Genomic DNA, 144,179 nt, shown 5'->3' with positions numbered 1-144,179 from the left:
ACCAGTCTGACTTCATTCTCACTGTCTTTGTGCTGACACTGCTTTCCATTGTTGAAGTAGGACCCAACTTTGACCCTCCAATGTGGACTGAAGACCAGGAGCTCTGCAGGAATCTTCTGGAACTTCAGCACCAGATTGATACTACTAAGCCATTCTACCATGTGGAATAAGCAATTTCTAGGTTCTTGGTCTCTCTGATAAGAGACAGACATTGTTGGACTACCCAGATCATACATATCCTGTAAATAAGTCTAATATACTCCCTTTTATACATATTCATTCTATCAGTTCTGTTTCTCCAAGGAACCCTGATATGTATATCCATATATAAGGTATATTGTATCTTACCAGTTTTGATGCTGTAAAGAATTCTAATATAAATTCCTACTTGCAAAAACAAAACTCCTGTGTTCCGGTAGGTGTGAGAGCATTGGTTAAAATATGGAAGCACAAGATACTGCATTTTTGTAGGCTGACATCTCCTGTCTCTTATTGGCAGCAGGAATTGCTCCTACTCAACATCTGGAAACCATCCCAGATTGTGCATATGTTCTTTCTGTTTCCCCTGGAAATAGGGTGACTATGAGGAACCCTTTCTCCATTGTGAAACAAAAGGGAGCCACATGGATTGTGCTGAGAGTATAACTGAATGTAATAAGGGTTTAGCCTGAGAATTTAGGTACTGCTTTATCAACACTAAGATAATTGATAATACAATGATGAACAAATCATCTTGTCATCCTAACCATGTTTCCCTTATATTCTTGTTTGAGGGTCAACAAGACACTGAGTCCTTGTCTGGGAGAACATGATGCAGGATGAGTGCCAGTTTTCCTTGAGCAAAAGCAAGTCAAAGACCAGAAACAACCTCTGAATCAGAGATTTATTCTGAGATGCCCCCCAGCCCTGCCATTTGTCTCCTACACCCCTTTCGCATCAGGCTTTAGTGGATACACAGTGAATTGTTTTCCAATAAAGTACTGAATAAGTAAATGAATGAAGTGGATTTAGGAATCAAAGGTTTGGTTTGGTTTGGTTTTGCAAGAGATGTTTTCAGTTTTGTGAAGCCAAGATGGCTAGCTAAACTGTGGGAAGCAACTGCTCATCACATTCTCTCCCCTTTCTTCTCTTCTACTGGAGGAACCTGGTTCCTTGTGCTATTGGTATTAGGTTTGGCAATGTGACTTATTTGCTACTCTGAATATGAAATGTTTCCTACAGGCTCATGCTTTGGTCTCAGCTGATGGTAATATTTTGAGAGGCTGCAGGAATGTTATAAGGGCGTTCCTAGCTAGAGGAAGTAAGTCACTGGGGTCTTGTCTTTGAAGTTTATACCAGGTCTGTGTCTCCCCCTCTTTTCTCTATGCTTCCTGTGTGCCATGATGTAAGCTGCTCTGTTGTACCCCTCCCCCTGAGGTGATGGCCTGACCCCTCAGAAACCATGAGCTAAAATAAACCCTTTGTCACCTGAAGTAGTTGATTTCAGACATTCTGTCATGATGACAAGGCATACTTAGTTAATGAGGTATTAGCAGACATGAAACATACCAAGTTGTATTTTAAAGCACACCCAAGATTTGACACACACTGTTCTCTCTCTCTCTCTCTCTCTCTCTCTCTCTCTCTCTCTCTCTCTCTCTCTCTCCTATCATCATAAGAACAGCTTTTGCTGGGCAATTGTTAGTTATCTCTTCAGCCTGCACTGAATGATAAGTCACACTGCTCAGAGAAGAACCAAGTCCATAGCAAGGTAAGCCAGGCTGGGCTCACAGTTTGAAGCTGAGACTAGCATATTAGAAGGCAGTCTAGAGTATTCAAAGTCAGCCAACTCACATTCACATAATGTTATTATTTTTCATGGAGCAATAACTCTCATGCCCTTCCTCTGTGTGTGTCAACTACTAAGTTCAGTTGGGGCCCGCACACCCGAACATGGACTGGACTGGCATCATTCACTGGAGTGTAGGCAGCCCATCAGTAGCTACATCACTGAAGTGGCACTCCCACACCCAGCCACATGAACAGTTAAATCCTCCAGTGACGAAGTGGGGCTCACAAACTCCACTTGCCCATGATGAAATGTTGATGTGCCCTACCTTGTGTGGGTCTTGTGCAGGCAACCATAGCTAAAGTGAGTTCATGAGTGCACTGTGTAATATCCAAATAAAAAGCTAGATTAAATTAGGTTTAACTAAAATTAACATTTCTTATTTCTTTCCCTATTTATTGATTAAATTTGTCCTTTCACAATTAATATAGGCATGCACTATATTCTGGTTACTATAAGCCTTTACTCTCTTTTTTATCCCTCTCAGTCTTTTTGCTCTCCGATTACAAATTCCTTTCCCACATTGAAGTCTGTTTTGTCTTACTTTGTGACCTGATTTTAACCAGGATCGCCTGTGTGACCACAGGTTTAGAACTATCCACTGGAGTTTGGTGTGCGCATCAGTAGGTACACAACTGAATACAATGACTGTCCTTTCTCTGGAATCCTTCAGTAGTCAGCATTTCATCAGAGAGGGGTAGAGCTTCATGAGCCCCTCTCCAATCCATGATTGACTATAAACAGATCCACTTTTGTGCTGGCCCAGTGCAGGTAACTGTAGCTGCTATGAGATCATCTTTGTAATGCCCTGAAGATAGTATTCCACAGCTCTTCTCACTAACTTCTAGCTCTTACATTCTTTCAATTCTCTCTTCTGTTATACTCCTTGAACCTTAGAAAGGGTGTTATAAATGTCTTTTGGGGGCTGAGACTTACCATCATGCCACTATTCTCATTACTTATAGCAGGCATGGGCATCTGCACTCACCATAATTCACCACAAAGAAGCTTTTCTGATTCAGGATGATAGTAGCATTTGTCTGTATGTCCAGGGTGGGTGGTGGCAGGTTGGTGGAAGTACACAAGGTCCAGGGACTAATTTGTCCAGGCTGAGTTTTACAAAATTACAAAGACACTGATAAGGAAGTTAAAAATACAACCCACCAAATGGGAAAGTATTTCTTAATTACTTACCTAAAAAAGGCCTTGTATGTAGGATGTATTAAGAATGCTTACAATTCAGTACCATGAAGACAATTTAATTTAAAAATAGGGTGACAATCTGAGTAGATATTTTAAAAAAGAAGATATGTAAATGGACAGTGAGTATGGAAAAAGAAGCTTAGCATCATCAAAGAAATGGTAACTAAAATCACAATTATTTTGCTGCTGAGGTTTCTACCCAAGCCTTCATGCATGCTTCTCACATTTTCTACCCCTGAGCTACAGCCCTATCTTTCAAAAACCATCGTTTGATAAAACTTTATACTGAGTACAATGGATGTAATGGAACCATTTCAGATTAATAACAAGTGTTGGTGAGAGTATGGGAAATTAAATTAAACTCTAACACTGGTGGTGGGGTTTAAAACAATGAAACCTCTTCACAAAACAAAATAGTAAAACATAGATGACCATAAACTACCACAGATTGCCATTCTTAGGTATATATCCAAGGAAAATGGAAATACATGTCCATATGAAAACTCATGCATGAAAGTTCATAATAGTACTATTCCAAGTATCTATCAACCAATGAGTTGATAAATAAAAGGTGACATGAATATCACAGAGCATTCATTTAAAAAAAGTAAGGAGGTACTAGTACAGGCTACCAAGTGGATGAACTTTGGAAACATTATGACACGGAAAAGAAACAAGACACCAAAGACCACATAAATGATTCTATCATATAAAACATCCAGAATAAGTAAATCTATAGAGTGAGAAGTGAGTTAGAGGCAGTCTGAAGCTGAGGGGCAGGTTATAGTTGGGGAATGATCATTGAAGGGAAGAGAATTGAGGATAGGACTGATTAAAAATATTTTAAAGTTTATTGCTGTGATACTTGCACAGTTCTGTGAACACATTAAAATTTATGAAAACATTTAAAGATTCATTGCAGGAGGCTGTGGGAGTATATAGCAGGTGACAAATAGTGTTTAACAGGTCAATCTACCAGGTGAATAACTCTGTGATGGGGAGCCCCACCTGGGAAAGCTGTGGAGTTACTGACTGTTAATGACAGGTTACTACTGTCTGTAATTTTTCTCATGTGCCATTTCATTTCTTCCCTAAAAAGAACTGCTTTGGACTTCTTTCCAGAGCCCACTGGTAGTGTGTTTTACATCTTTGGGCACATGTATAGCTGTGGATGGTCAGGAAGATGATTTCTGTTTAAGTTGTACAATTCTGATGAATAGAAAATATACTGGAATATTTTTCTTAATTGACATAGGAAGGTAACAATATCCTCAGTCTCAAGTACTGCTAATTTTAGATTTCCAAACAAATTCAAAATAGTCTGAACTGCCCCTGCAGAAAATACACAAAGACTAGTTCTTAGGTGTTTATTGCTAAATCAAGGTCAGGCTGTTTACATTGAGACATAACTCTTTACAGTAATAGTAATTGACTGCACATACTCCAACCACTCAAGGTTTAGCCAACTACTGTTTTTGTTAAGTCCTGAATTTCAGTGTCATTCTCTGTCTGAGAATGCTAATCACTCAGACTATGTGCTTGACTAAGTGTGACCTTCCAAGCCTGAGAAAAACTTTGTGACTTACCATGTGTTATAAGAATGGGTTGGACCCTGAAAATGTAACATATAATTATTCAGATTTTGGCTATGGGAGAGTAAGAGCGTGAATGTGTGTGAGTGAGAGTGTCTGGTTATGTGCTGAGTGAGGAATGTAGCTGAATGGGCAGAGAGAAAAGTGAAAAGCTATGGAGAGAACTGCTGTGAAAAGAGCTGTGTAGAAGGTAAGAATGAATGTGTGTTGGTATTTGCTGAGTGAGGGATGTTGCTAAATGGGCAGAGAGAAAAGTGTAAAAGAATGAGAAGATGAAGAACTATGAGAGAAAAAAGAAGCATGAGAGTAAAGTGAGAGAGTAAATGAATAAGAGAACGAGTGAGTACAGAGTGAATAAATGATGTAGTAATATATGTGAAGGAATGTAACAGAGTAGAGAGAAGAAATGTGTACAGAAGAGAGATATGGAGCTATATAAAAAAAGAAGATGTAACTGTGCAAGAGGTATATGGCTGTGTGGAGAATTTATGGAGAATGTAACTGTGGAATGTAACATGGCTGTATGGAGAATGTAATGATGTGGAATGTATCTTGTGGAGAGAGATATTATTACACAAATAGATTTTTCAAGATGTAGTAAAAGAGAAAGTTACCATCAGAAAGTGTTTGTGTATGTATTTCCTTATTTTACCCCCCAGATAGACAGAAACTTGTTTATAAATACCTTCAGATAGAAAAAGTCTAGCCCCTAGATAGAAAAACATTTTTTTTCTAATCCCTTGCTACTCTGGAGTCTTCTATTCACAACCCTAGGACAGTTCCCGAGAGCTGACCTTCCCATGGTCTGTGACAATATATTTATTTTTTTTTAAAAAGAGATAGGGTGTTTTAAAGGTACATTGTTTTTATGTGTATGAGTGTTTTGCCTGCATGTATGTTTGTGCACCACGTGCATGTCTGGTGCCTGCAGAAGTCAAAAGAGAGCACTGGATTCTCTGGAACTGAAGTTATGGAGAGTTGTAAACTACCATGTGGGTGCTGGGAATTGAACCTAGATTCCCTGAAAGAACAAGTACTCTTAAATGCTGAGCCATACGTCCAGCCCCAATGCTTATTTATTTTTGTTTTCTATACAGGAATGCTTTTATGCATGTATATATGTGCAACATGTGCATGTTTGGTGCCTATGGAGGTCAGAAGAGGGTGTCATATCACCTGCAACTGGAGTTACAGATGATTATGAACTACCATGGGGATGCTGGGAACTGAGCCCAGGTTGTCTGCAAGAGCAGCCAGTGCTCTTAACTACTGAACCATCTCTCCAGCCCCTGAAGTTAATGCATTTTAAAGAAGTTTTATGATATGCGAGTTTTAGATTAATTAAGTCACTTGAAAAAGTTAATATCTGCTAATATCAAACAGTTCATTTTCCCCAATAAACCAATAGCCTACTATCAAGTAGAGAGTGTTGTTATGTATTTAAAGTAGTTCATATGACATATTCTCTCATGAAAACTGGAATATTATAATTTGTTTCTAGTTAAAGTATGTTACTCTCTCTCTATATATATATATATAATTAGAATTTCAGATTATATAGGAATGTCACTAATTGATAAAATAATCTGTGAAATAAAATTTATTAGTGACTTACTCAAACTTGCTGTGTAATGCTTTTGTGAGTTAATTAGAATAAAGTGATTTCATTTAAAATGTAAAATGTATTAAGTCAGAAACTCTTGACAAACATGTATAATTTGCATTTGACATTTACATTTTTAAACACTTACTGTGTATGTCATGGGGGAGCAGGAGACATGCATGGAGATCAGAAGGCTACTTTCAGGACTTGATTCTCTCCTTTGAGCATGTGGGTCACCAAGCTTGGTGCCAAGCGCCTTTACCTGCTGAGCCATCTTACCAGCCCTAAATTTCTTCATAAAAATAGAATCTAGAATTGTGAAGACTGCATTAATTTGTAACACATGATGGCACAAAGTATAAGGAAAGTTTAAGTCTGCCATTAATGACTTGAAAAAGAGAATAAAGAACAGGCTCATTAAATTCTCCATTGATAACCAATTAAAATGTCTTCTCACCCTAGGAAGACCAGTGAAAGTATAATAACAGACCGAGACAACATAAGTTGATTTAGCTAGTTCAATGACAAGATAATATATTTATAGGAAATAAAATAACCTTGGCAATAATGTATTTGAAAGGTAGTATGAATAAAGAGAACTACAGATTTCATTGTAAATACAAGTAAAAGTAAATATTTACTGTGACATAGATGGCTTATAGTCCATACTATGTAAAAGATCACAATATAGCTATTTAAGTGACAAAATGAACTATATTTATTCAAAACTATATTCATAAAGTGATTAAAAACTCAGGGACCAGTGGGCAGATAACACAGTAGTTAGCATTTCTATATCCTTAAACTTAAAAAGGGTTTGGTTAACATATCATAACTGCACATATAGATGTGACATAATATAGTATTTCCATTATGTGTATACAATGCATATAGATCAAATCAGGATAACTAACATCTGCATTTCCCTGTTGTACTTTTTGTTTGAAGTCATCTAAGTATTCATAATGGTCCAGAAAGTTTGCTAGGGTTGACCTATGTCCACTAGGTGAACTCTGGAATGTTTCATGCCTTTGTAATAAAAAGAAATGATGTCATAAACATTTTCAACCTACTAATGGTGAAACAGATGTGGAGGATACATTGTACACAAGAAAAAATTAAAGTCTGCATATTGGGGAAATTATATAGGCCACTCCACGTAGTTAAAAGGAAGATTTATTTAGTGGGTGACTTACAAATGAAGGAATAGATAGGTTGCGGGTGTCTGGGGAAGGTGTATCGCAATCCAGCAGTGTTCTCGGGAGCTCTGCTCAGTCAACCTCCACTGTCCAGGGTCCAGGAACAGAGAGAGCGCTTCCCATCCAGGTCTCGGGTCTCCAGACGCCTCCCTTTGCCCCGCCTCATAGGCGTGACAGTTGTCAGAGTCTCAATGGGGGTTGGAACTTCCAGATCCAAGCTGGAATAGCTACCCACTACATCTGCATAATTCCAAAATTGATACAGATTATCAGATGCTTCCAAAAAACCAACAAGATATGAAAACACATTTCTGCACATTCCCGAAATACCTTCTGTTAACATCAAATGTTTGTTGACAATGCATTAAAAATATTCTTTTGATTTGTATCTATTGAATTATTATTGCTTATATTTTCTATAAATTGTCTGTTCATATCACTTTTCCTATTGACTATGCTGTTTTATCTTATTAATCAGAAAAGTCCCTTTGAAGACACTGCATATATATATATATATATATATATATATATATATATATATATTAGAGAGGGTCTCTTTATGTAGTCCTGGATGCTCTGAAACACTATGTAGACCAGACTATCCTTGAATTTACAGAGATCTGCTTGCCTCTGCCTCCTGAGTGCTAGAATCAGTGGCATGTGCCAACAGGCCTGGTTTTTAAAAAATTTTATAGATTTATTTATTTTATTTTATATATATGAGTGTTTTGCCTGTATGAATCTATGTACACCATGTATATGCCTGGTGTCTGCTGAAGTCAAAAGTAGTTATTGGATCCCCTTGAACTGGAGTTATAGATGGTTTTGAACCATCATGTGGGTATTGGGAACTGAACCTGTGTCCTCTGCAAGAGCTGTGAATGCTCTTAACTGCTGAGCTGTCTCTCTAATCCCAAGAAATAGTCTCTTTGAAATTAGTGTCACAATGTGAATAAACATATATTATTCCCATCTATTTATATGTTTTCTTTTTAAATTTTATTTATTTATTTATTTATTTATTTATTTATTTATTTATTTATCTATTTATTTATTTACATCCCAGCTGCAGTCTCCCCACCCTGCACTCCTCACAGTCCCTCTCCCAACCTCCCTTCTCACCCAGATCCACTCCTCCTCCATTTCCCTTCAGAAAAGAGCAGGTCCCTCAGGGATATCCACTGATCATGGCCTAACAAGATGAAATAAGACTAAGCACAAACCTTCGTATCAAGGTTGGATGAGGCAACCCAATAGGAAGAAAAGGTCCCATGAGCAGACAAAAGAGTCAAAGGCACACCCCCCCAACTCCTACTGTTAGGAATTCCATGAGAATAAGCTACAAACCCATAATATATATGATAGAGGACCCAGCTCAGACCCGTACAGGCTCTGTGATTGTCCCTTCAGTCTTTGTGATCTCCTACGAGCCCTGCTTAGTTGTTTCTGTGGGCCATGTTCTGGTGTTGTGGACCCATCTGGGTCCTACAATCCTTCCTCCCTCTTCCACAGGATTTCCTGAGCTCTGCCTATTGCTTGACTGTGGGTCGGTCTCAATATCTGTTCCTATCTGCTGCCAGAGGAAGCTTCTCATTTCATTGAGTTTCTTTTTCCAGTATTTGTTTATTTTTTGAAGAATTTCACGTAGGGAGGAGTCCACACAAATTTAATAATCTTTTATGGAGTCTACAACTTTTTCTAAAAAATCTTTTTTTTAAGATTTAATAACAAATCTTTAGGTTAAGTTAATATATTATTTTTACCCTCAAGCAATTAATTTTACTTATTTATTTTACATTTAATTAAAATAAAATTACACTACTTTCCCCTTTCCCCTTACTCCCTCTGCTCCTCTTTCGTCCCCTTCCACTAACCCCTCCTATCAGAGACTATGGGGGTCCAGCCCCTCAATAGTCCCCTCCCAGGGTCCGGGAAGAATCTACAACCAGCTGATAATTAATCTTTGTTGAGAAGAAATGAATCTATGTACATGAAACTCCTTAGTTCATATACTTTAGTATTCTGTGATAGTTATAAGCTTATATTCTGCTCTCATATTTAGGTCATCTTTAGCCTGATTTCTCTCTACACTTGTCTGCGATCCCCTCTAGGTTCTATCTTAATTCCTTCATCTAGTTCTGCCCCTTCTAGGCTCTCATCCATCTTGTTCCTTCCCATATCATCTCCTCTCCCGTCTCCTTCTCTCTCATCTTCTCGTTCTACCTCATCTTGTTCTTCCCCATCTGGCTCTTTCTCATCTTTCATCTTGTTCCTCTTGTCCTCTCTTCTAGCCCTCCAATCTAGTTCTTCCCCATCTCAGTTTGTTCCTCTCAAGTTCTTACCCATCTAGTTCTTCCATTCTCTTTTCTCTTCTCCCCCCATGCCCTGGAAGTCTCGGTATATAAAGGGAGGGTCCGAACTAAATTGTGCAAAGCTATTACTTAATGTCCACCTCTCCTAGGCAGTGTCTCCTTGTGGAATTTACCATAAGTCAGGAGACTTGCAGGTGGGCTGTTATCATTGTTAGTCCTCGGAAGTTGGGCGCCCACCTGGGTGGTGTTTCCTGTAGTCCTTGAAAGTGACTAAGGGAGATAATCTGATTCCAGAGAAAGCCTTTCCTGAGGCTGTTCTCAAAATACCTGGAATGTGTATGTCCAGAGAGTGATCAGTTTACACTGTTAGCCCTTCTTAGGGAAAAGTCAATTGGGAAATCTATGAAGGCACACATGATTTTCATAGCAGAATACAGCTGATATATAACAAGCCAAGTAACACCAAAAACTCCTTGGGATTTGGCTTCCTCTGGAGGAATTCCCTGATTCCTCCAGGTAGTGACTTTGCCATAACCAACTGAGTTCTTATGATATTCCTGCGGGCTGCAGCACCCACCCATGATCCTCCACTGTCAAATTGATATCCTCTTTTTCTTTGATTATTATTGTTATATATGTACATGTACGTACAAATATATATATAATTCAAAAACAGGTTTATAAAATTAAATGTTAAATTAATACTACCCTTCTTATTTCTGCTCCCTGTTTTCAAGAAAATTAGCTGTCCCCTAGACATAAATTTGGAGTTCACATACTTAGCAGGAGGCATATATATGTAGAATATAAATGCATTCAAAAGATAATATGTAACACATATCATACATATTACTGTTACATTTAGTAGATTATATATGGCCAAACACACACACACATAGACACATTATATATATATATATATATATATATATATATATATATATATATATAATATAATATAATATAATATATATGTATGCATATAGTTTCTTAAATTATTTCTTTTTTGGAGAAGAAAGTTTTTTGTCTAGAACTGTGTAAGGTCCCTGATTTCCACTTTATTAGGAACCTAACAAGTTACTAGCCATTATAACTATTCAATTCTGACTAATTTTCTTTTTCCTTTTTCTTAGGAAAATTGTTTCATCTTCTGATCAAGAGATTTTTGATCATTTGATGTTACCCAAAAACTCCTCAGAGTCTATGATTTTCCAACAGTATTTTTTGCAATCCCAGCTTTATTTAAGTAGCTTGTAATATTTCTTGTTGTTTGGCTTTGGAAATTGACACAAGTTTTAGGCAATCTCATTACTTGTGGCTGACATTGAGTTATGGCTATTTCTACTCAACTTTCTGTGTGCCAAGTCCTTTAATCAAAGGTGCCTCCTGTAATCTGCTCATTGCTCAGCGGAGTGTAATAAATCAGATGGTTAACTTGCACTTTGTCTACCAAAAGGACCCTCTTCATATTCTCACAGACCTTTTTTTTCCCCAGAGGAACATTGGAATTGGAGAGCCCCTTCTGTTCTGCACTATATATATTTCTGTACTATATGTGTATATATATATATATATATATATATATATATATATCATATTAAATATGTTTTTTCTGAAATCTGATGTGCTTTGGCTTATATTTCATTACTATCACATTGTTTCATCGTTTGGAACAAAAAAAACCCATTTTGCTCTTCATATTAGTTTTGATTGGCAAATCACATTTCTATACACTTATAAGTACAATGCAATGTTTTGATCAATTATGAACATAAAACATAGGATGATTAAATCAAGATAATTATCATATCTATTTCTTTGTTTACCTATCATTTGGCGAGTTATTTGAAATTTACTATCATGTTTTGAAATACACGTATTTACTCGCTATATTCATGCCAGTATGCAAAATCTCAAAACTCAGTTTTCCTTTCTATCTGGAATTGTTATACTGTTTGATCAATTTCTATCCATTATCTCCCTCCCATGTCTTCATTAAACTCTTAACATTCTACTTCTATGATTTCAATTTTTAATGTTTTATATAGAAATGAGATTATGCATTAATTATCTTTCTAATCCTAGTTTATTTCACTTACCACAATTTCTCCCAGGATGATCCATGTCATTTCAAATTACAAGATTCTGTCCTTTTAAAGGCTGAATTTCATTGTGTATACATATTACATTTTCTTTATCCATCTATTGATGGACACTTGGTTTGTTTATATATTTTGCATATTGTGAATAATGGAAATATAAATATTGTTTTAGCATAGTGATCTAATTTTCTTTCTATATATACTCCCAAATGATAAAATCAGATGATACAATATTTCTATTCCTTAAAAAAATTCTAATATCCCTCTATACAGTTTTGTATGACTATGCCAATTTACATGCTATCAACAATGTGCAATGGGTCTCTTTTAATCATATTTTCACCAACACTTGTCTCATATATTTGATAAAAGCTACTCTAACAGGTGTAATGTTTTATTATGGCTTATTCTTATTGCAGTTTTCACTTACATTTCCTCAAGAAGTAGCAATAATGAACATTTTTTTTCATGTATTCATTGACCATTTGTATGTCTTCTTTGCATAAATTTTTTTTCATGTACCTACCCCATTTTTAAAACATGAGTTATTGCTATTGAGTTTTTTAAATTCCTTGTCTACTGTGGATGGTAATCTCTTATCAGATTTATACTTTACAAATATTTTATCTAGTCCTGTGGTTTCTTTCTCCACCTCTATTCTTCTGCTGTGCAGAACCTTTATCATTTAATAGAATATCATTTGCTGCATTTTGCTTTAAGACCTGTGCTCTTTTGAGTCATATTGAAAAAGATCATAGCCCAGAAAAATGTCATGGAGCTTTACCTATATACAACTGCTATGGTTTGAATGTAAAGTATCCCACATGGGCTCATGTGTTGAATGCTTGGTTCTCAGTTGATGGTACTATTTTGGGAGCTTTGGAAACTTTAGGAAGTGAAGGCTATTGGAGAAGGTAAGTTGGTGAGGGCATAAAGAGTATTATTAGTCTCCTGTCCTTGTTTTGTGTTATTTCTTGTCTATCATGAGGTGAGTAGCTTCTGCTGCATCCTGTCACTATAATGTTCTGCCTTATCACAGGCCCAGGTTCAGTAGAACCAAGCCTTATGAACATAAACCTTGGAATATATGGACAGTAATAATTATTTTCTTCTTTAAGTTGTAAATCCAGACATTCTGTCAGAGTGAGGAAGAAAGCTAATGGATGTTACAGCTCTTATTTCTTAGTACCTATTGAACAGCCACTGTTCGATAGTGTGAGCCAACTGAAGCCTACAGCTCCTCTACATTTCTTTACTTTTTTCTGGGTTGCATTTTGTCTTCATTTATTGGTATATTGTCACTATATTTTGAGGAAACCAATGTCCATGTAGAGAAATACATATTTATTTATTCTTCTTTCATCTATTACATCCCTACTTCAGGCTCCCCACCCTCCACTCCCCTACCTTTCCTCTCCCATAGATCTGCTCCTCCTCCATTTCCCTTCAGAAAAGTGCAGGCCTCCCAGGGATATCAACCAAACATGACATAACAAATTACAATAAGACTAGGCACAAACCCTCATATCAAGGCTGGATGAGGCAAACACATAGGAGGAGAAGGGTCCAAGAGTAGTCAAAAGAGTCAGAGACATTCCTCATTCTCACAGTTAGGAGTGCCACAAAACCAACCAGCTACACAACCATAATATATATGCAGAGTACCTAGCTCAGACCCATAAAAGATTCACGATTGTCACTTTAGTTTCTGTGAGCTCCTGTAAACTCTGCTTAGTTGGTTCTGTGGGTCATGTTCTTGTGGTTTCCTCTACCCCTCTGTCTCCTAAAATTCATAGTGAGGAGGTTTTAGTGACAATTTGCTGAATGCCATCCTAAGGACAAATTTTGTCCTTTCCACCCTAATGTAAATCACTCCATTCATGCAGCATGGGCAGGTGGAAGCAGCATGAAATAGAATGTGTGGAATTGCACAGGACAGTGGACCATTTCTTCTGTTTTCCCTCAACCTCTCTTCCTTGCTCCTTTCCTTCTTCCCTCCCTTTCTCTTTCACACATTCATTTACAGAAGCCTCAAAAGCTTCAGGCAAGAGAGTAGAATAAGGCTGATGAAAAGTATTTATATCATGACCATGACTCAAAACCAAAGCTGATTTGGGGGAAATTTCTCAATAGGTATAAGTTGGCCAGTCTCATGTATAAACATCCACTTAATTGAAGGTTGAGTGACACATGTTGACAAATGAATATTAAAGAATATTTAATTCATTACTTTATTACCTATGTACTTCCAGAGGGAATATATGAATGAGAGCAGAAACAACTAATTAAATGCCTTGATGAACTGGCAAGTGGCAGAATCTTGTTTACAGGCTTGGTGTATTACATGATTAGATTGCAAATTTGAAGGGCATGATTCCCAGTGTTTAACTTTCTAAGTTTTCAACGTGGGGCTAAACCTATAGATGTGTACCATTGGCAGAAAATAAACAGGGCTCCCTTTCTAAGAAGATATATGTATAACATGTCTGCCTAGCTTCTATTCAATCCATTTCTGCATAGTTTTAAAAATATTTTCTTTTGGTAATTCCATAATGAATTTTAAGACTCAGGTTTGTAATGAGATTTGGCTTATTGACTTCAAAGTGTATCCAGACATCTGAAAAGATAGCCATTTGGTGTCTGTAACGGTAAGCAGATTCCTGGCACATGGCTCCAGAGTTCATAGCAGTTTTATTCATAATAGCCTTAACTTGGACCTGCCTAAGTTTCTTTTACTATTAGAGCAAAAAATAAACTATTTCACACTTATTTAATGGAATGGTACACAGTGATGAAAAAGAAAGAATTGCTGCTATATGAAGTAGCAGTATCAATTGTCCCACATAGTAGGACAAAGGAAAGAAACCAGGCACAGATGAATTATACTGTGTATGTTGTTCAAGATGATAGAAGTTAGAATTTTTTTTGCTGTCAAGTAGGGATAGGAATGGGAGCTATTAATGGAGGGATGGCATAAAGGAACCTCTTGGCATAAAACATGGGTTCTTGATCTTGGTCTGGGTGATTATATAGGTATACACTTTTCTAAAATTTCTTAAATGATTCATTTTCATACAACTTACACAGCCTACTGCTTTCATGTTAAACTGAAGTCAAAAGAAATAAGTACTTAGATAAAGCATAAATAAGCTTTAACATGAGGAGTCTCTTTTCTCATTACCTACTGTATTCCTACAGAGACTCCTTGATGTCCAGTGATACTCATGGCTATATTATGGGACTGTGCAACACTGGGAGCGGAGATGTCCACAGGGAGGAATGAGCAGCGACCATGTGCTCCGGCCCTAACCTTTCCTTTTTCTTTCCTCATGTCTAGCCTATAACCCCTTTATTCTTCTTGGTCATTTGGGAAGCTAGAATGTAGAGGGGGTCGGTGTTACCATGGAAAGGAGGAGGAGGGGTACAGAAGGAACAAAAGGAGTTTCACAGGCTTAGGTCCTTAGGGGACTCCAAGCAGGGATGAAGAATAAATTGTGCTGACAGAGCCAGGCTTCCTGCCAAGCAGTTTCAATAAAGACTTGGCAGGAAAGAGAGTGGACACAGGGTGAAGAGAAAGCCAGGAGTGAGAAAATGGGAGGCATTGAGAGATGGGCCCTGTCTTCTCCAAAGAATCCCTGAGGAGGGCAGGGCAATGGGCTCCAGAGGTGTCCGTTCCTTCCTCCTGACACCATCTTTTCCTGAATGCCTTGCTGATTCCACTCCTTTTTGATGATGAGTGTCTCTAATGATCAAATTTATGTGTTCTGTCTTCCTTTCTGTAGAATCAGTTGGGCCAAAAATGTTAAGTTTATCTACTGAAATAGAATGTCAGATGGCTTTGGGTCAGACTACCTGAGACTGTTGAGAGGACGATTTGTTCATTTCTGTTACCATAAATGTTCTTTGTCTTACAATTGTGCTGGCAGAAATGAGAGTGCTTGTTACTGAATTTTGGCCTTTTGATTTCGCCACTCTGAACTATAAGATCAAGTCAAGAACCCAAAATTTGTTGATTACTATGGCTGAAAATTTTCAGGTTTTAGAATACATACAGACTCAGTGAGCACATGACATTTAATCTATCGTGGGAATTTTCTGACGAAGAAATTAATGGTGAAATGAGACACATTGTTCTAGTCTCACTCTGAAGTTACTCTTCATATTATGATACCACTTTTTTAAAACATTGCATTTCTAGCTTCATCGAGAGAATGGTTATGTCACAGCAATGAAGCTTTGTATTTGTCTTCTCTCTGAAACACAGCTTTATTAAATTACATACACAAATCAAGCTATTGTGCAACTCTCACCATATATTCCTTTGAAAGTGGGCCAAATTGAGTGCACCACTGCATTTGCGAAAACCACCATGCATTTCAGATCAGATACTTCACACATCATCAAAAAGCTGTCAGCACGTCAGAAGACACAGAAATTTACAGACAGAATGAAACATTTCTGAGTTCCTGTCAGACCTGTCAAGTCTTTGTTTCTAAGATATTACAGAAGGAAAAATCTTAGCGATGTGAGTGGGAAGAAATCTTGGTATCTAAAAGGTTTAGCAATGGCTTCTGGTCTTACAGTTAATAGCCAGGCTTGTCTTGTACTGATCGAAGTGTCTGTGTTTGTATATCACAATATGAAAGTCGACATAACAAAGGCAACATGCTTCCATTGTTTTTCGCCTTCCTAAAGCAGAATGAATGGTAGCTGGATATTTTTAACTGACAGAAGAAACTTGGGATATGTATTTTTTTTTTTACTAATACCATTCTACTCAAGTCCTATTTATTAAGAGCTCACCCTGTTGTTAGGACCACAAGTGAGCCAGCCCTAAGGGCATGAGAGAGGAAGGCTGATCCTGCCCCCCCCCCATATTCCCCCTACAGCAATCAGGAGAGAGGATCTTGCACCTTGCCTGTGCAAACCAGTAGAGCTGGACCTGGTGATAATAGTGTGGGGGACCCAGTACTGAGGACCCGAGAGTGGGAGAACTAGTCCCATTCTTGCTGCAGGCTGTGTTGGGTTAGCTAGCCACTGCTGGAGAGCTTGCCCAGGTAGTGATGATGAGGGAAATCTGGCAAGCTGACTAACCCAGCTACCACCCAGGCCCAGAACCAGGGCTATGACCTGGCCCACTCCAACATCCACTGAATCTATGAACTGTTGGAGCATGTGAAGGGGACAAATCTACAGATCCAAAACAGCAGGATCTCCACCACACAGGACAGCAACAGGATATCCAAGGGGAGCCCCAGTGAGAGCTCATAATCAATGGTGTAGCATAAACCAGAGACCTTGAGACAGACCAATGATTCATGGCAATGAACACTTGCAAGTAAAGATGAATGGACTGAAGGGTAAATTATGTGACTCAATAGGCCATACTACAGTTTCCACAAAAATATTCTTCCTTCTTTTAATTTGTTTTGCTTTTCTTTTAAATTTCATTTTGTTTTTGGAAGAGGTTGCAAGGACAGGGGGCAGATGCAAGGAGACAGGGGGATAAATAGGATCAGAATACATGATGTGAAATCCACAAAGGATCAATAAAAGTTTAAAAAATAAACATCACACTGTAGACGTGATAGGGAAGAGGTTAATTCCAAGAATGACAGGAACCTTCTTTTGAGTTGTGTGTGTGTAGACTAGGAGCTTTTTTTCTAGAATTGTAAGAGTAGGAGGTATAACTGTTATTTCCAGCTTGATATTTTGATATTTAGAGATGGAGACTTCCTGTTTATTTAGGTACTCTCTGAAGCCTGTCTACCATTGCCATTTGGCTTTTGGTAGGAAGTGCCTTTGTTTGTGTTGTTTCCAACACACAGGCTTGAAATCACACCGTGACTTGCCCTTTCTCTCACTTGCTGGTTCTTGCCAGCATTGGACATGACCCAAAATGCATAAGAGGACTCAGGTTTCTGTGAAGAAGACTCTGTCGTCACACCTTAGTGCTTTGTTTGCTCCCTTTGGATTCAGTGATCTCTAGTCTCTGATTTTACAGTCCTTACATGTCATTAACATTCAGTGCACAACCTTTGCTTTTGAGTCTTGTGGAGTCCACCAATAGGAGTGCCTTGAGGAGCCTCCTGTAAGTTAAAGTCCAACATCTTCACTTCCATCATTCCCTTGAGTGTACTTTTAAGAGTCTTGGAATGCATACACACAAAACTGAATGTTTTTAGGATTCATACAACCCATTTCTTATTTGAGATAGAATGAATGTGCTAAAAAGGAATATGATCTTTGGACAGCTCACTTTTTTTTTCTTTAAATTTTGGCTGTCTTCTAAGACCTTAAATAACAGAACTTAGTTTTTTGAACGTTTGGTTTTCCTCTGGGAAAAAAATACAGTCCCTCTGTATAGCAGCACTTCCTCCTCTGAAAAACCTCAGAGACAACAACACAGTGTGCCACTTTTAAAAATACCCCAGGCCATTCCAGTGTCTATCCAGTTGTGGTTCTACTTAGTGTTGACATGGCCCAAAGCTCCCTTTTAAATATTCACATTTATAGTAAATTACATTTATAGTCATAGACTCATATTCTCAGCCTTAGTCAAAGAAGCATGTCTTCGTTATTCATGGGATGAACACAGAGATTCCTTGCTTATCTAAATGTCAAGAATAAGTGGTGGTTGAGTGCTCAGCTCTAAACAGGACATTTGTAGCACCCCCTCTAAGTCTCAGGGAACGGCAGAAGTGGAGATATAGACAATGGAGGGTATATTTAAAAGAGACTCCAGGGAACTCATTAAATATTCAAAATGTTTATATTCTAAATCCACAGTAAAGTTTTCTTTTTCTCAAAATTAATAAACAGATAGAAGAATCCAGGAGCTGGAAGATAGAGAAGAATATAAAGTGCTATCTTCTGGGTATGAAAGTGCCATTGCACTCATGACCTCACAGCAGCTGCAGGTGCCTGCGCTGGGTCTGCCCAACAGTCTATCAGGAATCTTGAAAGGGCTCATAGAGCCCTGTACTTCCCCACTTCCCTATTGGTTACTGATGGATGAAGGACAGCCATTGCTTTAACTTTGCACCAACTGCTAAGACCATTGTGTTCCAAAGAACAGTTCCAGATCCTTGGTCATACATCAGTTATGTATGGCTCAGGTTAAACTCAGTGGGTCACAATCAATCAATCAATCAATCAATCAACCAATCAAATGAACAAAGAGAAAGATATAAATGTGAGAAAGAGACTTGTAGGAAAGAAGGAAGGATGAAATGAAACCTGGGAGGACAGCAACCAGAATGCATTATACACATTTTGATATTGTCAAATAATACACTTATAAAAATTATATATTTTATACTTTTACAAGTGCAAAAGAAAAGATTCATTATCCTAGAGATCAGTCAGACATAGTTATAAAATCTAATTCTGATTGGTAGGGCGTACAGGATTTAGAGCCAACGAGATGGACAACTAGACCAAGAAGTATCTCACATGCCATCTTAGATAATTTGGCTTTTATCTTAAAGACAGTGGGAAAAACAATAAAAAGTATTATGATTAAGCTTCTAGAATGGTTCTTAGGGCATATAAATAAAGGCATTATATTTGAAGTTTTCTCTCCCACACACATGTGTATATACAGATACATACTCAAGGTTTTTCTATGCTTCACACAAGGGACTGGGATTTATCCTGACCAGGTTAAAAAATGATCCACACATCTCTTCAGCAAAACATCATTTTTTTCTCTCTGAAATTCATTCTTAAGTCAGAACTTGTCTCAAATAGATTAATGATTTGGATAGCATTTTAGAAAGCTTTAATGAGATTATGTTATTTTAGCTACCTGATCAGTTAGATAAATTGATGCTTGTAATCATTAATTTTTTAAAGTTCTCTGTAAATTTGATGAAAGAGCTGCTAAGTAGCAGCTGTGTTTCACCAGACATGGTAGCTTCCAGGTGTCTACTCTATCCCATTATGCTTTGAACTTTCCACAGTAATTTTCTGTTTAGCAAGAGAGAACTATGAAATAGCAATTTTACTGGCATTAAGGCACATGACACATGGCCTATTTACCTACTTTTCTATGATTTTTTTTTTAGTATAGTTTTTTCAGAGCATGGAACAGGTCACAGATGTTTATTTTATCTTCATATTTTTCTATGATATTTGAAATAGACTATATATATGTGTGTGTGTACATATGTATATATGTATGTGTATATATATGTGTGTGTATGTATATATTTATTTATTTATTTATTTGAGGTGTTTTGTATTTTCTTTTTATTGCACTGATCTTTGAAATAGTTCACAACCAGCATTCAGTCTTTAAGAAGTATTGAGAATGATATCTTTTTTTTTTTCAATATATACTACATTTTCTAATTCGGGCATGTCTAATCCCTTTTTGTTTTTATTGCAACTGATATAAGGTGTTATATTTAGTCCCTTTATCTATCACATTGATTTGTGGCCTGTGTAGGTCAGAGCTCCACACCCTTTTCTTTCTGGACCTTGTGGGCTGTCTGGTGTCTGTTGCAACTGCTCAGCTCTGTGGTAGTATAAAGCAGCATAAGCAATACACAAACAAAGGAGCAAGGTGGCATTTCATTGAAACTAAGTCACAAAAATAGGAGGTGCTCTAAATTTGAGCCACAAGGCTAATGTTTTTTTTAACACTTTGCATGAAATTCACGTTTTGGAAAACTCTGCTCTTCACTTAGTGTTCTCAGACTGCAATTTCCTAATTAAGAATGATTAGGTTGTATAAACCAACACATCGAGGTAAACCTTATCACTTACCTTAGTGACTTTAACCACCTTGATAGCCTTGCTTACTTGGATACCATCTAGTCTAGGAAGATAGGAGATACATGGGTTAGAAATGAACTATGTGAAGCTTGGGTATAGCTTGTTGCTCAACAGTATAATCAAAATGTTTAAAATGGAGGGTTTCCACGTCAAACTTTCCACAGTATGTCTAAGATTAGCTACTTGTCCACCACACAAATGGAATCAATAAACAAAAATGTGTCTCTTGAGGTGACCACACTCAGAAAATCCCTAAGTCCTATGTATCACTGATTTAATGCTGCTAAAAGGAATACTCACCTTGCAGAGAGCGAGTGTAATTTATATGACTTTCTCAGTGATACATCTGAAGTAGAATACTCGTATTTCTTCAAAGTTAAGGCCACTGAGACTTAGTTTCTCCCAAATCACTCAACTATTAAGCAGTGGACTTTGGATTCAGACCATGTGTCCTTACTGAAAAGCCTGGTTTTTTTGTTTGTTTTTTTTTTTCATTTGAAAAATCTCCCTTCCCATATAATGCTCTGATGGCCATAAGGAGACCATCATCATACATAACAACAGCTGTATTGATTGTGACAAGGAACCTAGCATGGTTTAGTTTCTTTGTAGGTGTGAACTTACTTGCTCCAGGCCTACTATAAATCTACTTGTCATCTTCATATTCTAGATTAGGAGACTGAAACTCAGATAAATGGCCAAAATAACCGTGTTCACCACAATTCTGAGGGTCAGAGTGCATCACTTAGCTCAAGTGCACATAGCCTAGGCGATAAATGTTTCCTTGATTTCCCAATGCCTGAAGAGGAGGCTTTACAGCTGAGGTCTAGAAAAGCAGCTAAGTCCCCACCTGGCTTTGTATTCTAAGGGCATCTCTCCTCTCCATGCTCACCCTTTCATGTCAGTTCATTTTGTGCTGATAAATTCAAACCACCCTGGAGTCTTTACTACACTATCAGGAGACTCACACAAAAGCCGCATCTTCTGGAGATGTCTCCTGTAGACAGCCGCAGACAACAGATCTGTCTCTCTGTCAAAACAGTAGATAAGCCAATTACTTCTTTTTGCATCTTCCTTTCCCATGATTGGCTGAAAGCCACAAAACAGGCAATGGTATCAGAGAAGCCATGTGACTCTCTAGAGATCTGGTATTCCAGAAGTACCAGGCAGGTATCACAGAAGGAAAAAGGATAAAGGCTTATACAAACCAATTCCAGGTTAAAACATTTTTACTAAGAACATGAAGGTACCTTTTCAAAGTGGCTCTATAATTTTTTTCCTCTTGATGTTGCTATATGATGATGACAAAAAGTTCAAAGCTATTTTTTTTTGCCATGAAATTTCCTCTCCCACATGGGGAATTATGAGGAGACAGGCACTATCTATCATTTTTTAAGTTCTCGAAGTTTTTTTTTTTTTTCTGCCTACCTTTCTTTCACAAGTTCCAGTTATCATTTCTTTTGCTCAGAGCTTCAAAACTTAGAAATTTCAGACTTACCAAGATCATTTATTATCACTTAATTTCAGTGATAGACATAACTACAAGAATAAAATCACAGTGTCAAATTTCTGACACACAAAACGTTTTCTTTAAACTTTTCTCTAACATTTTACTTTTAAATAATGTTAGATTTAGAGCACAGTTCCTAACATAATACAGAGTACTCCACAACACACAGCCTTGACATGGATGCAATATATTAAAAAACCTCAGCACTTCTGTGAGTGTCTTGGTTTCCTCCTTAATGTCCCTTGTCCGTTCCTGGATCCCACATTCAATTTTGTTTCCTTAGTCTCTATGTATCTGACACATAGAAAGAATAAGTAATTTGCTAAGGGTTAAACAGTTTTAAAGTGGAAAATTGAAAGTGGTTTTTTTTCTAATCCAGATGTTTCTCTATGAAAACTAGAGTGCTTCTTCTATATTTATTTAGTTTGTGTATACAAATGTTTCACCTGAATGTATAAATGCACCACCCGCTTAATGTCTGGTGCTTAAAGAGGTCAGAAAAAGGCATCAGATCCCCTGTAACTGGAGTTACTGATGTTTGGAGTCACCATGTGGGTTCTGGGAACTGAACTTGGATCCTCTATAAGAGCAACAAGTGTTCTTAACCACTAAGCCAGTGCTCTAGGCCCCAAACCTATATTCTTAATCCTTATCCAACTTTCCTGGACTTTCTTTTTAGCTATTAAAAGGGCTGTATATAAATAATAAATAAATATCTAATTTCTATACCTCTGATAGTTCAAACATTGACTTGTAACAATTGCAAGCATTATGGTAATACATGAGCCCTCTGTTAGTCCATATTGTAGACTGTAGGTTATATAAGTAGGCTAATGATATGCTAGGAAGTTAGCTCAGTATGCTACTGTATGACAGAACAAAAGCAATGTGAGTTTATTCCTTAATTCAAGTTTTGGTCTTTATTTTATGTACCTTCATTCACCTTTGATTATCTTAAGAATGAAATGAATGTTACAAACATAACTTTAAATAAATTTACTTTTCAAAATAAATAGATGTCACAAAGCATCTTCACTAGAGAGAGACTGGAGAAATAAGTCAGTAGTCAGGAGTGCAAACTACTCTTGTAGAAGACCTGAGTTTCGTTCAAATCATCTATATTGGGTGGCCCAGAATTGCATGTAGCTCCAGCTACAGTGGACCCCACACTCATTTCTGGTCTCCTGGACACCTGCATTCATACACACACACACACACACACACACACACACACACACACACACACACACACACTCAAACACACACTCACACACATTTAAAAAATAACTTGGAAACATACTGGAAAGAATGGAGCAGACATTTTAGGAAATCTAATACATTTTTAGTGTTAGGAACTAATATGAAAAGATGGGAATCACTACTGATTTGTGTCAAGAATTTTGAAGACTTTCTTTTGTTTATGTCTTCTAAGTCTAATATCAGCACGTTTCATAATTAAATTGAAAGTTGGAATCATTCGTCAACAAAATGAAGTTAGAGCTAGAAAATTTGCATGGGAACCAATTATACCATAGCCTGTGGGATAAAATTTAATAAAAATTCAACTGTGGGATGTAGCATCCAAATACAACATTTTCCCAAGAGAAGTGACTTCTTCAACTGTAACAGTGTTTCTTCTGGTTAAGGATTTAGACACTAACATAATATGCTATGAAAGAATATTTACCTGAAATGTAGAAAGTCTTTAACTAGACACAGGCTTTTATTTTCTGAATGATATTTGTATATAGACCAAACACTTGAGCAGGAGAACATCTGAGGAATTGCTCTTGAGAGAAGTTTTTGTGAAGTTGGATTTCCTTTCATTTGTCCCATCTGTACAGGAGAATAACAAGTGTGATTTTAGCCTTCCTGTTGATAGACTGGGTAGAGGGCAAATATATGTCCATACCCAGTAACTGTGCAGATAGACTAAAGGTGGGTGCAACTGCCTCCTAGCTTCCATTTTCCATGATACAAATCAGTGGTTCTTAACAACATTGAAGTTTAGTTTTTTTAATGTATCTATTTTGTTATTTTGTGATGGTTTTAAAAAGTGTTTAAATTAATTATTTTTCCAACCTAATCACAGTCCCCGCTTCCTTCCTCTCTTTTCAATCCCTTCCTACAATCTCCCCACTTCTCCCATCCACTACTCCTTTCTCTTCAGAAAGTGTCAGGCCTCCCATGGATACCAGCCAGCCATGGCACATCAGGTTGCAGTGGGATTAGGCACTTCCTCTCCTATTAAGGCTGGACAACACAACCCAATAAGAGAAAAGGGTCCCCAAAGCAGGTAACAGAGTGAGAGACAGCCCCTGGTCCCACTAGTAGGGGTCCCATAAGAAGACCAAGCTACACAACTGTCATGTATATGCAGAGTGCCTAGTTCAGTCCCATGTAAGCTCTCTGGTTGTCAGGTAAGACTCTGTGAGCCACTACGAGCCCAGGTTAGTTGATTCTGTGGGGTTTCTTGTGGTGTCCTTGACCTCTCTGGTTTCCACAATCTTTCTCCCCCACCCGCTTTAGGATTCCCTGAGCTCTGTCTAATGTTTGGCTGTGGGTCTCTGCATCTGTTTCCTCCAGTTGCTGGGTGAAGCCTCTCTGGTGACAGCTGGGATAGGCACCAATCTATGAATTTAGCAGAGTGTTGTTAGGAATCACTTCTTTGACTTTTTTTTGCCAGTCATGTTTGATTCTATCCTAGGTCTCTGGGCTATCCAGCCTCTGGGTTCTGGCCCGTCAGGCAGTGTCAAGGATGGGCTTCTTCTCGTGGTATGGGTCTTGAATTGGACCAGTCATTGATTGGCCACTCACATAATTTCTGCCACTCTTACTATAGCACATCTTGTAGGCAGGGCAAATTGTAGGTCAAAGGTTATGTGGCTGGGTTGGTGTCCCAACCCCTCCACTGGAAGTCTTGTCTGGTTACAGGAGATGGCCAGTTCAGGCTCCCTATCCCCTATTGCCAGGAGTTTTAACTAGGGTCATCCTCATAGATTCCTAGGAATTTCCATTGCACTAGGTTTTTAGCTTATCCCAGAGATGTCCCTGATTCCAGTTGTCTTTCTCAATACTCTCTCCCTCCTTCCTCCCCTCAACTTGATCCCTCCTGTTCCCATCCCCACCCCCTCATCCAGAGCATGCCCCCCTCTCTGTCCACCTGTGATTTCTACTCTATTTCTCTTTCACAGTGAGATTCATATGTCTCCCTCTTGGTCTCTCCCTGTTACCTAGCCTCTCTGGGTCCATGGATTGTAGCATGGTTATCCTTTACTTTACAGTTATTATACAATAATGAGTGAGTACATACCATGTCTGTTTTGGGGGTTTGGGCTATCTCACTCAAGATGATCTTTTCTAGTTCCATCCATTTGCCAGTAAATTTAATGTCTTTGTTTTTAACAGCTGAGTAGTATTCCATTGTGTAAATGTACCACATTTTCTTTACCCATTCTTCAGTTGAAGGACATCTAGGTTGTTTCTGGTTTCTGAAAATTATGAATAAAGCTGTTATGAACATAGTTGAGCATGGTAGGGTGAGGGTTAGTATACATAAGCGACACTAAAAATTCTACCAGGGAACTCTGATAAACATCTTCTGAGAAGTGGGAGAAGTGGTTGAATACAAATAAAAAATAAAATAAAATAAACCAGTAGCCCTCCTATATACAAATGATAAATGGGCTGAGAAATAAATTAGAGAAACAACATAATAACCACAAATAATATAAAATATCTCAGTGTAACTCTAACCAAGCAAGTGAAATACCTGTATGGCAAGAACTTCGAGTCTTTGAAGAAAGAAATTGAAGAAGGTTTCAGAAGATGGAAAGATCACCCATGCTCATGGATTGGTAAAATTAACACAGTAAAAATGGCCATCTTACCAAAAGCAATCTACAGATTCAGTGCAATTCCATCAAAATTCAACTGAATTCTTTACAGACCTTGAAAGAACAATACTCAACTTCATATGGAAAAACAAAAGAACCCAGGATAGCTAAAAACAATCCTGTACAATAAAAGAACTTCTGGAGGTATCACCATTCCTGATTTCAAGCTGTACTACAGAGCAATAGTAATAAAAAACCACATGGTGTTGGCATAAAAACAGAAAGGTTGCAAAAAGCCAGCTCATGGACCAGGGATAGATCCTGATCCCACTGCCAGGGGCCCCTTAAACATACTGAACTACACAATTGTCTTGCTTATGCAGAGGGCCTAGTCTGGTCCCATGCAGGTTTTACAGTGGTCAGTCTTAAGTTAATGAGTTCCCACTAGCTTGGTTCTCTGTCAGTTTCCCCATCATGATCCTGATGCCCCTTGCTCATAGAAAACTTCTTCCCTCTCTCTGACTGTACTCCTGGAGCTTGGCTTGGTGCTTGGCTGTATCTCCTTCCATCAGTTACTGGATGAAAAACACCTTGCACAGCCTTGATGCAGGGGGAGGGGCTTGGACCTGCTTCAGCTGAATGTACCAGGCTTTGTTTGTTGACTCCCCATGGGAGACCATACCTTTTTGGAAGAGGGGATGGGGGGTTGGGATGAAAGAGGTTGGGGGGAGTGGGAGGAGGGATGAGAGAGGGATCTGTGGTTGGTATGTAAAATGAATAAAAAAATTCTTAATAAAGAAAAAATACAAAAAAACCCCAGGTTGATCAATAGAACCAACTCTAAGACCCAGACATAAATCCACATACCTATGGACACCTGGTTTTTGATAAAGAAGCCAAAATTACAATGGGAAAAAGACAGCCTCTTCAACAAATGGTGCTGATCTAACTGGATGTTGGTATGTAGAAGAGTGCAAATTGTATATCTATCACCTCGCACAAAACTCAAGTCCAAGTGGATTACAGACCCCCCCATAAAACCAGATATGTGTGGTAGATTCTTTTTTTCCTTTGAGGCAGAATCTTATGTGTCCCAGGCTGGCCTTAAACTTACTGTGCAGCCATGGATAAATCTGAATTTTTGATCTTCTTACCTTTAGCTCCGAAGTGCTGGGATTCTAAGTATATGCTATTATTATTAGTACTGAGAATGGCTTCATGAATGCTGGGTAAACACTCTGCTAACTAAGCTACATCCCCAATCCTGTTTTGAAATATATTTCAATGGGCTCCGAAGTCAGCAACCCAGAGGTGAGAGTACAGCCAAATAATAGAACGGTTATCTAGCATCCAAGACTATCTGGGTTATAGCTCAAGCACTACAGGAGAAAAAAAAATCCAGTACACTTTTGCATTTTATATATTGTTTCAGTTTCAATTATTCCATTTCAAAGCTTCTCTATACATAAATATATTTTTAAAAATGACATATTTTTGTTGACAAAATTACATAGGGCAGGACATTTTTTAGAACATTTATTCGAAAAAGCTCTCTTCATATATATCTCTTTGATAAATTAGTTACTTTTGCATACTTTGCTAAATGTATGGTTTGAAAAGACACATTGGTGCACTCATTTTAAGTTGGCTAAGTAGCCAACTACTGACAGCCACTTGTCATCATTTTTAATTCTGGTCTTTGCTAAAAAACTAGAACATTAATCTTAAAAAACAAAAAATATTTAAGTCATCTTCAGGTTGGTTAGTCTTTTCAATACTTTCCCAAAAGATAACCAGGTATTTTTGTAGCAAAATGTGCAATATTGTGTATGAGGTTTATAGAAGTTCTGCTGCTTAATGATCTTTTCATATTAAATAACATTTGATAATATTCTATAGCACATAAATTGTAATAAATAATACATATAAATTCTGAATGAAAGAATGTTGGTCCTACATTTTGATCTCCCAATTTTTCTTCAAGATGTCATATGTATTAATTATAACCATCTGATACATGAATAGTCACACCAGTATCAATATTTACAAAAATGTTAGTGATGCTTAATTCTTTTCTTTTAGGATCCCTATATCACCTGTATAACTCTGTCCCTTATAAAAACATCATAGAATTATAGCCACAACGATAAACACCTGAATGACTGCTAGGAAAGGTGATTTTCAGGCTTAGATGAAAGTTTGGGAGCTTACCTATTTAGGGAAAGAGTTGATAAGCTCTACCTACTAGCATAAGTCAACAAAGAAACTTCTCAGTTCCCGAATGGGCTTTGGTCTTCTTTGGGATTGCATAATTATGGCTCTATGTCTCACATGACTTAGAGATAGAATTTAGACTGTTCTTTTAGCTCAAGAATACCTGAGTCGAAAACTTAGCAAAGAACCTGAGATTGTGCCAGTGATAGCCTTTGAGGAACAAATATAAAACTGCTCTGTATGGGTATTTATGCCTTCCTCCTAAGGACAAAGTTCTCCAAGAGATAAGGTAGCCGTGAACTTGAGCTAATGACTTCTGTGTATGTTCTCTGGCTGCCACTCTAGAGTGACTCTTTACATTTCTCTATTCTGCTTTGTTCTCCAGTGGACTGCCCTTTATTATATCACCTTGGCTTCTTGGCATCTTATTGGCTTCAGCCAATCAAGGTAGCTGCAGGAAAACAAAGAGTAAAGAAGCAAAGGTATTTACTTCCCTAGCTATGCCTATGCTGATCTACTAGGAAGTGCTGTCTGCCCTTCTACCAAGGCAGTCATCTTCTGGAGCTGCAGTCTAGTTGCTAACCTCTGGCCATGCAGACTAAGGAACAGCAACAGGCAGTTCACAGTTCACCATCCTTGGTCACATCTTTATAAATGATCCTCTTCAGAAACTCTGCATGATTGCTGTGTTTGAGGTGCCACCTCTTTCCTGCTGGGAATGTACCTGATGTGGTATCTGCAGTTGTACTTACTTTGCAGTGCTGGGGATTGTATGCAGGTCTCACCCTCACCACGAAGTGCTGTACTATTGGGCTAAAACCCAGGATTAGTAATGACAACTTTACAACTTAATATACTAGTGATAATGATTGTGAAGCAAATCTACTCTTTGTTAAGATTTCATAAGCCCAAGGAATAAGGCACTAATAACCCAAAGAACATCAAATCATAAGACTATTTATTGGGGATTATATAATGTATACTTAGCATAATTAAAGATAAAGATGTAATCAGTCAGAACAAGGATGAGATATTATAAAAGCATAGATCCTTTAGAAACAGTCACATAGAAGTTTCACAAGCTAAAAATATACTGTTACTGAAGATAAAAATCCCATTAGACAAATTAAACAATAACCATAATCAAACAGAAGTAATGTAATAAAATATTAGATCTAAAGCTAGTGCTTATAATGAAACCTGGAAAGGTAAAGAGAAAGAAAATATAGGCAGTGAGAGATTGACAAAGTGGCAATATTTTCAGAATAATGGCTGAAAATTTCTCATAATGATTTAAGGACATTATTTCTCAGAATAAAAAAAAAAGCTATAATGCCCCAAATAGCAAAATCAAATATATACTCACATTCAAACATACCTAGAAAAGCTTCAGGCAAAGTAATAAGGAGAATATTTCGAAAACAACTTAAAAGAAAGCAAATTAATCCCAATACCATGCAACAACAAGACAGAGTTGGATTTTCAGCATCAATAAATAATATAGACAAGTAACATTGGAATAATAATAAATAATGAAGGAATTGTCACCAAGTTATTATGCAATTTAAAACTCAGGGCAATGGGCTAGTTTTCTTGACACTGGGTAACATTTGTACAATAGTTAATAAAGGCAAAAATAAAAACATTGACTGGATAATTTCATTTCTAGAAACTTTTACAGTGTTCATAGGAAGACAAGTATATGGTAAGCTATTGTAGCATTGAAGATAATCTAATTGTTTCTTAGTAACATAAAGAATAACTATGGAATTAATAAAAGAGATATAAAAACCAAAAAGTTATAATTTAGGTTTACTTACATAAACATGGATAAGCCTCAGTAATAAAATTTTGAATGAAAGGAACAAAGCACATGATATGTATCACTATATCACCTCTATTAATAAAAAGTAAGAAAATACACTGGATTTCTGCATCTGCTTCCATCAGTCACTGGATGAGAGTTCTATCATGACAGTTATCGTGTTCGGCCATCTGATCACCAGAGTAGGTCAGCTTGGGCTTTCTCTCTACCATTGCCAGTAGTCTATTATGGAGGTATCTTTGTGTATTTCTAGGGACCTCTCTAGCACTCTGCTTTTTCCTATTCCCCTGGGGTCTTCAATCATCATGGTATCTCTCTCCTTGTTCTCCCACTCTGTTCCTGATCCATCTGGGACCTCTTGCTCCCCTAAGCTCTCTTTCCCCTGACCCTTGCCCTCCATCACACACACACCCATGTCCAGGTTGCTCATGTAGATCTCACCCATTTCTCTGTCATTGGATGATCCCTATGTCTTTCTTAGGGTCCTCTTTACTAAGCAGCCTCCCTGGAGTTGTGAGTTGCAGTCTGGTTATCCTTTGCTTTACATCTAGTATCTACTTATGAGTGAGTACATATGTTTGTATTTCTGAGTCTGGGTTACCTCACTCAGGATGATTTTTTCTAGTTCCATCCATTTGCCTGCAAACTTCATGATGTCATTGTTTTTCTCTGCTGAGTAGTACTTCATTGTGTATATGTACCACATTTTATTTATCTATTCTTCAGTTGAAGGGCATCTAGGTTGTTTCCAGGTTCTGGCTATTACAAACAATGCTGATATGAACATAGCTGAGCAAGTGCCCTTGTGGTATGGATGCAGATGCAGAGCTCCATGGCCAAGCCCCAGGTGGAGCTCCAGGAGTCCAATTGGTGAGAGAGAGAAGGGATTATAAAAGCAAGAGATATTGAGACCACAATTGGAAAAAGCACAGGGACAAATTATCAAACTAATGGAAACACATGAACTATGAACCAATAGCTGAGGAGCCCCCATAGAACTGAACAGTTGATTAGCTTGAACTATTAGGAGGCCCCCAGGCAGTGGGACTGAGACCTGTCCTTAGTGCATGAGCTGGCTTTCTGGAACCTAGGACCTATGCTGAGACATTTTGCTCAGCTTTGGTGTAGGGAGGAGGGGACTGAACCTGCCTCAAATGAATCTACCAGGCGAGCTGAATCCCCAGGGGAGACCTTGTCTTGGAGGAGGTGGGAATGGGAGGGGAGGATGGGGGAAAGGCTGGGGGCTGGGAGGCAGGCGGACAGGGGCATCCGTGGCTGATATGTAAAATTAAATTAATTATAAAATAAAAAAAGAAAAAAAACCCAGCAACAACAAAAAAGAAAATACACTGTAATTTGTTTTTGGATTAAGACTTAATATGTTCCAAGTGAAATGTACAGGGAACAAAGCATTTCAATAAGAAGGCATAGGAATGAATTGGTTATACATATATCAGTAATGCTTTATGAAAATAAGTCAGATATTTTTAATGAGTTTGAGCTTGGTGTGGATGCAAACACACACACACACACACACACACACACACACACACACACACACACACACACGTTTCTTAGTAGTTTAACTGTATTTTTTGGAAATATTTTGTGCCTCAAGACAAAATCAGGGCAGTTTGTTTCTCACCAAAATATTTTCCCTGGTTTATTTGTATTATCTTCTTTACAACTGAATTGAAGGATTAGGAGAACAACCAAATGAATTTCTAAACAGTTTTCTCATGCATAAATTTTACATTCCTTACATTAGTATTCAAGGCTGTGCTTTAGACCTGTTTTCTCCTCTCTGGGATGGAAATGATTAGCTTTGAATTTGAGGATGAACATCTGAATAAGGATGTTCCTCCTGGGACTATGCCACCTGCTTGCTGTATAACCTGTTAAGAAGCACAAAGGAGGCTATGGAGTTCGCATGTTTCTACTTGTCTCCTGAGACTCTGCCATTATTTATTCTGGCTGCTGTGTTTCCAAGTCTTTCCTGAGAAACCACTGGCTGATCACACTGATTTGAAAACAGGAAATAAAGGAGAAAACCCCCTGCAGACAAAGGAAATGTAGGAGTCTTTATGAACTCCTTTTTGTAAATAAAAGTTAGAAATGTTGATTGATCCAAGCTCATTGCATTTCTTTAACTTTTTCAACACTGAGGGGCCTGCTCCATGCACACACTGGCTGTTTGGAATGGCAGTGAAGACTGGGCTATAGTCCCAAAGAGAACATTGGCAGTTATTTTTAAATTTCAACAGGTTTGCAGAAACAAGAATGAGCTTTGACCATTAGATGAGAATTTTGAATACTCTGTCTCATGGTCTCATGATACAACATAAGGCATTTGTTTAAGGGAAATGAAACTATTCCTCTTTGGGTATGGCTGGGAAAAGTTTAAAACCAGGTAGTCTAAAATAAAAACCACTGCCACCAGATTTGCATGGAGAAGACACTATGCAATCAGTGGCAAGAAGGAAGAAAATAGTTGAATAATAAAGAAAAGGCTACATATGGGCCCTGCCATCCTGCACTTTTAAATACAGCTGGAGGAGAAGGACATAGGTATGTAAAACAGAACAGCTGAAAACTCTGACGAGGTTCACATGTGTGCATGTTTTCATCATTGACTTGCCAACAAACTTATTCAGAATAGTGCATAATTATGAAGCATGTATATTATGTGCCAGGTACTCAGTGGGCATATCAGATATGAAATCAAGTCAGCAAAGATCTTTGCCTTGGTCTAGAATTACAGAGAGAACACTTGCAGGGATCATCCTAATATAACAAGAAACATGCTCCAAGAGGGGATCATTGGAGCACAGAAAAGGGATTCAGGGTTAATGGACTCTTGATATGTAAGACCATTATCCAGGTAGATAAGTAGTTGGTGTAAGACTATTCCAAACACATTTGAAAACATGTTTTCGAAGAGCAAAGCATTTGTGAGTTTGAAAGAAAATCAAGTTTTCCCCCTTTCACCTAAATTTTATTAGTGGCTCTTGAGATGAGGGGTAGAAGGTTCTGAAACACTTTTGTAAAACATTGGTGTTTTCATGCATATTTTACTTTCCACTTCCTATTTCTGGAACCACAAGCAAAGAATGAAGAGGATGACATGAGATGAAGGCAAGTGATTAGCTTGTTTATTGCTATTTGGTGTTCAGCTTGCTTTCTGGGATGGATGCATGAATGAGTGTGCTGACAGACAGAAAGACACAGAAAATATAGAAGCATGCCCTATGCACACAATCTCTAATATCTGTCTGTCTCTCTGTCTTTTTGTATATGTATGTATGTATGTATGTATGTATGTATGTATGTATGTATGTATGTTTCTATCTATCTATCTATCTATCTATCTATCTATCTATCAAACTATCACCTATCTATCTATTCTATGTATCATCTATATACCTATGTATCTATTATCTCTCTATTATATACCTATATATATCAAAAGTTTGTTGAGTTTAGTTAATTAGTAATTAACAAGTATAAGTTCAATTATGTTATTTACTTCAGTGCATGGAGGTGGTATGGGTCTTCTATTTTCTGTTCTCTTTCTTCTCAATACTTCAAAGCTTCATAATATTGAGAAGTAGAAGGTACTGGTTCCACAAACTCAGGTAAACAGAGAGAAAAATTCTCCTTTATCATCAGTTTAAATGTGTTGTACTTCCCTATAGGAATTTAAACTTGTTATATGTATTGACTGCCCTCAATGCGAAGTATTTGTAACTGTTAAGTTTATTACTTTCAAGTTTCATCCCATATCTCTGTGCCTGGGGCATGTTGGAAAGCCCTACCAGGATACTGATGTTTTGCTCTCATCCATCTTAATAGAGATATTTCCAATGACTTATCCACACTTCTAATCCCGTGAGAGGAAAAGACTTTCTTTCTCACACAAAGGTGATTTCCTCAACATATTAATTATTAGCTATATTGACAATGATGTATGTACCTGTCTGATCTCTCATTTCCACAGGGCAAAAGAAATTCACTTTGTACATCTCACCTTCTTCATCTTTAATATAAAGTATTAGGTCTCAAATTTTTGTTTTTCTCTCTCTTCAAATAACATTTTCTGGTAGAAAAAGTTTAAATACATTGGTGAAAGTGGCCTTTGAGTTTCACACTCCAAAAACTTTGATGGTTGTGAGCTTCTCAAATCACTTTGTTTTCCCATTGCTAATAAAAGTAGTTGCCTCATAAAATACACTTTTAGTTTCAGATCTTCAAAAAGACAAGTCCTAAAAGAAATGGTAAGAACTTATCATAAACAGAGACAACTCATTAAAAGACATAAAGATATGTATGTATATATCTTAAACATAGGTAATTTATGAACTTCAATTATAGTCTTCTGCTCTTAAAAGTAAGACACTCCTCAAAAAGAGAGGCCATGTCAGGAAAACTGCATTAGCACTAATATTAATTTGTCTGCAAATAACTTATCAGTCCACTCAAGAGACAGAAGTCAAATTGATAATTTAAACTGAAAGAATTTGGTACAAATTGTGCCTAGTCCTGTCATCATCAGAGAGGTTTACTTCCTCTGACAGCTGATGGGAGCAGATTCAGAGACCCCCACACCCAAACATTATGTGGAGCTTGGATAATCTTGCAGAAGAGGGGAAGGAAGGATTGCAGTAGCCCACAAAATCAATTAAGCAGGACTCATAGGGGCTCACAGAGACTGAATTGACAATCATGAAGTCTGCATGGATCTGACCTAGGTCCTCTGCAAACATGCTGTGGTTGTTTAGCTTGGAGTTTTTGTGGGACATCTAACAGTAGAAGTAGGGGTATATTTGACTCTTTTGCCTGCTCACGGGACCCTTTTCCTCCTACTGGGTTACCTGGTCTAGCCTTGATATGAGGGTTTGTGCCTAGTCTTACTGTATCTTGTTATGCCATATTTGGTTGATATCTCTGGGAGACCTGCTTTTTTTGAAGGGAAACAGAGGAGCAGTGGATCTGGGGGAAAGGGGAACGGGACTGGGCAGAATGGAGAGAGGGGAAACTGGAGGGGAGGTAGAAGGAGTGGAAGGAGGGGAGGGTTCGGTCTGGATATATTGTATGGGAGAAGTGCTGGGGATGATTTACTGTATGCTGTGAATGTGTTTCTCTGATTGATTGATAAATAAAACACTGATTGGCCAGTAGCCAGGCAGGAAGTATAGTATAGGCAGGATAAGCAGAGAGAATATTGGGAAGTGGAAGGCTGAGTCAGGAGACGCTGCCAGCTGCCACCACCATGAGAAGCAAGATGTAAAGTACCAGTAAGCCACAAGCCATGTGGCAGCTTATAGATTAATAAAAATGGGTTAACTTAAAATATAAGAACTAGATAGCAAGAAGCCTGCCATGGCCATACAGTTTATAAGTAATGTAAGTCTCTGTGTGTTTACTTGGGTCTGAGCGGCTGTGGGCCCAATTGGGACTGGAGAAAACTTCAACTACAGAGAAAAATAAATAAAAAGAAAAAAAGAATTGTTAAATGCATCTAAAGCAATGATTCAAAAACCTGTGGGTCACATATCATATATTTACATTGTTTCAGAACAATAGCAAAGTTATAGTTATAGTTATGGTTGGGGGTCAGCACAATGATTTTATTAAAGGATTGAAGCATTGAGAAAATTGAGAACCCTTTTTCTCAAGGGTGAAATAGAAAGCCCTAAGATGTAATAGAGTTAGCAACTGCAGGACAGAGCTGCCACCCCTGGAGAAACAAGGGAAAAAGTTTAGGTTGTAACATTATGTAGGCCCATGGCAGTGGAACTCTAAGCCTGGAAAATGGCACCCTGTTTAATGAGTGCTGGTGTCTTGGGGGGGATGATGAAGTATAATGACACACCTATTGCATACTTTGAAAAGTGAAAATTGAATTCAACTGCTCCAGTAAAAAGACCTGAACACTGCTAGAGTAAAGATGCGAGACTGGGGTGAAGATGATAAGAACAACAATATAACAAGAAGGCCATAGGAAGCAAACAGGAAACAGGAACTAACAAGTCCCCACCACCCTTTCTGGCCTTGCAGCCTACTGCTGGTACTCCCTAATGACAGAGTCTATCAGGAATCAGCTGGAGAAGGAGAAATGTGTTTGCAGAGTCCCAGGCCGAGCATCACCGAGCTGAAAATAGAAAGGCAGTTGGAGCTTGGTGACAGTAGTTTAATAATGGGCAGTTAAGTTTGCAGAAGTCACTTCATCTACAATATGAGTTTGTTATGAAATTAAAGTCCTGCCTTACTCAGAATCCAGAAACTGGCCATTCTAATGGCCATGCTAATTGACTCCACATTACCCCTTGGTCCCCAATAATTTGTTTGAGCCAAAATCCATATGCCTTACTAGTGATTGGTATAGAAATGAGTTTTTCATATTTTATCACAATCTAAGAGTTTTATATGCCCTTCAGCAAATTAATTAAATTGGTTCAGTGCCAGAATCCATAATATGCTGCAGTCACTAGCATCAGGACTTCAATCCAAAGTCCTGACATGTAACAAATTTCAGTCCTTGGCATTTGCTTTATATCAATAGCAGAATCAGAAGGGGGAAAAAAGCAGGAGCAGAAACATTATTTTTTGGAAATGTTTATAATCTACTTCCTATAAAAAAGCAAAACCATATATTTAAAACTAAGGAAAAGTTTAGTTGCTTTTGCTGTTCAGTTGGCATTATGAGTTCCTAGCCAGTGTATTTAAATAAAAAAGTAAATTAAATGTATGAATATCAGAAACTATCAGAATTTGAAGTTGATATCATCATTCACTCAGAAAATCCAATTCAATCAATTCTAACCCTAATCAAATGTTAGAGTTAGATAAGTAGATGTGACTAGTGTATACAAATAAATCATTTTCCTCCTATTTAGCCATAACCAGTTAGAAAATATAGTAATTAACAAGAATAGAATTTAAAAAGCTTATTCATAACATTATTGGAAACTGAAATACTCTATAGAAATAAAGTAAGTTCTTTTAAAAAATTATTTCTATTATTTTAAAATTATATATATAAAATCTATGTATGGGTCTGTAGACAGAGTACAAGTACTGACAGATGCCAGAAGAGGACATCTGATCCTCTGGATGCTGCCCAATGTGGATGCTGGGAACTGAACCTGAGTCCTCTGGAAGAGCAGGAAGTGCTCTTAATTGCTAAGCCATTTCTGAAGTCCGTGAAGTAAGTTCTGTGGAACTTGCAGTATTCTCTGGAGTCCCTGAATATATTTAATTTTTTTCTTCAATTCTATCTTCATCTGCAAACATAAGTGGATTCTGAATTACCTACAGCATGGAGTAGTAAATATATGCCATGAGCCAAATCCAAGACACTATTGGTTTTGTAACCGATGTTTTAGTAGACCCTAGCGACTCTTACTTATTTATAAATGTATTATATGCGGCTACATTTGTACTAGGGTATCAGAATTGAGTGACTGCAGCGAAACTGTGGCTCCTGCAGTGGAAAATACTTATTGTATCATCTTAACAGAACATATTTGTTTGACTCTTGGTCTGTACAGTCATATTATTAGTGAGCTCAACCTGTTTGCTTTCATATCTCTAATTAGACTGGTGCCTTATATGACTGTATCTGGCTTTCAATATTGCTGGCTGATAACACATTGCTATGTCTGGTTTAGAACAAGATTATCTCAAAGTAGGACTCATTTTTCACCCATATTGCACTATTTAATGCCATGGACAGGATGTATATCTTGAATACCTAATTTCCAATTATAGAAATGACTTGTTTTTGTAAGTCATTTAGTAAGCTCAAAGTGGTTTAATATAATCAAACCAAATCAACACAGTCGCTGGACATTTACAAAAGTACTTTAGGCAAAAACTGAAATGTTTTGTCCAATTATCTCCCAGCGTATGTCTATAGAAAAGGTTAGCTAGTGTAGCTATTGGATAATCCCTCTGGGAAGCGTGGATCATTGGATACCTTTCTCTAGCATAAGCAGAGAGAACTTTTATTTTCATGGTTGCCACTATTTATTGTTCTATTATCAGACAAGATGTGAATATTTTATTTTCTGTACTTTCCAGCAGGCTATTTTGAGTAACTGAAAGTGTAAATATGCAATGAACAATTATTTATTAATTATCATGTTTAAAGCACCATGTTTGGGCTTTCATTAATTAGCTAGGTTAAAATGGTAAAGAACTGAAGAGTACAGACAGGATTGTTGTGAGAAAGGAAAATTAACATTGATGATAAAGATAAAGACTCCAGGCATGACCCACAGTCAAAATAAAATGAAATATACAGGAAAATAAAATCATGTTGATCAGCAGCATACCATTAATACCTCAGTTCACCTTTACACCATAAAACACATGTTCTAGTGACTTTTCATTATGTGTTTACTTAATGCTGTTCAACTATGCTTTTTACAGCAGTTTGAATCGAATTTGTAAGCTTATTCTGCTTTTCTAATTATAGAAAGCCCATCTGCATAAATAAGAAGGTTACTTATGTTATAACGTTATTTAAATGTGTTCAAATATAAAACCAAGTACAATTCCTTTACTGGATGTGCATTAACTTCATAACAAAGCATTTGAGTTGAAAAAACAAATGAATAAAAGTAAAGATACCATTACCATGCTCCTCAGTGGCAAAACAAAACAATGGTACACAGGGATCATGAAAGTAGAGAAAACTCACACTTTCATGCCTTTTTGTGAAAGTGAAGCTATGTATCACTTACACAAACAGCACGGACTAAAAGGAATGAAGATGAGAGTGATTATGGTAACACCTTATATTTGGTTATTTTTCTAATTATCACATTTTTTTTCTGCTCACCCAGGGTTGCCTAATGTAGCAAATAAAAATACAGGATGCCCAGTGAAATTTGAATTTCATATGAATAGGATTTTTTTTTAGTATAAGTATATCCCAAGAGATATTTAGAAGCTACTTGCAATGAATTATTCACCTTTCAGATTCAACAGGGCATTCTGTATAGACCTGGAAACCTTGCTCAAGAACAATACTGAATTATTAAGACAGGTGCATTCATGAAAGACACGTGAGTCCCAACCCTTGAATACAATCACTATCAGGACATAGTTTGTGCTTCAAGGACAGATGTGACTGTCTAGATGCATAAAGCCTTGGGATCTATCCCCAGCATGGGAAGGAACAATTTGCAACAGACTATACAGCTAATGAGAAATAAAAAATTAAGTAAATAAATGTGAGGAGGTGGGGGAAATTGGTCAAAATGATATTTGGTTAAGTTGGCCAGTCTTCAACTGAGATTTCTTGTTAGGAACAGTTGACTTCATGTTACAATTTTTGGATAGGACTAGAACGTTAAGGGCTATGAATTATAGAAAAAGAGTATAAAGGAAAAGGAATTTATTCAACTCCAAACCATGGACTAAATGTAGTTTACCATCTGTTTTTATCAACAAGAGTTTTATTGGAATACTGACATCTATTACAGGTTTGGGGTACATGGACAGTTTTCTATAACAGCAGAATCAAATGCCTTCCACAGAGACCATATATACCTCAAAGCCTGAAATATTTATTATCTGGACTGACATGGGTTAAATGGCTTCCCATAAAAAGAAATAACTGTGTACCGACATCCAGAACCTCATAATGTGAAATATTTGGAAAAGGATTCTTTGAAAATATAATTAAATCAAGACTCTCAAGATGAAATCATCCTGGAATATCTAGGTGGGCTCTGAATCCAAAGGTAAGTGTCCTATTAGGAATAGAACAGAAATGCCCCTCCCACATACATGTAGGAGGCCATGTAAAGGTGAAAGCAGAGATTAGAATGATGTGTCCAGAAGCCAAAGAACATCAGGCACCACCAGAAGGTAGAAAAAGAAGGGTTATATGTCAGAACTGTAAGAGACAATATGACCATGGAAGCCCTCAATTTCAGATTTATCAAGTCCAGAATGATGCGAGAATAAATTTCAGGAATTTCTATTATGACAAGATGTGAAGTTAGGGGTGATTTTATAATGACAACCATAAGAAACAATGCATACCTCTTTACATACTCCTCTCTGACTCCTCATTTATGTCTTTTTTTTGGTAGAATAAAGTTTATAGTGTATTAATCACCATTTTCCAATTAATCTTAAAGTCTTTCGAGGTTTATAGTTATCATTCTCTCAACACACCATCATTGATAACATGCACACACAAACACAGTCATACCTATGCATATACTGATAGGTTAGCAATTATCTCCACTGAGTCATTTCTGTAGCCGTCAGACCCTAGACAGCTTCTATTATGAAGTTTGACATCATACACATCACCCCTAAAGCCCATTACACACACCTGGAAGGCAAAAAACCCCAGAAGCTAAGTAAGGGATCCCTGAAATATTTAAAACAGTATTATAAGTATAGTGTTCACAATATGATGTAATTTTTGTGTGTACAATTTTTTAAAAGTCCATTTTGCAAAAATCAATGAGGTACATCAAGACAAATCACCTACTATCAGTTAAAGCAATGGCCCAAGAAAACTTTCAAAATTTTAACTGGGTTACTGCATTTGTTAATTTTCTTTTAATGACTTCTTCACAGGTAAAAAAGGAATAGAGATACTGATGCTTCTAGAATAGTATTCTTAAGGATTCCATTTAATAGTTGACAATTACAAATAAAGCTGTAGGCAGCTTTAGTCAACATGAAACTGTAATGTTAGCAGATAAAATTAGTTACCATAGTTACCTTTCTCCCACCGGAGAGAAGACATCAGCTGCCTACAGCAGTTCCTTGTAGGGGTTTGGTAATAATGCACACAGACATGGTTTCATCTGTTAACTTCAGGCCACTGTGGCTTCGGTGAAAATTAGGTTGGAGTTGTTAAGATACACTGCGAGGTTGATGTTGCTGATACACCTATTGCCATAATTTTTTTCTTAAAAAATAAAAATACCCCTTTTAAGGTCTGTAAACATTTGATAACAAATGAAAGGGGGAAATGATAACACAGCCTTCTAATTTCTGATCCCAGCAAGGCTGTGTTTTATAAAAATGTGGAAAAATAAAGTTTCCCTTTGGTTTAATCAACTTCTTGGAAGTGAAAAGTGACGAGGTTAACCTTGTTTTAGAACTGTATTTTTGTCTATTTTTATATCCATCAGTAATTTTAGTAGGTGGTGGTAACTGGAAGATCATGGATGTCTTCCAAGTGTTTCCTTTAAGGTTTCTGTAACGGGGAACTACTGACATCTAGCTACACGTTCATTATTTCAAATTGGTGAGGGCATGCCACTGTGAGATCACTCAGGGTGTACTCACTGGCTTAGAGTGCTTCAATTCACCCATTAGACATTAATTTGATGTACTTACATGAGGTCACAACAGTGGTGTGATTTGTTTCTGTTGAAAAACCACCTGCATATTCATATTGTTAGAAGCCTACACACTTGAATAACAAGAAAGCGTTTTAATGATTTTTTGTTGTTGTTGTGGAAAACATGTGAAAAATATTTAAGAGGCCAAAGAAACCAATAAAGTTATCTATATTTAATGTGTAAGTGAACACACTTGTAGTGTTTTGGCCATATTTTAAATACATTTGTGATATGTACATATATATTTTATGTATGTGTACTTGATATATATGTCCAGACTATTAAAATTAATATTTTTATTTCACATGCTCACCACTTTTCCCTTAACTCGGTATTACTAGCATTTTTCATAACAGTGAATATTCTTCATAACCTCATCTATTACTTTTGTTTATTTTTGAGATAGGCTTCATTATGTAGCCCAATCTGGACTCAAATTCATCATTCTTCTGCATCAACCTCATAAGTGCTGGGATTGCAGAAATGTGACACAATGATTGGGCTACAACTTAATCTTTACTTCTACTTAGTGGCTCATGGTTTCACTATATCACAATTTCCTGGACCAAGTCCCTATTTTCAGAACATTTAGGTTGTTTTAATTTTTTTCCAGTTATAAACTAAGTTCTACACATGACTGGGAGCTAAATCTCAGTGTATATTCATGGTTGTTTCTTCATGACTAATATATTGAAATGGATTGATGATCAGTAGGTACACACATTTTGATTTTTACTCGAAAATCTTTTAGGTATTCATTTTGTGGTGGTAATTTTTTATTGTGTTTTTCTCAATGATGTTTCCAGATCAAGTTATAGAACATTCCCAGTCTACAAGGAGATTTCCTTTGTGCTTTTGACCAATGTGTACACATTATATAGTTAATTCAAGGCTAATTAGTGTTCTGATTTCCATCACCATAGATGAGTTTGCCTGTGCTTTGATTGAACACAAACAGAACTGTACAGCATGTGCTGCATGTACAACTATTTACATACCTTATGTCTAAGAGATTCACTCATACTGTGACTGTTCCAGTACTTTGTTTTGTATAATTGCTATAAAGTGGTTACTTTAACAAATGAGTCTGAATATAGCAGCATTTATACCTCCACTCTCTTGTTGATAGACATTGAGGTTGTTTTCAGTGTGTGTGAGGCTAATATAATAGAAAACTCTGTGACCATTCCCATATATATCTTCCCCCCAGAATTTACACACATTTCTTGGAACTGATGGCTCTGTCTTCTTGAATGAAGGAAAGGAAAAAGAAAGTTAAGCCCTGGACTCTAGTAGGTGCTAGCAGACAACAGTAAGGAGGGAGAGAAAGCTGGTCCCAAACAACTTTTGCTGTTGTTATTGTTCTGGGTGCTTCGTGAAGCAACCTGAAGAATCTTTAAATGAAACAAAAGTATTCACAAAGTGGAAAGGAACTTGGCCTATGTTAAGGCTGCTAATTTTTCTAAAGTGTAGGCTTCCCAGAAAGCAGGAAGGAGAATGCTTAACATGATTAGCAGATGGGAAAATTTGGAACAGATTTCTTAGAGTAGGAGCCAGGGTACTTTGAGCTTCTTCTGTCCCAGGACAAACTAAGTTCACTTTGCTATCTTCTTTCACATGTGTGAGCACAGACAATCTCCTTAGTAACTGAGGGTCTATGGTTTTTAACATGGTGCCACACAAAGTACTGATTTATGACCAGATAAGAAGTAAATCAATACTTTGTTTGTTTAATTGGGAAAATCTTGATACCTGAAAGGTTAGGTGACTCAAACAACTTACTACCATAGTTGATTTGTATTTTGGTACAAGCCTCTTATCTTACCAAAAATCAATTTAATAGTTTATTACTAGACCATCTGCACACTACACAGACATCAGAGTCACATTATCTGGGTCCAAATGTGCACTGGACTATTTTAATATGTGACTCCTGTCACACATACATTCTGTAACCAGTTTAGGATTTAATTTCTTCATCTGGAAAATAGAGTTGGAACACATGCATACAGAGTGCCAGTTTTTGGCACAAAGTGAGGGCTTCTATTGGACTAGATACTCAGAATCTATAAAATATGAATAGACTGCAGATACACTTCAGCACTTGGGTCCTACTTATTCACTATGTAGTAGAGGCACTGTGGATGAAAATAGCATTTCTGAAATTACTAAGCATTCATAGTACCTTCCTACACAACAAATTCCATGTTCTGTGCAGGGCACTAAGCATTACTTTGCCATCTCATTAGAGAAAATATGCCATTAAATTAGCATACATTTTCTCCTTATCTCTCTGCATTAAGTCTACTTATTTACATGTCTTTTTCCCTCCATTGGACTAAGAATTCCTAAGGGTAAAGGCTTGAACTAATTTTCTTAATTTTTTTTGCATGCCTACCACATGGTAGAGTAAACACATTCCTTATTGACCATGTGAAATGGCAGCTACTTGACATTAACTAGGAACATAAGATAGTACCAGCCTTTATCTACTATAATTGGGCTGACCTTTCCAGATGAATAATTTCTCTGCATTGTTTGGCCTTCCATGAATTATAATTGTTAGTATTTGACAATTAATTAGGGTATGCTAATGTGAAAATGCAAGCGCCCTCAGGTGTATGTCAAAGAGTAGATAGATGGACAGTCGGAAGTGGAAGGAACATGTCATATCCAATTTTCACAAGGTCCACTCAACATGTAGAGTCCCTTAATTTTTTTCTGCCAAGCAGAATCTTGCTCATATATTTTTTGGATTCTTTAAAGACAGAATGAAGTTGGTAAAGATTCTTGTCTGAAATGTATTCCTCCATGTAAAGTTCATTTGTCCCACCCGATTTATTTCACCTCTTCACATTTCATTGGTCCTTTCAGCATTTCTGGCCCTTGGCTGAAGGCTCAAGCAGAAGTAACATGGCTAGGTGTGCTGAATTTTTCAACATTTGTCAGTTTCACTCTTTGTCCAGGACAAGACTCTAGATCAGGTTCATCAGATACCTGTTGAGCCACTTCAATTCCCAAACAGATTGAATTTGCAGATGCAAAGATTCCTCCTAGAATTTCAGAGCCAGGCTGCACTTTGAGTGGGGTATCAGACATGGGAGAGTCAATGCTCTCTGTATGGTAGACATTGTGACTGTCAAATACTATGGTTTGGGTAAAAGTACTTATTATGTAGTTGTTTCTTCCAGATTGAAACATTTCTGCCTAGAGAGAAGAGAGGAAGTTTCAGAAAACTCAGGAAACCCGTGAAACTTATGGGACCCATCCATAAGGTTATGCAAGTAGTAATATATTGCTAGGGGAAAGAAGACTTTTATAGACCTGCCTGAAAGTTGTGTAGGGATTTCAGGTGGGATTGCTCTGACATGATTCATCACTTACACTGGGGTAGGGCTTCTCGGTGATGCAGATGCTTGAATCACCCTTGTTTCTCTAAGTACCTCTGTTGCTGGAGAGCTTCTCTCCAGATCCCATCAAGCTCCTCAGTCCCACAACCCACATATAAAATAACCACTCAGACGCTTATATTACTAATAAACTGTATGGCCGTGGCAAGCTTCTTGCTAACTGTTCTTATATCTTAAATTAACCCATTTTTATAAATCTATACCTTGCCACGTGGCACGTGGCTCATGGCTTACCGGCATCTTTAAATGCTGCTTGTCCTGGCGGTGGCTCACAGTGTCTCTCCCTCTTTCTTCCTGTTCCCTCAATTCTCCTCTCTCCTTGTCCTGCCTATACTTCCTGTCTGGTCACTGGCCATCAGTGTTTTATTTATATAGAGTGATATCCACAGCATACCTCCTTCTCCATGCTCTTGTAAATTGCTTCAATAATCCCGATGGTTTGCCAGGCTGGGTGTGGTAGAATATTTCCTTTAGTCAGTCACTAGTGATTTATCTGGTGCTAATAGATATTTGGTCACATCTCTCTAGGACAGGTCAGTCGCACAGTCCTCCAAAATATGTTAGCAGTTTGTTCACTACACAGAAGGTGGCACTATTATGAGGTGGCAGGAACTTTACAAGATAGGGCCCAGTGGGAATTTGGGGTTGTAGTTGAAAGTGTTTCCTGGAAGGTGATTGTGGTGTCTTCCTTTTCTTCTCCTTTGAAGCCAGCCATGAGGTAAACAAACCTCCTCTGCTACAAACTCCTACCATGATACACTGTGGTGCCTTCAGACCCAATAAAATAGTCATGGACTCAAGCTTCCAAAACACCGAAATGCTTCTTTTCTTCATCTCCCCCTCCCTCTCCTTCTCTTCCTTTCCTCTTCTCCCTTGTGTGTGTCTGTGATTGAGACAGAGTTTCATGTGTCTCAGGCTGGCCTCAACCACACTACAGAACAGAGGCTTGCCTTAAACTACTAATCTTCCTGCCTCCACCTTACAAATGCTGAGATTGCAGATGCACATCACCATGCCCAACTGTCTCAATATTTGTGACAATAATGCAAAACTGATTAACATGAGAAGTAATGCGTCTCTTTTCCTCTCAAACAGACGGCTCCATTTAATCTGCTCAGTGAACAGAGCAGCTTAGTTTTCTTGTGAATCTGTGACCAGCTTGATAACATAACACCCCCTGCTATGTCAGTAAATGTCTAAAAGCTAACTCTCAAAAAATAAAATAAAATAAAAGTTACCTCTCCAGACAAAAATATGCCCAGATTTGAAACATTTGCTGACTGTTACAAATCAATTCTTGCATTACAGATAATTTCAAGCAATCAAGGTGAGGCCCCTTGACAGAATTGGAAGCTGATGGTCTATAACTGTGACTCAGCCATCCACTAGAGCAGGCTAGAATCTCATTCTCTTTATATCTTCTCATTTCCTGTTTTGTTTTCATTCTGGCTGCCCTGGGATTATAGGCTATATGTGATTGTTGGTATCTTACCTAGATCTCATTTATAAATGAATGTAACCAGTCTTCAGCTGTTTTTAGTTTTTCGAGACAGGGTTTCTCTGTGTAGCTTTGTGCCTTTCCTGGATCTCGTTAGGTAGACCAGGCTGGCCTCAAACTCACAGAGATCCGCCTGCCTCTGTGTCCTGAGTGCTGGGATTAAAGGTGTGCGCCACCACCACCCAGATTCAGTTGTTTTTAGCATTGGCTTACCATCTTTTAAATCTCTTTTCTTTTCTGACCATTGTACTCTCATAAGTGGCCACCTTACTATATCAGTTATGTTCCACACTTAGGAATAGAGGGCAGTGACTGACAACCATGGAGTGTAAGTTGACACTCTTCATTCCCCAATGTAGACACAAACCTGTGGTACAATCCATGTCTTGTTGTTTTTCATGGAATCAGGTCAAAGTCAACATCCAGCCAAGATCACATCTTTGCTTAGCTTTCTCTTCAGTGCACCCTGATTTCCTCATTTCACATCTCCTGAAAGCCCTTCATCACTCAATGACATTCACAGGAGTACCGGTCTTAAGTTCCACTCCCATGAAACTCAAATTAAGACATTTTATATCCCTGGTTTCTTTCCTGGAGACCTCATTCATACTATAGTCTCCTTTTAACAGAGTATACTAATGGGGGAGAAGATAAAGATAACTTGATAATATATCTGGATGAAGCTGTCTTCTCACTCTTTAGGGAAGAATCAGTGGTGATGCCATTTATTGGTGTAGTGTGCCAGTATTTCAAGGACATGTAGATAGATCTGCCTTGTCTTCACAATCAGGTTCTATAATTGAATATTCTAGAAACCAATCCTAACTTGATCTATTAGGTTGTGACTCTGGTTTGTTGGTTATCTTTACCAGCTCCTGGGCTTAGCTGCTGTTTTTGCTATCCACCCCAGCAGTCTTTGTGTGGGATCAGGCTGCACAAAAGTCCTGAGCTTGCATTATATCAAAATGCTATAGACTGAAGGGTCTTTGAAATGAAAGGATATTTTGAGCTGTTAAAGATGTTTCTGGAAAAAAGGACCAGATTATAGGAATATTTCCTGCAGCTACGAACAGCAAGTAGCTGAAATATATCTGCAGGACCTAGGAGCCTTTCTGTAATGAAAAATATTTTTGTAATGAAAATTTGAGGAAAGAAAATATGAATTATTTACCCTGAACTTACATTCTCTAAATCTAGAAGAAATGAATGGACTAACGTGGAGTATGGAAAGTTTTGGGATAGGAGGACAATCCTATCCCAATCCATATGAAGAAGTACTTGTCGCATCCTAGATTTGTGGGGCTAACAATCAGAGACCTTTATAAGTAATCTAGGTTTGGTAGGTGAGAGTTTACTTAAGTCAAGCTCTCAATATACATTTAAGAATGTGAGGGTCTTTTGTTGCTCTGGCCTGCAGCTATTAACCAACCAACTTGCCTTATGTCTTGTCTCTGCCAACTTCTACAGTTGAAAGGCATGTTCAACTTGAGGCTTGTGGAGCACATTCTTCATAATATCGCTATGAATATTCCCCAACACAAAAATTAAAAACTTAAAACATTATATTTTTGTGATTTTGTTTTGTAAGTCAATCATGCCATTGTCAAGTAAGAATTTTGTAGATGAAAACATGGCATGGCTATATCAAAGGGTTTAGGAATGCCTGATGAGTCTAACTTTTTTTTAAATTTAATTCAGGCATCTAAGAAAATTTTCTTGTCATTTGTTAAATTATAATTATATGACAAACTTTTTTTACTGCTTTTACATCTGGGTCAGAATTGCTTCATTTAATTGTCATAGGAATCAGATAGTGAAAAATTCAGCATTCTCTCTCTCTCTCTCTCTCTCTCTCTCTCTCTCTCTCTCTCTCTCTCTCTCTCTGTAGCTGGAGGGACATCTGTGGGTCCTGGGAATAGAACTCTTATATTTCTGATTGTGAGCCTAGCCTTTAACAGCTGAGCTATTCCTCCAACCCAAGTTCAACATTCTCATTTAACAGATGACAATTAGAAGCAGAAAAAGGCTGATGACAAAATTCAAGTCAAAATTAAAATTATCTAGCTAGAAAGTGGCTCAGAAATTTAACATCAAATTAATGTCTCTGTGTTTTTTCCTTTATGTGTCTATAAAAGTCTAGCATGAAGGTGTGATCTGCACATGTACTCTTGAATTTGCATGTTTCTTGGCCTATCATCATCATCATCATCATCATCATCATCATCATCATCATCATCTGCATAGCCCAGCTTAGTCTTCAACTCACAGCAGTCCTCTCACCTTAGCTTCTTGGGTGCTGTGCTTACAGGAGTATACAACCACATCCGGCTTCCTTGCTTTTTAGATTGCACAGCGAATTTAATTAACAAAAGCAATATAGTATAGTGGACAAGGCTGGGAAAATGTTTGTTCAGAGATTAGTGCAGGCTTAGAGAAGAGCTAAGAAAGGGGAAAGGCTACGATGAAGCCACAGGAAAAGGGCAAATGCTGTCTTTGTCAGCAGCAACTTGGTGAACATGTGGATCTATAAAGTAGAACTGTTATGGACAATTCTGATATAAAGGATAGCTTTGAAGGCAGTAGCCTGAGTTTATAAATTTAAAGAGTCAAACAACAACAAAAAATGAAGAATAGACTTAATGAATTAGAAACTTTATTCAAGGGCATTATTTCAATGAAGAAAGAATGCATGGGACAGAGAAGATATTCTGAGCACAGATTCACAAATGTCTCCAGAATTAGGTAAAATTGAATGTTCTTGTATAGGGAGAAATAAAAAAGGCTAGAAAGAACCAAATATAGCCAAGTGCAGAGGTGTACAGCTGTAGTCTCAGTATTCGAGAGGTGGAAGCAGGAAAAGCAACTCAAGACCATCCTTGGCTATATAAGGAGTTTAAGGCCAACCTGGGCTTCACAAAACCAAATCTAAGAAAAAATACATATGTCATTAGGAGTCATTATATTAATATTATGCCTACTTAGCAGAATAATAGTATTGAGTTTTCTACTAGGGCTTATGACATACATAGCTTCTGGTTCTTGGCCTCTTTAGCAGATAGGCATTGGTTTCATCTTATGGAGTGAGTCTTAGATCCAATTTGAAAGTGGTTGATTATTCCTATAACATTTGTGCTGCTATTGTACCAGTGAGCATATCTTGTCAGGCCAGTTATTATTGTAGCTTGCAGGATTCACAGCTGGGTGGGATTAATTATTACTTTTCCCTAAGATTATGCATAGCACCTACCAGCATCATGATTGAGTTTCCAAGTGTGTATCAGCTTAACTTTTCTGTGATCTATAACTCAAGTATGTGGTATCTTCAGCAGTAGGTTCTTACCATCAAGTTCTGGATAGAGGCCAACACTATTGGCAATAGCTTGCAGTGCTTGAGCATCTGTAAATGGTCAACAACTCACAAATATGTAATTCATCTGTGATACTGAGTGGCTTATTTCTATACTCATAGGTCAGTGCATCTCTGAAACCTCATCAGAAAAGCTTCAATTACACAACATACAGCAAATAAGAGATGGTTGAGTGTTCAACCCTAAATGTGAGGTCTGTGTCAAACCACTCCCCCCCCCATGCTTCAGAGATCTCACAGAAGAGGGCGCAGAAAGATTTTAAGTGTCAGAGGTGATGAAAAACAGCAAGAAAACAGTGTCAGATGCACATATGAAGTCTAGTGATTATGACAGCATACATAAGATCTGAGAAAGAGCCAGCTGGACCAAATTCCAGCATGGAAGGAAGAATGGGTGTAGCTAGAGTTTTCCTGCCTTCCCCACAGTCAGGACAAATCTCTGTCACCCGCCAGTCCCACAGCCGCTCAGACCCAACCAAGTAAACACAGAGAGTTATATTGCTTACAAACTGTATGGCCGTGGCAGGCTTCTTGCTAACTGTTCTTATAGCTTAAATTAATCCATTTCCACAAATCTATACCCTGCCATGTGGCTCATGGCTTACCGGCATCTTTTCATGCTGCTTGTCAGGGTGGCGGCTGGCAGTGACTCCTTCTGCCTTCCTGTTCTTTTATTTCTCCCCTCTGTTAGTCCCGCCTATACTTCCTGCCTAGCCACGGCCAATCAGGTTTTATTTGTTGATCAATCAGAACAACTTGACATACAGACCATCCCCCAGCACAGCCAAGTGTAGACCATCTCAGACACCTGCACTCAGGCCCGTGGTCCTAATCATCCTCTATGCAGACCTGCTGGGTAAAGCCACGAGGAACCCGAGAACGGGCTCCCACAGGACATACAGAACATCCCACAGCAAATGGGGGCATGAAGTTCTACCCATAGCTGAGGAGCTATTGGAATTTCACAGTTGCTAGGAGAGGGAGAGAGTCAATTTTGTTTAATGACCTAGTAGGTCAGCCACACTTCAGGGCAGCCTATACTCCTAGGAACAGCTGAATAATACAAACTGAATTTGATTGGTTTCAAAGAAGATTAAGAAGGAAGAGGAAGAGAAGGAGAAGAAGAAGACTCAAAGTTGGGTGGGTACGGGAGGGATTGGGGGTTAATACTGTTAAATAGGCATATTCTAAGAGGCCAAATTCCTTGGAAGGGAACTCATATATGCCAATCCCAGGGTTTTAGCACCAGATGAATGGGAAAAAAAGAAATAAAAAAGAAAGGACATGGCTGCTCTTAGGTATGGTGGAGGAGAAAGTTTATTGTAGATATGTGAGAGAGCACAGCCAGAGGCAGGGACATCTGGCAGAGTCTAGAGTGAACAAGACCCCTGAACTGGGTCATAGGGCAGGGTGGGGAAGAGCCAGACCAAGATGCCAGGAGGGTAAAGGGTAGACAAAAAGGACCAAGTAACTAAAATGGCTGGTTTATATAGGGAAAGGAAGCTGGGGGAACGAAGCTCAGCCCCTGGGCTGAGAAGCTTAGGGTAGAGGGTGGGGTATGTCAACCTGAAGGACCTGTAACAGCTAGGGACTGAGGGATGATGTGAGAACCAGGTGGCCAGGTCTGCTTTGATATATTAAATAGTCACCTGAGTTTGAAACCTAACAAATAAACATCAAAGTCCACTGTATGAAATTCTCAAAAAATTATTTAAAAAAGAAAGAAAAGAAGTGCTGAAGAAGAAGAGAGGGTAAAGAGAGCGAGGAAGGCAGAGAGAAAAAGAAGAGGCAGAGAATGAAAGAAAGAAGAAACAGAAAGGAATGTGTCAGGTATTCCAAAGTGGGCAGGAGAGCTTGGAGATTTTATGCTGAAGCTAGCCTGTTGTCAAACCTTGGCACCTCATACTCATCCACTACAGGAGCCTTTTCTCTCATTTCCATGTGCCATATTTACTTTTCTACTAAGGTGACACAGTACCATAACCAAGGCAACTTATAAGAGCTGCCAAGGGTTTCTGCTTGCAGAGTGAATGCGATGGGAATTTAACTGTGGTGTGTGGCTGGGCTGGAGGGAGGCATATTGACATTTGCAGAGGTGAGTCCATGACCATCATGGCAGAAAGCATGGCAGCAAGCAGGCAGGCATGGTGTTGGAGCAGTTGGTGAGAGCTTATATCTGATCCACAAGCATAAAGGCAGAGGTGAGGGGTAATTGGGAATGGCATGGACTTTTGAAATATCAAAGCCTACCCCCAGTGACTCACCTCTTCCAACAAGGCCACACCTTTTAATCCTTCCCAAACAGTTCCACCACTGCAGAATAAGCATTCAAATACCTGAACCTATGGCAGTATTCTTATCTAAACCATCATACCCTGGAACCTGCCTTTTTTCCCTTCAGCCCAGCCACATACCACAGCTGAATTCCCATCACTTTCACTCTGTAGGCAGAAACCCTTGGCAGCTCTCCATCACCCACAAATTGATATTCACATTAATATCACATTTCTAGGGATCACACAATCTGGCCCAGATGCTTCCTTGCCTCTAGACACCATCTCTATCCCATTACCTGCCTATGCCTGTACATGTCATGAACTTGCCTGCCCTGAAGCCAATGCCTTCCCTATTCAATCTAACTGAGATGACTTCTTGCCCTGCCTTTCCCCTATTTTTGGCCCCCACATCTCTTTGAAGTTTAAAATCCAATCTTTTGGGGCTGAAGAGATGATATAGAAGTTTATGACAACTTACTACTTTTTCAGAGCACCAGAGTTTGGCTCCCAGCACCCACATTAATGGGCTCACAGTTTACTGTAGCTCCAGCTCCTGGGAATTTGGTTGTCCTTATCTGGCCTTTGAGGCCACCTGTACACATGTAATGCACACGCACATGCACACACACAAAAAAATTAAAAAATAAAAATAAACCTTTAGATCCAACACTTCCATTATTTGTAGCCTCAGAACTGTCAGTCATACGTACACAGCTGTACTTCTCTCTGGCCTCCCTTATTTCATCCATTTAATGGGTATTTTAGCAGCATTTTGTTTTTATCTGTGGTCTATTCGGGTATCTAGTGCAATAGTTTATATTTTTAGTAATGTGCGGACATATGCATCTCTATCACAATCCTTTAATCCTTTCATTGAAAGCAAAAATTCCTCTCAGTGATCGGGACTTTTGTTAAGCAATTCAGTTAAATTCCCATAAAGAGTTTTTAAATGGCCCAACTCTATGTAGATGTTCTTGTGTTGCGTATTCAGAACAAAAAAGCCACTCTGCTAAAAACATCCCAACACTTATGAAAGTTCCTGAGACCTAGGGTAAGAGCAAGCCAATTTAATTCTTATAAACTGCAGCTTCTTAATAAAATGAAAAGTGTACAGCTGCCCATGACTGATTTCAGTCTTGATAGAAGCAAATACATAAAATAAAAATCTTTATAGTGTTAGTTAAATTATTCCCTTACTTCTCTGGCACAATCAAGTACACAAAGGATTATGCTTCCTGAATACTCTCTCTTCTCTCTCTCTCTCTCTCTCTCTCTCTCTCTCTCTCTCTCTCTCTCTCTCTCTCTCTCACACACACACACACACACATACACGCGCGTGTGTGAGCATGTGCGTGTGTGTGTGTGTGTGTGTGTGTGTGTCTGTGTCTGTGTACTATTGGGTACTTGAAGTAACTGTGGATGAGAAAATGCTGTCCTGTCAAAATACTTTACTGTTAAACTGTAAAACAATCCTTATTGAAGTCAGTCTCAGAACACTGCCAACTTTTAGCTTGGAGCTTAGATTATCTTTCAGAAAAGGAAGCTAGAAGATGTGTTGACATAAAAGAAATGTCATTTGTGAAACCCCTGCATTAGCTTAGCTCTTCTGGGAAGTGACGTATACTGAGATTTCAGAGGCAAGTGTCTATCTATTGTGCACATTTATGTCATGTCAGACAGTCCCCAAACAGTAAGTGGCTGAGGATGCCTTCAAGTAATACTTTTAAAGAATCACCACAGAATAATGACACAATGAGCATAATGCTATCTTTGAGTCTGATAAAGACCAAGATAGCAAATGAAGCCATCTACAGGTGCCTCAAACAATAAGAACCAGTATACAGGGTTGAATTTGATATATTGAAGAAATTGTATGCTTAGAGATTCATGGGTTTGAATATTGCTTGCATGCAGAATTTCAATAAGTAAATCTCAGAAATAGATTATAAAGGTGGTTACCAGAGGCCCAGGGGCTTGGAGGCATAGAGAAAAAAAGATGTTGAACAAAACATACAAAATTTCAGTTAAAGGGTCTGAGGAGGTAGCTCAGCAGTTAAAGAGCTTGCTTTGCAAACAAGAGAACTTTAGTTCAGATGTGCAGAGCCCATACAAATGCCCTATGTGCATGGAAGCTTACCTGTAATTCAAGCCTTAGAAGGTGGAGACAAGATCACAGGAGCAAGGCTTTTATGAAACTAGCTATCTAGGTGAGTTCTGGCTTTGATGAGAAACTTGCCTCAAAGAAAAAGGTAGAAGAATGTTTGAAGAGTTCAGACATCAGTAAGGGCCCCCACACTCAGGGACGCACATGTGCCCACACACATTTGAGCATGTATACACATACTGATCTATTTTACACAGACATACATATGAAAGGAAGAAAAAAGGAAAAAAAGGATTCAGTTAGATGGGAACAGAAAATTTTAAGTTTCTTTGACTCTAGACTCTATTGTACAACATGGTGATCAACGTTCCTATAGCAGTAGCAATAATAATAATAATAATAATAATAATAATAATAATAATAAATTGCATATTTCAAATGTGCTGAAATAGGTCAGTTAACCTTATTACAAAAAACATAAAGTGATGAATGTGTTAATTAACTTGGTTAAGTCTTTCTGTAATACATATATAGGTCAAAAGATTACATTCTATTCCATAAATACACATTTTTTATCTGACATTTTAAAAGATGAATAATAAAAATGTAATGTATTCTATTAACACTTTAGGACATATTTCCAGGATTTTTGTCTTTATGCAAATCTATACTTCAAAAAGAACAATAAGCTTGTAACTTGTTTTGTTAGCTTTCCCCGACTTATTTATTTCACTTACAACAGTAATTTTTCTACGCTGCCCACAGATTAAAATCCCTAAAGAGTTTGAAGAGTACAGAAGCAACAGGTGGGGACTGCATGTATTGTGAAGAGCCTTGTTTGGACTGCCTTTTTCAATTTGACTGCATATTAGAATTCCCTTTGGAGGTTTGAGAAACTTTCTTCCTGGGAGCTAATTATATCAGAGTCCTCATGGGATAAGAGCCACAGAATTTTTTCAAAGTCCCCAGATGATCCCAGTGAATGGTCATGGTTGTGAATCTCTGCCTTAGCATCTGAGCTACAGAGTAGCTTTTCTTATAAGTCTCCCAGGTGTTTACAACATCCATGTAGCCTATATATAGGCCATAAAAGTTGCTTGATACCATCTAAGACAAAGCTGTATGTGCCTAGGCAGGTTGTCATGTGTTCTCCTTTTGGCCTAGAACAATTCATTGCTAGGTCCATTGTCCTGAAATACCAAGAGCAAGTAGCAAATGTATAGCAAAGGTCTGCCTGGCCTAACGTGCATATGGTATAATACTATAGTCAATGAATTAGTTTAAAAATAAGTTATCTGATACTGCTTCTTGGTTAAGAGCATTGGTTCTGGATCCTGGATAATAATAGCCTCCTTGGGCCATGTCCTGGCTATTTTTTTTTTTGTTAACTGACATGCTTTAGAGTTATCTGGAAAGAGAAATCTCAATTGAGATAATGCTCCAGCAGGCTGTCTGTAGGCATTTGTTGGCCATTTTCTTGATTGATGATTGATGTGGGAGGCCCCTTCTCATTGGAGGCAGTGGCACTTCTGGTACCATGTATTGGATTGTGTAAGAGGACAGGTTGAGAGAGCCATAGGTAATAAACCAGTAAGCATCATTCCTCCAAGGCTCCTTGACCTGAGTGTTATAAGATGAAATAATCCCTTCCCTCCCCAAGTTGCTTTTGCTTTTGGTGTTTTATCGTAACAATGGAAACTCTAACCAAGGTGGTCCTATCAGAGCCTGGAAGCTCAGTTCACACCTCTGACCCTAGAGGCCAGGAACTATGAAGATGGGAAAGGAGAGTGATTGATGTTTGAATCCCTAAAAACTATTCCAATATGCTGTATAGGCACAATTGGTTCAGCAGGGTTTTTTAATTAATGGTCCCTAAATGAGCACCAGTAGCAGCACCAAGTACCTAGAAGAATTGCTAATTTTCAGACTCCTTTCCAATACTTGAAGATCATGAAATCAGGGACAGCTTCTGGTAATTCGTGTTTTGACAAGTTATTGCAGATGTGTTTAACCTGTGGCTTACAGGACATGTATGTCCCAGGATAGCTATGAGCATGGACAGCTCAACACATTTGGAGATGACATGTCATAAACATAAAAATGTTGGGCCTCCCTGCAAGAGTTGCTAATGCTCAAGTTTGAAAGCCATTGGTTTAGCATGCTGGCCACATGTTCTTTAAGTTTGATCTATTCTTGTCAAGTATAAATTTATCATACACTCCTCAGATCATGCCCTATGATCATCTGTAATGTGTTTTCTAGTTATTTTATCACAGTCAACCCTACTTACTTTTATCATCAAGCTTGAATCATGTGTACATTCACATCCCTTCCTTTCTATGGACTAGGAAAACTGAAGGTTAGGGAAGATCATTTCTAAAGTGAGCTCCTCTTACTCATGAGACTTGAATATCTCAGTCTCCCTCAATGCCTTCAAAAATGATAACTTATGGAAAGGTTTTGCAGCCCAACAGTACTACATGAGCCTACCATGTTCAATGCCCTGGTTTGCATCCTCAGTGAATGGTGAAGGGAGATAAACAATGAAAATACAAATGCCCAGAATCACAGCCAAAGCTTCAGTTATGAGAAGCCATTTCTGGGAATTAGCCACCATCAACCATGAAAGTAGGAGAGTGGAAGGCAAGAAATAGGAGGCTGAGAGGCAGGAGCAAGGGTTGATGGTGCTAAGAGTAACTAAGAGTTACAATGATGAAAGCACAGTAGAGACATCAAGGGAATTACATTGGCCATAGGTCAGGACCAGCCTCAACTCTATACCTGGCAAGGTCAGCTGCTGCTCTAGACAGCCTCAGGCCCTTGGGTACCGATATTCATGCAAAGTAGTATGGTATGTTCTCTGAAAGAAGCTTGGTCTATCTAGGGCATCTTCTGGGAACATGGCTGCTGAGATTTGTGGCAAATTCTGGGAAAATGATAATGTGCTAGGCAGTGGTGTTATAAGCAGAGTTTAAGTGCTGTTTTATCAGATGAAGCATATAGAACACACACACACACACACACACACACACACACACACACACACACACACACCTGGCACTATGAAGGGAGTAGATGCCTTGGAAAAAGGAATCTTGGGAGTATACTACTAATTCCTAGTTCCACCTTGGTGTTAAAGATATTGTAGTTATACCACTCTTCTTTTTCTGTACTAATTCATGAATGGTGAAAAATAGTATTTCTCAAGTTGGAGTTTTAAAATGTCTAGGGTTCTAATACTATAAGGGGAGTGACATCTTCAATAATATTTTTTTAATTTACCATTGTTGATGATTTTGAAATTAATTTAGGCATGACTTAGATGATCATGATGATAACCTTTATAGTTTACAGTTATTATTATTGTAGTAGTTACCTACATCATTTGAGGAGGCTTCTATTGTTATCTCTATTTTAAAGATAAGTAAGGTTTTTACAATAAAGTCAGCTCCCTGGCTTTGAGTTAGTTAAAAGAAGAGGCACCATTAGCGACCTAAATCTTGCCACTGTGTCAGTGTCAGCTTCAATTGTCCCTAGGCAATGAGCCAAACAGCGACAGACTTAATAATGGAAATCATCAATTACACCTGAATAAAGGCCAATTACATCCCAGTGTGCAGTATGAACAGATTTCACACAAGTTCAAAGAGAGATGTGTGGCTGGAAATTTTAATGAATCCTGAGAAAACATTTTCCCCAAACAGACTTAAGCAAACTGGGTGTTCCATGGCTTTGACTGCCCGAGAAATCTGCTAATAGCTGTTTGGAAAAGAAACAGGAACTGTGCCTACATGGGTTGAGCTTTGGTTGGCATGAGTTGGTGCCATTGTACTAATTGCGTCTTCACCAGGGGATACAAATTTCTAAATCCAAGTGACAGCCACAAAGTGCTGGCTTTACTCTTTACATCTCAGTATGAAGCTAATGCACATTATTTGTTACTTCTCATTAATGATTGCTGTAGAGGCATTCTATAAAATGCTTCTGAAGACACTGTGCTTTAATGTTAACCCATGCAGCTTGGTAAGGAAAGGATCAGTTTATCTTGTACAGCAAACAAGTGCTGTCACTAAATGACTGACGGATAATATGGATTGTCAACTTGGCTGGCTTAGAATAACCCAGAAGGCAAAATACTGAGAGTGCCTGTGATTGTATTTATGGAGAGATGAACAGGGGAGACCCACTATAAATGTGGACAGTATTATCTCTTTGCCTGTGTTCCTCCTTGACTGGGAAAATGAGAAGGGAAGCCAAGCAGCAGCATTTCTCTCTCTCTCTCTCTCTCTCTCTCTCTCTCTCTCTCTCTCTCTCTCTCTCTCTCTCTCTCTCTCTCTCTGTGTGTGTGTGTGTGTGTGTGTGTGTGTGTGTGTTTCCCAACTGTGGAACCAGCTGACACAGAGTCCTAGATCCATGCCTTGCCTGGTTCTGATGCACTGTACCCGCAAACTGTAGGCGGAAACAAACTCCTCTTCCCTTAAGTTGCTCTTTTAGGTATTTTGTCCCAGCAATAAGTAAGAGAAGTCATCAATACAGTAAGTGATCTGTGTTGGAATCAGTCCCCAATTTGGAGCAACCTCTGAATTTTTTTTCTGCCAAAATGGCAATCTCCATCTGCTGGTTTCCTCATTAATAAGTAACAAACTTTGGCTTGTGCTCAGATTAATTTACTTAAGTAATTTTGCTTCAATAGTCTTTGAAAGTCTCAGGAAGACAAGGAGATCTTAAAAAAAAACTGGCACCATTGAAAGCCAGTGGGTAATTTATTTCAGAAATAAAAAAAAGCAAAAAAAAGTCCATCTATCAATTTCTCTTGCATTTTTATTTTTGTAGTATTTCTTGAGTAAATAATTTCTTGGTTCTATCACTTCATGCACTGGTTGCCTCATCAGTTCAATAGGTTTCTATCTTTAGAAAGCTTATGACCTGAGGATTCCAGGCAATGGACAAAAGCACTTAAGGGAAATAAATGTGTGGACAGAAGAATAAAGAGGAAAGCAACTGGAGAAGCGGGCTCTATTTTGGAGAAAGTGATGGGGGAAGTCTCTTAGGAGTGAGATCTGAGTAAATATTTGAATAAAGTAGGGGAGATAGATAAGAAAAGAGATAGGAGAAGAAATTCCAGATAGAGCAACAGAAGTAGGAAAAATGTGGGGCCTGCGAGTATAGCTTGGTGCTAGGCCTTGGCTTAGCATATGCAAGACCATCAGTTTGGTCTATCCATCTGCACACAAAGAACATGTGCTTCACTGGAAAACTACACACTGCTGAGAGCAATGATTCTCAACAAGAGGGGGCAATTTTGTGCTCCACCCCCACTAGTAAGAACTGGTAATATCTGAAGAAATTTGGGGTTGTTTTTCAACTCCATAAGCATGTTATTGGGATCTCATGTGTAGAGGAAAAAGATACTGCTCCACAACCTACAATGTGTAGGAGAGGCTCTTTTCTCCACCACCAAGAATTATGTAGCTCATACTTTCAACAGTGCTCAGGTCTGATATCCTGGCTTAAAGCATATACTTAGGGGTTGTTTGATTATGATTCTATGGGGAGTCTACATCTTTCATAGGCTTTGAGTTATTGGGCAGTTCTGTTAGTTGTAAATAAGCTATGTGTATGCATGATAATACCATTTCATAGTCATGCAATGACTTGGAGGTATGCTGACTTCCCTCCCTCACTGAGTAAGATATTTATTTTGTTATTCCAATATCCCTGTTCTACAAACAGGTCTGTTCTTTTCACTTACCTTTGGATTGGTGATAATACCTTGCTGCTTTCCTCACTGTCAATGAGGTAACTAAAGTCTTAAATAGATGTTCATTTTACATCTGCATTTAGAGCCATGATGCTACGTAAAAAATTATTCCTAGGCTGTAGAGATTGATTAGTGAGTAACAGTGCTTGTGCTGCAATAACAAGAACTTGATTTCTAATTTCCATAGCCCATGTGGAAAAGTTCAGGCATGGTTGTACATGCCAGCAATCCCAGCATTCAGGGAGGGTGCTGTGGCTATCGCTCTGTATGTTGTGAATGTGTTGCTCTGATTGGTGAATAAATAAAGTGCTGATTGGCCAGTAGCCAGACAGGAAGTATAGGCAGGACAAAGCGAGATGAGAATTCTGGGAACAGGAAGGCTGAGTCAGGAGTGACCAGCCAGACACAGAGGAAGCAAATGCGAAGGAAGCTGGGAAAAGGTACCAAGCCACGTGGCTAAGCATAAATAAGAATTATGGGTTAATTTAAGTGTAAGATCTAGCTAGCAAGAAGCCTGAGTCATTAGGCCAAACAATTTTAATTAATATAAGCATCTATATGTTTATTTGTGCCTGGGTGGCTGCAAGCCCGGGTGGGACTGGAGAAAACTCCAGTTACAAATGGCGCCCAATGTGGGGCACGGCTTTCCAGCTAAAACCTGAGAAAGAATATTCTAAAACAGAGCTTAAAAACAGCTTCCTAGCTGTCTCTCTCAAGTTAGCAGAAGCCTGTGGGCTTGAGCTACTCTATGGCGGGTTGGTGGCGTGCGGGCTTGATCTACAGCATGATGGGAATGAGGAGTCTGCAAATCACACATTACAGTGCATGGTGGATTAAGTCTTCTGCTAGTACAGAAAAAAAAGAGGTTTCTGGGCTACACGCTGCTTTGATAGAAGCATAGACCCACTGCTTCTGAGAGTTGATGGTACACATGGCTCCCAGATCCAGAGCTGGCATTAAACATACCACCACCATGTTGGGAAGCTGATGTGGGTGAAAAATGCTACAGTTTAAAGCAATAGATTTACAGATAATAAGACAGATTCAGATGGGATAAACCTCTAAATTGTTTACAATGTGTGCAAAAAATGTATATAGGCTTGGAAGAGTGGAAAAAAAGTAATATATGCAGTTATATAAAGAAATAGATAGTTTTAAAAATAAAGTCTTTAAAGAGAAAGTAAAAATAATATAAAAAATAAGCCATGTAAAGATGAATATCACACAGAGAATCTGGATTGTGTTGTCTTTGGGTTTTTAACTACAGAAAAACATTTAATTGTAAAGGCTGCTCAGTTAAATCAAGGTGTATATTTTGAAGTTACCTTGACTTCAAAATTTGGGTGTAAGATTATGTTGCTTTGGAAAGGAGGCTCTGCTTTTGTTTCCACAGAAAGCAAGAGGCTATGGATTTGTTGCAGATTACGATACACCAGGTTTGACTAGCCAAGACCCCTTGAAAGGTCTCTGATGACACGATGGCCCAGATGATCCAACATCCAGAACAGTTTCAAGGCAACTGGTTCACACAATACAGCCTCACAGACTATCCCATAGGCCTAAAATTTTCTTTATGTTCCCATAATAATACAATGTCCAACAGGAAATAGTATGAGAAGCTATGCTCAAATTCCCAAATATACCAAGCTGGCTTCGGAGATGGAATTGGCTTACTCCTTCTCTAAACCCAAGCATATTGTAAAAGAAAAGATTGAGAGATTCTTTTGTCCCATATCAGAAGAGTCCTCTTGTGTGGGACAGAGAAAAACCAATACTTCTATTTGAAGCAGGTTGATTATAAATGCAATCTCTTTCTAAAGAAGAAAAGGGGATAGTGTAGATATAATAGGATGAAAAGGTAGATTAATGAACCTACTTTTAAAGAGCAACAACTTGTTTAGAAATGTTTTACATTTTAGTTTATTAATACAAGTTTAAACTTAATTTTGTTTTACTGTATATATATATATATATATATTTCTACTCTCATTTAAGGTATTATGTTTATGTAACTCATTTAGATTATAAATAATTAGTCTTCCATGATAGTCAAACTTTTAGTCATGTTAAGTTTTCTAGGTATACATAGATATTATTCAATTAGGTAGGTAATCTTCAAAGACCTACAAAATATGGCATTTTAAATGTTTTTAAAAATTTAGACTTTCTGGACAGTGAGACATGTCTGCTCCTGGCAGCACCAATTTACTTCAGAGAGGAAGATGGGCATTGAAGACACTCTATATGGAGTTTATCTTCTTCTTGGCAAAAATAGCCATTTGGGAAAGAAACTGTTCTTGTTTGATCGACTGGATATGCAGGACCCATAGGAAGGTGACCACTGAACTTTATTTGGCAAAATGGTCCTTCAGGTTTCTGATTCTCAGAGGAAACTGCCAGACATTCTACAGGACACAGAGAAAAGTGACTGAGAGACTAGGCCTGTGGGCTGAAGACAGATGCCCCAACTTTACAGAGGAACTTTGGATGACTGTCCAGGCTACCAGCTGTCTCTGTCTACTCTTGTAAGACTCCCGAAAGTTGCTTGCATCCTTCTCCCATTTCTCAGGTAATATTATATCCTTCTGAGGTCCTTGATGTAGTTGAAGACTAGATAGTTATAATTTCCTTAGTTATGATAAAAGGTAAGTTAGATATAAAACCTTAGACTTACAAATATGGGATAGGATATCTTCTTTAATTCTGCCAAATACAAATAGACTAGATTATTATAAATAGACTAGATACTGTAACTATAATTCTTGCTTGATAATTGTTTTGTTATATGTAATTTTACTATGTTAAAGTGAAAACCTTCCTTTAAAAATAAAGAAAAGGAGAAGTGCTGTGGATTAAAAGTTCAGGTCACCTTGCTTTGGATGTGTCCTTGACCACACAGAGACTCTGCCTGCCATGTGATTGGATTCAGGGCATGTGCTATCACTGCCTGATTCCCACTTATGGCTCTCTGTGACTTCTGATCTCCAGGCAACTTTATTAACATACAAATAAAATCATATTTCAGCCCAAATAAATTATCACCATAAGGAAGTGGTAGCACATGTCTTTAATCCCAGTACTTGGGAGGCAGAGGCAGGCAGATCTTTGCAAATTTGTCGACAGCCTGGTCTACAAAGCAAATTCCAGGACAGTCAGGGATACACAGAGAAACCCTGTCTTGAAAAAAAGTTAGCCCATGAGGAACTCTACTAAGAAGCTGAGGCAAGTAAGAGAATGAAATCTGGGTCCTCCATACCTTGACTCCAATTCTTTTCTGGAACCTTGGTTGACCCTAAAGGTCTATGATTTTTCATAAGTGGAATTTTTCTGCATGACTCCTTCCTTCCATATTTTTATATTCTCAATCTCATCTCATTCCTACAGATCTACAAATGGCAAGAGCTACCCAGCACCAGGTCCTGTGAAACTCTGAGAGCTTTATAAATGACCTCTATGTAAATAGACTATTGTTTGGGTTTTGAACAACTGCTTACCTGGGCATGATCCCTAGAACTACAAGCTATAACTTCATTGTCACTTCTAAATCTACTTTGAATGTAATTATCTTTCCAGATTTGCAACCCCTGTTAAAACCAGCCCAAGAATAAGAACTGTCTTCTGACAGACGGTTGGAGTTCAAATGATGTTCAGGGAACAAAAGTGCTAGCTATGGACCTGGTCAATCAGTCATTTCCTCAGTGGGTGCTCAGTGAACCCTGCTTTGCTGCAAACCATTCCAGGTTGTAGTAGCAAGGAAAGACTCACTATCTCTGCACATTGATGCTCACACACGCATATTAGGCACTCTTTTGTACTCCCAGCTATGGGAAATTATGAGTATATTAGTCATTATATGCAACGAATTGCTTTGGAAATGTAGGTCAAGGGATATAGGGAAATATTTTTCTATCTGGCCCAAAAGACATTCATCTTTGACTTGAATCAATTAGGAACTTCTTCTGATCATAGTAACAGAAATTTCAAATGAAACTGGCTTAGAGTCAAGAAGAGCTTAAACTGTCATGAGCAAATGGAAAATGCAATGATCAATTTGACTTTGGCTAGTTGTTGAGCCCAGGAATACCAGCTTTTTTACCAAAGAGCTGTCATTTCTGTATATCTTTTATTTGGTCTTTATGTTGACTCCATCCACTCAAACTCCCACAGGGAGTCACAAACTTCAGGCTTCAGACATGTATCTTCTAGGTATAAGATTAAACCAGAAAGGAGAAAGAAGCTTCTCCAAAAATCCTCATTCCCATCAGCTTAGTTTGGTCATCAACTCATGTCTGAAGCAAGGCCTATAGGTAGGTACATGGGAGAAAGATGAAAAACAACACTTATTGAGAACTTAATATTTTTCTGTAATGATTCTAAGCATGTTTCCCATGTGATAGTGTTATTGCTGTGTACATTTTACTGAAGAAGAAAGTAGATGTATAAGCACTACACCCTGGAGCTAAGTAGTAAAAACAAAAGCAGAGGTCTGACCTAGGTGTTCTTTGCTTCAGTACTGAATAGACAATTATAGTTTCTGAGGTATGTGTAGCATAATTCAGAATCTCATGCCTTCTGCTGGACCTAGAGTAGAGTCAATTGCCACACATCTCAGTGAACTTGAAGTAGCAGAGTACTGTGTTCTTCCTGGTTAAAAATCCCACTCACATGCTCTGTTCTGGAGTGTATACTGTGTGTCTAGGACAGATGAAGGCCCAAGAATGGGTTATTTTGTGTCATAAACAATCCTGTGCATGAAATGCCAAAAGGGCAGAGAGCAGAAAATCTGTTAGGAAAGTCAAGGAATATGGGGAGTGACAGGACAACCCCCAAACACTGTAGTCAGAAACAGCAAACACTGCAGGGACCATGGAATCTCTGACACTCAATGAATTAGTGGCATTGGCCCACAAATGGCAAGTGTGAGGAGCTGGTTCTGAGACTTTAGAATTCTTCAGGAATTTGAATAGTCAATGCTTCAAGTGGAACTCAGACCATGACTGCTTAATTAAAAGAAGCCTAGGTTTGGCTTTAATGGATACAGGAAAGGCTGCACACAAATATTGAATTTCTAGATAGGAGGAATGAGTAATATAGGGGCACAGATGGTAAGGAAACATTTTCTTAATTGGAAAAAGATGAGTTTTTTTTAAATGTGTTCAAAAACTAGCTTCTGACAGCACCCCCGGTTTTCCCCAACTATACTTTGGATGTAGAGTGCAAATAAGCCTTATGTTTTAGAAATGAAGAGATTAAGAATTAATACTCAGAGTTTATGGTGGAAGAAGACATTGTAATGGTGCTTACTAACCTGAAATCCATTTTTTCTGTCCAAAGGAAGATGCTTTTCTCCACCAAGCATCTCTAAGATGTTTCTTCTGGAGGTATACACAAACACTCTCAGCCACCAGAGCCAAGAATGCTAGTACTCAGAGAATTCAGGCACAAGTATGGAAGTGCATTGGGCAACTACTCCAAGTGTCAAGAAGTAAGCTTTCAGAACTTTCAGTGATTGAATCATAGAACAGATGTCAGATAGCTTTGTCTGCTTTAAGTTCTATAAGAGGAACAGAGGAAACAGGGCTGTCTTGAAAGCTATTGTAGAAGCTTCTGAGCAACAGTTCCACTTCTAGCTTCACTTAGAGTCATCTGGACTCTTGAGGAAACTCCAAAGGCTAGACCCCAATCTAAATCAGGTGAAACAGCATTTTTGAAAGCAGGCATCCAGACTTTGGTGTTCTTAAAAACTGTCTGGGTGATTTTAACCTGCATCCTTTATAAAAACTCCTTTTCCTTTCCTCTATTCTGTATACACACACACACATATATATGTATATATATGATATATATATACACACACACACACACATATATATATATATATATATATATATATCATAAGTTGCATAGCATTCTTTATAAAGTTTCACTTACAACAGAGCATAACATGCAGAAATTCTGGTTAGCATTTTTGTTAACTCCAGAATGTCCTTAGTACTTAAGGATATATAAACTCAGTGTACTTTACTGACTTTGAATTTCTTGCCCAGAGCATCAAAAATGGTGTGCTATGGAATAATCCTTGTGTACACTGTGAAGATTTGTCATTGTGATTGGTTTAATAAAGAAGCTGACTGGCCAATAGCTGAACAGGATGAAGTTAGGCAGGAGATCCAGACTAGGAGAATGTGGGAAGACGGGCAGAATCTGGAGTCACCAGCAGATGTAGAATGAGCAGGAGATAAATGTGCCATGCTAATAAAGGTATGTGGCAGAGCACAAATAAGGAATTTGTGTTAATTTAATAATGTAAGAGCTAGTTAGTAATAAGCCTGAGCTATTGGCCAAACACTTGTAATTAATATTAAGACTCTGAGTGATTATTTGAGAGTGGCTACAGAACAGGAAAACTCCACCTACAGTAGTGTACATAGTTTGTCTTCCCCTTGGACTGTCTTGCACTTGTGTGATTCATTTTGTTGTGAGGGTAATATTTGTTTCTTAATGAAGACAGATGCTTAGAAATATAGGAGGCCAAGTATGTTCTTACATGAAAAGCTTTTAATTATGCTATATGGAGAAAAGAAATGTATCTTATAAGAATTACCTTGGAATGAGCTTCAAAATTAATAAGAAATGAAAGAGGGAGGAAATGAACCCCTTACTGAATAAAAATCATTCTTTTTTGAGACCAAGGCATTTGATGGAAATATTTTTCATTGAAATAAATATGAGCACCATGCTGGAGTACACATGTTTGCAAAATATATGCACACCATACACACAATCTTCAAAAAAATTTGGAAAGGTCAAAGCTCAGGATTTTGATATATAAACTGAGAGAAAGAGAAGGCTTTTTCAGAATGTGGTAATATTAGTAAAAATGCCAGGAAAAAAGCTTCTATGTGCCTGCATTTACATTTCCTTCAGTTTTCCTCTTTTATCCTGTGTTTCAACTTGATTTTATTATGCTTAATTATGACTAGATAGATGATCCTTGGTTATTATGAGGTTATGTCCTGAATAAACCCATCACAAGATAAAGAGTATATCAAAAGTACTCCAAAGGGACTAGAGAGAAAGTTCAGTGGTTAAGTGTGCTTGCTGCTTGTATTAGTCATTATTCTCTAGAGCTTCAGAACTTATGGGATGAATCTCTCTCTCTCACTCTCACTCTCTATGTATATAATGGGATTTATTGGAATGACTTACAGGCCATATTTCAGCTAATCCAACAATGTCTTTCTGTGAATTGAAAGCCCAATAATCTAGGAGTTTTTCAGTCCCACAAGGCTGGATGTCTCATCTGGTCTTTATTGTACACTGGAATCCTGATGAAGTAGGCTCCAATGCCAGTGAAGGAATAAATGTGCTAGCAAGGTGAAGGCAAGCAGGCAAAGAGCAAAAGCTTCCTTCTTCTATGTCCTTATATAGGATTCTAGAAGAAGGTATGGCTCATATCAAAGGAATATTTTCCTGCCTCAAGATTTGGGTTAAAGGCACGTTTCTTCCCACCTCAAGATCCAAATTAAAGGCCTGTGTCCTCCAGCTTTAAGAACTGGATCAAAGGTGTGTGTCTTCCTACCTCAAAGGTCTGGAGTAGAAGTAGATTCATCCACTTCAAACCAAGTAGGAAATCTCTCACAGGTGTTCCTTTCATTTCTGGATTGCAGTTCATTACAGATATAGTCAAGTTGACAACCAGGAATAGCCATCTCACTGCTCTTGCAAGGGACCCATGTTTGGTTTCTTGCACTAACAGACTGTAACTTTAGTTCCAGAGGACAAGACACCCTCCTTTGTCCTCTATCAGTCCCTACACAGGTGTGTGTATGCACATTCACACATATATACATAGATGTCACCTCCTTAACATCTGAGTTTACTAGAACAGCTCACTCTATGGTACCAGTTGTTTCCCCTCATGGTCATGTTGCTGAAGCTCCTTGACATAATCACAAGAGAGAAACATTCTGCATACCCTGGGCCCAGGAATATCCAAATTTAAAGTATTGTTTCTACTGAGAGTGTATTTCCTTTTGCATCTTCGTAAAGCCAGAATCATAAGTCAAATCACTGTAAATCAGGACTCATCTCTACTGGTATTTTCTAAATGCATTGTACCTTTTTTTTCCAGATTTATTTTAAATTATGTGTATTTTATACCACATACACATGCTGTGGATATAGCTCTGTATGCTGTGAATGTGTTGCTCTGATTGGTTAATAAATAAAATGCTGATTGGCCAGTAGTCAGGCAGGAAGTATAGGTGGGACAATGGGAGAGGAGAATTCTGGGAAGAGTCAGGAGTCACCAGCCAGAGACAGAGGAAGCATGATGTGAAAGTTCCTGTAAGCCTCAAGCCACATGGCAACTTATAGATTGATAGTAATGGGTTAATTTAAGATATAAGAACTGGAAAGCAAAAAGCCTGAGCCATTAGGCCAAACAGTTTAAATACTATAAGAATCTGTGTGTTTATTTGGGTCTGAGTGGCTGAGGGCCTGGGAGGGACTGGAGAAATCTCCAGCTACATACACAGGTACTCCTGGAGGCCAGAGGAATGGGTTGGATGCCCTAGAACTGGGATTTCAGGCAGTTGTGAGTTATCCAACATGGGTATTGGGGATCAAACTGGAGTCCTCTAGAAGAGCAGCAAGTGCGGTTAACCATTGAATGCTCTTTCTAGCCCATGAGATTTTTCTTCATTGAAAGGATGAAAAGGTAGAAGACATACTCATTGGTTCTCCTGATATCATGGAAAATAAATTAGCAAATAATAGAAAGAGTTAGGCATGCTATGCAAGGGGCAGAGTATATAATATAGAACCAAGAGGGACCACAAATCATTCCGTTTACTGTCATCCTGGTACAAATAAAAAGTCACACACACTTTCCCTGGGGTTCAACAGTATACTAAGAAGACTCACAAAATTCACCAAAAGCTTCTGTAACTATGGTTATTGTTTATTTCAAGGAAAAGATACTTATTAAAATTAGCCAAGGGAGGATATATACAAGAAAGATCAGGGAAATTAGCAAATGCAAAGCATCCAGCATCTTTTGTGGAGTCATGGACAGCATCAGTTACCTGGGGTCAATGTGTGGCATTTGTATGAATATTACTAATGAGATAAGATCACCTGAGATTTAGTGCCATGCTTGTGTGTACATGCATATGTATATGTATATGCAAGGGAGTGTATACATATGTATGTGGGGGCCATAGTAAAACTGAGGATGTCATTTTCAGGAATGCTATTCCCCTTCTTTAAGTTGGGGGTTTCTCATTGATCTGTAGCTCATCAGCTAGGCAAGAACAGCTGGCCAGCTAGTCCCAGGGATCCTTCTGTCACTGCCTCCCTAGTGCTCGTATTACCAATATGCCCAGTAGTTTTACATAGTTTCTTGGGATGAAATCTTTACTGATTGAATTATCTACACAGCCTACATATATTGAATTCTTCTAAAGTATGATGCCTAGAGTGAATGCTTTCATATGTATTGTATTACTCAGTCTTGGGTCATATCATTTAATCCTGAAGGGAAGCCACAGTTTCTTCTGAAAAGTACATGAGACAATGAGAGTTTGAATAATTTGGCAAAATTTCATAGGCACTGATAGAGTCAAATTCCAGTCTTTTGTTTTGTTTTGTTTTTCAAGACAGGGTTTCTCTGTGTAGCTTTGTGCCTTTCCTGGGACTCACTTGGTAGACCAAGCTGGCCTCGAACTCACAGAGATCCGCCTGCCTCTGCCTCCCAAGTGCTGGGATTAAAGGCGTGCGCCACCACCACCCGGCCAAATTCCAGTCTTTGTGGGACAGCCTCCAAGTTCTTTTCTTATAACCACAGGATTTGTCTTCTAGTTAGTAAGCTTTGGATGAAATAATCCAGAGCAAGAGGTTGCAATAAGAAAATATATTTGAGAGACTGAAGAAATGACTCATCAGGGAGTGCTTGCTGTGCAAGAATGAAGACATGAGTTCAAATCCCCAGCACTCACATAAAAATCTGGGTATCATACAATGTGCTTATAATCTCAGCTCTGGGAAGGGAGAGATAGGAGGATCCTGGGGTTCACTGGTTGACAACTTTGCTTCAGGTTCATTAAGAGACCCTGTCTTAAAGGAACAAGTTGGGGACTGATAGAACAGGATAATCTTCTCTTGCCTCCCTGTACATGTATATGCATATGCACCCATTCACACATGTGTGGATACACTACATATACACACTCACATAAACACATACACATGAACATGTATACACATGTACACATATATAGAGAGATGGAAAACTAATAAATATATTGGAATTATTAAAATAACTTATTAATTCTGTTAGCACTCAAATGGCAATAAGATGGTTGATCACTAATTACTTTTGCCTGGGGTAACACAGAAAGACACTAAACATTGAAATAGCAGGCTTGTTGGGTAGGTGGGGAAAACATTAAGGCAAGGAAATTCATTTTCCCATGCTGTTGGCATTAGGTCTTAAGCATTACAGAGAAATTGAAATCTAATCTGTCCTGTATAGTGAACATAGTAAACATTTGTCTGCCTCCAATTTGAAAATTTCAATATTGTAACTGTCACCTACCAAACCTCTGCAGGGAGATTATGAGAATTAGCAGTGTGATTTGAAAGTGCTTCTAGCTATTGCTCATAAAGTGATGAATAAGAATGAAATGTTCTTAGAGTACCTAGTACATATGCATGCTACTCTAAAGTAAATTTGCTCCACTAACGTGTGGGCTGGTGAAATGATTTTGCTGGAGTGTCCCTTTGAATGTCATCTGAATAATACATGATTTGGATACTTTTGTTGTCTGCAAAGTGTCCTCCACCATTGGGAATCTGAGAGTTTTAAAGGACTCTATGTTTCTATTTCTCAAATGAAGGAGTGTGAAGGGGCAGGCTGCTGAGTTGAGTATCCAAAAGAAGAGAACAGAAGTGTAGAAGATTCATATTTTATTTAAGTGATACTTGAGGGCATGATAGAAATGCTATTAGACCATAATATTGACTCCTGATATGAGGATGTTCTTTTCCCCCTAAAGAACACATCAAACTCAGTCTATAATGACCTTCTATTCCCATAGCCTAAATGACAGACTGTTCTTGGAATATGCCAGCATTGTTCTAATGAATATGATTGTATGTCAATGTGAAATAATGTGAATCTATGTTTTGTTGTGACTTGAAGCTGCTTTAAAAATGATAGTAAATGATATTAAATGATTTAATAGATATATTCAGATATCAATTATTTGTTCATAAAAACATCCTATCAATAAAATTATCAAAAATTGAGTGTGCATATAAAAATAAAATGCTAGCTCTGAAAAGAATATTAATTTGATGTTACTTAACTAGTCCAGCTTTCTTCATCCATCTCACTTCTGAGAGTCTATACCCTACACATACCAGTAGTAATAGGAAAAGACATATGCACAAAAATTCATTGTAGCTATAATTATAATAGGAAAAGATTCTTGTGGAGCTGAATAGATGGTTCAGTGGTTAAAAGTTCATATTGGTCTTGCAGAGGACCTAAGTTCAGTTCCCAGCACACATGCCAGAATGCTCACCATTACTTGAAATGACAGCTCCTGAGAATCTGAGTCTCTCCTCTGGCCAACGCAGACACTGCACTCACTCCTAAAATAATATCAAATATTAAAAATGATAGCAAAAGACTAAAAAGAACTAAATGCCCATCATTAAGAGATTGTATGAATAAACTAGGGTACATCCACACACCAGAACAGGGTAGCTGTGGAAAAGAATGTGAAAGTGTTGTTTTTGGAATGATTTCCAGGGTGCATTATTAAGTTAAAAAAATCAAGGCATAAAAATTATGTGTACTTTCCTACTAGTTAATTTAGAAAATATGAGCTTATCTGTATTTATTTCTTTATAAAAAGAAAACAATGAAAGGCTAGACAAAAGCTTAGAGGAAGAGAAAGGGGGCAGAAGATATGGCTCAGTGGGTAAAGTACTTGATGTACAAGTGTGGGGTCCTGAGTTCAGATCCTACATATCAAGTATTGGGGGCTTGAGACAGGCAGCTCCCTAGAGCACACTGGCAGCCAGCCTAGCTGACACAGTGAGCCCCAGACCCAGTGAAGGCCCCGTATCAAAATAGAATCAACAGCAATGTATACAAGGCAGAGAAGCAATTGAGGAAGACATTCTGACTTTTTGTCAACTTTTGTTCTCCACATGTACTCGCAGGGGTGAATGAATGCACAACACACGAATGCATACACGTAAGCCACATGCACACACACACAGATACACACACACAGAGATACACACTATATACATTTATGCATGCAAATACATTTACCACACACATTTGCATCTGTATATACATGTGCACACATGTATAGAATACAGAGAGAGAGAGAGAGAGAGAGAGAGAGAGAGAGAGAGAGAGAAGAAAAAGAATAGAAGGGTCATAAAATGTAGACCAGATTTGTATAATTGAACTTGTGTTTGCATAATTGATAAAAATTAAATTTAAAATAATGACTGTAAGAGTATAAGGTTTCTCTTTGTGTTACAAGGATGTTCTAAAATTAGCTAACCTGAAGTAAGCTTCACTGGGATAAATTCAGGCAGGCTCACATTCCCTCTGAAGGCTCTTTGGTAGAAACCTGTTACTTGCTTTTTTCTTCATTTCCAGAGCTGTGGATCTTAGCTCCTGGCCTCCTTCTTCCATCTTCAAAGCTAGCAGTACATCATCTTCATATCTCTCGCGCCAGTGCCATTCTTTCTGTTTAGAATCTTCCACTGCCTTCTTTTTATAAGGACACTTGTGATTACATGTAGAATTCATCTGGATGATCCAGGATGATCTCTGTCATATGGTCCTTAACTTCACATCTGAAAGGACTTTTTTTTACATGTAAGGTTAAAAAAAACCTCCACATGTTGAAGAAATTATGATCCATTATTATTAGACACCATTATTTCAGCATAATATGTTTCCAAGTTGGATTGTCTCTAGAAAGACCAAGAAGTCCTAAATTTGTGTGGCATCTTCTGTTGGATGTAGGATTCCCAATTGTCCAACAACTTCCCTTTGTCCCCATTCCTAGAATATACCTCTGAATGTAGAACTCCAGAAGAAATGGAAAAAATGGAAAATACATTTGTTGCTGACTGCTCCAATGACCTTCTCATCCTCTAACCGACTTCTGTACAGAGCTTTGGCTTACTGAGCACAGTGGATACACTGATAGGAGAGAAACTCCAAAGGCACTAGTGTCATTTTGAACCCTCTCTGCCCTTTCTCAAACACTTTTTCTGTGCTCAGTGTGGTTCCATCCTTTGCATGTAGTGTTTGACTCAAACAATACTGTTCAGGTGAGAAAGAAGGTTACTGGAGAGTTGCTCTAGGCATGATTTTCAGGATAGGGACGAAGAGTGCTAGGTAAGATGCATTTCTTTTCCAAATACATCAGCCAAATTAAATCTAGCTGTCTGGTCTCTTTATATTTAGGAGGAAAATCAATATCCTGCTATGTGCATAACCTATTTTCACATGAGCAAGCTTTGAAGGTTCCTGTAGGCATTTTCCTAGGCTCCATATCAGAATGGTTTCCTGTTGAGCACACATTGTTCCACTGGGAGTCCAGTTGCATTGCTAGGTCAACCTTAGTGTCATAGGCAAAGATTTTACCTCTAAGTATAAAAGGGCATCTCTTTTGCTCTATCAACTTAATCTCACTCACATTTGAGGTTAAGTAAAAGTGCTAAGGTGGATTATTTTTTCCTTCACGGTGATAAAAAATGTTATCGAACTCTTCTTGGACTATGTCTAAATATGATATTGGGATAAATTCAGAATGACTACTGGAAACTTTCCAGGTATCTGTATAGCTCAGCCTGGGATTTTCTATAAGCAGAACCTGAGAAAAGCATTTATAAAGAGTTATTTGTGATCTCCCTTTTCCTATTTAGGTTGCTGTAAAATTTATGCTTCGGGGTTCTGTGGATTGGGAATCTGCAATCAGTTGCATTCTTCAGAGGAGATTCTTCAGTGTCACAAATGACCAGTTTTTTTTTTTTAAATTGTGTCTTCACATGAGAGAAGTGGAGCTTCTGGAGCCCTTTTTCTAAGGACACCAATCTTATTCATGAAAGCTCTGCTATCATGATCTGGTCACCCTCAAAAGGCCCCACTTTGAAATATTCTAACCTGAGGGCTCAGGATTCAGCATGGGAATTTGGTAGGAATGAAAACATTCTGACTACTGGGAGACCTCATTCAAAGACATCAAAGAGAAAGACCAGTGGGAGGATTAAAGAAGGGGAGAAGCAAGGGGCATTTGGAAGATGTGTTATTGAGTCAGCCATTGAATCATGCAGGACCATGCTAGGAGACTTCTAAGACATATCTCAGAACTGTCTGCTGGGGACACAGAAGAGATGTCTTCTTCCTTCCTTTGTCAATTCCATTAAGGTGGAGCTACATACACACGCCCTACTTGGATTTGCATGCAAGTCAAGTGGATTCATCTAACTGTCCAAAGCTATATGACCCAGAAGCCTCAGAATTGACATTGGAAATGGTAAGGCCCTATCAGGTTGCATCTGTATGAAGTTGCTGCCCATCATTCGACAGAAGAATAAAACATTGTGACAGCATTCCTTGGATGTTTCATTAATTATGAAAGCACACTTCTTCCCAAATTGAGATCCATACCTACTTTGCCAGTTTCTGTTAAGATTCCATTAAAATTGACCTCTTAGAAAGTTTCCTAAATTATAAATATAAATATATAAAATTAGTTGTACCCATGCCCAACAGTACTCTACATAATAATAAAGAGTTGATGATCAACTCTTTGCCATCTTGTATTTGTCAGGATCTTTGTGCATAACCGTAATAGAGATGATTCGATTGAATTGAGTCAAAGACAAGAAAATGTGAGCCTTAGTGATTTGCATAATATTTGAGAAGCTTGGTGTGAAGTGAAACTCACTCATGTTCAGCTATATCCAGGATCTCCAGTAATGACACTAGGTCTTCCTCTTCATTTCCTCTTCTGTTTCTTTTCCTAGTTTTTGCTGTCATGTCTTGATTAGCTTTAAGTGATATCCTAGAGATGGTCACTCCATTCTCTGCTGGAGATATACATGGTCAAAATCCACAATGGTAGTCTAAATGTTCCAGTCCCATAGCTAGTATTAAAAAAAAATCTCATATAAATATTTGCCTTATCTGTAGTCAAATAACTATGGGGGAAGAATTAGGGAATAACAATATTAGCAATTTTTCTTATTCCCTTCGGGTTGCTATATGAAACTACCTTCAGTTAACGGACTATAAACAAAAGAAACTTATTTCCTAGTTCAGAAGTTAGAAGATGCTGTTTGATTCAGTGTTTCATGATGATTCATTGATGGTCATATTTTTTGAGACCATCACAGTATCTTATTAAAATAACTCAAAATCAACTTGTATAGCATGAATCAAGATTGATGATTGCTTAATAGTAATCATATGGATATAATGCAAGCTTTTTAATCATTTGCTTAATCACAGATATTCACTTTATTTTCTGGATCCCTGCCATTATTTTCTATCTTTGGGTAGTCCCTGAAACAAAACCCGAGAGAAGCATGTAAGTGTAATAGTTTATTTTGAAAGTGAGAAGAAAACTAGTAGAGTCTAGACTATTATCACTGTAGAAATTTAGAACTTGATCCTGCTGGGAAACTCTCAGAGTAAACAGGATTTTTCTTTCCAAGGGTGAGAATATTCATTCTGCTTCCTACTAGTGATTGGCTTTGGGCTAACCATAGGGAGCATGTGCTTCTCAGAACTTTGCAACCACACCAAAGTGTGGATCAGCAACAATCCCAGGTAGAGAAACTCAGTCACTGAAACCAGGGTTAGTGGCTGATGCCTGTGATCTCAGTACTAGTGAGGCAGAGACAGGAGTTTGCACAGATTGAGGCAAGTCTGGGATACACAGCAAGACCCTGGGTACAAAAGAAAAGTGTAGGTAGGGTGAGAGAAAGGAAACAAAAGGAAAAAGAGGAGACTGGAAAGATGGTTTAGTGATTAAGAACAAGCACTGCTTTTGCAGGACACCCCAGTTCAGTTCCCAGAACCTAAGTCCAGAAACTCACAGAGGTCTTGGGGATCCAATGGTCTCATCTGTCTTCTGTGGGCATCTAAACTCACATGCTTATACACTCACACAGAGATATACCCACATGCACATTTTAAAAGGATAATAAAAAGAAATCTTTTTAAAAGGAAGAAATAAAAAGAAACACATGTATTGCCTGTTGGGAGGCAAAAAGGTAGGCAAAAAAGCAGTAAGGTAAGATTATAGAAGCTAGATTCTGCTGACATAAACCATAATCCTTGATGTTCATATATTTGTGTATAAACTGCTTAATTCTATAGAGTGATTTCTGGAACTATTATTGATTCATTATATAAGTTTATCTCATGTGATGATAGACTGAGACATTCCAAGATCTGCCATGTTTAAGCTGTCAATCCAGGAAGCCAATGCTGTAGCTGCAGTCTACGTCCAAAGGCCTGGAACCTGGGATAGCAAATGCTTTAGTCTTCTCTGAGGCCTGGGAAAGACCAATATTCTAGCTTGAGTAGTCAGGATGGGAGATTTAATTCTCCATGTGACCCTTTGTTTTAGTCAGGTATTGTGTGAAATTTTTCTGAACAAATATCTGTTCACCTCAGATGAGATACCAATAACAAAAACTGCTGTGGATATCACTCTATATAAATAAAACACTGATGGCCAGTGACCAGGCAGGAAATATAGGCGGGACAAAGAGAGAGGAGAATTGGGGGAACAGGAAGAAGGAGGGAGAGGCACTGCAGCCAGCGCCAGGACAAGCCACATGTAAAGACACCGGTTTCAGTCTTAGAATGGTACAGTTTAAAGCAATAGGCTCAAGGTAATATAAAAAATAAGCCACGTAAAGAAGGCTATCACACAGACAATCTGGATTGTGTTCTCTTTGATATTCGTAACTAAAAAAAAAACATTTGATTGCAAAAGCTGTTGAGTTATGCCAAAATGTATATTTTAAAGGTACCTTGACTTCAAAATTTGAATTTAAGGATATGTTGCTTTGGAAAAGAGATTCTGCTTTTGTTTCCACAGAAAGCCAGAGGCTGTGGATTTGTTCCAGATTAAGATACATCAGGTTTCACCAGCCAAGACCTCCTGAAAGGTCTCCGATGACACCATGGCCCAGATAATCCAACATCCAGAGTGGTTTCAAGTCAACTGGTTCACACAATACAGCCTCACGGACTACCCCATAGGCCTAAAATTTTCTTTGTGTCCCCATAAGATACAACACCCCCCTTCAGCAAGTAGTAAGAGATGCTACGCCCAAATTCCCAAATATACCAAGCTGGCTTTAGAGGTGGAATTGGCTCACTCCCCCTCTAAACCCAGACATATTGCTTAAAAAAAATGGTTAAGAGATTCTTGTGTCCCAAATCAGAAGAGCCCTCTGGTGTGGGGCAGAGAAAAAACAATATTTTTATTTAAAACAGGTTGATTTTAAATGTGATCTCTTTCTAAAAATGAAAAGGGGATATGATATAGATATATAGGAGGATATAGAGATGATAAGATAAAAGGGTAGATTAATGAACCTACTTTTAAAGAACAACTTGTTTAAAATGTTTTACATTGGTATAGATTTTAGTTTATGTTTAAAATGTTTTACATTGGTATAAATTTTAGTTTATTGATACAAACTTGAAGTTAATTTTGTTATACTGTATATATATATGTATATATATATTTCTATTCTTATTTGAGGTATTATGTTTAACTCATTTAAAATTGTAATGGATAATTAAAAATAGATTAATAATTAGTCATCTATGATAATCATATTTATAGCCATGTTAGTTAAGTATTCTAGGTATACATAGATATATTTCAGATAAATAGGTAATCTTCAAATACTTCATAGACCTAGAGAATATGGCATTTAAATAACTTAGAATTCTGTTGACGTGAGACACAATTGCTCCTGGCTGCACCAATTGATACCAAGGCAAAGTTGGGCTTCTAAGACATTTCCATTTGGAAGTTTGTCTTTTTGGCACAAAATGGCCTACTGGGCGAAGAACTGCCCTTGCCTTGACAGCTGACAGTACAAATGCAATGCTGGGCTGGAGAAATGGCTTAGAGGTTAAGAGCACTGACTGCTCTTCCAGAGGTCCTGAGTTCAATTCCCAGCAACCACATAGTGGCTCACAACCACCTGGAATAAGGTCTGTTGCCCTCTTCTGGTCATACATGCTGTATACATAATAAATAAATAAATCTTTAAAAAAAAAAAAACAAATGCAATGCTGTCCTTTCTGGACAAGCGGGACACAAGGAAAGCAACCACTGTGCTCTGCCAAGATAGGGTAAGATGGTCTCTCAAAATTCCTGCTTCTAAAATTGGTCTGTCAGATACTCTAGGCCTGTAGCCAATTTGAATGCACCAACAATGCTGAGAAACATTAGGTGACTGTCCAGGCTGCCAGCTGTCTTGGTCTACTCTTGCAAGATTCCCGAAAGTTGCTTACATCCATCTACCATTTCTCAGGTACCATTATGTTCCTTCTCAGGTCTTTGATGTGGTTGAAAACTAGATAGTTGTAATTTCCTCAGTTATGATAAAAGATAAGTTAGATATAAAACCTTAAACTCACAAATATAAGATAGATAGGACATCTTTAATATTGTAAATGTAATTCTTGCTAGATAGTTGTTTTGTTATATGTAATTTTAGTATGTTAAAATTAAAACCTTCCTTTTTAAAAAAAGAAGAAAAGGGGAAGTGCTGTGGATATCACTCTGTATAAATAAAACACTGATGGCCAGTGACCAGGCAGGAAGTATAGGCGGGACAAAGAGAGAGGAGAATTGGGGGAACAAAAAGAAGGAGGGAGAAACACTACAGCCAGCGCCAGGACAAGCAACATGTAAAGACGCCGGTAAGCCACCAGCCATGTGGCAAGGTATAGATTTATAGAAATGGGTTAATTTAAGATATAAGAACAGTTAGCAAGAAGCCTGCCATGGCCATGCAGTTTATAAATAATCTAAGCATCTGAGTGATTATTTTATACGTGGATTGTGGGACTGTGGGGCTTGGTGGAACCTGGAGAGAAGCCCTCCAACAACAAGAAACAGAAATGGTTCACCCAAGTACTGCTTGATGAACCAATGTGTTTACTTCAGAGTACTTACAGGAATATTAGCAACTTATGAGTGATTACACTACTGAATAAAAAATTTTTCAGCAACTGTTGATTGACTGTATATCCTGGAGAAAGGCTCTAATTGCCCTTCCCCCTAGCAACCATTAACTACCTACAATCACAAAGCCCCTCCTGTCCACCATGAAGGAAAGTTAAGGCCCCAGTCTTGTACATGACTCCTGTGGGTAATCACAGATAATGACAGTTACAGAAGGCAATGGTCATGTTATGCCTGAAAGACAGAGTTCCACAATACAGTCCTTTAAGGGATTGGATAATGCCATGGATATGGGGCAAGGGCACCTACTCTATACAATCCATGATTTAAATGCTAACCTCTTCTGGCCTCACTGAGGTTAATGTTTTAGCCAGATATCCTAAGCATTCTTGTGACCATGGTGAGTTGACAGCCAAACTTGAACATTACACTGGATTGAAACATGTACTTATATTAATTTCAACAAATGCTATGTGCTTGTTTTTGCAAATACCAGTCATAGTTCAGTATTACAAGCACATTTTAAAAGTGTTATTTACCTCTACTTTCAAGTGAACAAAGAGCTAGAACCTTTAAAAATTTTTGTCAGTGTAGTATTACATAACGCCTTGTTACTTCCAAAGTTTTGTCCTAATAGTTTTCTTTGTTGACAAAGTGAATTAACTCTCCTGGAAATAAACACATCTTTCAATTCCTCAGCCTTCCTTTTCATTGATTGTTTTTTTTCTCTTTATGACATTGTTTTGTGTATTCATTATACTGACTTACTGTCTATTCTTTGTGCTGCATATAGTTTCTTCCACATCTATTATTTGTCTAGCAAAACTTTACTAAAATATTTTTGTGATGCAGAAGTTATTTATGGAACATTCACTGAAACACTATACTTTGTGACTCGAAGGTGTTAAGGTCCACTACTATCTACTGCTAAAAAGGGGGAAAATACTACGTATTAAAGCTTTCTTGTGACCTCGTATATTAGTTTACACTTGTAGAAGAAACTTTTTCTGTTATTTAATATTTATGGTATAATTGTATGGCACATTGAAGAACACTGGGTTTTGTTAGCATTGTCTGCCTGACCCTCTTGGCTTTTCTCCTGTTAAATTATATATAGCTACAAGCTTAGAATCAGCTTCTATTCAGAGTCCACAGGAAGTTTTTGACAGCTTGATATCAGACTCTTTAATGATACCACAGCATGAATTGGTCACAGTGGCCTTTAATACTTTGAAAATATCTCTCATCTTTTTCCAAGAAATTTCACGGTTTCTCTAGCCTCTGTTGTTGGGCTCAGTATTGAGACTCAGTATTTTACCACATGTCTCAAGCACAAAATATAAGACAGAGTCACCTGCTTGTGAGCATCTTTCTTTCTGGAACCATAAGGAACGTGGTTATTGTAAAAAGGGCAGAGTTTCCTGTAGTGGAGATGGCTATGTGCTTTTCTAATAACAACCATGTGCTTATATTGCTTCATAGCCTCAATAAATGTTTCCTGAATTAATTACAGGACGATCTCAGAGTGGAATTTTATTTATTGAAACTAATCTTATTCTTAGAATTTTTTTTATTAAATTTGTTAATTTGGTTTTTTCCCAGCACAATAACAGTTTCCCCACCCTCCTTTCTTCCCAGTTCCTCCCCTAACCTCTGATACCTGTCCCCCATTCATTCTTCCTCCTTTCTCTTCAGAAGAGGGCAGGCCTCCATGTATACCAGCCAGCCAGGACATATCAAGTTACAGTAAGACTAGGCACCTTCTCTCCTATTAAGGCTGGACAAGGCAACCCAGTAGGAGGAAAGGGTCCCAACAGCTGGTAACAGAGTCAGAGATTGCCCCTGGTGCCACTGTTAGGAGTCCTACAAGAGGACCAAGCTACACAACTGTGTAACATTTATGTAGAGGGCCTAGGCCAGTCCCATGCAGGCTCCTGGTTGCTGTTTCAGTCTCTGTGAGCTCCTGTGAGCCAGGTTACTTGATTCTGTGGGTTTTCTTGTGGTGTCCTTGTTCCCTCTGGCTCCCATACTCCTTCTTCCCCTATGGATTCCCCGTGCTTGGCCTAATGTCTGGCTGTGGGTCTCTGCATCTGTTTCCATCAGATGCTGCATGAAGCCTCTCTGATGACAGCTTGGCTTCAACAATCTATGAGTATAGCAAAATATCATTAGGAATCATTTCATTAAGGTTTTTTTTTCTCTTCTTTTTCCAGTCATGTTTGGTTCTGTCCTGGGTCTCTGAGATATCCAGCCTCTGGGTTCTGGCCCTCCAAGCAGTGCCAGGTGTGGGACTCCCTCTCACGGTATGGGTTTCAAGTTGAACCAGTCATTGGTTGGCCACTCCCATAATTTCTGCACTATCTTTATCTCAGCACATCATCAGGACAAATTGTAGGTTGAAGGTTTTGTGGCTGAGTTGCTGTCCCAATCCCTCCACTAGAAGTCATGTCTGATTACAGGAGACAGCCAGTTCAGGATCCATGTCCCACATTGCTAGGAGTCTTATCTAGGGTCACCCTCATAGGTTCCTAGGATTTTCCATTGTACTAGGTTTCTAGCTTGTCCCTGAGATGCCCCCAATTCCAGTTGCATCTCCCAGTACTCTCTCTGTCCATCCTCCTGCCACCTGATCCTTCCTGTTCCCATGTCCACCCCCATCCAGACTCCTCCCCCGCTGTCCACCTCTGATGTCCATTCTATTTCCCCTTCACAATGAGATTGATGTGTCCACCCGCCCCCTTGATCCCTCCTCCTTGTTACTTAGCTTCTCTGGGTCTGTGGATTGCAGTAGGATTATCCTTTACTTAACATCTAATATCCACTTATACTGGTTTGTAAATGAGTATATACGGTTTGTCCTTCGGGGTCTGTTACTTCACTCAGAATGATGTTTTCTACTTCAATCCATTTGCCAGCAAATTTCATGATGTCATTGTTTTTGTTTGTTTGTTTTTGTTTTTGTCTTTCTTTCTTTCTTTCTTTCTTTCTTTCTTTCTTTCTTTCTTTCTTTCTTTCTTTCTTTCTTTCTTTCTTTCTTTTTGACAGTGTTTCTCTGTGTCCTGGCTGTCCTGGAACTCACTTTGTGGACCAGGCTGGCCTTGAACTCACTGAGATCCACCTGTCTCTGCCTCCCAAGTGTTGGGGTTAAAGGCGAGCACCACCACCACTGTCTGGGGATGTCATTGTTTTTGACAGATGAGTAATATTCCATTGTGTAAATGTGCCATGATTTTTTTTAATCCATTCTTCAGTTGATGGACATCTAGGTTGTTTCTAGGTTCTGGCTATTATGAGTATAGCTGCTATGAACATAGTTGAGCAAGTGTCCTTGTGATATGGTAAAGTGTCCTTTGGGTATATGCCCAGGAATGGTATAGCTGGGTCTTGAGGTAGGAACTTTTTAGAAATAATATTGCATTAATTTTTGAGAATTTCATACCATGTACTTTGATCATCATTATTTCCACACTCCCCAACTCTTCCCAGTTCTACTCCCACCTTCCTACCCAGCCAACTTCATCTTCTTTCTTTAAAAAAACCCATCAAATCTAATTTGTATTACCCATCTACTCCTGGGTATAGGGCCTAACTTGAAGTTTGGTTGACCTATCAGTAATCACACCACAAAAGAAAGTGGACTTTTCCTCTCCCAACATCTGTAAAATGCCAATAGCTTCTCAGATAGAGATGGAACTTGGTGCCTACTTCCCTATTTTCTTTTCTTTTTATTTTTCCTTTCTTTCTTTCTTTTTTTTTTTTCTTTTTTTTTTTTTTTTTTTTTTTTTTTTGGTTTTTCGATACAGGGTTTCTCTGTGCAGTTTTGGTGCCTGGATCTCGATCTGTAGACCAGGCTGGCCTTGAACTCACAGAGATCCACCTGTCTCTGCCTCCTGAGTGCTGAGATTAAAGACATGAGTCACCATGGCCTGGCCAGACTAAATTTTCTTTCTTTCTTTCTTTCTTTCTTTCTTTCTTTCTTTCTTTCTTTCTTTCTTTCTTTCTTTCTTTCTTTCCTTCCTTTCTCTCTCTCTCTCTCTCTCTCTCTCTCTCTCTCTCTCTCTCTCTTCTTTTTTCAGCCTATTTTCACACCAGGATTCATTTTGGTATGAGGTTGAACAGGTCTTCTGCATGCTTTCACAATTGCCATGAATTAGTTTGTGCAATTACCCCATAATGTCCATAAAACACTGTTTTCTGAGTCATCTATTATCTCTGGCTCTTACAATCTTTCCTCCCCTTCTTTTATTATATTCCTTGAGCCTTTCTGGTAGGGGCCAAGTGTGATACTGATGTCCCATTTAGGGCTCAGCATTCTGTTATATCTTATTCTCTGCACATCGACCAATTGTGGGTATCTATTAATTGCCAACTACTGATAAGGGCTGAAAATGCACTGATTTATAGGTATGCCTATAAGCCATTAGGAGCTGTTTTAATACAATGCCAATTTAGCAGAATAATAGTAGGGGGCTCTATCCTATGTCTTTTGACCTAGCTAGCCTCAGGTTAACAACATCTGGTCCTGATAATGACAGAAGGTATGGATTCAATCTTGTGGAGTGTGTCTTAGATCTGACCAGAAAGTAATTGACTACTCCCATAACATTCATGCCACTATTGCACCATTGCAAATACCTCAACAGGCTAATTGTTATTGTAGCTGACAGGATTTATACCTGGATGAAATTGATGATTGATTTTCTCTTCTGGTAGCATGCATAACATCTTCTATCACCATGGAAGCTAGTCAATATGGAGGAATCTTTGAGGTCAGTACCTGTTTGATTTTTTTCATGTTTTATGACACAAGTATGCGATATCTTTAGCAATAGGATCTTACTATCAAGTTCTGAAGGGTGACCAAGAGCAATGAAATTACCTATAATTTTTGGTGGTCTGTGGGACTCTACAGTGATATTTTATTTGTACTGACATGTGATTTTATTTGTATGTTAATAAATAAAGTTGCCTGGGGGTCAGAGCTAATAGTAAGCCATAGCAGAGCTGGGTGTTCGTGGTGCACGCCTTTAATCACAGCATTTGGTAGGCAGAGCTAGGTAGATCTCTGTGTGGTCAAGGATACAGCCAGCATTGGAGACACACACCTTTAATCTCAATACCAACCATAGAAGACCTGGAGGTCTGTACAGACAGGCAGTGATGAGGTGGTCATGTGGTTGGGTTTACAACCAATGACAAGGCAGAACAGAAAGTCTATATAAAGACAAACACACAGGAAGTAGGTCTCTCTTGGCTGAAGAGGATCGCTGAAGCAGGAAGAGTAAGGCTCTTAGCTCCGACCTCTTGGGCTTTTATCTTTACACTGGCTCTGTGTTTCTTATTTAATAAGATGGTTACTTCTACATTGGCCAGCAACTCAAAATAGGTAGCCTTGGAAAGTAATCTCAAAGTTTGCCTTTTCTCCTTTCCTTCCCAGTAATTTTATTATGAAATGTAAGTCCAATGACTCATAAGTCACTCATGTAATGCATATACATCAATGAATTTTAGTATATTGTCAGTTGTATAGGCATCATCCAAATCAGTTTTAGAGCCTCCTCATCACCCTTAATGGAAACCCCTATTGCCATTAGCAGTCACTATGTTCTAATTTGCAGTCTTACACAACCAGTAATTAAATGAAATATGTACCTTTTGTGAATGGTTTCTTTCATTTACAATGTTTTTAAAGTTCATTCATATTGTACCATGTATTAGTATTTCAATCATATTGATTTCAAAATAGCATTTCATTGTATGAATATGCTGTGTCTTATTCATACTTTCATTAGTTGATAGGCATTTGAGTCATTTCCACTTTTTGTTATTATAAGCATTCATATACAAGCTTTTGTGCAGACATATTTTCATTTCCTTTGGATACATATGTATGAGGAGAGTTGCAGAATCATATGGTAATACTTCATTAAGTTTTTTAAGAAAATAGCATCCCCTCAAATGTTCAAAGTGACACTTTTGCATAAAGTAGCAGAAAGAGTAAATAGACAAATTGAAAGTCTTTAGGAGGCTATTAAAGCCACTATGAAAAAGAATATTGAATAAATACATCACCCTTTACATAACTGTTGAGTCTCCATCACATACCAAGTGCTGATATAGGTGCCAGAGAAACTTCAAAGAGGATGGAAAATAAATAAATCAGGAAGTAAATAAATCACTTGAAATAATGAAAATAACCAATAAGAAAATAAAACAGGATGTTATACAAATGATAGGAGATGGTCAAGTGAAGGCAACATTAGGTAGGAAGATCATGAGGTGACACCTTATGCTCCTTAAACCTGAAAGGTCACAACATGCCTCCATAGAACAATTCAGAAATGATCATCATAGTAACCCATCTTTATTTTAGAACTCAGGAAAGAATAAAATGATAGGCAATATTCTATGCCATTAACTGTTGTTAACCAAGTGAACAATCAATTATATTTTTCAAGACCTTTTAGAATATGGAATAAAATGTTTTTTATATTTGTTTCTTCCAATCCTTTTTATTCCCTAGGAACTGTAATTATTACATATGATGGGTGCAAATTATTACTCCTTTCTCTTTGTTGTAAAGTGAATTTCATGAAGAAATCTCTGCCTCACTATTACACGTCCATGAGCTGTGCTTGTCAGTCTTTGGCATGCTATGTTTGGAAAGAAAATTCTCATCAAGGCACAGACAAAATAGACTCTTTTGTAGTCAAATTCAGGAAATGGAAATATGATACCTTATCAGTATCTAATTTTGTCCAAGGAAATGGACCACAATACCAAAATATTTTGAATGTGCACTCTCAAGAAAATATTAGTTTTCATTTCAGTATGGTGGTTCCTTACTGGTAATTTTAGCCCTCAGGAGGCTGAGGTGGCAGGATGGATGTAAGTTTCAGGCCAGCCAGTGCTCTATGAGTCACAGCTTCAAAAAGGAAACAAGAACAGAAGACAGATTATCCATGTTTCTAGCACCAAACTTGCCCAGGATGTTTTGGTTAAAGCTGTGTTTTCCCACTCCTTCAAGTTGTGACACTGAATTTATATATAGAATTACCTGAAGGTTAAGACAACAAACTAAAAACTAAACTATGATTCTGTTTCTACCTGTTTCACGCTTTGCCTGTTTCTATTCTCAACTCATCACTTACCCTTCTCTTTCCATAATCTGTTCCTACAAAAAAATCACTCAATAATTCAACAGATATTTGTTGGGTATTCTCAGAAAAGCTATCTTCCCACATGATGCTCACATTAGGAATTGCTGTGAGATAATCTTTCTGTATGCTGTGAATATGTGTTGCTACCATTGGTTAATAAAGAAGCTGCTCTGGCCTATGGCAAGACAGGTTATAGCCAGGCAGGAAATCCAAGGGAGATACAGAGAGAAGGAGAAGACACTGGCCCACCACCCAAGAAGAAATATGCCAACATGCCATGACCACATGGTAATACATAAATAGAAATGGGTTGATTTAAGATATAAGAGCTAGCTAGCAAGAAGCCTGAGCCTTAGACCAAGCAGTTTGTAATTCAATTAAGCCTCTGTGTGTTTATTTGGGACGGAGCAGCTGTGGTACACAGGAAAACTTTTGGCTACAAAGAATAATAGGAGAAGGAAATAAGTAAGTGCACATATACAAACCATATAAAAAGTATCAAAATCACCAAGAAGACAAGAAAACAACAGAATAGAAAAGATGTTGAAGCAGTGGGTAAAAATTAAATTGATTGTGGAAGCCATGCCACCTCCTATATTTGCTTAAAGAATCCCATTTTCCCTCCAAAATCAAGTGCCTGTATAATTCAGTGAAGGCCAGGACCAATTTCACTCCAGGAAGTATATCTCGATTAATTTGAGCCAGGTAACATGGTCTAGCTCTCTTTCCAGTGATTGATTTAAAGCTAAGACAGCAAGACAATCTTGACTGAGGAAAGATGACTGGAGATAGTTGGTTTTTATTCCTTCCACATCCCCTTAAAGGTTTTTGGAGAAGTGTTGTGTGGAGCTGTTAGAGGAGTTGGTTCTTAAAATCATGATGTAGAAGATAAAGATGGGAAGAACCTGAACCTGGGTCAAAGAAATCCTGGAGCCATGTTATCTCCTGACTTCTTAATATGTGAGATAAAATCTTCCTTACAAGTTAAGGCAGCTGAATTAGTTTGTCTCTTGCTTGTCTTCTGGGCTATAGTCCAAAGCAGCCTCCCTAAGAAAATATGTGAGCATAGACGTGAATGATAGAAAGGTAAGCCAGCTCGAAGACATCTGGCCTTGATCTGCTAGTTCATCACAGTAGGATCATCTTACAGGAGAATCAGCACAGCAAAGCATAGGCACACTTTTTGGATACTGGGCGCTAGACATCAAGGCAAGGAATTCTTTGTATTTTCTACATGGAGGAAAAGCACCAGGCTTCTTCTTTTGGGCCACCAACCAGCTCCCAAATCATGACTTACTATTAGTTTTAAACACTCAACCTTAGATTAGCTCTTTTCTTGTTATCTCTTATAATTTAACCTGTTTCTCTTCATCTATGTTTTGCCTCAGGTTTTTTTTAACCTTTTGTCTTTCTTTATGTCTCACTTTGCTGCTGTCTCTATGGCTGGCTGGCTGGTGGCCACCTGGCTTCTTGTCCCGGGTGTCGCCCTCATTCTCTCCTCCTCTCATTCTTCTCTCTTCCTGAGCCTAGATTCCTTCCCCTACCCATTCTCTCTGCCTACCAGCCCCTTCTATCCCTCTCTTGCCGAGCTATTGGCCATTAAGCTTTTTATTAGATCAATCAGGTGCCTTAGGAAGGCAAGGTAAAACAGATGCAACACATCTTTACATAATTAAACCAATGCATTATAAACAAAAGTAATACACATTTACACAGTTAAAGTGATATTCTACAGCATAAACAAATGTAACACATCTTTGCCTAGTTAAAATAATATTCTACAACATTCCTGAGCCTGGAAGGCTTGAAGCAGAGGTGTTGAGTACACTTTTAAACCCAAAGGTCCCTAGGCTAGTGATTAATGTTTCTCTGCTCCTGGGTTCCATCTGGTTACACAGTGACAGTGAATGAAAGTTTTTTTCTCAGAGCCATCAGGTCCTCTTGTCTGTCCAGCTTGCAAGTTGCTACTCTGAAGAAATTTGATTCTGGCTCTCTTGTTACAGGAGGGAGGGAGTTTCCAGCATAATAATAACATAATTCCTCACAGAAACAGCTGCAGAAGCATATAGCATCCTAGATAATAGTAGATTTCTCCCATTCTCCATCTTAACACCCTAAATTGTTCCTGCAGTCTGCAGAGTCTGCAGAGACACTGTCCCACAGTGTATTCTCCAGGAAGAAGTTACTTTGCAAACCAGGGAAGAGCCTATGGTAAGAGTTTGAGTTTCAAGTTGAGTCACCTGCAATTACTTGAAGGTCACTATTTATCACAGTGATTTTTTTTTTGAGACAGGGTCTCTCTATGTAGCCATGGCTTTCCTGAAACTAGCTATGTAAACCAGACTGGTCTCCAACTCACAAAGAACCACCTGCCTCTGCCTCCCAAATGCTGGGATTAAAAGTGTGTCCCTCTATATCTGATGACACTGTTTTAAAGAAATGTGTAAATGGGTTGGCAAGTAGATCAATTAATTTCTCAAGAGATGAATTGCATGTAAGATACAATATATAATATGCATATGATCTTCTGTAACTACAATGGTCACTATATGTTTCAGCTTGTTGGTCTGTTGCTGTGAGAAACCACTGACCAAAAGCAACTGGGAGAGGAAAGGATTTATTTCTCCTTAGAGTTTACAGTCCATCACAAGGGGATGTCAAGTCAAAAATTCAAGACAGATGCTTTAAACCAGTGTTTTTCAACCTGTGGATCATGACCCCTTTGGGGTCGATTGACCCTTTGACAGGGGTCACATATCAGTTATCTTGCATCTCAGATGTTTACATTATAGTTCATAACAGTAGCAGGATTACAGTTATGAAGTAGCAACAAAAATAATTTCATGGTTGAGGGTCACCACAACATGAAGAACTGTATGAAAGGGTGGCAGCATTAGGAAAGTTGGGAACCACTGCTTTAAACTATGGAACAATGCCACTCATTGATTTGCTCTCTGGTTTGTTCACTGGCTCTTTCTCATCTGTCCTATACAGCCTGGGCCCACCTGCTCAGGAATAGTGTCACCCATTGTAACCTAGACCTTCTGACATCAATTCTCAGTGGAAAGAATTCCTCACAGATATGGCCAGGGGCCAATTTGATTGAGACGATTCTTCATTTGAGATTTCATCTTGAGTAGTGACTCTGGGTTGGATCAAATTGGGTATTAGGGTATTAGGTTGACTTCACATCAAGGCATTCTTGAAATCATATTTTCATTCAACTAATTTATTTGGGAGATTATTCCAGAAACCACTGTGTGGGAATGAAAAAGTGTAAAAAGCAAGTCAGCGATGACAGTTAATAAATAGAAACTTAGAATGGGCAACTGCAATTTAATCTCCCGGGCCACCTACTAATAGACTTCATATAATAAACACTAAATGTCTTTGTGCTAGCTTTGTTCTCTATGATATGAATCACCTACCTAAAGAAGATAACAAAGTCACTGACTAAGTGGTGATCTACAGTTACATAAACATAGAACTCCTTATTGTATTTATGGCATTTTTATTTGCTATCCATTATATTGTAATCATATGTAATATTGACTGACATTCAATCATTACTTACGAAAATATTGCATAAATTAATGATGAATAGAGGTGAAACTATGGAAATCAAAATCTAGGGTAAAATTTACTGGACCTACTTTCTCAATTGTTCCTTAAAATGACATATTGCAGATGCTAAAGACTCAGTAAGTATTCAGAGATGTTGCAAATTGACAAACACATATTTAATTTTGCCTGGACCTATGCTAAATTTAAGAAATGGAAATGCAAGCAAATATATATTAAAAGCTTTTTTCTGGCTGGGTCATGAGATATTTTGGCAGAAAACAAGCTCAATAGTGGGATTAGAATAAAGAATTCTGTGTAAATTGAAAAGACTAATCTAAAACTTTAGCTTACATCATCTTTTAATGTATCTCAGTCACTCAGAAAACTGTATATGTAGCATTATGAAGGGGACTATGTTGATCTATTACTGCCATTTGAAAATGAAATTCTCCCATACCAGAGCCACTTAAATACACCAGAAAGCAGTCAAGCATGCTTCAAGCATGCCTCATCCTCTAGTCCTTCCTGTTTAGCTTCTTAATTTTAGATTAAAAACTGTATAAGAAACCATCTAATGAATGTAATAATTTTTATCTTATTTACTGAAAAACTTCCAGTGAATGCAATTGATGATAACCTAGACTCCAGCTGGTGAGGAATGACAGAAGCATGGAGTACTAAAGTTTGCACATCTATCAATAATAGTCCAAAACATCAGTAGTCAACTTTAACTGGTCACATGCCAATTTTGCTTATATGTGTGCCTTGTCACTTTCACTAATTTCCTTCTGATGAATTTTGTGTTTAAAAATCAAGGTACTCTCTCCTAAACTTTTTTGTTTTGGTTTGTTTTTTTTCCTTTTATTTTATTTTACAATACCATTCAGTTCTACATATCAGCCTCGGATTCCCTTGTTCTCCCCGCTCCTGTCCCCCTCCCCTTCCCCCCACCTCACCTTCCATTCCCACCTCCTCCAGGGCAAAGTTTCTCTGAGGACTGAGAAAGACCTGGTAAACTTTTATCTCACTCCAGTCAACTCTACATCTCTTTCCTTCCTATCATCTCCAAGTTTCTTCAATTAACCTCACTACCTGAGGGCGGGTTCACTCCATTCCTTTCAGCACCCGGTGTCAGCCAGTAACATCCTACTGTCAGAATCCAGGAGTAGGGGATTCTATTCAGGCCGGTGCAGGACATTCCAGCAGGGTTGGGGAATCAAGCCTTTTGAGAAATCTTTCAGCCAATGATGCGTGATGGTTGGTAGATGAATATGCATGGCCTAGTTCCACCCTCGAGGAGGAGCATAATTCTGAGTTGTGCTCTGTTGTTTTCCAGACATTCCATGGGGGTGATAAGGTCAACAATAATCTCCTCAGGACCAATTCTTGCTCCAACTATCTCTCTTTTTTTCCCCTCCTATATCTTTCCTTCCCTACCTCCCCTTCCTCTTCTCTCCTCTCCTTTCCCAAGATTGCCTCCCAAACTGAAAACAAACCATCTGACCTCAAAATATAGTGCCAGTAGTTGCTCCTATAGGAGCGCACCCTGGCATCTACCTACTTCTGTTCCTTTACCCTTTGTCATTATCCACACATTTCATTTGAATTCTTGCCCATCATATCACAGAAGGCTTCCTTGCCAATGAACACAAGGCATTTTAATCCTCCATCTCTCAGCACCACAGCACAGATGTTCTTGTACCTTCCTGTAACATGCTCACGCCACCTTGACGTAATCCACCACTGGCAGTCCTTTCACCTCCCTACCTGGTTCATCTGTGGTCATCTGATTATTCAGTGTTGTAACTCTCCTGGCATGTTCTTCAAAGCCTTTCCTCATTCTGGCTGGTTCTGTTCACGTCTTTTTTTTTTTTTTAATATTACCACTCATGAAGAAGTAACCCACCAATTTGTGTGTTTAGTCTAAATGTTTGGTTTGCATTCCAGACTTGTTTCTTTAATTACCTACTTTATGTCTCTTTGATATCATTTATTTGCTCTCTTTTTTTAAAAAAATACAGGGTCTTTCTGTGTAGGCAAAATGTTTAAATGTGGGATTCCCTTGCCTCTGCCTCTGGGTTATATGCAAACAACACCCTACCCCTCAGAGTTTGTTTATTTGTTTGTTTTTTTAATCTTAAAGGCATCTCAGACACTACATAATCCAAGAAAAACAGGAAGAGAGAGAGAGAGAGAGAGAGAGAGAGAGAGAGAGAGAGAGAGAGAGAGAGAGAGAGAGAGTTTAGACAGTCAGTTCTCTCCTTCCATCTTTACATGGGCCTAGGGATTGAACTCACGGTCAGGTTTGCAAGTCAGTGCTTTACCCAGTAAGCCATTTCACTGGCCTGGAAAATACAGTTTTTCTTCCAATGCCCTTCCAATCCTTTTGGTGCCTGTTTTAGAGACTGCCAACAATACCCTTCCTGGTTTCAAACACTAAAATGCACCTTAGTAATCATTATCTGTAGACAAATTTCTAAACATTCTTATTAAATAAGAAACACAGAGCCAAATACAGGGGTAATAGCTGAAGAGATCAGAGAAATAGCAAAGAGCTACTGACTAACCTTAGCTTATCACCATGCCATCGTTTCCCACACGAGAGAGCTTCTTCCTGTCTAACCTATGCTTTTATTGCCTTTCTGTTCTGCCTTCTCATTGGCTCTAAGCCCAGCCACATCAATTCCTTGTCACTGCCTGTCTATACAGACCTCCAGATCTCTATGGTTGGTACTGGGATTAAAGGCTCATGTCAACACGCTTGGCTGTGTCCTTGACCACACAGACTCTGCTTGCCATGGGATTGGATTAAGGGCACGTGCTACCACTACCTGACTCTGTTTATGGCTCGCTATGACCTCTGATCTCCAGGCAAACTTTATTTATTAACATACAAATAAAATCACATTTCAGCACATAAAATATCACAATTGTCCATTCATCCTCTTTCTTCAAAATTCTTTACTCATATGTTTAAATCACCACTTGTTAATATATTTGATGTCACTATCTAAATATTTTCAATCTATTGACGTCTGTCTCTTCGTTATTGAACCTCTACAGATATCTCTTAAGTTGCTTGGTCATATCCTCTCTATCACTATCTATGATCTACTCTCAAAGTGGTATGATTACTTCCATCCTTATCTCCTCCCATGATTTAAGACACTTTAATGGCTACCCACTACCCATCAAATAGACACAAGATACTTTATCTACCATATGGGACCCTGATTATCTGCCCCCTACTTACTCTCTAGACTCACTTGTCTCAGACATCTCCTAGCCCCCAACACCTCATCTAATTATCGTGACCTTATTTTTTTCTTCCACACATATTCCTGGACATAGGATCCTTGCATATAGTATCATTGTCTCTTCTTCCTTTCTTCCTCCTCTTCTTTCTTCTTCTACTTACTATTGCTTGAGTTTTCCTTTTTGTTTGTTTAGATCAGGTCTTACTCTGCAATCCAGGCTGTCCTAATTCTCACTGTGTAGCCTAGGCTTGCCTCAATCTTATGACAATCCCCTTGTCTCAGCCTTCCAAGTACTGGAATTAAAAGCATGAGCCACTATGCCCAGCTATGTTTTTTCTTCTTAAAATATTTCTTCTCCCTTAATTTGTTCCATATTGACTAATTTTTTTAAATTATTTTTTTACATCCCAACTGCAGTTTCCCATCCCTCTTCTTGGAGTCCCTCCTCCAACCTCCCTTCTGACCCTCATCCACTCCTCCTCTGTTTCTCTCCAGAAAAGGGCAGGCCTCCCATGGATACCAAACAAACATGCCATATCAAGTTGTAGTGAGACTAGGCATCTCCCCTCCTATTCAGGCTGGATGAGGCAACCAAGTAGGAAGAAAGGGTCCCCAGAGCAGTCAAGAGTCAGAGACAGGCCCTGTTCCCACTGTTAAAAGTCTCACAAGAAGACCAAGCTACACAACTGTAACATATGCAGAAGGCCTAGAATTTTTTTAACTTTTGTTTTTATTTATTCTTTGTGTCTTTCACATCATGCGTCTGCATCCCATTCACTTCTCTGTCCCTTTATATCTACTCTCTGCTCTTGCAACCACCCCATAAATAAAATAACATAAAATTTAAGAGAAAAAAATCAATCTCATCATGGAAGCTGCAGTGTGACACAGTGAGTCATACAGTAAACCCTTTTGTCCATATGTCTTTACTTGCAGGTGCTCATTGCAAAGAGTCATTGGTCTGGTTTGAGGCCTCTGGTTTCTACTACACTATCGATGCTGGGCCCTCACTGAAACTCCTGTTGGATCCATGTGTAGTGGAGATCCTACAGCTTTGGGTTTTCAGGACCTGCCCCTTTACATACTCTAGCAGATCACAGATGGGGTGAATGTTGGGGTGGGTCAATTCATAACCCTGGGTCTGGGCCTAGGTAGTTGCAGGGATGGTCAGCCCACCAGCTCTCCCTTGTCCTCACCATCAGGGTGAGCTCTGCTGCATTTCCCTGGCTAGATCACTGCTTACAGCTATGAGCATGGGGCGGTACCAGTTCTCTCATGATGATGATGATGATGATTTCACATCCTCAGGGTCACTTCTGCCACACCTACACCTTAGGGCCAGCTCTACTGTGTTACTGTGTTTTCCAGGCAAGGTATAGGGTCCACTTTCCTGAGTGTTGTAGCTGATGAGGGGCAGGGACAGCTCTCCTGCTCTTATGACTTCAGAGCCAGCTCTTCCACCTGCTTCAAGCATTGATAGGTGACAGGGGCGGGCGAGGAACATCTCTCCCTGGCCCATGTGGCTACCACATGATAGATGAGTAATGGGGACAGCGCTCCCATGCTCACAACTTTGTGACTGCCTCACCCAGACCTGTGCCAATGGGATTGGCTCTATTGTGCTGCGCAGGTGAGGTGCAGGGCCTGCTCTCCCGAGTGTTGCAGCTGGTGGGGGACAATGGTTGCTCTCCTACTCTTATGACCTTAGGGTCACCTCTCCCACCTACCTTAAGCATTGATGAGTGGGGAGGGGGAAGGATATCTCTCCCCAACACATACCACCATATGGCAGATGAGTGGTGGGGCCAGGTCTCCCATGTTCGTGTTCTCAGGCAGTTCACCTGCTCCCCTGTCAATAGGGTCAGATCTACTGTGCTTCCCAGGTGAGGTGCAGGGTCCACTTTCCAGAGTGCTGCAGCTGGTAAGGGGGGAGGGTCAACTCCCTCACCCACTTCAGGTGGCAGGGGTAAGTGGGAGAGGGCCTCTTCCCCTTGCCCTCACCACCACATGTCAGTCCGGTGGTATGTGGCCAGCTATCCCACTCTCACACCCTCAGGGCTATCTCACTCATGCCTCTGCCAATGGGATCAGCTCTACTTTGCTGCCCAGGTGAGGAACAGGGCCCACTTTCCTGAGTTCTGAAGCTGGTAATGGAGAGGGTCTGCTCCCTTGTCTGTCACCTGCAGTGAAGGTCCACGGGGTAAGTGTGGGCATCACTCACCCTCCCCACAGCATTGCATGAGAAGTGAGTCACTGGGACAGCTCTCCCACTCTCACAACCTCTGGGATGCCTCACCTCCACCTCCACCAACAGGGTTGGCTCTACTCTGCTGCCCAGGCAAGGTGCAGGGCCTGCTTGCTCTCCTGAGTGTTGCAGCTGGTGGGGGTGGGCAACTCTCACTCTCCTATGACCTCAGGGCCAGCTTTCCCACCTGTCTCAGTCATTGATGTGGAGCATCTCTCCGCAGCCCATGCCACCATATAGTAGATGAGGGGTGGGGTCGGTGTCTCATGCTTACATCCCCCGGGCCGGCTCTCTTCTTCCCTGTCAACAGGGTCAGCTCTGTTGTGCTGCCCAGGTGAGGTAGAGGGTCTGTTCTCCTGAGTACTGCAGCTGGTGAGAGGTTGGGTCAGGTCCCTCACCTGTTGCAGGTGGTGAGGGGCGAGGGAAGGCATCTTTTCCACATCACATGGCAGGCACAACCTGCTCTCCCATTTCCCCACCCTCAGGGCCAGCTCACCCTGGCCCCTGCGAACAAGGTCTGCTCTATTGTGCTGCCCAGGTGAGGTGTAGGACCCTCTCTCCTGAGTACTTCAGCTGGTAAAGGGCAGGACCAGTTCTCCCTAGTCTTCTAGCTAGTGAGGGGTTGAGGCTAACTCTGTACAGCCCTGTCTTCTCTGCCTTCGGTGGTATCAGGAGCTATGGACATCAACACAGACCACGGTTACATCAGGGCCACAAACCCAGAGATGGGCCCCAGCTGTAGCCCAGGCCCAGGCATCACCATGTCCCTGGGTGGCAATCACCTCACCCATGTCAGTCCACTCCTCACTGCTTTCACCTCCTCAGATATGCCTCTATCCACAGGCCATGAACCATTCTGGCTCTCTCTCCCATACTACACTCTACATTTGCTCACCATAATAGTGCCTATCTGCCCGGCACCATGTGTGGGACTCTCTGTCCGCTCAGTCCATCTTGGTTTTGGGCAGGACCCCACTTACAAGAATTACAATGGTGCCTGACTGCCCCGCACCAGAAGCACCTGGGGCACAGCTGTGTTTGTCCTCCAGGGGTCCACCAGGTTTAGAAACAAGGGACTAGAATTTTTAAGAAAGGAAAGATAATTGAACATCTGGAAAAAGAATAGAATTTGGCACATATAAAGGTATGTATGAAGGTTTGTCACTACTTTTCTGTATAAAAGGATAGATTCTGAGCAGTTAAGTATCTTTCCCAAAACTGATTAGTGCTCGATCTGTTGGTGAACAATTACTGGGTTTTCATCCCACTGTGAAGTCCATTAAAAGTCATACAACAACAGCTGAACAACAGAATACGGAAGATCAGTGGGCCACCCTCACAGATTCCTGGGAGTTTCCATTGCGGTAGATTTCTAGCTTGTCCCTGAGATGTACCTAACTGCAGTTGTATCTCCCAGTACTCCCCCTTCCATCCTGTTCCCACCTGATTCATCCTATTCCCATCCTCATCCCCCAACCCAACCCTGGCCCACCCCTAAATTTTCACTTCCTTATTGATGCTTTATTTAATTCTCTGACTGGCCCAACTCCTAGCCAGTTAAGCTTTCATCACCCTACACGCCTCTCTTGGGTGGAGAGTCATAACTATTTGTTCAATGAATTAATAACTATATGTAATTAGTGAATGAAGAAAAACTACATTCTTAAAGATAGAATAATCTTATCTCTTGCTGTAGCTTCTATTGTGTCCCCTTGCCCCAGATTCTATGTTAAAACCCCAACTCCAAGTACATCACAATTGTATGGTACTTGTAAAATGATCTCCTATTTAAAAAAAAAGTAACCAAATTAAAGTGGGTTTAATATGTCATCATTTGATGTGACTAGTATTCTTTTTAAAAAGATTTATTTGTTTAATTTTATGTGTATTGGTGTTTTGCCTACATGCACGCATGTGTACCATGTGCATGCCTGGTACCTGCTGAGGTCAAACGAGGGCACTGGATCCCCTGGAACTGGAATTACAGGCAGTTGTATTTCATCATGTGGGTGCTAGAAACCAAACTTGGGTCCTCAGTGAGAAGAACTAGCAAGTGCTCTTAACCACTGAACCATCTCTTCAGCCTCCAGAACTGATAGCATCAGAAGAGACAGGGATGACACACCAACACAGTCATACTGCAAAGGAAGCCAAGGAAAGAGGGAAGAAACCAGTGCTACCAACATTCTTGTTTTTGGACTTCCGGCATCCAGAACCATGAGAAAAATAGTGTTTGTTATTTTCAGCACTCAGTTTGCTGGGCTTTGTAAAGGAAGCTCAGGAAAACTAATATATCTCCATTACTTCAATGGGTCAGTGTGCACCATGTTGGAATACACCCAGAACTATCTCATTCTTCAAGAGCTGCCCCCACATACTCTGCCAAATCCAGTTTCTGACTCTGCCAGGATGTTCCCATCTGCTCTAAATGAAGTAGCATTCATCACTGTCCTGTATGTTCACTGTGAAAGCCAATCTTTATAAGCCGGGGGATGAAATGACCTTGGTGCTATGAGTAGTACCCTCACTGCATGGGTAGAGATCAATAGCCATATGAAAGGCAAAGTCACTTTGGAAGCATAAGACGATACTGTTTAAGGAAGCTGCCTTCAGGTTATTCGTGACACCTTTGTTGTTGAAGAAATGCACAGTTTTCCTATCTTTTTGAAAGAACACACAAAAGTATTTCCTACAAGTTTTGTGACCAAGAATTTTAACATTTTTGTCCATTCTATTTATTTTGCTTAGAGTGGCTGTGATAACTGGTAGGCTCATGTTTAAAATGATGAGATTCCATATGTGAGGAGATGGCAATGGTCAGTAGCAGAAAATTATAATGTTTTCCATTAATTTTTAGAGAATGTTTTAGAGACATTTCAGAGCATATAGCTTATTACATTAATATTTAATATGATACTATTAATAGTAGGACACCATTCTGCTTGAATAGGTTGCATCATTTTTGTAAGTGGTGCCATAAGTGGTTAATAGCCTAGCCCCAAAGCTGGCTGTGTTTTCAAATATGATTAGTATTTCTCTGTCTTTTTCTTAATGCTCCATTAACTAGTGCAAAGTCAGTGGCCCTACTGCCAAAAGCCTTTTCCATTAAATGGAAAATGCATTTATTCACTTTGTAAGTTAATTAAAGCCATATGGAATTCAGAACAGAAGATTGTGACTTACACATTTTGTCATATAGAGATTTAGAAAACATAGAGCCATTTGTGCCCACCAGGACTCCCATATGCTTTTATATCTGAAAATCAAAATATAAAATAAGTGTTTAAACTTTTCCCTCAACTATGACAATTTCATATGCATGATTACGGTGAGATTCCAAAGTATATGTGATTCATAGCAATGAGTGGTACCAAAGGTTGGAACCTTTGAAAGGAAGAGAATTCTTTGGTTGATTTTCCTCTGCTTCTCTAAAGCTCTGCTTGAGTGTAATAATGGAGGGCTGGCTTCATAGGTAGCTTAGATGATGCTTAACTATATCTACCCTGAAAGACAGTTGATACCTACTCAAATCAACAGCTATATCAGGCAAGGCACTGTGCTTACTCTCAAAAGCAAAAAAAAAAAAAATAGAAATTTAATATTTTCATTTAAAATGATACTTATTTACTGTGTGCAAGTGTGTGTGTTCTCATGCTATAGTATACCTGTGGAGGTCATAGGACAACTTTCTAGAGTGTTTTCTTGCCTTCTACTGCATTGATCTGGATCTCTCATTGTTTCTGAAGCTCAGTGTATTTCAGTCTAGCTGGCCCATTAGCTGCCGGGTGATTCTCCTATCTCCACTTTCCATCTTACCATAAAAGATTTGGGATAACAGATGTGCTTCACTACATTTGCCTTTTTATGTGGGTTACTGGAATCAACTCAGATTGTCAGGTTTTTGTGGTGAGTGCTCTTACACTCCATCTCCCTGATACTCCTAATATTAAATCTTTAGCCACCAGAAAGGTACACCGGGGTACAGAAGACAGGCCTATGTATAAAAGACATCTTTTTTTCCTGAAGTTGGCATAAGAAGAGGTTCTATTGTATTAAACAGTAGTAAACTTTGAGGACTTTTGTCATTCACATATCCTTCTTTGCACTTTAGCACAATAGTTATGTATTGAACATCTACTATAGGGAAGCATGTATACAGTAAATTGTATATACTCACACATTATGAATTGTACATGGTGAGGCAACTATTCCTCACTCCATGTGAGACTGATGTTCATTCATAGGCATCTTCGAAGGAAATTACTTGTCATTTATTGACAAAGACACCAGTTATCTCATATGAAAATTTAAATATTCCTATTGTCTCTTTTCAAAGGAGATCAAGGGGATACAAATTGGAAAGGAAGAAGTCAAACGTTCACTATTTGCAGATGATATAATAGTATATATAAGTGACCCAAAAAATTCTACCAGGTAACTCCTACAGCTGACAAACACCTTCAGTAATGTGGCAGGATACAAGATTAACTCAAAAATATCAGCAGTCCTCATATATACAAATGATAAATGGACCAAGAAATAAATCAGAGAAACATTACCCTTTATAATAGCCACAAATAATTAAAAATACATTTGGGTAACTCTAACCAAACAAATGAAAGACCTGTATGACAAGAACTTTAAGTTCTTGAAGATAGAAATTGAAGAAGATATCAGAAAGTGGAAAGATTTCCCACGCTCATTGATAGGTAGAACCAACATAATAAAAATGGCCAACTTACCAAAAGCAATCTACAGATTCAATGAAATTCCTATCAAAATCTCAACACAATTCTTCACAGACCTTGAAAGAAGAATAATCAACTTCATATGGAAAACCAAAAAAACCTAGGATAGCTAAAACAATCCTTTACAATAAAGCAACTTCTGGAGGCATTACCATCCCTGACTTCAAGCTCTACTATAGAGCTATAGTAATAAAAACAGCTTGGTGTTAGTATAAAAAATAACACGTGGACCAATGGGATTGAATTGAAGACCCTGATGTTATTCCACACACCTATGAACACCTGATCTTTGACAAAGAAGCCAAAACTATACAATGGAAAAAAAAGCATCTTCAACAAGTGGTGCTGGCATAAATGGATGTCAACATGTAAAAGATTGCAAATAGATCCATATCTATCACCATGCACAAAATCAAGTCCAAGTGGATCAAAGACCTCAACATAATTTCAGCTACACTGAACCTGATAAAAGAGAAAGTAGGAAGTAGCCTAGAATGTGTTGGAACAGGAGATCACTTCCTAAATATAACACCAGTAGCACAGACACTGAGAGCAACAATTAATAAATGGGACCTCCTGAAACTGAGAAGCTTCTGTAAGGCAAAGGACATGGTCAATAAGACATAACAACAGCCTACAGAATGGGAAAAGATCTTCACCAACCCCACAACTGGCAGAGGGCTAATCTCCAAAATATATAAAGAACTCAAGAAACTAGACATCAAAATACCAAACGATCTAATTTAAAAAATGGGCTACAGAGCTAAACAGAGCATTCTCAATAGAAGAATCTCAAATGACTGAAAAACATTTAAGGAATTGCTCAACATCCTTAATCATCAGGGAAATGCAGATCAAAACAACTCTGAGACACCATCTTACACTTGTCAGAATGACTAAGATCAAAAACATTGGTGACTGCTTATGTTGGAGAAGATGTGGAGCAAGGGGAACACTCCTCCACTGCTGGTGGGTGGTGCAAACTTGTACAGCTACTTTGGAAATCAGTATGTCAGTTTCTCAGAAAATTGGGAATCAATTTACCTCAAGACCCACTCTTGATGATACCACTCCTGGGCATATACCCAAGGGATGCTCAAGCATACCACAAGGACACTTGTTCAACTGTGTTTATAGCAGCATTATTCATAATAGCCAGAATGTGGAAATAACCTAGATGCCCCTCAACCAAAGAATCAATAAAGAAAACATGGTTCATTCACACAATGGAGTTTTACTCAGCTGTAAAAATCAATGACATTCTGAAATTTGCAGGCAAATGGATGGAACTAGAAAAATATCATCCTGAGTGAGGTAACCCAGACTCAAAAAGACAAACATGGTTATGTACTCACTCATTAGTGGATATTAGATGTAAAGCAAAGGATAATCAGACTACAACCCACAGCTCCAGAAAAGCTAGGAAATTAGGAGGACCTTAAGAGGGACACCTGGATCACTTTGGGAGGTGAAAACAGATGAGATCTCCATGTGTAAATGGGATGAGATGGGGCATTAGAGGGGAGGGGTTGGAGAATGAGAACATGAAGGAATAGGATGGTCAAGCTGAGGGAGGGACAGAGTAGGAGAGCAGTGAAAGTGATATCTTGATAGAGACATTATGGGGTAAGCTAGAAACCTGGTGCCAGGGAAATTCCCAGGAATCCACAAGCACGACCCCAGATTAGACTACTAGTAACAGTGAAGAAGGTGTCTGAACTGGCCTACCCTGGTAATCAGATTGGTAAATACCATAACTGTCATCAGAGAGCCTCCATCCAGTAATTGATTTCAGAAGCATATGTAGAGATCCACAGTCAAGCACCAAGCTGAACCCCGAGAGTTCAGTTGAAGAGAGGGAAGAGGAATCATATGAGCAAGGGGGGGGGGTCAAGGATCCTGATGGATAAATCTATGGAGGCAACTAAACCAAGCTCATAGGAACTCACTAACTTTCAACTGACAGCTGTGGATCCTGCATTGGACCAGACTAGGCCCTCTGCGTATGGGAGACAGTTGTATAGCTTGGTCTGTTTGAGGGGCACCTGGCAGTGGGATCAGTATCTGTCCTTGGTGCATGAGCTGGCTTTCTAGAGCCCATTACCTATGGTAGGACAACTTGATTACCTTGATGCAGGGGGAGGGACTTGGTCCTGCCTCAACTGAATGTACCAGGCTTTGCTGACTCCCCATGGGAGGCCTTGCCCTTTGGGATGAGTGGATGGGGTCAGGACAAGGAGGGAACTGAGAGAAAAAGGAGGAGGGATGAGAGGGCAATCTGTGGTTGGTGTGTAAAATGAATAAAAAGTTTTTTCAATAAAAGAAAAAGAAAAACAAAACCTAGGATATCAGTTCCCAAATTTGAGTATTTTCCAAGATGATTTCTTGAATCACAGATCCGTGAGCTTCAGCTCCAGAGTTTCCAAGTTACTAAGTCTGAGGTAGAACTCAGGAATTTATATTTATAACAGATTGCCAAAAAGCAGTGTGTTTATCTGGGAATCACACTTTTAGAATCACAGGCCTAGGACACAGGCAGTACTATGTTCAAGCCAGGCCTTCTCAGATCTTCCACACTAAAGACATCTCTCAACATTCACCCCAAAAAGGTCCAATGCTTGAGAAAGAGAATGCTGTCTATACCAGCATCATCACTGTTGACGCAGTTGATGATATTATACCTCCATCAATAATGGGCAATTAATTATACCAGCACTATATGTCAAACATTGTGATAGGATTCTGAATACAATAATAATAGCTAACAAACACTGAGTTCTTATCTGTGCAATAAGCATTAGTCATAGTAATTTAAAGAAAAAAATCTCATTGGACCCCCCACTACAACTCGTTTTATTAGTTAGATAACTGAAGCATATACAGTCTAATAATTTGTCCAGAGACATGTGATATATGGGTAGTAAATAATGGAGACAAAAAATATAAAAGGATAAGTTCCTGACTCTTAAGACACAGTACCTCTCAACATGGACCTGTCTATATCTTTAATATCTATCTATGTGTTAGTGATTGTATCTGTCATCTATCTATCTATCTATCTATCTATCTATCTATCTATCTATCTATCTATCATCTGCTTGTTTGTCAATCTACCTAGGTTTCCTTTAATATTCACAAGAATCTTAAGAAGTAAACATTGTTAGCCTCATCTTCACAGGAGAGAACTGAAGCTTTGAGGCATTAACAACTTCTTTATGGAATGAGGGATGGGTATGGGCATAGATTTGCTGAGTGCTGAGCACCTGCTTCTGCCATATAGAGGCTTATATTTGCCTTGGTGAGTAGGAATGGATATTTTTGTATCAATGTGTATGGCTCACACATGACCTCCTAGCAAAAGCCATTTCCTAAGTTGGTAGAAATGAAGATGGAAGATGATTTGGAGCCATCAGGATTCTTTTTTTTTTTTTTTTTTTTTTTTTTTTTTTTTTTTTTTTGGTTTTTCGAGACAGGGTTTCTCTGTGTAGCTTTGCGCCTTTCCTGGTGCTCACTTGGTAGCCCAGGCTGGCCTCGAACTCACAGAGATCTGCCTGGCTCTGCCTCCCAAGTGCTGGGATTAAAGGCGTGCGCCACCACTGCCCGGCCCAGGATTCTTTTTATATTTTATTTTTAAATATTTATTTATTTAATAACCCAACCACTGTTTCCCCTCCCTCCTTTCCTCCTCTCCTCCCAGTTCTTCCCCCCACCTCCCTTCTGCTCCCACTCATCCATTCCCAATTTGTTTCTATTCAGAGGAGTGTAGATCTCCCATGGTTATCAACCAAACATGGCTTATCCAGTTGAAGGCAGGATGAGGCAACCCAGTAGGAAGGAGGGAACCCAATAGCAGGTAACAGAGTCAGACACCCCCTGGTCCCACTATTAGGAGTCCCACAAGAGGACCAAGCTGCACAACTGTATCATATGTACAGAGGGCCTAGGTCAGTCTTATGACAGGCACCCTGGTTGTTGGTTCAGTCTCTGTGAGCCCCTATGAGCCCAGGTTAGGAGATTCTGTGGGTTTTCTTGTGATGTCCTTGACCCCTCTGGCTCCTACATTCCTTCTTCCCTCTCTTCAGCAGGATTCCCTGAACTCCCCATAATGTTTTGCTGTGGGTCTCTGCATCTGTTTCCTTCTGTTGCTGCCATCAGGATTCTTATCACTTGGTAATGTAGAGTTGTTAAAAGATTGTAAATACTACTCAGCGTGATGGTTGACTCTTCATCTTAATTTCCTCAAATACCAAAAATATGGTGGTAGAAGTTGGGGACAGGGGCCACTGAATCTGGGGTATTTGATTCTAAAAACAAATATGAGTGCTCTGTAAAGGACTGACTGGACCCACATCTATGCCCATCACTATGCGATAGTTGTGAGTGCCTGGAATATAACTTACAGATAAATCAGACACCTCCCAATGCCCCTCCATTTAGAATTAAAGTATTTATTTTTTAACTTCTAAAACAAGTTAGGAAATACTGCATGATAGCTTAGTTCTCTTCCAGAAGTTGCCCTTAGCTAAAGATAATCACCACATCCAAGTCTGTACTTCCTTGGACAATAGGGAAAATCCTTCTCTTCAGTGAGTACTTGATCTGCAGCATAAACTCACACCTAGTCATGATTCAAGCTATTTCTGGGGCCGGGTCTAAAGCCTGCACTAGAGCATATATATGACGTCCTGGGTTTATCCCCAGCAACAGCATCAGCAATAACACAATAGGAACAACAAGATCTACTAAAGACCATATGAACTCCAGAGGTTCTAGGGTGACCAACTGACTATCTTGGTTTGTCTTGGTTTGAGGGGTTTTCTAGGACCTTGGATTTTAAGTGCAAAAACCTGGTACAATTTCCAGCCAAGAGGAAGATATTGGTCACCCTAAGATATCTTTTTTGTGGTTATTTGAGACCCAGCTTCCCTTGTACCCAGGATGCTTCCTCTTTTTCTTTCAAGGTTTTGATTCTGAGACCATGTCCTAACCTAAGACACTGCCTGCATGTCAATCCCTTTCTCAGGCCTCCTTAGCACCATTTTCCTAAATCTTTACAGAATTCTGCTAACTCCTGTGAAAGCCAGGGTTGACCAGGAAATGTTAGAGATGGCATTGTCCTCTAATGTGCCTCTTTCTTTCAGAGGCTTAATGACCCATAGAAAGGCTCTAGAGACACGGTGCCATAAGTTACAATGATAATGACACTGAATGGAATCACAGGCAGCCCATTGAATACACTCAGCAGCTCCAGTAATTTCAATGCATTTGTCAGAGAGACAGCCATCATGTCTGAAATAGAGTGGAATAAAGCTGACTTGTGCCCATCATGAACACTTTTAATTTTAATTTATGGAAAAATATGTTCAAATTGGAAGACATTCTAAAACCTCCAGTTACTGTTCTTTAATTCTTTCCTCTTTCTCTTTCTCCCTCACTCCTTCCTTCCCTCCCTCATTCTATGACTTTCATACTTTCTTTCTCACCTGCTTGCTTCCTCACTTGCTGTCTCCATTTTCTGAAGCTTATGCCTTTCCTAGAGCTTTTAGATAATCAAAATCTGTTTGCCAAGCTTGACTCCCTTAAGTCAGAAGCAACATTATTGAATTCTAAATTTTGTATAGCATGGGCTATCATCAAGGTGGAGATCCTTACTGCAAAATAATTAGCTTTGGGGATAGAAAGCTCAACAGAAGCATAATAATTAAATTGGCTCCCTGGTTTTATTTTATTGAGAACACTAAGCTATATTGATCTTCTTTCAAACCAGATGCTGATTCATACACTCCCTTGCAGATCTTTCCTGAAGTGCTAATAGTAAAAGAATAAAGTTGAGAATTCTACCTCAGTGCACCAGCATTTTAGAAAATCTCAATGTTTCTGATTCAAAAGATGTCTAACTTGGGGTTTTGAATTCTTCCAAGTAGGATGACTGAAGTGGGAGATGATATTTTTTTTTAAATGTTTGGCTATTTTCTTAAGACATAAGGGGAAAAAATCTAATCTAAGAAGAGGGTAGGATTACTAGAGTTTGAGTTTCACAAGATGACAAAGCTCTAGAGACCTATTCCATGACAATATATAAATATGTTGAATGCTATTCAAATCTACATTTAAAGTATTTAAATAGGTAAATTTTATGTTATGTGGTTTTTGCTTAAATATAAGATATTGAACATTATAAACACTAGAAATTCACTGTTTACAGATCTGGAGGCTGATAACTCTAAAGATAGAGCAACAGAAAGTTTTGTGTCTGGTGAAGGCTCATTTCTTGCTTCAAAGATGGCTACCCAAGCTGAGTTTTTACATGTGATAGAAGGTAGAAAATTGTGTGTGTGTGTGTGAGTGTGTGTGTGTGTGTGTGTGTGTGTGTGTGTGTGTGTATGTGTGTAAGTAATTTTAGAAGAGGCCTTTCTTCCAGAAACACCCCCATTGCACATTCAAGAAGCTAGTTACACCCTCTGTTCTGCTCCCACAGCCCAACTTGGATATTAGCTATGTTGTCATAATTGTTCCTTTCCATCTCACTTGCTTATATTCCTATATCTTTAGCCAATACTAGGATTAACTGTGATTGGCATATGGCTGACGAGAAAGTTATTTTATTTTTGCTCTTATACAGGATCCATGGCTTGTTTTTAATTTCACAGTTTTTGAAACCCAATGAAAATGAGTTGATTCTGACAATTAATTTAGTTTGAGAAAAGATGATTTTATTGTTGAGCACTCATCCATTTTAGAAGACACTGTTAGGATTTTTCATGTTATAAAAGTATGAAAGCCTCTCTGATGATAATTGGACTAGGCACCAATCTATGAATATAGCAGAATATTGTTAGTCATCATTACATTGACATTTCATTTTACTTCAGTGGTGTTTGGTTCTATCCTAGGTCTCTGGGCCATCCAGCCTGTGGTTCCTGATGTTCCAGGCAAGGGTGGGCTTACTTTTGTGTGATGGGTCTTAGGCTGGATCAGTCATTGGTTGGCCATTCCCACAATCTCTAGGCCACCTTTACCCCAGCATATCCCATAGGAAGGACAGACTGTAGGTGAAGGTTTATGTGTCTGGGTTGGTGTCCCAGTCCCTCCAATTGAAGTCTTGCCTGGTCACAGAAAATGACCAGTTCAGGCTACATATCTGCTATTGCTAGGAGTTTTAGCTGGGGTCATCCTTGTAGATTCCTGTCATCAGAGAGGCTTCACCAAGCAACTGATGGAAACAGATACAGAAACCCACAGCTAAGCATTAGGTGGAGCTCAGATAATCCTACATAAGAGGGGGAGAAAGGATTCTAGGGCCCATAGGGGTCAAGGACATCACAAGAAAATCCATAGAATCAACTAACCCGAGCTCATAGAGGCTCACAGGGACTGAACCGACAATCAGGGAGCCTGCATGGGATTGACCTAGGTCGACCCTCTGCATATATGTTACAGTTGTATAGCTTGGTCCTTTTGTGGAACTCCTAACAATGGAAGCAGGGGTTGTCTCTAACTCTTGTTGGGTTTAGGGACCCTACTCCTCATACTGGGTTGCCTTGCCCAGTCTTAATACATGGGAGGTACTTAATCGTATTGCAACTTAAGCAATAAGTAATATTAACTTAAGCAATATTTCATTTTAAAATGGCAAAAAACTTATGAAAGTTATAAAAACAATTTCTATAGTATGATTTTGCTTATTTCTCTCAAGAGAGAAACTGTAGTGTTCTTTCAATGTTATCTATAATGGAAAATCAATCTTTAAAAAAAATGAAAGCCTTGATGTCACTTGTGTTAGACAAGTGATCTACCACTGAGTTACAATGACAGCCTGATTCCTTATAATTTATGTCACATTAGTTTTATGACATGCTTTTTTTTTTTTTTTTTTTTTGAGGCAGGGCCTTATGTAGCCCAGGCTGGCCTGAAACTTGATGTGTAGCCAAAAATAACAGCAATGACCTTCTGATCCTCCTGCTTCTACTGTCTGAGAACTGTGATTATGTTTGGTTTATACAGTACTAAATATAGTCCAGGGCACTGTGCATACAAGGAAAGAACTCTACCAATTGAGCCTTATCTCTAGCCCCAAATTTACATTTCAAAAAAAAAAATCTTTTGGCCCAAGTATTCTTTTTAGCTAATCTTGACAATAAAGCTACCTATCCCATAGAGATTTAGAGTTAAGAGTTTCTATGCCTGGTTACTGATATTTAACCAACCACCCACAGCTGGTGAAACAATGAGAAATAGAGGAGATCTTTTACTACCACATTCCTAAGCCAGTATGATTTCAAAATGCATTTTAATATTTATCCTTAAATGTAGCCGAATTTCTAAGCGGTCTTTGAAATAAAGAACACAGAGCTGGCCAGGCGGTGGTGGCACACGCCTTTAATTCCAGCACTTGGGAGCTAGAGGCAGGCAGATCTCGGTGAGTTCAAGCCAGCCTGGGCTGCAGAGCGAGATCCAGGAAAGGCACAAAGCTACAGAGAAACCCTGTCTTGAAAAACCAAAAGAAAAAATTAAAAAACCCAAAACAAAACAACAACAAAAAAACAAAAACACAGAGCCAAATATAGGGGTGAAAGCCTTAGAGATTGGAAATAGTGAGAGCCACTAACCATCTTACTTCATGAGCTCCATAGCTTCCAAAATGCCATGACTTTCTGTCTTACCCACACCTTTATTGCCTTGCTGTTCTGCTCTCTCATTGGCTCTTAGCCCAGCTACCTCACTTCCTTGTCACTGCCTGTCTGTACAGACCTCCAGGTCTCTATGGTTGGTACTGGGATTAAAGGCATGTGTCACCATGCTTTGCTGTGTTCCCAGTGTGACCTTGAACACACAGAGACCCTGTGTAAGGATTTGGTCCTTAATTACATCATCAGCCTGCAAGGTTGTCCCAGCCTAAAAAGCGGGTGGGCCCTCTGTTGCGTTCCTCTCTTTCCTTTCCGCTCCTTCCTTCCGTCTGCCCCTCTCTCTCTCCCTCTCTCTCTAACCCCCTCCCAATAAAGCTCCAAAAAAGGTAACCATGGCTGTGATTCTTCCAATCAGCACTCTCCTTTGCTGGCATGGCCGCCTCCTAGCCACGAGTAGTGCACCCTTTCACCAACACCTTGCCTGCCAAGTGATCGGATTAAGGGCGTGTGATACCACTGCCTGACTATTGTGTTAATAACTTATTTCCTCTGATCGCCAGGCAAACTTTATTTGTTAACATATACATAAAATATCACCACACTTATATGTAAAGATAAGTGTAGCTCTGATCCTTCATCAAAGAAGGTTTTTTTTTTTTGTCTTTTATCTATTAAATTTTTTTCATGCTATATGTTTGGAATCCTCCTCACCTTCAAAACCCACCTAACTTTATGTTCATTTTCTTTCTTAAAGAGGCTTCTTTTTTTGCAGCAGAGACCATTACAAAAGCCATAAGTGGTCAACATACAGAAATGAACTGATCATGGGCTATCCACCTCCAAGTGATACATCCAAAATACAATTCCTACAGCTAAGGCTCAGGAAACATGGTGGAAGAGGGGGTAGAAAGATTGTAAGAGGCAGAAGACCAGGATTTCTACTGCAAGACTGTGCCTCCTAGACTCGACAGCTACACTCATGATACCTCAACAATATGGCTTTCTAAATAAAACTTGAACAGTGACAACAGGAGTTGGCATCCCAACTTGGATGGAGGACATCTCACAAAGCCTGCCCTTAGATGAAGAACTACAGATAACTGATTGCTGCTGAGGGAGGGGGGGGGATTCATTTTCTCCAGGGATGAGACCCCCAGTTGATTAGCCAGTACCAAGTAGCCAGCCCTGAAAACATATGCATACTGGCAGCACTAGATGAAAACAGCAGGTTGTGCTTCTATATTTGTATCTATGTATCCATGTAACAATGATAACTAAAGAAAAACGAAGAAAAAGAGAGAGTGGGGCTGCGGGGGTGCATCTGGGAGGAATTAGGGGAAGGAGTTGGATAGAGGCTGAACATGATCAAAGTATATTATATAAAGTTCTCAAAGAATTAATAAAATACTGCATTAATTTGTTTATAAAGAATTGCTAGGCATACAGAAGGAATAGAATTTGGCTTCTGTTGTATTTATCAGAGTTTTATTTCTCTATAAAGTAATAAGACATGTATAATGCACATATTTACTTATAAGTTTATATAAAACCAGATCATCATACACACTGACCTTTCCTTGCTTCCAAAGAAAACTGTTTTCTCATTTTAAAGCTGATTGATTTATTTTCATTTAACTATCTCATATCTCTGAATAGCACATTTCACTGGATAATACTATTTCTTTATGTTTTGGTTCAGAAATTAGAGATTGACTTCTCACGGTAGAAAATGAGCAGCTAATGTTCTCTCCTTTTCTCAACATCCACAACTTAATTTCATTTAGACCAATACTGTTTATCTTATTATGACCATGTAACTGTTATTCATGAGTGAGATTTGTACTAAAATGTGATTGCTTTTCCTTTTATATACTTTTCATTCTCTTGTGATAGATAATTGCCTTCTTTTTGCACAGGATGCTAGCTTTCCCTGTTCCCAAATTAGATCTTAAGTACCCACTTTCTGTCCTTTCCTTGACTCTCTTCCCCAGAGACCCAGTCATATCAGGTGCTCCATAGGGTTCACTTTGCTTTTAGATACATATGCAAATGTTTGTTTGAGCATTCTGTTTTTTTTCCTGTGGTACTGGGGGCAGAAACCAGGACCAGGACCTCACTAGTACTAGACAAGTTCGCTACCACAGAGCTCTTGCCCCAGCATCCTCTCTTGGTGTCTTCAGGTTGATGCTGTTCTATTCTGGATGAGCTGACTCCATGCCTGCTGCACTGCTGCCACAGTGAAGAATATCCCCCTCTTGTTCCAGCACTGGTGCTCCTGGGTGCTGTACTGGCAGTTTTCTTCACTGCATAACCTGCAAAGCCTTCCTCGTAGAGTAGAATTGTTATGTAATTCTTTCCCAATTGACTGACATTTTGGTTGGGTGTGTAATTAGGATGGAAGTCATGTTAAAGCGCTATTCTATTTTCTTGTAGCTTCTAATATTGCCATTGAGAAGCCTGTAGTTGCTCAAATTTCTGATTATTAGTGTGTGATTTTGTCACCCCACTACCATCTGGAATGGGAAAGTTTTTTCAATTGTCTGAGGAAATTGCTTATTCTCTGAACCTACAATAATCCCTAAGTTTAGTTTAGAGGATGCATGCTTTCTTTTATATACATAATGTAGATTTCTATAATAACTTTATATACTTATGGATATAAGACATAAAAGTGGAAGTGGGCTATGTGGGGATAAAAAGGATTTACCCCTTCTAAAAGGAGATCTTAAAATCTCTCAACTCCTGTGTTGGGGTTTGGTTTTCAATCTCCTAAATGCTTCTTGAGGAATTAATAACGTAGTCCTTTCTATATTTCTGATATCTTCTCTGGTGATACTAATGATATATCTTGAAATTTTCTTTAATTTGTGAACTCTAACTTGCTTTTTCCCTAAGATATTGCTATCCTGCTCAATATTGTATTTTGATATTTTTCTTGTATGCCTGGTAACGCTTGGTATCTTCTCATATGTTTAAGAATATAGGGTTAAATATCTATTTGGAAGATTAAGCTTATCAGAGTTACCCATTCCTCTGACTGAATTAAATTTCTGGTGACATCTTATCTCACACATGGTGAGTTTTCAATAGATGAAGAGACAAGGTTGACAAGGAAGAGACAGGCTCAGTGGTGGAGTACTTGCCTACTATCATGAGGTCCTAGGTTTTACTCCAGATACTGCAGACAGAGAGACGGAATGTAGATGATATCACGTGAGGCCACTAATCTGATGTATTACATACTTTAATTTCTCCACAACTTCAGCTACAGTACCTTAGGTTTTTCATTTTTTGAAACTTTAAAATTATTTTTCATGCCCTTTGTAGGACTTCCAGCTGAATGGTGTTTGTGTGTGTGACAGATACAATGTATTTTTACAAACTTTCTCTTCTTGCCTAAAAATAATGAAGTCTATGCTGCCCCAAAGTGCAAGAGGTCATCAGCTCTTCATTATTTCACTTTGGCACTCTCCTAAGGGTTCATATACCTCAGGAGTGTCGACATGTTGTCCAGTAACCAGCAGTGAGAATATGTGATATGGGAGCAGGACACAGAAATAACATCTGCAACTAATGGTGATGGTGAAGTCACATTTTCACCAAGGGCCATTTCTTTTCCCTCAGATATCTCGTTCAGTTCAGGGCTGCTTTAATGGTGAGAAACAGCACCAGAGAGAGGCTATAATTTCTTACTTTTCAGTCTTACTGATTTTTCTCCTGATGGAACATGCATTAATGGCCCCTTCTCAGAGTTTTCCTGCACTTATTTGTTTGTGATTACAATGTGAATGAACATAATATCCTTATTTTCCGATGCATTTTACATAATCACTTTAAAAATAATATTTGTTACACAATTTCCAGTTTCTCCTTTATCAGGTGGGAAATAACTTCTCAACTTGAGAGGTATGTCTATTATTCAGCAATTTCTCATTAGTTTCCACTGCAAAAATAATAGTAATGATAATGAGAAGTTAAAATACTGCAATGATACTTACACTTTTTTCTTGAGCCATAGCCAAATGTAATATACCTTAGCTTTCTATTACTTCTAAAGATGGTTCACTCTCAAAATTAGGTTGATTTGGAAAGTGTGCTTCTCATACTGCGAATCCCATAGGGCCTAATGTAGTTTTTTTTTTTTTTTTTTTTTTTTTTTTTTTGTCCAAAAATGGAGGCTGCAAGAATAATGCCTAATTTGACTTGGAAACACTTGTTCCTGTCAAAAATACTTTCTGAGATTTGTATAATCGGCATTTCTGATTTTGAAACCACTGAAAATGGTGTTTATCACATTTATTAGTCATTTCCATCAAACTTGAGCCTCTGGGCATACTTAAAATAGCCCTAGAACTGGAGTAAAAATGATCATCATTCATTGAGGTTCATACTCTAAAGTTACTGTCTTAAAAGCAAGAAATATATTATTTGATCTCCAATCCAACAGCTATTTGTAGAGTAAGAACTATTAAATAGGGAATTGGATATCATCAAAAGAGGCAGAATTTGGAGGCCTCAGCAAGAAAGACTAGGTATTTCTTGAACAGTCTGTCCTGATAATTAAGACCCACAAGGGATTCATCAGTCTCTAATTGAAATCCGTGGTCTTATCTCACCTCACTTCTATTTTCTTTCCTTCCTTTTAAAAACATTTGACTACTTTTTCCATTCTGTAGACTTCTGTTATTCCTGTTTGCTTCCAAAACGCACGATGAATAAACACTCTCCAGTTACTTTTTCTTGAGCCTTGTCTGACTATAAAATTTCTGTTAGCTTGTGTGTGCATGCGTGTGCATGTGCACATGTGCAGGTATGTGTGGAAGCATCACAAGCATGCACATATGGAAGGTGGAGGAGAGGTCAGCTTTAAGTATGTTCTTCTGTCACTCTCTACCTTATTTTCTTTAACATTTTTTAAATTGATTCACCTCATGCACCCCAATCCTGCTCATTTCCCAGTCCCTCCATATCTTCCCCCACCCCGATAGGTTTCCCTCAAAAGAAAACTTAAAAACTATGAATTAAAAACAAAACAAACAAAAAACCATTTCACTCCTCCATCTTTCCTGCCTCTCCAACACCTCTTCATTTGTCTTAGCAGCACTGGGAGCTGTGGTGTGTCACACACTCTACCCTTTTGTCCACTCTGCTTTACTTGCAAATGTTCATTGTAATGAGTTGTTGGTCTGGTTCAAGGCCTCTGGCTTCTGGTATACCATCAACACTGGACCCTCACCGAAACTTCTCCTGAATATCCTGCCATTGCTCCCATGGAGATCCAGTGGCCATGGTTCTGCAGGACCAATCCCTTAACACACTATGGCAGATCATAGACGTGGTAGATGCTAGGTGGAATGGCTACCCACTACACAGATGTCACTATAGAACCAGGTGGCAGTTCAGGCCACTCAGCTCAGTATGGCCCCTGAGGTGGCACAGCCCTCAGACACCAACATGACTACAGATGATGGCCTGGATCCTGGGGCATTCATGTGGCCATTGGTGGGAACATGGCCTTGGATGCCAACACAGCCCCTGGCTGTGGTAGGACCATGGACCCAGACATGGTCCTTGGCAGCATCCTGGTCCTGGATGTCACCATGGCTCTGGGTGGCAAGCAAGCCACTCACATCAGCCTGTTCCTCACCATCTTTGCTACTTCAGTTATGTCTCTTTCCATGGCACATGAACAGGTCCACTTCTCTTTCTCTCCCATGTCTCTAGCTGGGTGGGCCTATGGGTATCTTCAGCCAACCCTGGGGTCATAAGGACCCAGGTGAGCCATGCCTGTCTTTCACCAGCCTGGTCTGTGAGGGTCTCTCTACCTTATTTTATTTTTTTAGACTATTTTTGTGAATGAGTAATTTGCATGTATGTATTTTTGTATACTTGTCCCTGCAGAGGCCAGAAGAAGATGCTAGATCCCCTGGATCTGGAGTTGTGGATTGTTGTGAGCCACCATGTGGATGCTGGGAAGTGGAATCAGGTCTTCTGCAAGAGCAACAAGTGCTCTTAACCTGTGAGCCATCTTTCCAGGCCCTCTGGCTCTTTTAGGGACAGAATTTCTCACAAAAACTGGAGCTTACCATTTCGGCCAGTTTCCATGAACTGCCTTCTTCACACTTCTCCCTCTTCCCCTGAACTAAGGTCACAGGTCCACACTGCCATGCCCAGCTCTGTTTTTTGCTTGGGAGCCAAATTCAGGTACTTATGTTTAGACAGCAAACACCAAGCTGTCTCTCCAGCCCAGCTTTCAATATTTAATCTTAGGTAAGTACAGTATGCATAATAATTCCAGGACAACTTTTTAATTTTGCTACAGGGAAACAGATAGGATTTTATGTTGGATCCTAATGGCTCCCTCGGGGGGAGGGTGTGAGGAGGCACGGTGTCAACAGCACAGACACCAGGAGTCGGTTGAAGGCAAATAACGAACTCCTTTATTCAATAACAGGGAAGGCCTTATCTACCCTCCTCCCAGTACCCAGTCTGCATAGTCATCCCTCATTGGCTGAGCATGATCAGGAACTCTGAAAGTGACTGTTGCTAGGCCCTCGGGCAGACTCTGCAAGGTCAGGAACTCTGACAGTGACCAAGAACTCTGACAGCACCTGTTGCTAGCCCTTCAGGCAGACTCTAGGTTGGCTCATAAGGAAGTACATTATGTGCATGCCTTGGCAACTGGTCTGAGACAATTTCCTTGACCCTATGGGCCTGTCCTACTACAAAGAATGATGAATGAGTGTATACATACAAATTCAGTAACTGAGACAGTCCTCAACCTAAATGTTTCCATTTCTGTTTCTCTCTTCTAATTCTCTCTGAGAATTACCTCTCTCCAACCTCCAAATATCCAGAAGTTAAAATAAGGCATTTCTTTAACTCTCACCCCTCTCCTTCCTTCAGCTCTTGAAAAGATTTTCAGAGTGTGATGTATAAAGCAATGTAAAATTTCTCATCTTTAGGGAATGAAATGTCCATGCAGTCTGGCTGCACACAAGAAGATTCATCTATGCCAATGCCATTGCCCTTATCTTTTCTCATGGCACAAGGGCAGAGAATTTCTAGTTGCATGATCATAAGGCTGCAACTCTAAGAATATGTTTTCTGTGAAGTGACACTGTGGTGGATAATGAAAGTGATAGTCTGGGCATCAAATGGATACACTTCTGGATTTGTAAAATATAGAGAATTAGATGAGATCATTCCGAGGTCCTTTGAAGCTGTAACATTTTATGCAGTATATCAATGGAACTGTATCCGTTTGGATGCACATTCTCACTGCTTGTTCTTTTTATTGTTGAAGAAAAAGGAAGCCTTATTTTGTGATAAGACCTTTATGAAACCCTCACTTTATAGTGTATGATGGATAAGTCTATCCCCTTCAATCCTTGCATTATAGCCCTCTCTTTCTAGGGATAGTAGAGAGGTTACATCAACTAAACCCTATAATTCTAAGCTCTCTAGGCTTAATATTCTTACATGGGGTTAAGAACTTTGAACAGCTACACAGACACTGTGTCATCTTGCTTTTCCAAGAGGATTTATTCTTGACCTCTAAGAACTGAAATAACTCAATAATAAAACATTGAGGACTTCGTGGCAACCATCTTTCTACAGCAAACAGCTTTCCTCAGAGAAACTTGCAGTGTAATGAAAGTTCCATCATCATAGACTAGCATTTTGCTTTGCACTCTGCAATGGCAGATGGCAAGAGAAAAGGCTGGATTTATGCTTCAATATTAATAGCTCATCCTCAGACTGACAATTTTTTATATTAAAATGACCACCAAACAAGTGCTTAAAATTGAGTTCATCTCTGAATTCACTCCCATAACCCGTTTACTGAGATAGAAGGGACATAAATATGACTGAGTTCATTGTTCAATTCTACCTTGTGTTGTAAGATCTTCTCCCCCTGGAAAGTAGTGTCTTGCTTAATAGATATATTGGAAGACTCTGGTGGCCCAAGTTAAAGTTTCAACTTCAGACTTTATTTATAAGTCATCTGTTACTTGCCACTCAAACAAATTTAATGTGGGACAATGCTTTCTACCAGTGAGGAGGAACTTGATTGGTTCTAAGGAATTATTGCCATTAGATTTCCAGAATTAACTACAGAAAATAGCAGAGAAAAAGTACTGAGGAAGATAAGGAGCACCTCTTTATTGAAAATGCTTGTTATGGTCCTCTTTGGCTATCATAGTGTCACTGGCTAATATGTGGATCTCTCTACAGAACACCTCCATGGGGAGCCAAATGTTGGATCTCTAGTGGAGCCAGAGTTTGATAATATGAATCCTTGGAAATGAAGGACCTCTCTGCTACTCCAATATAAGTTCTTTCCAATTTCCCCTCAATTCCTATACTTTTTGGTTTTGCGGTTACCTAAGTAGATTGTCAGCCATCTTTTTTTCCCTTTTATTTTATTTTACAATACCATTCAGTTCTACATATCAGCCACAGATTCCCTTGTTCCACCTCCTGCCCCTCCCCTTCCCCCAGCCCACCCCCATTCCCACCTCCTCCAGATCAAGGTCTCCCCCGAGGACTGAAATCAACCTGGTAGACTCAGTCCAGGCAGGTCCAGTCCCCTCCTCCCAGACTGAGACATGTGTCCCTGCATAAGTCCCAGGTTTCAAACAGCCAACTCATGCAATGAGCACAGGACCCAGTACCACTGCCTAGATGCCTCCCAAACAGATCAAGCTAATCAACTGTCTCACCTATTCAGAGGGCCTGATCCAGTTGGGGGTCCCTCGGCATTTGGTTCATATTTCATGTGTTTCCATTCGTTTGGCTATTTGTCCCTATGCTTTATTCAACCTTGGTTTCAACAATTCTCGCTCATATAAACCCTCCTCTTTCTCACTAATTAGACTCCCAGCACTCCACCCGGGGCCTAGCCGTGGATGTCTGCATCCAGATTCCTCAGTCCTTGGATGGGGTTTCTGGCACAACTATAAGGGTGTTGGGCCATCCCATCACCAGAGTAGGTCACTTCCAGCTGTCTTATGTGGTATATCAAAACAATTTCAAATCCCATTGGTGGCTGGAATCAGACCTCTTGGATAAGAAATGCCAGTCAATGGGTAGGGATGTGAGACACAGAAGGAAAGATGCATAAGGATGAGTGCATTTTAGAGAGAGAGAGAGAGAGAGAGAGAGAGAGAGAGAGAGAGAGAGAGAGAGAGAGAGAGGAGATGAGGGAGAGGAAGAAGGAGAGGGAGAGGGAGAGGGAGAGAGAGAATCAATCCTATGGGCAAGCTGGAGTTAAACTTACCAGGAAACTTCTGGGGATCATTCTAGAATCCTAGAATATGAGTGTTTTCATTATCTTGTCTAAGGAGTAAAAGAACTGAATATTATATAGCAATCCTGTGAGTCATTGGCTGAGCATTACTCTCAAAGATGCCAATTTCCTGACATTATCAGCCTCCATCAGCATGGCCACAGTGGATTCTAGTGGTTACAGAGACTCTCAATCAGAGATACAGGTTCTTGAAGTTGGAAGTCTCCTTCAAGGAGCCACCTCTAATTGCACACCCACAATATACAGTATACAGGATACCCTTTATAAATCAGGCTATAGATCTGCAAGGTGACTGGGGCAGGGCTGTAACATGCCCTAGTCTCTAGTCCATAACTTCATGTGCCTGGTCTCTTCACGGCAAGAATTAGAGACTCTCAATGGTCTGGAAGGAAACACTTGGAGCTTCTTAATATATAGATACTGAATTCACTCTGTCATTTTTGCTCACTTTTAATTGGCCAAGTTTATCAACAAAAAGATAGGGAGAATGCTGTTTTTCCTGTAGAAATAAGGTAAGAGATACTTTTATTGTTAAATAAAAATCCAATCAACCATGTTCTCCAAGCCTGAATTCTCAAAATCCATATTAACAAATATTCATAGAGAAAAAGAAATGGCTGCTGTCATTGCTGACTAATGGTGCCCATTGATTATCTTCAAGGATGTGCTTTCAGCAGAAGAGAGGAGGTATTAATGAAACCATTAGAAAAAATATTAAATAATAAATAATTGATACATGTATATATCACAATAAGTTATTTATTAGTTGTAATGCACCATTTAAAAAGAATAACTAACATGACCAGAAAGTCTCTCAAGACCTTAGTAGAGAGGAAAACCAGAAGATTGGACAAGAACTGGATTAAGGAAGTTCTCAGGAAAGATGTAATTCTTTGCTAGAAATCAAGAAAAACACCATGAACTCAAAAAGAGAAGGGTTGACTGCAAGAGTGAATTTGTGAAGGAGGTGGGAGAGTTCATTCTGAGAGAGACTTCTCAAAGCAGAGCTGCCAACACAGTGAGCAACATCACAACAATACACCCAGGGTGCTCTTCTGCCAAGATTCCAAACTAATTATTCATTAAGATAGCAATTATGAACACTCGTAGTAATTTTGTCACACAATTTTATGTCTGGGGGCTTTCATTCTTTTTATTTTTAGTGTCATCTTTTCTCCTAAACTGTTAATTTAGAAAATCAAAACCTGGACTAATAATATTCATATTAATCTTGGTGTGACAGACTATATAATAGCTCACAAAGATGTTTCGAGCTGAATTTCTAGAACCTATGAAAAACTACAGTTTTGAAGATGCTCTTAAAATGAGGAGATACCTGAATTATCCATGAGAAGACAATGCAGTCAGAAGAAGCTGGTTAGACAGAAGAAGGAGGAAAATAGGAGGAGAGAAAGGAATTTGGGGAATTAAACCAAAATGGGGTCTATGCCACCAAGAACCAAGCCATGTGAGAAGCCTCTAGAAAGTAAGAAAGGTGAAGGTCAGATCCTCAGAAGCCTCTAGAAGAGTCCACATCTGCCAACACCTTGATTTTTATTCCTATAAGACTTATTTCTGACCTCTGACCTCTAGAAATGTAAGATTACATTTGTGTTCTTTGAAACCACTAAGCTTCCGGTGAGCTGTTGCAGCTGCTATGCTCAGGAACTCAAAACTCAGACTGAGTCTTCACACTACAGGGTGTTCTCTCCATGTTGATTCAAGAACCTTTGGTTTTGTTTTGTTTTTCATTAAAGGCATAAGCAGTTCTCAAAGAAATGACCAATTCTAGGGTGGGAGCCAGAAAGACACAATGGGACAAAATGAAGCTAGAATAGTTTTGTAGTGCCCCAAAACAAAATAACTAAGTACAAAGGATGGGATGTACTAAACTGATAGGCAAGCAACCTGAATATGTGCCTCATTGGCCAAAACTGAAAAATAAAATATTATATCTGATCATAACATTTCTTTGTTATTTTTGCATTGCTGTGAGCAGATTTCTGACAGAAGCATTTTAAAGGACAGATTACTTACTTTAGACCACAGTTTTGGAAGGCTCAGTGCATGACCACTTGACTCCTTGTTTCTGGGTCCATGGTAAAACAGAAAATCATGGGAGTGGGAGCATGTGGTAGAGGTTGATTATTTCACAGTAAACAAGAGACAAAAAGAGCTACAACAAGAAGGGGCTATGACAAGGAATGTACACCAGAAGCCTACTCTTTTCAAGAGGTTCCCCCCACCTCCAAAAGTTTCCACCACTTCCAATTAATGTCATTAAATGGATTAATGCCACCCCTGGAACAATCCATGAATAAAGGCAGAGGATGATCTAGTCACTTTGCCCAACACCATCTGTCAACCGAGCCCTTAGTACATGAACCTGTGAGGGATTTTCATATTTAAACCATAACAGAACCCAAAGTAGAAGACATAGAACTATGTCTCTATTTTATACAATATTTAGATTATCTCCTTCTCACCCTGTGTGGACTAAGTTTATTGAGAGTATGGTTAGTATTATTAAGAGTATGGTAAAAGAAAAAATGGTAACAGTTCAGTGGATAAACCTGGCAAACAGCACCCTATCTCAGTTATGAATGATAGTATCACAAGTCATGTGGATATCAGGTGTCCCCTGATGTAATGTGATTAAAGCATTTCATTTCAGTGTGGTTTTCTTCCTCTAAAATCTAAAATCTCTATCTCTAAGTACAAACAATGATAAAACATCTGCTAAACCCCAATTAAGGGGGCATTCTATACGATACATGCCAGTAATCTTCAAAACTTTTAAGATTAACGAATGTCTGAAAAAGTGTCAGAGACCACAGAGTGTGGGAAATGGAGTGACCAATGCAACAAGGTACACTGAACTAGAAAATGGCGTTATTGGTAAAACCGGTAGAATCCAAATAAAGTCTGGGATTTCATTAACAGTAAAAGAGTGAGTCAGATGTGGTGTCTCATACCTGTAATCACAGTGCTCTAGAAGCTGAAACAGGAGGATTTCTGCAAGTTGCATGCCAGCATGGATTACATAGTCAATTTTAGACCAACCTGGACAACAGAGTTAAGTCCCTCATCTCAAAAATTATGGCAAATGACTTGAAAGAGAGATGAGAGCAATCTCAGTAAAAATGAACTGTGGATATATAGCAGTGTGTTGTGGACTTGGAGCTTCATAAAAATCAACAGCAACAACTTAATGGTGTTTTTTCATTTTCTCCCAAAGCATACCCATATTCTCAAGTAGTAGTCACACACACACACACACACACACACACACACACACACATTTTATTGTCTTCATTATCTGTTGGGCACAACTCCCAATAGATTAGACATACTGCCATGTAGCTCAAATAATCATATAATAACTCGATGGAGTCATTACTTATAGGTCTGCTTTCCAAAGGAAAACACTGATTTACAAAGAGGTTAATTGACTCACCCAAAGTACTGCGATAGTTCATGAAGGAGCTTTGACTCTGAGCACAGGCTGTTGACTCTGCTTGTCTAGAACTACTAAGTTACAGTGCCTTAGAGGCTATGCGATTGGCTTAAAGTCACTGAGTTGAGTGATTCAGAACTGAGATTAGTACTGAAGCTTCCTGCTTCTCAGCCAGGAGCTTCCCCTCTCTCCAGGTAACACCCCCTCCCTCCTTTTTTTCATTTTCCAAAGCACAGTGATAGTCTTTCAATTTCAATAGTCACTCTGAACCTTTCATAATTGCCAAAATGGAAACAATTTGAGTAACAAAATAAATGAAATAGAATTAAATTACAGACCAAGGTATAAATAAATAGGCACAATCCCTGCCACTGTAATTAAATGATTAAATAAATAACTGAACAGAGAAGAAGGAATTCCTTTGATTCCAGCCCCTGACCCGGCTTAACAATTGCTAAATGGTTAAGCCTTATTCAGTCTTGAGATGAGGGTCTGTGCCTAGTCTTATTGGAACTTGTTATGCTGTGTTCAGTTGATATCCCTGGGAGGCCTGTCCTTTTCTGAAGGTAAATAGATTAGGAGTGGATCTAGGGGAGAGGGGAGGTGTGTGTGTGGGGGGGAACTGGGAGGAATGGAGTGAAGGGAAGTTTAGGTCAGAATGTAGCTGTCTGGATGTAATGTATGAGAGAAGAAAGAAAGAGGGGAGGGAGAGAGGGGGAGGGAGGGAGGGAGGGAGAGAGAGAGAGAGAGAGAGAAAGGAAAGAAGGAAGAAATTTCAATGACATGCATTCTGATTGCAGGTTGAAAGCTGAACAGATTTTTTTGATTGTCATTGGTCTAGTTTTTGACAAGATTCTGATCCTAATAGAGTGTCTCAGGGACTGAGGACAATTCAGAATATATTCTGCTTTCTGGCTATTGTCTTGACAGCTCCTGGCCTTTTTGAATCTTGAAGGATTAGCTTTGTTTATAGTTGCTTTCTCTTTAACATCTTTTGGCACTCTTTGAACTGTTCTCTGCAGTTAGACAGCAGTGTCGTCACCAGTTATTGTCCTTTCTCCAAAGAGAAGAAGGACACAAGATTGGTAGGGTTGCTGAACACTTTAATGATTTGGTGAAATCTTGTATCTCTTCTTTCTTCAAACTGCATTCAAATGGAATCTGCTCATATTTTCTTTAGAATCACATCAACAGCTCAGTGCTTCATGGGTTTTCATGGAAAGCAGATTGGGAACTCTTCATCATAAGTATCAGCTCTTGGATTTATGATTCAATCTTGGGGAGTTCAGAAACAAGAAAACAGAGAAAAGTATTTTCAAATTACCACAATTGCAACAATATACATTTGTAAAGGGCATTACTGCTTCCAATGAGCACTTACCCTGTTTTCTACCCCCAAATCTCATGAAACCTAGTGAAGTTGGAAATATTGTCTCTTATAAGTGAGGAGATGTAAGTTAGATCAAAGTTTGCTGGAACTTACACCTGGAACACCATCATTTCATGTTGCTTTGACATCTTAAGGAGAGATGATTACAGTAAGGCAAATTCTACCACTCTACCAAGAATCATCACTTTGATAAGGACATTATATTGATTCTTAGATATACTACCTCTGTACAAATGACAGCAAGACACATTTACTAGTTCATTAGGTAGGGTGTCAAGAGATGAGGCAAAATCGAGTCTATCAACAGCCATTCTTCTGGTTTCCACCTATGTTTCACAATCAAGGGAAACAGCAAGTGCAAAAGTCTACTAAAACATGGGGAGATAACATATCAATTCTCTTTGATAAGCTTTTAGAAGAAAACATCCCAGTGCCTTAAAAAGTAACAAAATTGTTAATTGGTAATTATTTTTAAAAGCACGTAGCAAGTGATGCAATGGGGAGAATTTTGGACTCAAATTTGGGACTCTGGCACTTAGTAGTTGGGATGCTTAATTGAGATAATAAAAACTTTATGAAGCTACTGTATTATAAGTGAAAAAATATGCCTTTTGCGTATGTACTTCCATTCAATAGTTATTAGAGTTGTTGTTTATGGTTTTATTAAATGACTGTCCAGTTGCCTGCTTTAGAGAATCTTTAGATAAATGCCTTCTTATCCCCAGACTAGAAAATGTCAGCCTTGAAATTTGTTCTTTCTTTGTACTCACTGGCATCCAAGGCTTTAAAAATTAATGTACTGAAGAATTACTTGTTTAATGCTCATAAAACCACTTCTTAGGCTATTTACTTGAAAATGAATTTCATGGGGAGTAAACCATCAAGCAGTAGGGCAGGAGAATTTCTTCTAACTGTGATATCAAGGCAGGTTACAAGTACTGAAGCAGCAGCAGGTACTTCAGATGAAGAAGTACATGCCTTTCAAATAATGACAAAAGCCATCTGAAGCAGAACAGTGAAGACAAGTCCAATTTGTTAAATGCTCTTAAGATGTAGAGGTATGAGTAACACTTCAAACATGTTCAGCCTCTGCCTTCACACATGAAAGGAGTTTTATTTCAGTAACCATGGTTACCTTTTGCTCTACTAAAATACTCGTTAAGTGGAAGAGACCAATAAAGAGTAAAGTTAAACCCTGTTGAGATGTATAATGCAGGCACTGGTCATATAATAAAATTCCCTATTTGTTTGAAAATTTAGATTTGTTTGGACAGCGATGTGGTTATTTTCTATAAATGTATTTTTCCCATGTCAGGACAGTACCTTGACCTAGTGTAGTATTAGTTTGTAATCTAAAATGGCAACTTCTCATAGAAAAAAACTATATTGACTGACAGTGGAATTATGAGAGTGATTGAGGGAGTGAGGATGTGAGAGCAAAATGTCCATTAACTGTTCATAGCACATAAATCTTAAAAAGTAATACAAACCACAATCTTATAAAATTATAACTAGGGATAAAATATCAAAAGCAAGTACCACTCCTGTGGTGGTATTGTGTTCCCCAAAATATCGTGTACCTTAATAAACTTATCTGGGGTCAGAGAACAGAAAAGCCATTAGTTAGGCAGTGATAGCACACACCTTTAATCCTAGCATTCCAGAGACAGAAATCCCTCTGGATCTCTGTGAGTTCAAGGCCACATTGGAAACAGCCAAGCATGGTGACACACGCCTTTAATCCCAGAAAGCCAGCCTTTAATCCCAGAGAGTGGTGGTAGAAAGCAGAAAGATATATAAGGCGTGAGGACCATAAACTAGCAGCATTTGGCTGGTTAAGCATGTGGCTGGTTAAGCGTCAGGCTTTCGAGCAGCAGTTCAGCTGAGATTCATTCTGGATGAGGACACAGAAGCTTCCAGTCTGAGGAAACAGGACCAGCTGAGAAGTTGGCCAGGTGACGTTAGCTGTGGCTTATTCTGCCTCTCTGATCTACCAGCATTGACCCCAATAACTGGCCTCGGGTTTGATTTTATTAATAAGAACTTTTAAGATTCCTGCTACACACTCCCCAGAAAAAAACCGTAATAAGGGAGCCCAAACAATTAAACTGTGTCACTGTGTGGTTAATGAATCACTCAAGGTAAGGCTGTGCAACTAATTATTAAGAGGTCCCAGAAGTCTGGCTACGGGATCTAAATCCATTACCAGCCTTTCTATGGTTCAATATTATACAGTGGCATTTGTCTGTTCTACTTTAAATATAGATGAGAGTACAATATAGACAGACTCAAAGATGATTCTGATAATCTTTATTAGATGCCACCCTCTTCATCAACCCACAGAGAAAACCTGGATTCCTGTGTCAAAAAGACATGTTTGGGGAGAGGAGAAAACCCTGAATGAGTGACTCTCTGAGTGAGTGAGTGCTGTTGACACGGACATGGGTATGTCAATGACACCATAGCCTCAGGCTCAGAGGGATGGCAAAAGTCTTCCTTGGGGGACTGAGTGAGAGGGTTGACAGTATATGCAGAGAATGTCCACCATAACTCTCTCTGCCCTGATACTTGTGACCTGAAGACTGCTCCCTGCAGAGACTGTCCTACTGAGATTAACAAAATTTATTTCCTTGCTTCTGCTGTGTGCCATAAACCCTACATCCTTTCTATCTGTATGCAACAACCCAGAATTCCAGTTCAAGTGTATATAATAATGTTGTCGGAAAGTTTCTCTGGTCCGGCCTGGTCCTGGAGCCACTCAGACCCAAGTAAACACACAGACACTTATATTATTTACAAACTGTATGGTCTATCTATGGCAGGCCTTTTGATACTTAGCTTTTATATCTTAAATTAACCCATTTCTATTAATCTATGTTTTGCCACATGTTCCATGGCTTTACCTGTGTCCCATTACATGTTGTTCTTTGGGCAGCTGCTCATGTTTCCCTAGGCTCTGCCTTTCTCTTTCCTATCTCTCTCCTTTCCTGCCTGCCTCTAAGCTACCTTGCTATAGGCCAGAGCAGTTTATTTATTAACCAATGGGAACAATATATATTCACAGCATACAGAAAGACATCCCACAGCATAATAAATATTCCATGCTTCCAGAGTGCTGTGATTTCTCCACAAGAGGTCCCAGTCCACCTTATTCCAGCTTTTCTGTGTGTCTGTCAGTCTGTCTTGTCTTCATTCCCTGGATATACCAGCCAGGTCTGTCCTTGGAGCTGTGCTAGATGTAACAGGTATACCTTTTGCCACTACTTCCCAAGATAGTGTTCCCTCCCACTCTTTTGGAGGAGAATTTTAGCTGAAAAACTTCACTAATATTCATTGGAGAGTTAATTTCAATACTCTCTACAATGCCTATATTTCATTTAAAAATAATCCTGTTTAATATTATTTTTATTTTTAATTATGTGTATACATATATGTCTCTGTGTATATGTGGACATGAGTGCAAGTGTCCAAGGAGACAAGAAGTGGTTGCTAGATAACTATGGAGCTAGAGTTGCTGGCAGTTGTGAGCTCCTCAGTGAGGATGCTGAGAAATGAATGCAGGTTCTCTGTAAGAGCAGTATGCAACCTTAACCTCTGAGCCATCATTTAAAAACTATTGAGAAAAAGAATTTACATAGTAAAAAGGAAAAGAATATAAGACTGTTGTGGAATATTAGTTAAAGATGTGTTACATTCATTTATGCTGTGGAATATTTGTTTAATGATGCAAAGATGTGTTGCATTGTTTTATGTTGCATTTGTTTAACTCTGTGAAGTTGTGTTACTTCACCTGCCTAAAACACCCGATTGGTCTAAAATAGAGCTGAATGGTCAATGGTTGGGCGGAGGAAGAAATAGGTGGGGCCGCCAGGCAGAGAGAATAAATAGGAGGAGAAATCAAGGCTCATGAGAAAAGAAGGAGAGGAGGATGCCAGGGGCCAGCCACACAACCACACAGCCAGCCATAGAGTAAGAAGGAAAGAAAAGTATATAGAAAAAAGAAAGATAAAAAATCCCAGAGGCAAAATGTAGTTAAAGAGAAATGGGATAATTTAAGTTAGAAAAGTTGGCTAGAAACAAGCCAAGCAGAGGCTGGGCATTCATAAGTAAGAATAAGTCTCCATGTATTTATTTGGGAGCTGGGTGGCAGGCCCCTAAAGAGTAAAAAATAATAATAAATCCAACTACACAAGACAGTTGATGAAGAAAAAATAATCTTCCACTTCACATCTCATAACCATCCCGTGTTACTCTTGAGTGGAACTTTGGTTTTTTTTCTTGTGTGAGGGCATTTAGTGGTAAGTGTATAGACAGCCTGTAATGCCACCAAGGGGAAAGTGTGCTTGAGAGGAATGCTTATTCTTGGAGAAGGGGTGGTTCTTATGGAATGACAAAGAAATAGAAAACAGAGCCCTGCTTCAGTCACACCTAAAAGCCCTCTGTCTCCACCACAAACACACACACCCTAGGTCACTTTTTTCTTTAATTGCAAAGAAGTTTAAAAATTTACAAACCAAAATTTCAAAAGAAAATTTCTTCTTCTCTGAGCCCTGTGTTTTGAATACCAGGTCTCTGTCCATTAGTATTTAAACTCCCTTAAGCTCTATTCAACTGACAATCCTCCACTCTCTTTTTTATATCAGATTGATGCCCACTTTTTCTTCTCTATATCCTCACCCCAATTTTGCAAGTGAATGCTCAATAATGTCCATTTCCTCACCTCTCATACTTCACAAAGTAATTTGACTCCTTTCCTAGGATCAAAATTGCTTATATCACGATAGCTGGTCATTTCCACATTCCTAAAACCATTGAACAGTCTTCAGAATTCTGGCATGTTACCAACTACCTTCAAAAGTATTGTCTTGCCGGGCGGTGGTGGCGCACGCCTTTAATCCCAGCACTCGGGAGGCAGAGGCAGGCGGATCTCTGTGAGTTCAAGGCCAGCCTGGACTACCAAGTGAGTCCCAGGAAAGGCGCAAAGCTACACAGAGAAACCCTGTCTCAAAAAACCAAAAAAAAAAAAAAAAAGTATTGTCTTCTCCTTCTTTGGTGTAGGTATTCCCTGCACCTATGGCAGTCCTAATATATATTATACACAGTTATTTATTTGTGCAGGGAAGGAGTGCATATGGCACGGTGCAAATATGGTTGTCAGAGGACAGCTTGTGGGAATCAGTTCTCTCCCTCTATCATGTAAATAAACTAATGTTCTTAAAACCTATTCTTTCTTCTGCCCCCCATACACATTTATTGTCTCATTGGCATGGTACCTAGCTTGTAGTTAAGGTTGAACTCATCATATTGATTTTTTAAATATGAGTTTCCTTTGGTATTTACTAATTTAATGGTTGTCCTACACAATCTTCCCAAATGTTGAAGACAGAAATCAAAGAAATAATGTGATTATATGTTTCATCTACCTACCTTCCATCAAGTCATGTCATAGGAGAAAGGGGGTGAAAGAGATTGTAGACTGGAACAAGGACTTCAGAATCCAAAATTTAGAAATGGAAAACATCCAGACACTGTTTTGCAGGTGTGAATGTCAAGCCCACTGGAGTGAAAAAGTGAAAGCAACTATGAGACTAACAGGTTGAAACTTTCTACATATTGGTAAGGGGAAAAATCTTTCTATGTATATTTAAAGAGCAGACATTCATTCTTCTTAACCTTTCTTTAGTGCAAAATATTTTGCTGGGAACTCATGGACTAAATGATTTCCAGTAACACACAACAAAATCTCAAGACAAATAGTGACATTTTATACCATGTAGTATTAAACTGCATATCTCTTTTTCCAATTAGGAACATGCGGTTATTTTCTTCCAACTTTGCCCTTTGATAGCAGAACTAATTTAAAACTCTGGTTTCTTAGCAACTAGAGCTGATCCACACATTTCATGGGGATAGTAGATAGACATTTCTGAAAAGATTTGAAGTTCCTATCTAAGCATACTAGAACATGTTTTGAAAATGAACTTAAGCATATATTCTAATGGAGATACAAATTTTATTTCAGTACTCATAGACTTCATGACAATAAAAATCTAGCCAAAGTTTCTGGATTGCCCACTGTTATCTAGCTGCAACAGTAAAAGAAGGGATTGCTTGATTTAATCTGCATTCTAATTTATTCTTCTTTGTCATTCACAATAAAATTTTAGTGAATTGTAATTTGTTAAGTGTGATATTCTTTTAAGCACTATATGGGTTGATGTGTAAGTATACTGTTTATAAGGACCTACTCCCTTGTTCAGGATTCAAATTCTAAATTTATTAACTTGAATGACCTTTGCTGATAAATATCTGGTCACAGACAAGGTTATAAATTACAGTAGTAGGGCATTGTCAAAAATGGCCCAGGTAAGCTATTGGTAGGAAATTAGTTTTGGCAAAGTGGTTTTGTTTTGTTTTTTGTTTTTCCCTTTTTCCAGGCCAGGAATACAAATTCATGTAATTGCTTTCAACATACATCAGTGAGAGGAAGGTCAAAAGTTTCAAGTTTGATTTTTGTGTTTACCCCATAGGCTACAACTCTTAGGGGCTTTCAAAATGATTGGATTTGATTTCTTTATATTCTTCCAAATAATAAATGTTATAAGTGCTTGGCCAGTAGTTTAAGAAAATTAATCGAAACATCTTACAGGCAATATAGGAAAGTCATAAAGGATGAGAGAGAAAAGTCAAGCAATTTTCAAATAGGCTTGCAGATGTAATTCAAACCCGAGAAAGAAATTCATTAGCAAATACAGTTCCTCCCATATGTTAGAGGCTTCTAAGACCATTTCTAGCCTTGGGCTATTTTATCACTTACCTTTCCACTCATCTTGAGCTAGGGCATTTCCCAATCATACTTCATGTTGATAACTAACTAAATGAAGTGAAACTGCTATTTTTGTTGTTGTTGTTCTCTTTAAACTCACCTGGGTTAAATAATGAGATATCAGTAACAGAGGCCCTGTGTAATGGCTCATATTCTTAGCCCCCATGATAGGATTCAGAATCACCTAGAAAAATGCAGCTCTACATGTGTCTGTGAAGGTGTTTCCAAAGAAGTTTAATTGAAGAGGGAAGACCCTACCCTGAATATGCTCGGCACCATCCTATGGTCTAGGCCCTCAGACTGAAGAAAAAGGAGAACGCGAGCTGAGCACCAGCATTCATCTCTCTCTGCTTCCTGACTGTGGGCTGTGGACACAATGCAACCAACTGCCCCACTCTTCCGTCAGGACCTCTTCCCTGCCATGACAGGCTGTACCCCCAAATTATGAGCCAAAAGAAACCCTTCCTTCCTTATGTTGCTTTTCAGGTTGCCCCTGCCAGTGCAACAAGAAAAGTAAGTACTCTGTAGGTAAGTACCCATTTGTGGTATCAATAAGTTTATGTTTCTGAAATACTACTAAGGTCTATTTCATTTTTATATCATTTTGCAATTGTTTGTACAGTCATAATGCAGAAGTATATAATTTAACAGATTATTGAACAACACCATTGTGTCCCCTCTGTGCCATGATGGTAGAATGATGAAGTCCCTAGAAGTCCTTCACTTGTCTCTTCCGGATGATAATCCTAAACACCCCCTGCCTAAACTGAGTATCTCCACTTTCATACCAAATCAAAATTATTTCACGTGGCCTCTTTTTGAAATATATGTCAATCAGATCATTTAGTATGTAGCCTAACATTTTTAGCTCAGCCTTTCATTTGTATTTACTATTTATCCATGTTGTTGTGTGGAGGTCTAATTTATTTGTTGTCTAGGTGAATGGTATGCTATCCTATCTATCTCCATTTCTTTATCACCACAACTATTGAACTATTGAGTTGTTCCTGTGGGAGTGTTGTTTACATATAAGCACATATTTTGGGGGGTGGGGAGGTACAGGGATAGAATAGTTGTCTCACAGGCTGTATACTTTTTCAGCTTTATTCTCAAATATTATCCAAATTTACTTTATAATGTGTATTTCTACTAATGGTGCATGAGAATACGCATTGCTATACCTGCTTATTAAAACTTGGCAATTATATGTACATATATAATAAATTGTCGCTCTGAGATAGATAGATAGATAGATAGATAGATAGATAGATAGACAGATAGATAGGTAGGTAGAGACAGACAGATAATCGTGTGTTTTACTTTTTCCTGCTTATTTATTTATAGTGCTGGGAATAGAACCCATAGACTTGTACATGTTAGACAAATACTTTTCCACTGAGCCACATCCCCAGTCCAGACATTTTATTTTAATATACTAATCAATATGCAGTACTACCCCAATGTGCTTAGTAATTAGCAAAAGGTATATATATACAGTAGAAATGTTGATATTTTTCATCCAGTGTATCCTCACTTGAAGCTGGAGGCATGAATGGCTACATTTTATCTATATGTACCCTGTGGTCTCAATTTCCTTAGTGACTCATAGTGATTGGCTTACCCATAAAATTGAAAAAGATTAAAGCAATTCACTAGAATCTATTTAATTTTAAACACACCTGTAATTTTAATTTATATGATGTTCTCCTTTGAACATTTTCTTCTCTTTTTCATTACTTTTAATGAAATTACTTAGCAACCATTTATTACTTGGAAGTCTCAGCCAATCAGTCCATCTTATCTCTCCCAAGTACAATGACAAGCTAAATTATACTTTTCTCTGTAACATTAAATGAAAAAGGGCAGCACACTAAATTGAGTAACATATCAGAATTCAGTCATTTTACTTATTAAACCATTTAAAAACAGCACTAATATTGCTTCTTGCATCTTATTCCTCAAATATAGATAATCTGTGTCTTGTTAAAATGCTAAAAAGTGGAACTTTGATTATCCAAAGTATTTTATGTCATGTAAAATATTGAATAACTGTACTCTCATTAAAATTCTAGAAGAGAAAGACTAGTGATATAGCCTTGTAGTGGAGCAAGGGCCCAGATTCCATTTCTAACACTGCCAAAAAGTCTCGTCTGGGAGAAATACTTCCATAGTCTTTGATATTTGACTTATAAAAGGCCATTTTGATGCACCTTCAGCTATCCTTTGTCTTTATGATCATTCTTTGCATTTTCCTTCTTGGGAATTCTATCAGAAGAGGGAGCATTTATCTGTACCATCAATCCTCTAGAGGACTTTCTTTAATATGGAGTCCTGTCTCCTGTGGCTACATACAAATTTGCAAAAAGATAATCATGTAAATGAAAGCATAACTCAAATTTCAATAAGTTACACATTTCTGGTAACTTTGTTGGGCTAAAATATTTTAGGGCTAAATTAAAATATTAATATTTAGCTATAGAAAACAATTTCTGGCAACTGTCTGTAAAGCTAAAAGACACCTAATAAGATTATTTCTTCTGGTCCTTTCTGGAGGGTGTCTGTTTACTTAGAAAACATTTAGAACATGGCACCAAGGATTACAGTTACTGGTATCTCAATGGCATCACTTAAAACTACAATGGAGGCTACTTAACATCAAAAGTGCCTTCTGTAGTAATGATGATCTTCATTCCACTCTTCGAAATTTTACCAATTGTAAATGTTGGATGCTTTGATGTACATCATTAGTCTTACAGCAGTACAGGATCCTTTCATCACAGATGGTCTTTGAAACTCAAAGGTTCACCATATTCAATGCAAATGCCTGTAAGACTAACATCTGAAGGGCTCCACTCACTTTTTCTAACTTAATCACTGTAGCTCAAAGGCATCAGAAATTTCATTTCTCATTCTTTTCAGTGGATAAACTTTGTAATGGATTGAAATATTATGTCTTCATACAAATTTAGTATGACAAAAAGTATGTAGAGACTTGTTGAGATGTGTAGAATCTGATAGAATCCATTCATCAGCCATGCAGAATTGGATGCTAGAAGTATGATCTATATTTCTGCTTGGAGCAGGAATATATCTAAGGAGGGAGGGGGAGAGAGAGAGAACAGGGGGGCAGGAAAGAGTGAGAGTATGTACTGGGGCAATATTTCATAAGACCCAGGCAATCTCATCACCAAAGAGGCTTCCTCCTACAACCAATGGCAACAAATACAGAAAGCCAGAGCCAGACATTATATGGAGAGGGACAGACTTTGGAACACTCAGCACAAAATGATATAAATCCATCAAACCCCTCCCCTCAAGGCTCAGGAAACTCCACAGAAGAGTGTAAGCACCAGAGAGCATGGAGGACATCAGTAGAACAAGGCCCTCTAAATCAACTGAGCAAAGCTCATGTGAACTCACGGAGACAGAAGCAGCATGCCCAGGTCCTACACAGGTCTGCACCAGGTCCTCTGCATATATATTATCACTTCCAGTTTAGTGCTTTTATGAGACTCCCGAGTGTGTGAAGGAGTGGGTCTCTGTTTCTTGTGCCTTCTCTTGGTATCTTTTCCTTCTGTTTATTTTGTCCAATTGCCATGTGTTGGTTTTTATCTTATAGTATTATATCATAATCCCTTAGAAGCCTGTTCATTTACTAAAGGGAGATGTTAAGGGAATTGCTCCAGATGGGTGAGGAGGTGGGGAGAAACTGGGTGGAGTAGAGAGAGGGGAAACTGTAACCAGTTTATTTTTCAATAAACAGAAAGAAAAGACAGAGGTGATCTATTAAAAGTGACTGAATTATAAATGAGAAAATAACTGTTGAATTTACAATGTTATTTTAAGTTTACCATGATAAATAAAGACCCCATGGGAATAGGAAGAATCAGAGTGCTAGAGAGATCCCTAGAAATCCACAAAGATACCTCTACAATAGACTACTGGCAATGGTCGAGAGAAAGCCTGAGCTGACCTACTCTGGTGATCTGATGGCCGAACACCGTAACTGTCATGATAGAACTCTCATCCAGTGAATGATGGGAGCAGATGCAGAGTTCCACGGCCAAGCCCCAGGTGGAGCTCCAGGAGACCAATTGGTGAGAGAGAGGAGGGGTTATATGAGCAAGAGATATTAAGACCATGATTGGAAAAAGCACAGGGACAAATAGTCAAACTAGTGGAAACACATGAACTATGAATCAATAGCTGAGGAGCCCCCATGGAACTGGATCAGGCCCTCTGGATAAGTGAGAGAGTTGATTAGCTTGAACTATTTAGGAGGCCCCCTGTGGTGGTATTGTGTTCCTCAAAATATTGTGCACCCTAATAAACTTGTCTGGGGTCAGAGACAAAACAGCCACTAGATACAAAGGCTAGAAAATGGTGGCACTCACACCTTTAATCCTAGTATTCCAGAGGTAGAAATCCCTCTGGATCTCTGTGAGTTCAAGGCCACGTTGGAAACAGCCAGGCATGGTGACACATGCCTTTAATCCCAAGAAGTGAGCCTTTAATCCCAGGGAGTGATGGCAAAAACAGAAATATATAAAAGGTGTGAAGACCAGAAACTAGAAGCATTTGGCTGGATAAGGCTTTAGGCTTTGAACAGCAGTTCAGCTGAGAGCCATTCTGGATGAGGACTCAGAGGCTTCTAGTCTGAGGAAACAGGATCAGCTGAGGAACTGGCAAGGTGAGGTAGCTGTGGTTTGTTCTGCTTCTCTGATCTTCCAGCGTTCACCCCAATACCCGGCTTCAGGTTTGATTTTATTAATAAGACCTGTTAAGATTCCTGCTACAGCCCCCAGGCAGTGGAACCAGGACCTGACCTTAGTGCATGAGCTGGTTTTCTGGAACCTAGGGCCTAATGCTGAGACATTTTGCTCAGCCTTGTTGTAGGGAGGAGGGGACTGGACCTGCCTCAACTGAATCTACCAGGCCAAGCTGAATCCCCAGGGGAGACCTTGCCTTGGAGGAGGTGGGGATGGGGAGAGGATTAGGGGGGAAGCCTGGGAGGTGGAAGGAGGGAGGACAGGGGAATCCGTGGCTGATATGTAAAATTAAATTAATTATAAAATAGAAAAAATTTAAAAAAAGTTTAGATATGGTAAGATTTTATTTTTCATGAAAAGAAAATGCAATGGCCCAAATACATGCTATCAATACCATTCATGAAATACAAAACGACCATGATAATGGAATATTAAAATATTACTAATTGAAGGATCAGATTGTAGTTGAGTTGAGTACTTGCCCAGCATGTGAGATGCCCTGGGTTCAAACCTTAACACCACAAAACTATTATTAACTTAAGTGGAACATTTTTTTTCTTTTACAAAGGAAAACCACACACAAATTAAATAACAATGTATAGTAAGTTAACTCACCTGTCTTTCACCATTAAAGGTAGATATCTTTCACTAATAAGTCAAAAATTGCTGCTTGCAAAACCTGCTTAGAAGTCTGCATGTATCTTTCTTTTGGGCCACCAACCAGCTCACAGATTGTGACACAGGGACCTATTATTAGTTTTGAATGCTGTTCTAGCTTAGGCTCTTTTAACTTAAATTAACCTGTTTCTCTTTATCTACCTTTTGCCTCAGGGCTTATTGCCTGTCTTACTTCTGTATCTCTTATTTTCACTGCTTTTCTGTCTATCTGGCTGGCAGCTACCTGGCTTCCTCCCTTTCTTCTTTCGAGCCTAGATTTCTCCTCCTATTTATTTATTCTCTCTGCCTGATATCCATGCCTATCCCTCTCCTGCCTGGCTATTCGCCATTTATCTCTTTGTTAGACCAATCAAGTGCCTTTGGCAGGCAAGATGAAACAAATGCAACACATTTTTTCATAATTAAACACACAGCTTTATATCGTTCAACAAATGTATCATAAACAAAAGTAACACACATTTATTTACACAGTTATTCCATGGCATAAAAAATGTAACATGTCTTTGCCTAGTTAAAATAATATTCTTCATTGTGTATCTTTTCAAAAAAGGAGAGAAAATTTCAATGATGTAAAGTACACAGTTGTGACCTCCTAAAGGATAAAATGAGGCATGACAAAACGTTAAAGGATTCATGCGAACAAACATCTACTCATAACTTTTAACCAGAAGTGGCCCAGGGTCTGCAAGAAGGGAGCACGGCAGAAGGGCTTTGGAAGACAGAAATAAAGGAAAGCAGTTACAGAGTGGCCTTGCCTGCCTATGCTAGAGGGAATCCTCTAGTTCTGGAAGTTTGTGGCTTCTGACTAGTTAGCAGTGCATTTTTTCTCAATATGTGCAGTTTTACAAGAAATATTCTAATTGTGTTTCACCTAGGCTTGCAAATTAAACAAGATGAAGGTCACTTACACGGTTTGACTGGCTTTGTCTGCTCAGAGCTTCTTCAGGTCTGGCCTCCATTTTAATTGATTTTAACAAAGCATAGACTCTACAGCTCAAATTATTCTGTTCAAGTCAGTCTTTCCTGCTAGGTGTCGAAACCTCAATGGAAAGACGAAGAACATATGACCTATATCATTTCAGCCTGGAAATGTAGCTAGTACTTCAACCCTTGATTTTTCTGATTCTCAACACAAGGCAAAAGACAGTTCTTCTGGAACTATGCTTAGATGGTAGAATTTCTCAGCTCAGTAACTTCTGACATTTTATTTTATCAGAAACTAGAGACTAAACCAGTATGTAACAGAAATGTAATGGACAAGAGAAAGGGCAGAAAAAAAACAATATTATACAGATTGTCCAAGATCTATTTCTCTGAATGTTATGGAAGATGATCGTTAAAGCTGGACATCATGACATGTACTCACAATCTTTCTTGCAGGGAAGGCTAAGACAAGGGGATCCCATGTTCAAGACCTCTTTGGAAAATATAAAAAGACTCTAACTCAAATTTAAAAGAATCATAGTGGCAGTTAACAAATATTTTTGACACATTTCATTGTTCAACTCCAAGACATCTTAAGGCTCATAAAACTGTTCAGTTCATTCCCATGAAATTACTTCTCTTCTTTCCTGGAGGAGAAAAATCCACTCCTTCAGTCCTAACACCCATGACTAATCAGATGGTCTCTGAATTGTGATGGTCACATCCTAATAAACTCATAGTAAATTGAAACTATTACAAATCAAAGCTGTGTTGAATATACATACCCATCTCACTTAACATCATTGCTTGGCAACATACTGCATCTTAGTTTCCCTTCAAGACTGTGGTGTTGACTGGGAGGTATGGCTTACTGGGAGAGGATCATGCCATATCACACCAGCTCAGGGGAAATATCATTATTTAAATGTGATCTACTGAATGGGGATAACTTTTACATTACCCTGAATTCAAAAACATGAAAGTCAAATCATAAATCAAAAGTTGTCTGCATTCCTGGGATAGAAAGGTTTTGTTGTTACTGTTATTGATGTCATTGATGTTGGAAGAGAGCTTCACTGTGTAACTCTGGCTGGTTTGGAGATCACTCAGTATACCAGGCTGACCTCAACACGCAGAGCTTCATCTGTCTCTGTCTCCCAAATGTTGAGATTAAAGTCATATATTCCATATCCAGCTAGAAATGAGTTTTTAAAATATGCTACTCGGCTGGAAAGAAAGAGAAAGATAGAAAGAAAGAAAGAAAGAAAGAAAGAAAGAAAGAAAGAAAGAAAGAAAGAAAGAAAAAGAGAGAGAGAGAAGGAAGGAAGGAAGGAAAGGAGAGAGGGAGGGAGGGGAGGTGGGAGGGAGGAAAGGAGGGGGAGAGAGATGGAAGAAAGGGAGGAGGAGAAGGGCAGAAGAGGGAGAGGTAAGATGAAGAGGAAATGAGAACTAAGGTGAGCTCATAAAATACTAAGGTGAAGACCTTACTAGAAGGACTTAGCATATAGCCAGGACCCTGAAGAGCTTCATCTTTATGTTCAATAATGCTGAGGTGTGAGTCTAGAAATTTGTCTGCCTCTGCCTTGTCCCTGGGAAGAAGGGGAACCATCTAGAGGGTGAAATGGGCATATCGTCAAAATGGAGTATGACACAGATGAGAAAATAAATACAGTAGAGCCACGTGAATCAGTTAGGGTGAATATCCAACTCTTAGTGCTGATTAAAAGCATCAAGTTAGGTGCTGGGGAGATGGCCTGAGGAGTAAAGTATGTGTCATGTAATCGTGAGAATCTGTGTTCAGATCCTCAGCACTCATGTAAAAAGCTAGGTGTGGGCCATGAGAAAGGTAGCTCAGCAGTTAAGAGTACTTGCTGACCTTCCAGAAGACTGAGGTTGATTTCCCAACCCCCACATGGTGGCTCACAACTGTCTGTAACACCAGTTTCAGGGGATCCCATGCCTTCTTCTGGTCTCATAAGGTACCAGGCATGCACATGGTGCACAGATATCATGCAAGAAAACAACCATATTCATAAAATTAAAAAGCCAGGCATGGTGGTGTGCAATTCCAGGCTTACCACTGGGTACACAGAGACAGGAGGGTCTCCTGAGCTTGGAGGCCAGCTAGCATAACCATGCAGTAAGCTCTGGGTTCAGTGAGCAACCATGTCTCAAAAAATGAAGTGGAGAGCAGTAGAGGAAGATGCCTGATCTCAAATTCTGTCCTCTATAAGCAATTGCACCACCCCCACACACCCCCCCACACCCCCCACCCCACCCCCACCCCACCCCCCACCCCCCGCACACATGTATACACATGAACACATATACATGAATGCATCAGACACATACATACACACACACAGACAGACACAGACATGAACACACAATTTAAAAGACAAGACTAATGGAAACTTTTAGGAGAAAACATGTATATGATTAAATTTATACAGAGTTATACAACACTGGCCATTCCGGGCTAGGAATCTTATTCTGGTAGGAATATTATATTATAACTATGTTAAAATGGTCCTATTTCGAAATAAGGCCCCATTATGAGGTACTGGAATTAGGAATTTAATATATCTGAGGCGAGGTGACATTATTTAACCCATAACAGCACAGTTCCTCACAACAAAGGGCTCTCATCTGTAGATGAATAATGCTGCTGTGGAGAACGTCTGGAGAAACGCAGTAGTGAGAAGGAGGAAGGCGAGGCTGAGGTGTGGCTCAGTGGCAGAGTGCTGGCTGCGTGGTGTATACAAGGCCCTCAGTTTGATCTCCAGCACAAGAAAACGTAGTGGAATGCTTCATGCATAATTCTGAATACTTTGGAGGAGTGCAGGAATTACACATAAGACATGTTTATGTATCAGATTCGTTTTTACTTGTGTGATTATTTTTTTCAGTTACTGAAATTTAAAAAAAATGATGAGCACATGGTTAAATCAGAAGATTAAAAAACAGACTTCATATTTGGATGAGATCCTTCATCCACTCGTTCATTTGAGGTTAAATTGAGGTTATGCTTGAATGTATTATTTAAGAGTAATGGTGAAAAATAGATAATGTAGTTTGCCAGGTGTGAGCTTGACGGCTCCTTCCTATGAGTAGGTCACATGTTTTTCAGGAGTCCCCAGTAGTTGAGATTCCCTAGTTCCACAACATTCCTGTACTTTTCAGTTTCATTACTGAGAAAGAGAAGGCAAACTGCATATATTACATTGGAGGAATCCTCTTCAAGACCTGGAAGCAGCATAGTGCAATAAATCAGAGTGTGAGGTCCAGAGGCTGTTTCCCTGAAGTTGAATCTTGCTGTGTTTTTTGCTGACTGGTCAAGTTAATCTCTCCAAGCCTCTGTTTATACTAATGCAAACTGAGGCTATAAATTATACTAATAGAATTGTTCTAGATAATAAATGAGGTAGTTGTTATGCTAAACATTTGGTAGTATTCATCATCATCATCATTATCATCATCATTATCCCTTTCTTGTTTCCTTTGATGAGCCTGAATGTATGCACCTGCTTTTTCATCCATCTCACTCTACAAACTATTACAAGACAAAAATGGTACCCAAGAAACTATTTACTTAGTCTCATGTGTTAGTATGTGAACACATGAGACTCACAAAAATATAAAATTCAAAGAAGGGCTAGAAGGTTGAAGCTTAAATATATTCTTTGTATAGGTGAAGGCTGTGGACCATTTAAAGCAAGACTAAATAACTTTTATGGAAAAGGAATAGGCACACACACACACACACACACACACACACACACACACACACACACACACACACCAGGAAGCAAAACAAACAAACAAAAACAAAAACAAACAAACAAAACAGGTGATAGTCTTGGAAAAACTACATCTGGGCTCTGAATGTGTTATCAACTCCAGTGTTTCTGTGAGTTAATATTCTGGATGATCTGGCCTTTAAATATACAGTGGATATTCAGAAAGTGGCAATTCCTGTGCTTCAGGAGAGGTAGAGGAACAAGAGATGGGGAGGACAAAAGAAGTTAGAAAGACTCTGGTCATGAAGTTATTTCTAAGTATCATACTATAGGACATCATTTTCTGAGCCTCAATGATACCGTTCCCCCTACAAAACTATCGAACTGCACAGTGATAAAAAGGATTACTGAGGCTTAATCAAATCCACCAGCCTATCCAGAGGAATAGACTACAATGTTTTGTGTAGTAGTAATATATATGAGAAATTAGAAGTTTAGCTCAGTTCCTGAACTTCTTTAACATCTCATAAGGCAGCTTTACTGCCTTAACAGAGATGGGATATTAATACTATGAACAATAATACCAAACATCCTCCATTTTCTTGACATCTGCAGCAGGTCTCAGGAGAAGGAGCTATTTGCCTCCAGTGCAATATAAGTTTGCCAGTAATTCTAGCTGATTGTCAAACACCCGGGTACCATGTAGCACCAGTATCCTGGAAGCTTACAGAGAATCTCAGGTCCACCCCAAATCAACTATATCACTGATCCCTAGAGAAATCTTACATAATCTAAAATGGCAAAAGTGTTGCTTCGGAACACTGATTCTTAAGCTCGGCTACACATTGGAATCAAGTGCAAATCATTAAAAAAAAAAAAAAAAAAAAAGTTAATGCTTGCCTTAGTGCACCTGAGGCAGCTCTACTATAATTTGTCTAGACTATAATCTGGATACTGAGATTTATACTTTTAAAAACCCATACAGGATGTTATTTTGTACTTAAGCTTAAGAACCATTTCTTTCAGTGGCACTCTATAGTTTGGATAAGTATACCTTAAAAACTCTCGTGTGGTTTTGGTTCCTAGCCCACCGCAAAGTTGGGAGGCAGTAGAAGTTTTGAGAGATAAAGTCTTGTGGGAGGAAGTTAGGTCATTGAAGGTATGTGTTTGAAGGGGATTTGGGGCCTCTAGCTCTTGTTCTCTCTTTCATTTCCCTACTACCACAATGTAATTTCTTCCACAATGCCAGTAGGATATGATGCCTCATCACAGGCTCAAAAGCAATAGTCAGCCATTCAGGGACTGCAAACTCCACATTGTGAGCAGGACAAAATTTTCCTTGGCTGGAATCAAAATGTTGCAGGCTATAGAAACTCATCACTTTTCCTGTATTTCCACAAGATTGAAGCAAAGTAACATGCCTGAGGCTGCCAGCAGAGCTGGGTACCATGGAAAATCATGACAGTCCAAAAAATTAGACAGTCAGCAATTAAGTGAAACCTGCAGATATTACACTTTAACATTGTAAATGAAACAGAGCTCAAACATTGAGTATGAGTCAGTGAAATAGAGAAAGGGGAAGATCCTTCTCTGTAGGGCTACAAACAAAAGAGAGAAGGAAAGACTTAGAGAGTTCCCCAAATGTATTTACATCAAAAAATATGGTCTATGAAATGGGATCTGTGGTCCACATAGTGAGGCAGTGCTGAAGAATAGGTCTCTGTTACTTTCCAGCTTATTTGTAGAATCCACAATTAGAAGCAATCTTAAAATGGGTGCTACCTTCTGACCTTACTGTGGAGTGGATTGGAAGCTGTTACATTTATTTTTAAGTCTAGAAAAGCAATTTATTCCACTATAAGCACTTACACAGTTAGTCATGGAGGGCAACAGGCTTAATGATGCATTTTTTTTGTGGGGGGATCTCCAAATCCCCCTGACCTCTCCCCTTCTCTGGTACAGTGAGTAGTCAACCTGAGAGTCACTGTATGCTCAAGAAATCTACAATGAGTTGGACATAGGTCTGCATTGTGCTGCATTGTGAGAGTTGTTTGCATTGCAGAAGGAAGTAGAATGCATGTCCATTCAAAAGTTCAACTTTCAAGGAGTCAGAATCTCTGTGTATGAATTAATATGGGGACTGAGACAGACACTAACAAGGCAAGAGCTACCAGGATCATCAATCCCCTACTTACTGAGTAGATCATTTAGGTTTGGTCACCTGTGGTGGTTTGAATGACAAAAATTATCTATTATCTTTGACATCTGAAATTTTTTGTCCCCAGTCATTGGCCCTATTTGGAAGGCTTAGAAAGTACAGCTTTGCTAGAGAAAGAATATCACTGGAGGCAGGTTGTATCCTAAAAACTTGTGCCATTTTGATTTTTTCTTTCTCTGCTTCCAGGTCCAGACATCATGCCTATTGTTTCCCCATCATCATGGACTCTGATCCCTCTGGAACCATAAGATCAAATAAACTTTTTCTTCTATCAGTTGCTTTTGTTACGGTGTTTTATCATTGTAATAGAAAGGTAACAAATACAGAGACACAGAGGAATGCTTGGATATTTCTCACACTGATGACAGAGAACAGTAAATACAGGCAAGCACTCAAGTGGTCCCCAGCTCGTGGGAAGGGACCACAGACACTTTCTTTAGTCACTTTTGTCCTTGGATCCTTACAGAGCTCATTGGTATGAGTGGCACCCTGTAGTGGTTCTTGTGTTAACTAGTACCAGCTGGTAAACTTCCTGGGTTCTCAGCACCTAAAAGCCCCCTCTGACTTGACCTATTTGGCCAGAAATGACATATTACCCCTCTACCTAGAAAACCCCAAAATTAGAATGCTAAGACAAAGACAAATAGGAGAAATACTCCAACCTCTTAAGCAAGGAGAATCCATCTCTCTCTCTCTCTCTCTCTCTCTCTCTCTCTCTCTCTCTCTCTCTCTCTCAAGGCTGGTTCTGTTAATAATCAGTCATGAGTTAGGGAGAGGCTTAAGAGGCCCCATCCATTCCTGCTGAGCTATAGGCTACTGATAGATTCTTGAAGCTAGGGAGTCATTGTCTTTAGTTTCCATGCACAGGTTAGTCTACTAGGCTCCAATGGTTACCTTTAAGTTCATGGGCACACAGATGGCCCTGGTTAAATTAAATGGGTCACAAAAAGAAACAAACAGGCATATGAAAAGAGATTTGTGGGGAAGGCAGTGTAGATAGGACTGGGAGGAAATTAAGAGAGAGTGAGATGCGAATAATCTGCATATACAGTGTGTATGTATGAAATTATCAAAGAACAAATTTAATTACTTTTTAAAAGAGAAAACCACAAAAACTTAAAAAGCAAGGTAAACACGAGTTTTATAAAAGACATCAAAGCAGATGAAATGCTGGCATGGAGTATACTAGAAGAATAGAATAAAGAGTGTCAGAAGAAAATAGAATAAAAGAGAATATCAGGTCTTGACAAGACTGAAGAATTATTACACTCAGATTGTAATAAAGAAAAAAGAATTTGATGATCGCCACATTAAAGACCCCTGTGATGTGATTTAAAGACCATGAGTAGAAGAAGTACCAAATTTCAGACTGATGATGTAGAAAACTGATTGGTAAAAATACAGCAGAATTTTCTTGAAATCTAGGGAATGACACGGATATCCCAGGATAGCATTTAGAACCACAAATTAATATGATCAAAAAAAACCTCTCTACACACATTATAGTTAAAATACCAAGAGTACAAAACAAACACAGGATATTAAAAGCTGTAAGAGAACAGGCTGTAAGAGAAAATTGTCAGATTTACTTATGAAGGAGAATACAGCAGACTTCCAAATGAAATACTAAAGGTCAGGAGAATGTGGAAAGATGTACTTCAAGTGTTTAATGAAACCCAGCCTATAACTATCTCTTAATATAAACCTTGCCTCCTTTCAAGTTGATAACTTCAAGTACTTTATAATAGTAAATTGTGAAGCTGATTCACATTTTCACTATTATCAAAAGTTTCACCTTGGTCATGTTGAGCTCAAAGGACTCTTATAGTATTTGTTTGATTGCCACTCTAAGCATATAGATCCCACTCATCTCTAACTAAAACAATACTAAGAGTATTCCATGAACCCTGCTCAACTAAATGGTGTCAGACCACAATATCATGCTGGACGCTATTTTTTTTTTCATAAAAGTCTTGGTCCAATAACACACTATGTGTGTTTCCCTGAAGACATGGTACCACCACAACTTTCTAACAGATTGGCACAGACTTGGATTGAATTGGGAATTTCAAATGAGTTTTTTTTTTTTTGTTTTTTTTTTTTTTTTTTTTTTTTTTTTTTGGTTTTTCGAGACAGGGTTTCTCTGTGTAGCTTTGCGCCTTTTCCTGGAACTCACTTGGTAGCCCA

This window comes from Peromyscus leucopus, chromosome X (genome assembly GCF_004664715.2).
Source record: "Peromyscus leucopus breed LL Stock chromosome X, UCI_PerLeu_2.1, whole genome shotgun sequence".
Taxonomy (NCBI): Eukaryota; Metazoa; Chordata; class Mammalia; order Rodentia; family Cricetidae; genus Peromyscus; species Peromyscus leucopus.
The sequence above is the reverse complement of the archived record's forward strand: the minus strand, read 5'-3'. Positions refer to the sequence as shown.